Genomic DNA, 144179 nt, shown 5'->3' with positions numbered 1-144179 from the left:
AAAGAGATTACTGGGTTTGTCCTAATTTCTCTCCAAGTTCTGAAAAGATCATCAGATAAAAAGCCTTGCATATATTAACCCATGTTGGAGCAATGAGAAAAGTGGAATATCAGTGTATGAAGATACTAATCCATCTGTAAAAAGGAAATACGGCATAGAGAGTTTAAGTAAAACAGTAGCATAATGCAAATATTTCCCTGGTAAGAGAGTGAACTTTTGGTGATGTATTATGAGCAGCCAGCCTTTCTGTGCCCTGGCTGCATTGCATACTGCTGCTTTGTTTTCAAGCTGTGGAGAAAAGTGAAGGGTACATAGGTAAGACCATGGATGTTTCAGAAAATATTTCATGTGTGCAGTTCAATTTAAAACCTTGTATAATATCCTAAATTTGCAGTAGATAGTGCATGAAATACAAAAATCTCCACAAACCTGTTGTATTTTGAAGTTAATCAAAAGCTCAGTAAAAGGGCAATTTTCCAGTTGAAGTATTCCAGAAAGTCATGGGGTTCCCAAGTTTCTAAAAGGGCATTAAAGGGAGCACCCACATATATCTGTAAAAATCAGACTCAGAAATAGCACAGTTTGCACTCCTCTTGCTTCAGGCAGAATTTTCATTTTGGCTTTGCAACTACAAGACACCATATTTTGGGGTTTTTTTCACCTTAAATATTTCATAAGTTTCTCATGGATTATGAGTTACTCTTTGATCAAAGGTGGAAGCAATGGCTCAGTTTTGGAACTGCCTGTTTAACTGCCTTCCACGTGGGCAGAGCCCTCACATTTCTTAACATTCTGTCCCCACTTCCATCAGTTAATGAGACGCAAGAGAGTAGTTAGTGAGGGAGATCCTGAAATAGGACACTCCTCCAGAGGGTCCTACTACACCAGCATCCAGTCTCTTTTTTTCCAACACTTTTTCTCTTTCGTCCTGCCAAGTGCAATATTTTTTTGCAGTACCCCTTCTTTCCCTCCCCCGGTCTTGTGAGCATGAGATGTTACCAATGCAGATGTTACCAGTCCTTTCAGCTGTGCCATCTGGTGAAGATGACACTTAGAAGATGAGGGGTCTCTTGGTTTTGATATGATCAGTTGTCCTGGCAAGGGGAAAAGAACAGGAGCTTCTAGCAGAAATGAAAATAACAGGAGGGTCTGAGGAGTGGCCTCCCGAGTCAGTCTGGCCTGTCAGGAGCTAGGAAGTGGGCCCTTCAGTGCACCCCAGTGCCTCTTCTGCTGCTTATGGAACAATCTTGCAGGAAGTGGGGCCCCTATTGTTTGTCTCCCATGCTGTTCTTTTATACCGAGTTTAGAGTGTTCTGTGTAGTACATTCTCCTCTAAGCTTGACGCTTAAAGCTGTCCTGGAAGCCACTCCTATGTACTAGACCTATCCATATCCATCTTCACCCATCTCAGAGAAGTCTTTTATGAGCATATACGCTTATGGAAACAGCTTTACTCTGAGCAGCAATCTCTTTTTCTCCTTTTGTTGTTGTTATTTATAAGGTAGACTTAACCCAGTAACATTTCTTCTTTTTCATTCTACAGAGGAAGAAAAAAATTGCATTGAATTTCCAGGGAAGATATCTTTCTCTTCCAAATCAATTCCCATCACAAATTTTGGTGGGAACTGGATTTGGTTTGCACTTGTTTAATCTGCATTTAAAACTTTAAATAGTGCAGCACATTTTGCTTTGAAACTGGGAATCTGTTGCTTGTCCTCAGTTGTTTATACTTCACTGTATTTCCTTCAAATTGTACATAATTATTTCTAAATAGAGTGGCAATCTGTGCTTTTTCTTTAGTGCATCTATTCTTCTATGGCCTCTGGTTAGTTATTCTTTTGTTATATGATTGTTTGTTTTAAATGGCCATAATAATGCCCCAGTTCTTCCTCTGGCAACTCTATATAAATGTTACTTTTTATAATGGCTCTGGCAGACTGAGGTCTTGAAGTCTTTGATCTGGAATAGCACACAGTCATTTCTTTATTTCAATATCTTAGTGAAGGTCTGCTTATTAGAGGTCTATCAGCCTTAATAGGCTATTGCCTCTTCCAGCTGAACTTCCTGTCATGGCTGAGCCACTCCATTATCCCAGTGAGGTCCAAATAAAATGCAGAAAAGCCTTAGTGCAGTTCCTTCTTCCTTGGTTGCATTAATTGTGCTGGGCTAACAGGGATAAGAAGTAGAAGATAGTTAGTTTTTGGCCCTGCTTTGCTATGGCTTGAAATACCACAAAAGGGGTAAGTTCAATTACCAGTTTTATATAGCAACTTGTCAGAGTAGAACCACACTGTCAGCCTAATGTTTACCAGCTGCTTTAGAGACTGAGTCACTTTTGCATCAATTTAGTCCTTTCTAGGGCAAAAGTATAATTCCCTAAAATGAAGAGGACAGAACATTTAAGGCTCATCCTGTAACTTTTCAAGGTCTATTATAAATATTTTAACTGAAAAGATTTGGAATGAAAAAGTAATTGCTTTTTGTCCAGCTCTAAAAGACTATGTTTTGAAAACCTTTATTTCTGAATTCAATAATCTATTAATCATGGAACAGAAAGCTTTTCAAAGAGTCCTGATTGATGTTCCATAGATTTCTATACAGTAAGTGTTTAGTTCAATTTCAAATTGAGGAACTGGCTTGGGTATATTATTATCAAAGGACATTTCAATCCTTTATGAAAAACATGGAGGAAGCAGGGGAGTAAATTTTGAGTTTTACTTCTTATATAAGTCATTTGAGTTTAATGTAAAAATTTGTGGACCTCTTTGTGAGCAAAGAGGAATGGAGACACCATTTACTCTTGAATCCCATGAGGAAATATTTACAGCCATAAATTGCAAAGACATTGAAGTAGCATTTTCTTTATGCACTGCATTTTCATATTTAGCTGATGACTGAGCATGGCAGAGCCAGTGTGACACTTGTCAGGGATGGGGACTGGTCTTGGATACAATGGGGACTTCATTACAGTATGGCAGTATGTCTCAGAGGACCCTTGCTAATGGTGATAGCTAAATAGGGCTGTGTATGTCCAGTATCATAAAGACATGTTATCATGCCGTGCCACTTCAATCAGTTCATCTGTTTATATATTCATCAAAGGGAGCAAAAAATGTTTAACTTGCTTCAGTGAGTTGTAAGCAGAAAGAGAATAGATGAGAGCTGAGGGTTTGGAGCACACTGAATCATATCTCATTCAGAAAATCTCATGAATTATTGATTATGTTTTCCTTTAATTTTTTCATTTTTTGAGTCACCGCATTTGTGTTAGCCAGCCGTAGCCATCTGAGGTTATCTGCACTAATTTACAAGTGGCTTCTAACTATCATGCTAGTTCAAAGTGGGGTGTGCCCTTTTTGTCTGAGATGGTCAGCAGCCAGTGTGGAGTGATTGATGTGGATTCCTGGCTGTGCATAATGGCTTGACAACAATGCCTCCTTTCTGTTGTCTCCTAAGCAGGTATAAAGGCAACAAAGACCTTTGTTTAATGAAAGGAATCAAATTCAAATATGTCACTTAGAGATATTCACATCTGCCTCTTTCAACCAGACCCCAGAGGCTTCTTGTCTCCCTCCCCCTCTTAGGACTTCATACATTTTTACTGAAGATTGACTTCAAAAAGGGCTTGTGCTGTTTCATCCAGAGGGTTGTACTGTCACTGTGCCTGGCAGGTGCTGACTTTCTGTCAGGGGGACCAAAGCATCCAGAAAGTGAGGTCTGAAGTCAATAACAAGCCAGGAGAGGGGATGAGCTGTCCAGTTGAACGTGGACCTGGCACAGCACCTGCTGTCCTTTGTGGCAATGCCGGTACCCCTTTCACTCCTCAGTGCTGATGAGCTGTGGCTCTGAAGTGTGAGATTGCCCAATACTGATGAAATAAATGCTGGGCTTCCTTCTAAGCTGAGGGGATCTACAGGAGAAAGAGAGAGAAGGAGTTATCTCTGTGGAAGTGTCACTGGCTCTGTGAGATCTCAGCGTTCACTTAGACAGCTGAGTGATTCCTGATGAGCCTGCAGATAATTCAAAGGACTCTGGAACCCATATGGCTTGGTCTTTTACTTAGTTATTCTAATGCATTTCAGTCTTCACTGTACAGTAAATATAGAACAAGCAGATGGTAGGAAAGCAGAATCTACTCCCCGAGGTGAGATGATAATTTTTGCATGAATATGCCTTTCCATGTGCTGGGGTGGTTCTGGGCTTTATTGCCAACCCTTGGTGAGAGCAGTCCTGGGGGGCTACTGGGTGTTCCTCCTCTGACCCACCTTGGGGGGGGGGCAGCTCCTCCCCACCACAGGCTTTCCCACCTGCCCTTTCCATGCTGTGTCCTCATGACTCCCACAATAAGGAGAGAGGATAACAAATGCTCTTCCAGTAACTTGAAAATTGCCTCTTCTTTCAGTGTGGGGAAAACTGCAGCCATTGTCTGAACTCATCAGAAGCACAGCAATGAGGTAATTGTTCCTTAGATCTTACCTTTTAGAGTATTTACCTCCTTTTAACATAGCTTTTCAACTATTCTGTTATCAGAGGAAAGTCTCTAGTCAACACAGGTCAGATTGCGTGGGTTTTTATACCCGAGTTTTTGATATTATTTCATGTTGTTTATGATCAACTTCTTTTAAAAGAAGCCCCTGGGAACTTCTTATTACCTCCCTTTATTGTTTTTTTTCTTCAGATGAAACAAAGATAAAATTTCTTCTCTTATACCCTGAATTCTTTCTAGAGCCCAGCACCACTTATTTAAGAATTTCTAAGTTACTCAGCCCACCAGCTGATGGAAAAAAGCCTTTGCCTCAGGCTCCCAAACCATGTCTTCATAGTATGTTCTGCTCCTTGCTCCTAATTACATCACAGCTAATTGCAGTGCCTGGTGCTGTGTAAAGTGCAGCTGGGGAGAGCTGCCACCTGATCCGTGGGGAAGGTCACTGATCACCCAATTGGTGTCTGGACAGAGATCCTGCTGGGGTTTGAAGGAGAGGGAGCATTGCCAGGTCATGCTTGTGGGCACCCTCGTGGGTAAAAGCCATTGTGCTGCTGACAGTCATCACCTGTTTAATTCAGGCAGAGGGAGAGCCTTAGTATCACAAGGCAGTATTGTCAAGGTTTTCTATTCCAGGAGAGGAAAGCAGAGGAAATGTCTTCCTCAGGCATTTAGTGGAGCCCTTCAGAGAGCAGACAGACTTGCAAGTGATGAGCATCTATCAATTATTTGCCCCAGCCTCAAAGTGCCCAGTGCAGTTTAAGCTGTCCCATCAAAGAAGATAATTAATACTGGGGGAGCAGGATTAGCACTTCAATTCACATGCTTTGTCTGCTAAAAATGATGAAGACTGAATTAATAAAAACTCTTGTCTGGGAAATCCAACCCTCAGTGTTCAGCTGAGGAGATTTAACCACTACCAAGTGTCTCAGACCCACTGCAGCAGCACAGAGCATCCATGCCAGCTGTGGTTTGTACTTGCTTGTACTTGCTCTCCCCAAAGCTGCTGTGCCTAGATCAGCTTGGATGGTCCATCTTCTACACTCCAGCCTAGTCAAGGTGCTCCTCCTTCAGTTTAGAGAGGAAGGGGAGAATGGTCATGAGGAGAATCTCCCCATCCTCTGGGTTAGGAGAGGTGTGTGCTAGGGAATTGAACATGCCAGGGGAAGGAACTGAGGATGAGAGATGCCACTAACTGTGGGTGGTAAAAGACTCAAGTGCCCTGGACACTGTTTTCAGCACAGCTATTTATAACAGTTACAGATGTTGCTGGCAGCAACAAAACCAATGCATCTCACCAAGAGAACAGAGACTTTTTCACAACTCAGTAAATAAACCCTAATTAACCTCTTTACTGTATTTCACCCAGTACACTGCTAGTCTTGCACTAAAATTCTGGACCAGAAGTCTTGGGAGATACGTTGAAAATCCCGGTGGTCTCACGTTGTTCTGTGTTTGAGCTACCAGGGCTCCATGTACTGAGAAGCAAAGCTGGAAATCACCCCAAGCCACTGCTGCTCCAGCCAGAATGCAGGACTTCATCCATGAGTGACAACACTACAGAAATGTCTCCCCTTGAGAAAATCACCATTAATTGCTGTCATATTCCTTGGGGAAACCGTGTGGCTGAAACTGATTGAGAACTGGAGATCAACCAGGTGGTAAATTACTAAGTTCTCTGGGGAGGGGAGCAGCTTCTCTGCCTGAGCATCCTGCCATATTGGGCTCCAATTTTTCTAATCTTCACTCTGGTGTTTTTCTGGCTGTTCCCTGAGTGAGATTAAGACAGAGCTACAACACTCACCCCAAAGTGGATTCGGGAGGGAGACCTGCTGTTCTCTCCTCTGTGCTATCTTCCCCACCTGCCACTCAGCATAGGGATTGCAATCAGGAGAAAACGGGGAACCTGCACATTGCACAGACCAAGGCCATCATCCCCAGGGGGAGAAGACTGCTTACCTATTCAGTCCCTTGCCTGAGCACTGTCATAAATCCAAACACTTGAAATAAGCTTGGCAAGACACAAGTGGTTTGTAATGGTGTGTAGTCCTCAGAGGTTCAATCCAGGGAAAATAAACACTGCAGAACACTACCTGAGAAGCTACTTGTCTTTTTGGTAATCATAGCATTTAGAGCATTTTAGAAGTGTGCCAAGTAAGAATATTGTTGTGCTGGGCCAGACCAAGTGTCTCTCTTGGCTTCATGTCTCACTAAATTCTCTGTAACATTTTACATGACAGTACCATGGGATACAGAGGTATAAGTGGAACATGCACCAAATCCTTCCCCTTCTGCTTTCTGCTTCTCCTCCTCCTCCCTGTTTGAACTCCCAGATAATAAAACTCCATGTTTTTCCCTTCCCACTGAGACCTCCTGTCTGATTATTACTATTAGCAAAGCATCCTGACTATACTTTTCTCCTCCTTGCTGCATTTTAGCAAAAGTCACCAGTGTTAATAATTGAAGTAATCATTTATATTAATGCTTATCATCCAGACAGCTCAAGGCAGTAGAGTAAAAAAACAATGGAAAGGAATTTAAATTTTTAGTCTGATGCTGCAAGTAGCAGGAGCTGGAACTTTGGAAGATAACACAGTGACAGTGAACCTTTTAGTGTTAACAATATATGGCAGAAGCAATTCCAGGAGAGCTAGGCAGCCCTGTAGCAGCTTTATAATACCTAGCACAGGTAAATAGGAGCAGACCTAGAAAATGAGGGTGAGGGCTCTGTTACTGGTACAGAAGACTCAATATATATACCAGCTAGTGCCAAGGAGAACAACTCTCAACCCTGGAAATCTGCAGTGTCCTTAGCTTGCAAAGCAGTGCATGTGTCTGCACTGTGCCTGTCCCTGCTCTTACCTGTGATGCCAGGAGACAGCAGCAGGACATGAATCCCTGCTGCCGTGCACATGCACTGGTGTGTGTGGACATGCTCAGGCAGGTCCAAACCTACACGTCTCACACAAGCTTGTTATGAAGACACATTCCCTTATTCTTTATTTAAATCACATATGGGATCAATTTTAATGTTTTTTCTCAGCCAGAATTTTAATAGGGATAGATGCATCTGGTTCCTTGGGAAATGAAACAAATGATGAGAGGAGATAAATCGGAGATAAACAGTGGAAATTGCCTTCCCTGTGGGAAGTTGTCTCTGCTTGCAGTGATCCCATCTGAAGCCGGATAATGTCAAAAACATAAAATGCGCTTGAAATCTCAGCCCCCATCACTCTGGAATGTCATAAACATCTAAAAATTCTGGTTTTCTTTGTTATGTTAGGTCTTGCCCAGACTCTGAAGGACCTGCCTGCTCTGCAACCTGAAAAGCCTGCAATGTCCAATGACAATCCTCAGAGCTGTGCATTGACCATAGCACTGGCTAAATCTGCGTGTAATTCCTTGCCTTGCCACAACTTTGTTTGCTTTACTTTTTAATGGCTTAAAAATTCATAATTCTCAAAACTTCATAATTCTCAAAAGTTTAGTCATTGGTAGGTGATTTCTGCTTGAATATGATCATTACAAGGAAGGAAATATTTGTATTTGTTTTTAGGTTAAGCCACTTAAGAAAAAACGTTTATGCTCAAAGTTACATATATATCACTGATTTTCTTCAGATAACTTGCCCAAAGGAACTTATGGGCCTATAGTTTCTGACATCCATTGGAGTGTTGAATAGCAAGATGCTCCAAGGAAAGGGACAGTAAGATGGCTGAAAGGTGGGGAAGTGAGATGGGGGATTCATTTTGAGTTTGAGACATCAGTGATAAGGAACATTTACCAGGTGAGACTTTAGACATCCAGCTCGTGTTCTGTGCTATGGGGGACACTGGGCAGGTGTCTGCTTAGGTCTTGGTGATATAAATTGTTCTGCTGCTTGTGCTTTCTGAGTACCTGATGGCCACATGATAAAGGTGACGTCTGAGAAGATATTACTGTACAAAGGGGTCGTGCTGTAGGGTGGGGGTGTTGTTGGTTGAATGTTTTTCCAGAGTGGATTGTGAGTCCATAACTGTCTTCTGCCATGGCCTGTGCACAAGAGGTTAGAAGCTATGAGGGATTCAAGTTCCAGTGCTGTGAACAGAGACAAAAGTGTTTATTTGAAATAGTAAATGGTACCTTCATTCTCTGTGGAGGTGATGGAGGAAAGGCACGAACACCTGTTTTGAAAAGGGAGATAATGTTATAACTGGAGCCTAGACAGTGCTGATGGCTGAAATGCAAAAGCTCCCAATGTATACTAAAATGACTTTCCAAAACGTGAAGAATATTTTGATTTGGGAGAGAAAAGTCCTATCATCTTTTTTTTTTGTTTCAAAATACAATTAAGAATGTAAATACCTTTGAGGAAGTAAGTTAACCCTGTGATTTGTACACACTGTTTATGCCCACCTTTTTAATGCGAGACTTTTTGCATAGACAGAAAATAAGGTTTTATTTTTTATGAAATATAGAAACTCATTGTAAACAATAATTATTTTGTCTCACCTATCTGAGACTTCTGCCAGGAAAGTAATGACACAATTTGACTCCAGTGTAGCTAGAGTTTAGCTGTCTTGCAAGATATTAGAAGGTAAATCTGTATTGTGAAAGACAAAAAACCTTCCATACTCCTCCCAAGAGAATTATGGAAATGTAATAAACTCTTGCTTTATTGGAAGAGGGGACCATTAAGAAGGAAATACGTGTGCTGAAACAATCTTTATTGAAAATTCAATCAAAGGCAGCTTTAATTTTACTTGAATATGATCATTACAAGGAAGGAAATATTATTTGAGTTATTTTCATTTAAATCACGTAAGAACAAAACTTTCATGCTTGAAGTTACATATATATCACTGATTTTCTTCAGATAACCTGCCCAAAGGAGTTTTTGGGCCTACAGTTTCAGATTCATGTTCATAGCTGTGGCATTCAAGGGTTTCTTTGTCTCATGGCTGCTAAATAGCTTATTTAAAACCTTGACTTCTTTTTGTTTCCTAATCCCAAGGCAGTTATTAACCCAGTTCCAAGCATCTTCTGTTTGTCAAAGTTGAAATACTGTGCTGATCCCAGACTCCCAGACATGAGCTGGGGACACAAAAGGAAAGGAATTTATGTCCCTTTTCCTCCCAAGAATCCCACAGAACTGATTTGATGTCAAATTTATGGAGAATGTTAATAATTGAAAACAGTGAATTGAAATACTGTAACACCAGTGTTGCACTGCAGAAATGCTGGAGGTAGAATTGTGTACACACTTAACACATGAAGACAAACATCTTCATGCTGGAACCCTTATAAGCTTTGCAATATTGAGAAGTATTCGGATGTGTCTAGGCCTCTAGAGCTGAACCTCACCCAGGCTGTTGGGCTTGCAGAGTTGAGAGGTAGCCAGGGCAGGAGCCTCAGCATGACTGACCATGAGCCCAGGGCCACAGGGGTGCTGTACCTGGGCACAGCCCATTGTTATTTCCTGACCACTAACAGGGAGTTTCATCATTACAGCTATGAGAGGGTGCAACTAAACTGTCAAAGTGTTGATAAGCAAACTAGTCCTAACCTTCAGGCTTACTTTTGTATCTGTGGCTACCTAAGTGAGTCAGATATGATTCTGGGATCCTCTCTAATGTGTAGGTGAAGAGTTCACTTCTAGTGCTTCCTCTTTCTTGAGAACATTTCCCTTTTTCTTGTGTCAAAAGGAGGTGATAGAGCTTAAGTGTCTTATTAAGCCTTAGTTTATAAAGCAGCCCAAAAAAAGACTTTAAGAGTCTGCCAGTGCTACATACTCTGTAGCATTTCCCACTTCTTATTTCTATTAGCAGCACACCTCTGCTGGATAAGTGCTGCACAAAGCACCGGCCTCTGACCCAGGCCCCTCATTTCTGCCAAAAGCACAGAGCAGTGGACAATAAGGGCAGCTCCCAGAGCTTTATTTCTGCTAATACTGCTCAGGACATCTCTTCATAGTACAGGCATAGTCTATTTAGGCAAGAAGGTTTCTGATCTATAAAAAGCTGGGTCTATGCTGGGAAACATAAATTTCATAGGTTGGGGGAATTTAAATCTATGTAATGATGCAGGAGAATCAAACAGACCACCAGAAGCCTTCAATAACAATTATTTTTGTAAGAGACTTGAAGTCTTCTGCAATTACTGAAGGCAGACAGGACAATTTGGATTTTTTTTCTTCATGTTTTGATAATGAATCCTTCCAGTGTAAGGATATCTTTTTGCCTATCACCTAAAAATTACCAAATTGAGATTTTGTAATTAAACTAAAAATTTGCCTGAGATCTACAATTTTTTTTTTTTTTGGGAGGTAACAGAGTATCTGTGCAGATGAAATTCATCCAGCTTCAATCTCAACTATGGAGCATCAAATACTATTTCATAATCCATGCAAACTGCCAGCCTACTGAAACCAAAGCACAAGAAACAGCACTAAATTCACAGTAAAACATGTGACTAACATATTTTAGACAAAGTACAGGGAGAGAAAGGATTGATTCATGTTAGGCTGTGTTATAATACTACAGCATTAGATATATATGCAGAACTAATGTTTCATACCTATGTAATAAATTAAAACCAATTTATGATTTTTTTTTAAATTAATGTGTGTATAGGAATGTCCAAAATCAAACCTTGGTATCATTATCCCCTTAATTTCATCAACTGGTTGAACAAAAAGACCATTACTGCAAAACTAACAAATATTCTGACCAAATTCTTATGAAACAAGTACTTGAAAGACCACAGTCAAAACCCAAACAAAACCTCTTGATCCCCAGGGCTTTCCTGAATGGTGATTTATTGCAATATTTACTTAGATGAATTCTGCACTTGTATTCTGCTTTCAGTAATGACCAGGAGAGGGAGATTTTGGGGGCAATGAGTTATTTTGTGGAGATAATTTGTCCATTTATCTAAGCTGGTAATTAATTCACAGGAAGTGTATTCATAGTACTTAAGCAGTAGTCATATAAAATTTAAATTAAACTTACTTTGGGAAACCTACTTCAGGATGATTGACTGTGGGAATATGCTATCCTTAGCTCAAGTCTGGCCAAACTACATTCCAAGGATTCATTTGGAAAGTCCTGCTATGAGCATGTGCTCCTGGCATACCTGCAAAGCCACAGATTAGTTGTGGCATTTTCATAAATTTATGAGCTTAGGGAAAACAGGCCCAGCCAGTTTTGGAATGAGGTAAGAGCTCAAATACAGGTTACGCTTGTCTGACTGAAGCAAAAGGAGCAGTGTTGTGCAGACACTTCTGTGATGACCTTGCTAAGGCTCCTCTGTGTCATGCACAGCTTTTTAGCTGAATCAAAAGCACCATATCAGATTTATATTTTGAGGTGATATGGTAAAGTGTAGATGTTATATAGAAGTTCTTGAAAACCACCTCTGAAGTATGTGTAGTTTTTATGGATGTGTCTTTTATTTTCCCCCTGAAGAAGCCTATTTTTCTCATCTTTAAAAGAAAAGTTTCTAGAAGTCAGATGCTTATTCTTTCTCCCTTCTTCAAAAAGTTCGGTCTTTGTTACTTGTACAGGTTCTTCTTTCCCCCCCCAAAATAGAAGCATAGTTCTTACCCCATTTTTCTTTATATAATCTCTTCTTTTCTCCTCTTCTCATGATATGATGTTAAAGTGTTCAAAACCCAGACAAAAAATAGCTTGTGCCTCCACTCCAGCAGAGCAGAGTGATATTGTTGCAGAATGGAGTAAAGGTTAATGCCATTTCAGTTCTGGACCACCAGTGTGCTGATACAAGGTTGGTTCACAAGGGCACTGCAAGAGCTGTAGATATTTCTGTCTACACAGGAAGGGAAAAGGAGCCAGCTGCAAAAGTACAGAGGGTGGTGAAATCCCTGCTGATACTGACTTGCTTGGGTCACAAATGGCTCTGTTTCTGAGAACAGGGTCTGTTGCTTCATTCCCTAAGAAATTTTGCACTTAGCTGCAGGGCAGAATAGGCTGTCCAGCACAGCCACTCCACCAGGTAAAGGAGCAGGTTTCTTATCTTCTTTCTCCACCCACCATCACTTGCTGGCTTTCTCTCATCAAGGTTCCAAATGTGTAGCAGGCAAGGTTGTCCAAACAGATTTGAGTGAGGCTCTTTAACAAGCCCTGCTAAGTTTTATCCTTTAGAAGCTATTTCATATGCATTCTAAGTCAACACTGAAAGAGCCTAAAAAATCCCCCTAAAGATCAATAAGGAATGCTATTGTCTTATGGTAAATATTTTAAAATCCCATGAAATTAAATGGTAAATTTTCCCAAAGTTCAGGTTTTCTGTCATAGAATTCAGTCAGTCAAATTTTAAAGAGCTTTCTTGAGCAGCCTTTTTCATCTGGATTGGAAGCAGAAACTCAGGAGAAGCTGTGTCTCAAAGTGAGATAAGCCTGAGCTGTGTGGTTTGTAGCACAGTAGTGATTGCAAATGTCCTCTGAGGCCAGCCATATTTTAATCTCCTTTTTTATTAGTGCCATTTTTATATGACATCTTTTCAATGTTTAGCTTTTCACTGAAGGATTGTGACATTTTCTCCTGTGTTTCACCTTTTCTCACTTATTCCAACCCTGTCCAAAGATGGCTATTTTAGCAGGCCACAGTATTGATGTGGCAGAGGTGTAAAGTATGGTTATTCACTATCTCACCCTTCAGAGCTCTGCCTGGAGAGCACGAGGCAAGCCTGATTTGATAGGTTTGCTGTTGGTTTGAATGTATGCAAATACTTCTACAAGGGCCAAGCTGCAGAGGACTTGGGTGCAGTGACAGTGAGTTTAGAGATGCTTAGGTTTCTGGTTTTCTGCAGTGATGTTCAAACCTCAAGAGCTCCCCATTTAAACATCAAAAATGAATACATACTGTGTGGTGGGACAATTTTCTTGTGAATAATCATCATTGTTGCACAAGTCATGCTGTTCTTGTTTGAAGGATTTAATTCTGTGACAAGCAGAAGGAAAAGAAGGAAAGACAGGAGAATATTCTTAAATATCTATAGCTAGCAGAAAAAGATAAAAGATCAAGGAGATTTCAGTGACGTTTCATGTTTAAATAGCTTATGAAATCCAATGCATTGCTTGTTAGAAAGTGTCACTAGGATTTAGAAATATGAGCTGGCATGGACAGATTCCTAAACACAGACTGAACATGGGAAAAATATACTAGTAAAGTTTGAATTTAAGTTGTGGGTATTTCCATGATACATAAAGCAGGGAAATGGGAAGTGCCCCAAAGTCACTCATACAGTTTTGGGGTGAAAGATCCTTGAGAAATGATCAGTGTTTCAGGTGTCAGTGGCTACCTCAGGTACATGATGCTGTTCTGCTCTGGCTCGATGTGCATTACAGCAATACTCAGTCATTATTTTAATGAGAATTATGCATTTGTAGCAGGAAATAATGTTCATTTTTAGTTGTCTGTTGAGGACTTTCCTTTTCAGTACCAAAACTAGTTTATATTGGCAATGTGTATTTGCTTTCTCAGTAAGGAGGGCATGGCTTACTGCTGGAGAACTCGTGTAGTGGAAAACAATTTTCAACAGTACTTAAGAATAAATACATTGCTAACAGAGGGGTTTCCACATCTTTACAAACTTTAAATGTAAGTATACATTCTTAATATTTTGCAGAGTTAAATACTACATCAACCTTTTCCAGCTATCCAGAATATAAAATTATGCTTACCTATATCATATGCTACTCTGCACTTACAGTATCTGACAGCTGATCCTGTAAGTGTAGGGAAATATTTGAGGCAAAATCCTGACTTTCTAATGGAAAATGGAATAGCTATTTCATGAAGTTATTCCTCAGTGTAAAAAATTTGATGATCTTCACTTCTCTGCTCATAATGAACTGGCGAATTTCATTATGGCATCAATTCCCATGCCTCCCTGCCATCTCTAAAAATTGTATTCCAAGTCTCCCAGTAGAAACTATGTGAAAGTGAATATGGTTTTGTCTTGCCAGCTTGGAGTGCAGGTACAGAACTTTAATAAATGTGTGGTTAATTTCATGATTTAAACATCATTCAGTTGGTCAGGAAGTTGTATTCTGAAGTCCTCCTTAATGCCATTTGACTGCAGTAGTGTGCCAGTAAATTAAAAGAAACGAAAAAGTCCCAAAGGTATCTCATTAAGGCAAATCATAGGTCCCTCTGGATCATGTAAATGAGTTAATAACTGTGTGCTTCCAGATGTATTTATTAGCAGTTTACTTTCAATATGTTCTTCAGTGAGCTGTTTTTTTTTACTAGCTAGCTGTTTAATTATATATTTTCTGTATGTCAGCAAGTGACATCTTCTGTCACTTGAAATGTTAATGGGTAACACAGGACAGATACATCTGTTTGAATTGGCATGAACATAGGAAAAATCCCATAATGTGCTGGTAAGTTACTTCACATGACTGTTACCACTTCTTCAGTGCAAACATACTGTACTAATTTAAAAGATTTGCTATTGTAACAGTTGATCCAGGCAAATCATTAAATTGCAGCTTTGAAAAATTGTAATGGAACTGTAGAATAAAATTTATGCAGAATACAAGTCATTTGGGTTGGGTACTCTTTGAAGTCTAGATGATGTTGCAAGTTGTATCTACACTGCCTTGGGAAATGCTGCCTTGTGCCTGGACCTGGGTATGCAAGCTGTGCACAAGCATTGTATCCACCACTCATTCTAGAGCTGCCTGTTCCACTGAACCATGCATTTCTAATACTGTGTCCTTCTTGGGACTTGGTCGTGCCTCCTTTGCCTGCTTTGAATGAAGCTGGTTGCTGTCTGTCTCTCTCCAGCAGGCCTGATAAAGCAGGCTGTCAGCCACCTTGGTTCCAGGTCACGTCCCTGCTGCCGTGCAGCCACGGCTGGCAGGTGGCTACAGCCTCTCACAGGGATGGACTGGCCCATCCCAGGGGCCTGTGTGACCCAGAAGGCCCCATGGTATGCAACTCCTCAGCTTCTACCTCACCTTTTCTTCCAGGAGGTAGGGCAGATATCTTCCTGGGATGCAATTTCTTTCATCTTCCAGTAGCTGCCTGAACTTTGACGTAGTCCAGTTTCTCCTTTAGAAAGTTTTGGTTTTGGAGACAGTCTGTCAATATCCACTGAAAGGAGCCTCCTTTCCACTTGAGCATGCAGTGACAGACAGAAAAAATCTGGATGAGGTAGTTCATGCTCAATGCCAGGTACCTGTCCTGCAGATACAGCATTTTGCATGTCTGGCACAACTGCCCCAGTTGTGTGTTCCCACAGAAAGAATTAATACAAAACCATTGACAGGAGTGACAACCAAATTTCAAAAAATACACTTGACTGTTTTGAGCACACTTTCCACAGCTGGGTTCAGTCTGAAAATGCTGGAAGGCCTTCCAGACAGCAGGGTATGAAGTCCAGAGTTTGTTGACATTTGCTGACTGGCTTGAGTTTGGAAGGCCATCTTTTCTCAAAACCAACTGATTATATATCTTGTCCACAGACTTCACTGTCAATTATGTATTGCTTTGATACTTTGCTATTAGATCAGGCTACTTAATTTACTATGTGACTATTTTACTACTTTTTTTTACTGTCCAGCCTTATACTGAGACACTTATTCACCTGTTTTTAATGAGTCTTTTGTCTTAGTTTTCTTTTTTCTTCCCTTCTCTTCTCTAAAATACTGACACAAAAGTAAGCTTTGTCCTGAAATTGTCCCCGTGATTACCATAGTTCTTTTTCCCATTAGGCAAAATGTGATTATAGTTAATCTGTTTCTGCTTTTCAGCATCATGCAGTGGTGGCACCTTTGATTTAACGTAATGCTTGTCCAGCTTTCATTTCCTATTCAGACTGGTTTCTTGCTTGTACTCAGAAAAAATTTGGAATCATGTTAATGGCTTCTTAAGGTGCAAAAATGTATGGAGACAATGGAAAATTATTTGACTTGTTCAGAGGAAAAGAGCTATTGTGGTAACCATGCTGGTCAAAAAAGATTTTAGCAGATGAGGGTTCTGTAAAAAAACCTAACAGAATCTCCAACTCATAATCAACTTCGTACCTCCTAATTCCCTGTCAAGTGTAAAGTTCTCAATGATTTGGAGTACACACACACACACACACACACACACACACACACACAAAGTACTCAACACCTGACTAATCACAGCAGCTTCTTGGGCTTTCCTGACAAAGGAAACATAGAGCAGCAAGAGGAGAAGGATATTTTTGCAGCTGTATATCTTCTTTCCATTGCTGTCAAAGGGAAACTAAATGAGCAACATTTCGAGAAGTCATGAATCTAAACTTGTTGCATGAATAAAGCAGTTGGGTCATGACTAAGGCTGTTGTGAGACTCCACATACCAAACTGCCAACAACTAGATGAAGGCTGAACTGTGTTCCTAACAAATACTAAACCCACAAATGTGCAGTCACCAAATATGGCTGGCTTGCAAAGTTCATTCTGTTTTATTCTGGCTGTTTTGTACCCATCCTGCCCACTCACGTCCTCTGAAATCAGTAACCCGTCTGGTGTCTAGAACTTCTGCATGACTCCTGAGATAACAAAATCTTGATTAATAGGAAGATTATTGTGAGGATTTATTTTATAGAAGATGGCTGTGGAAATAGCCCATATGTGCCTGCTTTTTCCAGATAGAAGGTAGTCCCTTGAGAACCTTCTGAGTGCTGGGTAAAAGGAGAACTGGAGAATCAAGCCAAGGGAAAATGAGAGTATTTTTGATCTACAAACGGGTGTGTTGAAAAAGCACTTTTTCTCTTGCTCATTTCACCAAACCTTAGTTCTGGCTTCCACAATTTCATTTTTTCCTCAATGGAAGTTTAAGATGCTTTTGTTTTTCTCCCTTTTTGTATACTACTTAGCAGATTTGGTGCTCTCTTGGTGTTCAGAGACTGAACTGTGGACAGAATGGTTTAGATGAACAATCCTAATGGGACGGTCTATGAGGCAGAGCAGAATTCTGATGAAAACTAATTTAAAGAAAATTAAATCTAATTAAAGAACAGTAAGCATGCAGGAAATCTCTTTACTGGCTTCTACTGCACAAGTGGATATAGACAGGCATCCCGTGGAGACCAAGACCAAAACCAGGACTCCAATATCTTGGAATCATGAAGCAAACATGCCTGAAGTCAGAAGGCAGTGAAATGAAAGCTATGTTTATTTTAAGGCTCCGTTTATTTAAGTTTCTTTTAAAGCCATGTTTATTTCAAGTTGGGTTTGGTGCAGCAAGCAGGAGTTCACCTGCTGTTCTAAGTGGAAGTGTCATACAACATTTGTGTTTAGACAAGATGTACAGGATTCAGGTAATGAAAGGCCCAAAAGACTGTCCACATGAATGTGTTGGCTTTATGAATGAATCATGCAATATGTTTCAACACTACTTGAAATACAAATATCTTGTGACAGACACATTAAATTGTTAATTCATATTCTCACCACAGAAAGCAAAAAAAAGCATAACCCATAGCTAGGTGATGCTGTAAAAGCTTTGCTTTTGGTTATAACTATTTTCGTAAAATATTTTTTCTCAGTGGAAGAGACCAGTGTAAAAAGAATGACTTTGGACAATTCCTATTTACAAAGAGTAGGCACTTACATATTTTTTATGTACTAGTTTTCTCAGTTTTGGCTCTCATCTACCCCTCCCACTGTCACCTCCAGACAATTTTTGCACAGTCTTAGAGCAAAACATTGGTATAGAAGAAACACTTTCCCTGCAGACATTTGGAGAATGGCTTGCAGATGTGCCTGGTGAATGGGTACAGGAGAAGAATCTGTGTAAGGAATAAAAATGGCTACTGCTCCATACAAGCTGTGTGACACTAAAAAATTCCCGTATGCAATGGAGGAAAAAGGACTTTCATTAAATAATAATTGGAAGATTTCTACTTTTCCTGAATTGTTGACTGACAGATTGCAAAGCTTTGGATCTGTTAATTATTAGATTTGTGATTTTCCTTACCAAATAATTCTCAGGATGCAATTTCTGTGTAATGCAATAAATAAGCAGCTGAGTGTGTGAGATTAGTTATGGGAGTCATGTTCTGTCCTTACATACATAACATGAGATTTATAGTATATCTTGCCACCTACTGCAAGCAAAAGCAGCAATAGATGAAATATTTCCTTGGAGAATAACACTGATCTTTTAACACGTAACAAATGCTACTAGAGGTCAAGACCACAGCCTGCCCAAAAGAGGGTTTGCCATCAAAAATCTTTGGGAATAGTAGGTATGCTTACACCAGCAAATTAAAACAGTTGGGTTATTTGATGCAAACAGTTAAGCATGATCTTTTGTCTTCCTTTCTCTCATCCTAACTACAGTAGAAATGTTTGGCCTCAGTGAATGCAAGAAAATCATTACAGTGAACATTGTACAGGCGCTATGAGCAGAAATGTGTGAAGGATGGGGCCCAGATCGTCCTAGACTCCCAGTGTCAAATATTGTTGAAATATGGGCCTCTATCTCTCAGATGGATGAATATTATTTCTTTCCACCCTCACTTTTGGAGTCTGTAAAGGTCATGACAGAAATCAAGCTTGATGGTTCTTTCATTTCTGTAAGGGCAGGTGATGCTGTGAAACGTGGTCTCCCAAAACCCTGCAACTGAGTTTCATTCTGGACCCACGTTCAGATTTTTTTTGGAGTTATGATGAAGAGCCACATGGCCTAACACCAGGCAGGCTGTGAGCAAGGAGACAATTGTTTTTTGACTGCAAGGGGGAATCTGAGGGATAGTACAGTCATTAGAGTGGGAGTTTGCTCCAGGCATTGAGCTTGTTATTCTGCCTTATGCAATGTACAGGCATGTCCATGGGTGAGCCCATGTTTGTGTGAAAAATGCAAGATATTAGGTGAAAGAAACTTTGGTCAAAACCAAGGCCCTCACACCTCAGTATCACCTTATACCCATCACCACCAGAGCTTCACAAACCTCAGGTTTGAAATCCGGAGCAATGTGGTGATGACACACAGGTTAGGACCTAATCATGTCATGCCAAGACAGCCAAGCACAACATGTCCCACAGTACTCCTGTCAGCCAAAAGACTTTGGAGACATCATTAGCTAGGAGTGACTTCTTACTGACCCAGGTGCTGTACAAGCACCTACAGCACCATGGTTTATCAGCTGGGGCTGCAGTGGCAGGAACAGCTGTGACATGTGAAGTGACCTAGATCAAGCTTTAACTTAATTTTTATTCCATCACTCTTGAACCATAATAAGGCATTTATTTTGTGGTGTTTTAGAGGGAAGCTGCTGACATCTGACTCACCATTTCCTGCAGTATGTAGGTGTTTCTTGGATCTCCATCAAACAGGATCCCATCCTGACGTTGCTCATCATGAGAGCTGGCTCTGAATCACAGCCACAGCATCACAGTACTGCTAAAAGCTGGAGCATCCAGGCTACTCACATAGACTAACAAAAGCAGTTTATAGTAGCTAAATGCATCTCCTGTATGTCTCCTGCTTTGTAATATCTTTGCTTTGGTTTTGCACTTTGAAAACAAAGGATAAAATATAATTTTTTTAGAACCAGGGTTGTTTTAGTGGAGATGGACTAAAATGGAAATGGCCCCAAAAATTTGATTCACTCTCTACAAAACTGAATAGCAAAAGGATTAAATAAATTGTAGAATGCAAATGAAGCTTTTCCTGCCCATCTCTAAAAGTTAACATCATTGCAATAAGTATCATGGTTGTCATGGTGATCAAGTGCTTGTTTATGGTAGGCAAAGCTAAAATGTTTTTAATTTAAAGCTCAGATGACAGGAAACTGAGTAATGTAAGCAACAGCAGGAATATATTTTGGTAGATACATGCAATTAATTATTTTTCCTATGAAAATTCCTGTCACTTCTCAGTGTTTTTTCTGCCCCCTTCTTATCTTCATTCAAGTTCTGAATATGTTTGTCTTCTGATAGTGCAATGAGCCAGCAAGACACGTTTCAAGGAAGATGGAAGTGGGTGCTACTCACAGGCACACTCCTGGTAGTAAATAGAAAATAGGCCCTCTTATAGTAATGTTTTGGGGAAGAACAATCCTTAAATCTGAATGTTGCACTGTACATTCTGTGGTCCTGGCACCTGCAAATACATAAGCACTCAGCTGAATAATCTGCAGCATTGCGTTAGTTCAGCCTTTCTTTCTCTTGAAATTGTCAGATGATTCAATTGTCTGAGCATGAGAGACTAGAATTCAGTTTTCTTTGCCTAAAAATAGCAGTCATTAAAAAAAAAAAGGTAATGAAATATTCAATTTGCCTCTATTTAAATTGAGGGGAAAATCCTGTTAAGGGAGGAAGCGTCTGACAGACTAGAAGACAGTTTGCCACATGATTACAAATTAGTCACATGTAAATTACTCTTGTTAAGCTGCAATAGGCCCTACTTCTGCAAGGAATTTTATGAAAACATGCGTGGAAAGATGCCCACTTGAATTTGATGGCAGGTTTCCCAGAGACTTCAGCACCTCTGGGCTCAGCTGAAGACAACTGAAAAACAGCATCCTCACCTACACCTGTGTAATTCCAGATGGTATTTCATGTCCGTGTCAGAATACCTAATGGACTGTAATAGGAGATTTTGATGAGGTCTGGGACACAGAGCTCAGTTATTGAAGTGTTGGAAGCAGGGATTTTGCAGAGGGCCTAAAGAACATCACAGACATCACCTTGTCTCTCCTTCTCTCCACCTCTCTCTGATTAAAGGCAATGAATGTGATAAACAGAGATGAGTATCTGAATGAATTGTGTGCAAGGACTGCTGGCTCACACGGGAGCCTTTGGTGGTAGCAGTAGGGAAATCTTTTGCATTTAATGATATTTTTAGCAACATGACACTTTATGCTTTATCATTTTAAATGAACTTGTAAAAAATTGCTAGTAACAACCATTATAGATTAATGGTCAGAGATAATTCTCAGTGAATTCAGTAGTAGGGCATAATAATTTTAACGGGCTTGAGATCAAGACTTTAATGGTACATGATACAAGCTAGGTACCTTTTGAAGATGTTACTTCAGAGTAAAAGAGGGAAAATGTTTAAAGTGTTCATACTATCAAAGAGGAAAAGATCTGGTTTTAAGTTGAAACGCCTATCAGATGACTTTGCTAAATAATTTCATTTGTTAGCTAATTAGATTTGCAGATTCTTGTATAGATTATAGGAATTGTTTTCATGGCATTATTAGTAACCACAGCATTATTATTATCCTGAAAATAGCTTTTGGATGAAATTTCCATCTCATAATGCTTCATCAAGGCAGTATCAATTTCACATTTATTGAAAAACAGTCCTTAGGCATGGATGAAAGTCAAGATAAAATCTGTTATTTGGCCTAAGCAGATATATTAAATCAGTGTAGCTCAAATTATTTCAATAATTCTATGTTTCTTGCAAGCCAAAATGTGTCCCTTTTAAAAGAGCTGGAAGTCCCTCAAGGTCTCCATTTTGCAGACTGCAATGTCTTCGAGATACAAAGCTAGAAAGTAATATATAATTAGATTAAGGCTAAAATTCATCCAGATAGAACTACTTGACTGGTGAAGGCCTGGTTTTGTAAGAGCTGCAGGTACACAGCCCTTGGGAAAGGAAATAGGAGACCTGTGTGACCATTTAAATCTGGAAAATCTTAAGCTGGCTTCCTTGGGATGTGATACAGAAGTCAACAGACCTGAGCACTAATACGACTTCTGCTGGCTAGCCATAGTCCAGGCAGGACACATACAGGTAAAATGTGGTAAACAGCACAAACATCTCCTGTCTTCACTGGCCTTACCTTTGAAGCAGAAGAAACACTGGCAGTAATAAAAAGTTTGTCCTTTCATCTCGGTCTTAATGGTACTGAATGATGCTATGAGCTCTGTCATGAGGTTATCTGCTAGAAGGTGGACAGAGATCTCCTTACACTTCTTTCACCATCCATAAAACCTTCTATTGCACTAAGCAGGAGATGCTGGCACGTTTTTTATGAGCACTGCAGTCCGTTTTTTTTCTATCTCTTACAGATTTCCTCTCATGTTCATCACTGTAATATCTGACATATTATCCACATCCCAGTCAGGTGCCAGTGGTAGCATTGTGGAGGAAAGAAATAGTCACATAAACATAATTTTCTTTGTGTTTTGCTGCATTTGAGGCTGCTACTTTGTTATTGCCATTTAATTCTATTATTCAATTTAGAGCTGAAACACTAGCCTGAGAGTTTCCACTGGAGTGTGTTAAAAGGGTATCTGATTTCCCTTCTGTTTCCCCTGCCTCCTTTATAATTTTTCCACAGAAACAGATAAGGATGCAGATTTTCAGCACAATGGCAAGGAGAAAGCTAAAACATTTAATGTGCCAGGGCTTCTTTGCTTATGTGAAATCAGGCATGTCCCTGCCTGTCTGCATGGGCTGGGGTCTGGAGCAGCTGCGAGTCACCTGCTCAGCCCCCAGCCCCCACAATCACTCACTCCACACAGCCAGCACTAACATGTTGTGATGGAAGTGGCACAGGAAAAACAGGAGACCTTTTCTTCCTAATCCAGAGTAAATTACCTCCCCAATAAAAGAAAATATGGGCGCAGCCCTCAGGGTGTCAGGGCTTAAGCACAAAGGTTAGGTTATTCAGAAATGACAAAAGCAATGGCACACAACTCATTCAAATACACACTTGTTTTCTAAGACAGATGAATATTGCACCTTTTTGGAGCCCAGCTGGGGTCCTGGACACTCCTGGAAATCAGGATTTTTATGCTGAAAGATCAATCACAAGCCAAACCCAGGAATATTAAGAAAAAATGCCACTTTGTAGGGAAATGAAAAAATAGGCTGGAATTTCAACAACTCATGGATGAATTTTTTCTTTTTATGGAACCCTGGTCTTCAGCAATTTTTCTCAGTGGCTTTCTTCCTCAGACCTAAAGTAAGGAAGACTGTAGTTAAACTTAACTAGATGTCTTCTTGTTACTCTCTAGAAAGGCAAATAATATGCCTAAAAAGTGGTAGCACATGTACGAAACAAAATTAAAGACACTAAAAAGGCCAGATAATCTTTGTTCAAAAACTGTATTTTGTTGTGATGTGCTTTTGCTGTGTTAAGAAATTATTCCTTAGCCTTTTTATTCTAAAGAACACTGGTCTAGAAAGGCATAGTATTTCTCATTAATTTCAGAATTTTTGAGCTCCTCAGAATCTATAATGTATTCTCTTGGCAGCAGGTAAGACGTAGGTGAGTCTCATTGTCGTATTTATTGAAGGATAATACAGTTTTGAATAATCCTTTCATAATACTAAAGGTTACAGCATGGGGAGTTTCACAATCTTGTGTATGGTGTTTATCTGTACCTAGACAGTCCCAGACCATCTGCCAGGATTGTTTTTCCTTGATTATGGATCAGAAAAATATAGTGACAATGAATAATTATTTTCCATGATAAACCGGGACGCAGATGCCTCAAAAGACTAGTAATGCCTAGAAAACAAGTCTTTGTCTTCCAGTTCACTGGTTCAAATGCAGCTTAAGTCATAATAGACCAGAAATCAGGCCTGACTAATCTTTGGGGTACCTTATGGAATAATGTCGGTCATATTATTTTGACAGTTGTGGCATTTCATGAGAAAGTGTGGAAGAATGAGAAAAGAGAGAAAATGACCTTAGGACAGGCTGAGTCTATACTACAGTAACATTAAACATCTAACTCTATGGCAGCAATATGATGCATCAAGAAAAAGACCATGGAAAAATGAAAAATGTCCAGTGTTTGAGTGTCTCTCCTGGACACATGGGAACCTGGCAACCAGGCTGAGACTGCAACTGCTGAGAACCATCAGCAAAGCCACTGAAATACAAATGTAGTAGAAGAGGCAGTGGGAAATCAGTCCTTGACAGTGGTTACAAAAATAGTAACTATTTATACATTTAATGTATTAGGTGTCAGCTGCAGGTCTCAAATGGTTTTACAGATGCTGATTAATTAAGTTTCAATACACCCTTATGAGATATTTTATTCCCATTTTGCTCCCATGATTAACGTATAAATAAATGCACAGCGAGATGAGGTGATGTGGCACAAAGACCACTGTAGGTTTATGTGATATAGTATAAAAATTAGTTTAGCTAGGTGCATTTGTTCTCCTGGTTACTTAAAGTGATATTTCCCCCTACACCATGATCTCTCTTATCCCATTAAAAATAGAGGCAATGATACCACTCTGAAATTGTTTAAAACCTATGCAAAAGAGAAGATTGTTGTATGCAATAACCAGCAACATCAACAGGGAGTATGGAAAGAAAAGATTCAGAGATTTATACTGAACTCTTTTTTTTCTTGAATCTGCATTCTCCAATGTATTTTAGGTTTGGAATAGTTACAGAGAAAATGCATTATAGAATATCCAAATCTTTATGATCTACCAAACAGGAAAGGTTCTTTTTCTTTGAAAAAATTAATTCTGAGTAAAACCAAAATCAGCTGTCTTTCTGTGATCCAATTATCTTCTCCTTTTAATGATTGCTGTATGTATAAGGGAACTGTTATATATCCTGGTTTTGATTTTCAATTTAAAGCTCTGGTTCACTTACAGGTGCTTTCCCTGTCCTTTTGGGCTGTTTTGTAGAGGACACTTTGAAACAAGCTAAAATCAAGTTGGAGCAAATAATTGGCTTTGGTAAAAGCAAAACCTGCTGCTTTTTTTTTTTTTTTTAAATTCAAGCTTCAAAAGATCTTTTCTATGTTACAGCAAGTTTAGAAAACTGATAATTTTACAGAGAGAGAAATGTGCTTTGTCTGTGGTTTACTTTGTTCCCACTACTATTGTTGAAGGTTTTGTTCTTTTTCACCTTACGCACTGCAGTTCATGGCTGCTGTCTTTGCAGAGCAGCCCTTTGAAAGACAGGCCTGATTGTCCATGCCATTATTCTAGCATTGACTTTCCTGCTGTTTACTTGATTCCAGGAGAGTATTCCCGATGTACATCACTCCGGAAGGAGGAGTGGCTGGAAATCAGAGCAGTGGGTTAGATGGTATGATTGGCAGCTCAGCAGCCCTTAACAACAGCTCTGCATCTCACTGACAGCCCTGCTTAATGCTTGATTCTGGACTTCAGCCCTAATTGTGTAGAGCCTGTCTTGAGTGTGCAGGTGATTAACAATGACAAGCTCTGACTTTGGTTCGAGGGAGATGAAGCCCAGCCCTCTGCACAAGTACCTTTGGCTACAGTACATAGGGAGAGTTTATGAACAGTTTAGGTTGCACTGGCTTTCTCTCTTCCTTCTAGTAAGGCAGGGATGATGTTAATAATTTTATTTTTATTTTTCTTCAGTTACATTTTCTGATTATTAGCTGGCCTACATTTCTAAAAGCCTGATCATATCTAGAGACAAACACATATCTACTTCTAGAAATTCCAAATGTATTTTGGGGGAGATTATCAAAGGCACATAAAGGAAGTAGGAACACAAATTGTTGGGCTTTTGAAACGTTTGACTCCTGTTTTAACCCTTTTTACCAATAGATCTGACAGTTTTAAACAAGGCAGTACTTTTATTTCAGCTTCTTCATAGCTTGGCTGGCTGGCCACTGAGAGAGCTGTCAGTCAGTTCTCAGAAGGCACATATGGCAGACTTGTTAGTGTGTTTGAAATTGAGACCCATCCCAGGTCTTTCCTATATTAATCTTTTCCCACTACTTTAGTCACTCACGCCATTGAATACCTTCCTTGCCTTCTTTATTCTTCAGCTATGAGGGCCACTGCCATAGGTGAAAGATTTGAAAAAGAAGCTCTTAGCTGCTATGTTAAGCAATGTATTAGTAAGCAGGATTTACTTGGTAAGATCATTACATGTTTAACAGGAGAGAAAGCTTGCACTAGCCTCACATCATTCTTCTTTGAATACGTCCCGTGCAGATCCCTCAGTTAGCACGTCTCTGTATTTCTATCTGCTTTTCTGTACTGAAATAGTCTCCCATGACCTGTTGTGTTACTTGGTGGAGAAGCTGTCATTCAGGGAGAAACTGGGGGATGCACAGTGAAAGGATTTCAAAGCCAGCCTACCTTCATCACCTCAGCAAACCAGACTAGTTCTGAATGAAGGTAGCCCTGTTTGCCCTGTAGGGAAGTAGCACTGCAGCATAGCTTGAACATACTCCTTCAGTCAAGTAAATTAGCCTGGATCATGTGTGTTCCCCATATATACCAAGGGGTTACATTTTTTTCCAAAGGAGACTTCTTTTTAACTGTATATTAATAAAATACACCTTCAATGACAGGGATACTGCAGGGTAATTAGACTTTATATGATGCATCATGTAAGCTGATGAAGTTTTCTAATTAGTAAATTTCATACACACAATTAGAAGTATAATGTGAACCTGAAAAAAAAACCTGATTAAAAAAATCCTTCTTGTGACTGGAGATGGGCAGGAAGTTTTCTCCAGCTCACAGTGGCAGTAACTGGCCGGTCTATGCTTCATGTCTTCATGGTTTCCTCCGTGGCTGGGATTGCAGCCTTGGATGTCTTTTGTTGTACAGATTCCCTGCTGGGAAAGACCTGGAGCATTAACAATGTCTTTGAGTTCACCTGCTCTCTCCATTTTTTATTTGTGCCTGTATGTATTTTATTAAAGATTTAAGGTTATTAGGGAGGTTTGGGGAAATGTTTTGTGGTGTGTGGGAGTAAGGGGTAATCAATACTCCATGGATCTGGCTGTGCCTACCACTGTGCAGTCAAGTTTTTGAAGCTCATCTGTTCTCTTTTGGTTTTACATTTCTACTGTCCCAGTGTCTTTTAAACTGATCTGGAAAGGTTTACACATCTTTATGTATCGCAGAAAGCTCATTTTGAAAGCAGAGTCTTTAAAAAGGTTTCAAGGGTTTGAAAGGGAGAATACAAACCAAAAAGAGAATGTGAATGGTGAAATGTACAGCTAAGATAATTTTGGATAGCAGGCACAAACCTTTCTGAGATGCCATGGTACAGGAAATGCTGTGTTAAAAAAAACTGTCTAGAGCAATAAAGAAAACAGCCATTTCTCAAGTAATTGTAGGAACTGGACTTAGGAAGTGAAATAATTGAAATGAGACACTGTTAGCCAGAAGGGGAAGCATAAATCACTGGCAGGAAGAAAATGAAATGACAAATGGGGACAGTGAAGGGGACTGGGCACTAGTACAGCTAAAATGACAGCAATAAAGATAAAATCTATAGGTGTTTTACAGAGACAGTTTTGTGGGTGGAGAGAAACAAAATATCCCAAATTATATATTTTTATTAATTTAGACAGTTAATTCCTGCCTACATGCTTGCTACTTTCATTTTCCTAGTGATCACTCACAATTGTGGATAGATCGTGAAGAACATATTCGGAAAGCCTCTTCTGATGTCAGCAGTTTCTTGGATTTGATGGGCAGTGTGTATACCTACACAACCACCAGTATTTTCTATATATGTAATAATAACTTCACTGTTTTGAAGGTAGTGGCTGTTTTGTAGTAGATTCAATTCCTGTGTGCTCCAAACTTCTATCTATTCTTCAAGCTGATACTCTCTCTCATGAAAACTGGACTTCAGACTTTTAAACTGTTTTTGATTTGAAATTATTTTAGTTTAGATTGCAAAATGCCTTTTATGAAAGGGGAATGTGAAACAACAGAAGGAAAAGTTCCCCTTAAAGGTAATTCTTACCTACAGAGTGCTGTACTGACATTACAGAATGTAAATCTGTAAATTTGTAAATCTGCCATAGATATTTCACAAAAAAAAACCCCAAAAAACAAAGTAACAAACAAACCCAACAATATTCACAGATTTAAAGGGTATTCTTGAAATACAGAAAGATTATCCTGACACAGCACAGCTCTTTTGGCTAAAAGTTTTTTCTATTACATGTTTTAAACACAGTGTCACAAAAAAGTAAAAATCTTTTGTCTTCCTCACAGGAGCCTGCATGAAGCATTTAGCATCTAGTTCAATATCTTTTACTGTGCAGAGCCTCCTGAATCTCAGGTGAATATCCCATTTCATTCACAGACAGCAATCTGTCTGGGGAAACCAGCTCATCTATGCTTTGGACCTCTGACTCCTGCTGTAACTATTCAATCTGTCTTTCTGTTTCTGTGTGTGACATTTTATGCCCTTTCATTCATTCCAAATAGGTTTTCTCTTTAACCTTGTGGTACCAAAACATTTCATTGTATTTGAAAATAATGGCATTTGGTAACTGGCAATGCACTAAGTGGCAAAGGGCACCTCCAGTTATTTACTTGAATGCTGTTTGTATGAAGCTGAAATAATTTGATTTTCAGCAAAGGGCTATAAGCATACTAACAGTGTCTTCTGGCCCATTAGTGTAGAGACTGTCTTGGCTCTGCACTTGCACTGCTTTAAAATGAATAATCAACACCTATTGATAAGGAGGATCAGTTGTAAAGGCTTAAGGGGGTTTGGAAGGATTTTTCGTAGCTATTTTTGTTGTCTAGGTTATATAGTCACTTTTACTGTAACTTTACATTTCAATATTTAATAAAAAGTTCAAAATATTTCTCATGTTGAAATTGTAGTTTTCTGGCCAGTCCTAAGTATTATCTTTATGCACACATGGCAGAGAAAGAAAATGAAGTATAGCTATACATTTGTGTGGGAATACAAAAGGGCATATGTGCAAGATTCACTGTGGATTAAAAGGCAGTGTGAGCCCTGGGGCTGTGTATAGGGCTCAGAGTTGGACATTAAACCTTATAATGCTTGAACAAAATGATTGAAAGGTATGATTGGCCACATGAACTTTACATGAAGTGAACAGTGTGTCTTAAGTTTCTCTGTCTTCAAAGTGGAAATGATTAATTCATTCAGTGGAGCATTTTGGGGTCTTTAAATACATATTCCAGGCAAGGAGGACAGGCAGAACAGGGAGTCTTGCTAGCTTCTATTATTTTCTTCTGTTGACATAAAAACGTAAAGATTTGTTTTGGCCAAGTTTATCATATTTCAGCTAGTCTTGTTCATCTAAGTTGGCATTATTATCTAATAATTATCAAAACATAAGTTATCTATTTTGTTAAGTTACAGGTGGGAATTACTTGCCTAAGCAGAAAAAGAAGGGAGTAAGGAGAGAGGCACATATACCTGAACTGAATTGCATAAAGATCTGTCTGAGAACCCCCACCAGAAATAGAAGAACTTTCCTGATGTATATTTTGATATATAGCACAATTTTTTTTTGCCTGCTATTTCTCAGACCATTTCATTTTCATTCAGATCAATTCTTACTCATTTGCATGTCATTATACAATGCTGATTGTATGTTTAGTGACAACAATCACATAAGTCTGCAGGGTCAGCAACAGTTCAACTACACAGACAGATGTTTGTTCATTCTTAATGGCATTAGTTTGGGTGACATTTGCATTTTAATTCACATTATTCATGCTCAATTATGGTGGAATAGATAAAGAATTGAAAGATACATCACATCTGTGTTCCTGAATGAAGAGTCTTTGTGACATGCTTATAGAGATTGAAGTGTCATCCAAGTAAATTAATTATAACAATCTGTTTCCAAATTCAATCTGGCAATTACTTCTTTTTCAGAATAGCCAGCTTTGATTTTGTTTACAGATTTTACACAAACTTCACAACAGACCCATAACCATGTCACCAATTAATTGCTTTTTTGAGGCTCTGTGCAGCTGCAGAGGTTACAGCAGAATTAAGCCCGGGGAGGGAATGGAGTGGTCTCCCTTCTTTGCTGTTGGAGAGCATCAGGGGAAGTCTATCTATCTGAGTCATGGATCAAATTTCTGAATATGCATCATGAATGAGGACCCCAAATGACTCTGGTACTCAGTTTTTCCAGTTCTGAACTCTTAGTATGTCACAGTCACAGAGTAAGCTGAATTGGAAGGGACCCACAAGGATCATGGAATCCAGCTCCTGGCCCTACACAGCACCACCCCCAAGAGTCTCACATGTTTGCCAATAGCACATAAGATCTACTGTGTGGTAAGTGATAGTTTGATTGTTTTTCATAAAGGATTTTGATCTGTTCATGTTGAAGTCCATAGAGCAAGAAAAGGCTGAACTTGGCTCATGCCTGTCAAAGTGGATACATAGAAATAGCAGTGATTTGTTAGACTGAAGTTCCTTTTTTAACTTGTAACTGTGTCTTGTAATGTTTGTTGCTCTGAGATTTGTCTTCAAACTGCAGGTGAATTTCACATGTGCTATCAGGGTGCCTTTATCATCAGCTTTCTTAGAATACACACTTGTGTGCTAATACTTTTCTGGACTCCAAATCACAAATTTAAACCAACTCTGTCCTATCATTTTCCCACTTTTACTTTAATGGGGTATCTGCAAATTAATCCTACCAAAAGCCAGTACTAAACCTTGACATATTCAAGAAAAATTCAGATCATGAATAAACAGGATTTACATCTCATTACAGAAAGTATGAAACTGTGTCTTATATTTCTTTGATGTCCGACATAGTTTAACTGATGGTGATCTTGAACCAAATGTTGGATGGATGTGTGCATATGTGTATGAAACTACATAATTTCTATCAAAAGATACATCAAGAAGAATGGAGAAATGCAGGTTGAGGGAGGAATTTTTTTAAATTGAAATGGTAGGTGTCTCATGGTTATTCAATACATGAATCCATCATGATAGTGCTGTTTCCAGAGAAACTTTGAAAGTTATTCCCTAGAAACAAAATGAAGATCAATTATCTCCAGCAAAAGTGCAATACTCTTACAGAATGGCAGTGGCATGCAATGGGAATAGTGGCAAAGACAGTTTTTTTCCCCTTTAGTATATCAGTCATATTAATCAGCTGCTTCTTTCTTTGTCCTAATAGATGCATTATGAGGAGGAAGTGCTATAAGGAAAGGTGTTTTCTTGAGTATATGCCCTTTTCCTATATGATGTCAAAGCATCTTTACAAAAGGTAGGTCTCTCTCTGTGCCAGTGTGCCATCAAGAGCAATCTCACTGCAAAGGAGGTCCCTTACTAGCTAGCTGTTGACTCAGACAAAAGCTGTGCACTGGGTTTGCTTTATCTGCAAACACCACTAATGGCTATCAACAGTAGATCACAGGGGGATTCAGAGCCCTTCCTTCGGCAATGTAATAGAAAAATAAATTTTTACAGGTGAAAGAACAGCATGAAATGCTGCAGAAATAACTCCTTTAATTATTAATGAATGTAATTATTATTATTATTATTATTATTATTATTATTAATGATGATACCATGCTTAGAGCCATTAGTACAAATCTTAAATAAATGCAGGCCAAGCACTTTTTTTATAGCCTGGAATTACACAGTCTAAGGGATACTCATAACTAGAAAACTGCATTATAATATTATGCATTATGTTTGTTATATCAGCTAATTTTGCTGCATTTGTCTAATTGTTGCATTTGCTTATGAATCTTAATTAGCCACTGTGGAATTGAATGCAAATAAAAGATTACTGAACACAAAATAAAAGGTTTAGATAAAATCTGTTAAATTATGAGAATGAATTCTATCACTTATTAAGAATAATAAATTAATTGACTTTAGATATTACCACAGTCATAGCACAAAATAACATTTTATTCCCGGTTTTCAATATTAAGAGCAAGTTGGCTTTGTATTTGCATGGAAGCAAGGGCCTAGGAAAGTAGACTCTTATGGAGATGCCATCAGTACCTGTAAGTCAAAGAAGCTATTTATTTGGCAATGCCTTCCATCCTCTGAAATTAGATGGGCAATTGTCTTCAAAAGTCATGTGCTTGTGTAAAATGCAGCTTGGCTTTGTCATTTTCATCACCTAAGTGTCATATACACCACCAATTACATATATACAGTAACTGTTTCCTTTGGAAGTTTTGAGGTGTTGATAAGAAAAATCCCGTCACCAATGAAGAGATCTACAAAGTAGCTGAAGAAATTTTCATTCTCAACAGGACTGGAAACCATTTGCTATATTCTGGTGACCTGTCTGGATACCACCACACCCCACGCCTCCCACTCCTCACATCCAGTCAAAACAAAGAGGAACCAGTCCCTGCCACTGTTGCTGGACAAATGGAAGCTCATAGATTTTCTGAGTGAGAGGCCTGGAGATCCCTCTGTGCTCTTTGATTCTGAAATTCCTCAGCAATTCTGTATGTTAGCCTATAATGTGTTACAAATAAAGACCCCACAGCTCTTAAAATAACATTTCTCCTGCTATCTCCCATCATAAATACTCAGTTATAAATCATGCACTGCACAAACTGAGCCTCATGTTCTTGTGTATTCTTGTCCCTGTCCTTAGTATTGAGTTACTGATTTCAGCACTTGTGGCTGTAGCTGTGATACTGAGGGAGCAGCAGGAATGAACCTTCAAGGCACAGTCTGTTCTCCCCTTCATGTTGCACAGAGCAGATAAAGCACACTCCTGTGCTAGCTGTGCAGGAGGAGGGGCAGCTCCTCCAGCCACTCTGTTTACATTCAGGATAAATGGCAAGGATTCACTCACTCATGGGCCATCACAGTCTATCCTGCTTATCTAGCCTGCATCTTTGAATGCAGAGTATTTACTGGAAAACAATAGATTATAGGTTTTTTGAAACCTTGTTGCCTCATTTTAGAGACTCCAGGTGACACTGCTGCTGCCTTGGGAACTTACTGATGTTTAAATGCCACTGTTGTAAGGAAATGGCCTTTTCCATATGTCAATCTGCACCTTCTAAGCCACTTGGATTGTGATCCTTCCTGGGTAGCCAGGCAGATAAGCTGCCTTCTGCCACACACACCTTTTCAATGTCTAAACATGTAAGAAAGCGATCAAATTATTCCTCAGCTTTCTTCTTGGGTAATCAAATATCTTGAATCCTTGAGACATGCAATATGTTTTTCTAGCCCCTGGATACTCTTTTGTGAAATTTAGACTGCAGCAGAAAGCAATTCACATATTTTAAAAATTGGCACGCATGTAAGATTTTATCATACAAAACAACCAGCAGAGAGATGCTTCTCTCCTAGTGTGGGCTCATCTGTGCTTCACTACTAATAAATTTATATTTCTCTTCACTGATGTATTGCCAAAATGTTGTAAGTGTTGAACATTACATTTATTTAGCCTTAGTGCTGCTCATAAGACTTGTTCTTTCTAGGAATTACTCTGCCATAGTTAGTAAAGACTAACAAAGACATAAACAAAGACTTGGATTATACCTCACATTTCAGTTTCCAGTCAAACCAAGAGGAAATGCATTATTTCACAGATGTGTCTTCTCTGGGGTTACTAATGCAGACTTGGACCTCAGCCTTTTTTACCTGAAAGGTCAGTAATTTAGTAATGCCAGCTAGTTGGCTCTTTTCCTTTTAACTCATTATTATAACAAAAGGCCATATATATCTGGATATATAACTATATCCAGAATGGTTATTATGGAATATATGTTATGCCCATCTGTTACAGTAGGATATTGAGAGCCTAGAGAGGATGATTCATAATTCTGAGGCAATGTCCTATGGAAAGCATAGAGCATGGTGGCAGATGGGAAGAGATGGATCCGAGCAGATGGATCTGGGTGTGGTTCATGTCTCATGTGCTGGTTTGCACTGGGACAGAGCACTGGGGCTAATTTCTTGCCAGCAGGAACAGCCTGCAATGTGCACTTGTACCAAGCACCAGCAGACACCAAAATAATTCCGCTGAGGAGGCAGGCGTGCTCACAGTGCTGCTTATCCCAGCATGAGCACTGGCACAGCAGCTGCACAGGAATAGCCAAGGGCAGTATTTTGCTTTCAGAATAGAATGCCAGAGTGAGAAACCACATAATATGTTTAGGTATGACTGCTGATGGTGTCTGAGTGTATTCTGGATTGACTGACAGGGCTTCCCAGATGCCCACAGTTACTAGTCAGTGACAGCAAGGTGACAAGCACATTGACAGCAGAATGTACTGTACCATATCATCTTCTAAAATGGTGATGAGTACAGGAATGACAGAATTTGACTGAAGAAGGCAGTTCTTGGTAATGTTAGAGATCATAGTTTGACTTGCAATATAGTGTTTTCAAACAATATAATAATACTTATGATAGTCCAAAAAAGCAGCCTAAGCAAATGAAATGTTTAGCAATGACACTGTTTTGGAAAAGTGCATCACACCGATTAAATACTACTTTCTATTCAAAATCTGAACTTGCCATTACTAATATCATACATGCTACTCATTTGATGAAATAGGGCATAGCTCAGAGCTCATCAAACTCCCCAGGAATCTTTTCTCATAATCTGATGTTGATGCCTTAGGTTTTAACCTTTATATTTTTCAAGTTCTGTACTGCTTGGTGTGTGACTCTGAAGTTTCTTGTAGCCTGTTAATTTCTGCTCTTGTGCTAGGTAGACATAACAAAGCTTCTCTGGATCTGCTCTTCAAGGACACTTAGGCTGTCCTAGGCTCAAAAGTACAAACCAAAGAGCCTCTAAAGGGGGGGGGGGGGGGGGTAAACTTTGAGGAAAACTAAAGCTTTAATTGGAGAATTAACCCTGCTATGCAAATGAACCAAACCTATAAAAGAGTGAAGAACTCCTGACCTGGGGTCCATCTTGGGGTCCATTTTGAGAATAGCTTCAGGCTCGCCAGGGTGTACCTTTGAAGGCCTTTCAAATAAATACCTCTTTTAATCCTTTACTCCTGTCTAGTCTCTGTTTCTAGGAGGCCTCTCAAGGCATCAGTTCGAGCTAGCTTATGCCATTTGTACACTGATATTGATTTTTGGAATTAAGTTGCTCCATGAAAAAAACATTTACAAGGTGGGACAAGATGAAGAGAAAGAGAAAAAGTAATATACATTACCACAGCTATCATAATTCACTTCTCCAACTTGATTTCTGTTGAATTCACAAATTACACTAAGTCTGAGTTTGAGAAGGGAATATTTCCAATGTACCCTCTGCAGGTGGTTTCAGGCTAAATTCAGTTCTGGGTAATGGTGTAAGCACTCAGTAAGCCCTCAATTAAGTCTTTCCACTGAGAAGTATATTTTTGCTTTTCTTTGATCTGCAGGTGGGAACTATCAGAATTCATCAAGTATATTTTAATCAATAATGGGGGTTGGCAGTACAAATATGGGAATGGTGATTTTGATAGCCTGTAAGGCCCTGTGAGGTTATTTTTTACCCACCACCATATCTATCTGTAAAGAGATAGCTGGATGGAAGAGAGAAATATATTTGAAATATGCCAGAAAGATACCTGTGCACAAAGGATGTCCACAGAAGCCTGTGTTGGGGCCCAATGGTAGAGCATGATGATCTAAAAGGCATGTTTGGCATGGGGTACTGCATACTCCACAGCTCTCTCCCTAAGGTGCACAGGAATAACTCATATTTGTGCTTTTCTCAGCAAGAGATTGTGTCTGCCAGGGCTCAAGTGTCTGCTGGGAGCTGAGCACCCTCCCTTCCTGTTAGCACCATGCTGTCTTGGATCCTGCTCTTCAAAGCTTCTGGATAAGCTACAATTAATGACTTTACAGGATTTTGAGGATCTCTGAGAATCTTGGCATTTGGAGTTCAGGTGGTGAGATGCTCCAAACCATGCTCAGAATCATCGTGAAAGACAGTGTTGTAAACTAGGTTATATTTAATAACTGCACACTGCCAACAGCAGTGTAAGGTTCAAGAGAAGCTCTGAAATCAGAAGGAAGATGCACATTGGTTGTAGAGTCTCATTTTGTACCTTCTGCCCTCTCCTTTTGGAGGATTTTTATAGCAACATTTCCCATTCTGTACCTTCTTCCTTTATGCATATATTATAATCCCCATTGCCCTGACTTGAAGAAAATAGCCTTGCTTATTTTAGGAAATCTACTGATTTACCTGTAAACAGAAAGACACATGTCTGCAAAGTTCCTAATAGTAAGCCTTGTGCTTCTAATAAAATATTGATTTCTTCTCATCAAATAGTTTATTAGTTGATTGGGCACCCTGATATTTTTTTCACAACATACAGCTATCACCAAGGGAATTAAGGTCTTTTCAGCATAAGAATTTGCTGTGTTGTGGGTTTTTTTTAAAGAAAATATATTCCTACACAGCTTTGAAAAGAGTGTTATCACAGATGGATCCCTTCAAGGCAAGCACTGTTGCCATACCCAAGGGAAACAAAATTTTATTTTTACACTTAGCTGAATTAATTTATTGAATTGGTGTATGCTATAGTTAAAGGTCAGCATGTACACGTAATTTCTAATAGCTGCAACTTTTCTGTGAATTCTCAAGTTCCATAGATAGAAAAATGAGAGCCACATTGGAGACAAGGGAGTTCTTCCATTCTGTGCTGAGATGATGACTTCTTTAATATCCTCTTTATAAGAATCTTTGTGGTTTAGCACCTCATATGAAATTTAATACTTTTCCACAAATGGCTGACAGCAAGGAAGAAATACAATTATCTCAGGACAAAGAAGTTATTTTTAGAGCTCTGTATTGTCTGCTTGGCATCAGTTTTTTATAATACTTGACATGACATATATAACACGTATATAATTGGACTACTTGCTGCTCTGTATTCAGACTCAGAGCTGCACTGTATTCAGACTCTGATCTTATTTATATCTTTGCTGTGGGAAGTTTGTATCCAGGTGCAGTGGCTGACCAGCTCAGCCATAGCCTTTTCTCACTGTCTGGCACAGTCACTGGTAAGGCAAATGCTATTGGTAGTAGCAGTTTGCTAGTAGTAAATATAGGAAAAAAAAGTGTATTTGGAAAATAACAGTTGTTAAATCTCTGCTTTTACATTTATTAGAAAATAGAGACTGTGCAGGTGATGTGTTTAAGATGACATAATACTGATTAGGTAGGGGTGGCCATGCGATACAGGATCACAGCTTCCCATAATTCAGGGAAGGGTATTTTCTTGGCTACAGTGATTATCTGCAAAGCCATTTTCCAGCAGTCTTACATGTCTGTGAGTGCATGTGCATACCTGCACACATGCTGCTCCCCTGCTGACTGCATGCACTGCACCCTCAAGGAGACGTGATGCCCAGCACAAGGAAAGAGAAAAACAACATCCCAGGAGGGCAGCGTGGCAGGAGAGGGGAGAGTGTGGGCATAGTGACTCTGGCCTAGCAAACACTCAGCACAGTATCAAGGCTCTATGTTCCTTTAGTATCTGTTTCATATCATGTTCCCACAGAACCAAATCTTTCAGATACCTTCCTTATCGATAAAACTTTCTGGCACATGTTTTCTTGTTCTGTCTTGATTGGCATAGAGTGAAAATTACTGGGAGGTGTTTTCTTTTGGTGAATTACACAACCACTTATTCTTGAAAAAATATTGTGTTAGTGGGAAATTATTATTATTATTGTTATTATTATTATTATTAACAATAGTAATAATAATAGTGTTGGTGAGAGCTACTGAGAACATTACTGCAATATATTCTAAGATTAAAAACTAAGCCTGTTTCCAACACTTCAACAATTCTTGAAGTTACAGAGCCTGAAGCTGAAATCATGTTTTCTTGACAAGGATTTATATTTCCAGCATCTGAACATACCACTGGTCCTTCTGACACAGTATTGATTAGTTCACCTTTTGTTGTTGATAAGCATTGTTGGCATTGTTGACACCTTCAGACCATGACAGAGTCAATACTGATTGACTCTACACATTCAGCTCTACACATAATAACTATTCCTAGGTTGCAAAAGGGAAGAAAGGAAAGGCTTTTTGTGTGTTTTGTATCAAGCTCCATGGTCAATGGCTAGGAGACCATTTAAATGGGTATAGCTCATACAGTTACTTGAGCACCTCACTGCAATGCTTACATATCTATCTATAAAAACATTTTAAAGCAAAAAAATACGTGTAATACTTTTCTCATTGCTACTTGTATCTGAGAATATGGAGAAAATTTCTCAACAATGAAATCTGATTACTGATTAGGCAACTTAATGATGCAAATTACTTTACATGGGACTTTTGAAATTAGACTAATGAAAAGACAGCAGGGAGCAATTCTGCAGTAGATTATGGAGTCGTGAATAGATACTTTTATTTTTAAGAGTCTAGCTGTAGATTTCACACTTACATGTTAGAAAAAACTTTATTGATTCCTTAATTAAGTTTTCAATGAATTAACTTTTTTTTACCAGAGAATTTAGCTTGTGTGTAATTAGCTTTCATTGGTATCCCCACAGCATGATTCATGGCTGAATTTCTACAACATGGTTCCATTTGGTACCCAAGCTTTTATTAAATGTCTTTTACGTTAACTATCACTGCAGTGATGGAATTCCTAAAAATAGTTTGTGAACTGCATGTTGGTCTGCTGAGTCTACAGGACTAGTGGAAGACTTGCAGCCCACAAAAATTACACCGAGTAAATAATGCAAGATAAAGATTTTTTTTTTTTAAATTTTAACAAATACAAACTGATCCCATTCTCTGGCAATTCTTCTCTTTTTTCCCTGCCTTTCATTGCGAGAGGAAAAAGTATCTTGTTTAAATGAGTAGCTGTTATTCCGGCCCAACATAGCACTCTACATTTATTCTAACTGTTTTTATTCACATATAATTATTAATATAAGAGATCAGCAAGATTCTTCTTCTTGTCTGATCAAGCTGATTTATCTGGCTGTAGTAATTTCTTGAAATTCAACATGAATTTAGATCATGCTCATTGTATTCTAAGGTAAGGTAAAGACATGATGTTTATTCTTGTAAACAACTTTTAATTTTAAAACTACCCTTTCTAAGTTAATTCACTTCCATCACTTCCATATTAAAGAGCTCTTCAGAGAAGTAACTAAGAGGGACAAAAATAGCCCAAATAAAGGGAAAAGCAAAAAAGGGGGAAAAGCACAGAAGATTGCAGTAACAAGGAACCTGAGTTGCCTGACATCAGTTTATTTTGCCATCACATTCATATGAAATTCCATGGTGGTTGGCCCTGGAGTTAATTTAAGCACTGAGAAAGTTCTCCTGAACCCTGCTTGTGGCTGCCATTGTGGTAAATATGTCCTTTCTGACCCAGCCAAAATACTATTACCTAATGAGTATTTTTTTTCCTTCCCCAACAACATGACAATTCCATATACTGTGCAATGGCTCACAGTTGCTTGTTTTAGTAATAAAGATGTGAGGAGTTGAGCAGAGATTGTTTAATAAATATTCTTCAGGACATATAACAGACCAAGGTGGAGCAATATAGAGGAATGAACTCTGGAAAAAGAAGGGAATGAACATAAGGACTAGTGAAATGGAGGCAGAAGAAAAAGGAAGAATAGAAACTTAAGGCTTCATATTGGATGGACTTGCACAGCATAACACTGAACATTTTTCTTTGTTAAATATAATGTTTAGATACACTTGACTGAACCAGCAAATGGGAGAAGCTGATGTGTACTACTGTAGACAGCTCTCAAGGCTCACTGTTGGGCCTTTTGTTTTTTGCTCCTGGGTCTGATGACTGACAGCTTTGCTGGAGCTCAAGGCAGAGGCTGAAAGTCACACCAGCCTCATGGGAACTCAGGGCACAGTGGCCAGCTCCATTCCCAAACTTCCTTTTCTTTTGTTTAAGAAGCAGATTTAAACTGGGGGGGGGGTTATGCTTTTCCATAAAGTCTGCCTGAACGGACCAAAGTCGCCACCTAGTGAGGATAGTCTCTCAGCTCACTCATTTTACACAAGTCTTTTGGAAATACAACTAAGATGATTGTAATATTCCACTGCATTTAAGTTTGAGTGATAATGATGATACTGTGCAAGAAAAATCCCAAGAATTTAAGGAAAAATGTATTTGCTGACAGGAACACAGGCATTTTCCATAAAATAATATGTATCCAAGCACAGGTGTTCCTACCATCTCTCACTGCAATCATTGAGATGCTTTCTTTAATGTCTTCAGAATGTATTTACAGGAATCTTGAGTGAAGAGCCAGATTTAATGTCTGCGCTGGGGATCTTATGTCTCCTGCACAGGTAGTGCTTCAAAAGGTTTTTGAGTTCTTGATCCTGGTTTCTCTGAATGAATTGCTCAAAATAAACAAACTGCCTAATTGGCTAAAACCCAAAGAAGTACCCAGAAGTGGGTTCACTTGTAGCATGTCTGTAATGAATTGAAGTGAATGCACAACAAAGAAAAGATAAACCTATATGTACCATGTTAGCAAGTTTTTGAAAAGGCTTCTAGCTAAATCCATTTTGCAGGCTCCTTTTGCTTGATCTGAGTAGTCAAGACACTTTTCTATTATTTCCACCACGACACAACATATGTAAGTTGTTTCCTGTCACAGTGAAGAAATAAACTGACTATTTAGGTTTAAAAAAATGCATAGCAAATCACTCTTAAGATTTTATTTAAAAAACAACTACAGTTAAATATACTATATTTTAGATTATTTTTTTCCTGTCCTACATTTCGTCTTTTAAAATTAACATTGTAAAGACTGTGCAGTTATGAACATAAAACACAAGAAAAAGCAAGGGAAAATACACATGAACCTCCAAATACAAGAGCTGTGACTTTCAGATAACCGCATGAAAGAATTCTGAAGAAATCAGGAGTATAAACAACAGTGAGACAGGAAGAATCAGTGGGTGTTTCCCTCAGATAAAGTTATTTTTCTTGACTTGCCTTGGTAGAGATAGAGTCATGGTGCTTACTGCTAATGAATTTTTCTAGATCTTTTTGAAACCGTGTATGTCAGGCTTATATAAAATCAAATTTTGGATCTACTAGCAGTGTACTAGAGATCAAAAAAACTCTAGGATTTTTTTCCTCTCCAAACAGGTCTAATTTTAAATGCTAAATGCTACTGCCTAAATTTATTTCCTGCTTTCCACAGAAGTAAATAATCCTCTAAGTGTGAACACTAAACTTTGTGATGAAATGTGCTACTCAAACAGAGCACAGGGAATTCTCACAGCTGCAGAATTCAATGCAAAGTTACATGTGGAGTCACAGGTAATACACAGTACACCTCACAATACACTGTAGTATCTTACTCCTTCTGTTATGTTAAGACGTCTGAGTGATACATGAGAGGGGATGAGACACTGCATTGTGAACCAACAGCCATCAGAAGGGGAAGGAAGACTGGCACTGATCACATCAAAACAGGTGTCCAAGTAATTACATCCTGTATTTCACACGTTTCTGGCACAAGCTCTGTAACAAATGTGACTGCAGCATTGTTTCCCTGTACAACATTTCAGTATGAAGCTTTTTCCTAGGTTGGTTGTGCTCCACAGAACCTATATTAGGTTCACATACACTGAGCTGCCAGACAGTGATGTGCTTGCTCTCTGCATGCCAGGAAGGAGAGCTCACTTCTGTTTGCATGGGGTTACCATGAATACATCAGCAGTCCTCAATAATTTGACCTTTTCTGGCTTTTTTTTTCTGCTGCAATACATTCTGAAAAGGAGCAGAAACTTTGGTTTACTGTGGATTATTTATGGTTGAACTGCACAAGGATAAGCAAAGAAGATAGTGAAGCCATGTGTTTATGCTCTCATTCTGAGAATACAATGAATCTCAGGAATTGCTTCATAGATATTTGGCAGAGTTAAGAGTTCCTTTTTCCCTCTAAGAATTAGTGCTTTTTACCTTCCTTGTTTAAAAGTCCTTGATGAAAAGTGGTGAAAAGATAACTCAGAAGATGTATTAGCATAAGCCAGACTACTTGTTCCAATACAGGAGACCTGGTGCCTCAAATTAGGATACTCACCTCAGTCTCACCAGTTCATTGCATTTAACGAGGTGAGCCTAAAGATGTGAGTCTAACGAATTCCTGATTTACAGGATCAACAGCATTTTCCTCACAGTGTTTCCTCACACATATAATCAGGTATGTGAAACAGAACACAGTGTATGGATCTCTCCTTTAGACTGTAGATTTCTGGAATTAGTACTTGTTGGGACATCTGGTAAGGTACCAGCTATCAGATGAAGGAAACTGAGGTGAAAATTTCTTCAATAGTTCAATATATCCCTGAGATATGACTAGGATTGAGATGCAAAACCTCCACGCTAAAATGCTAGAAATTGGAAATAAGATTGTTCCTGGGCGTAGTTCTTCATGTGTGGTCAGAAAAACAGCCATTACTTTGTTCCCCTGTTGTTAAAAGGGAGGAAGATTTTTAAACAGGGAGAAATGACAGGCAAGGCCAAGATTCTACAAGAAATCAAAATAGAACTGCAGCTGGTATGAAATATAGCACAAATTTAGGGATATTAGGACCATCTCTTGCAAAAAGCTTGTGCAAGTCATTGTTTATGTTAAATGAACTTCAGTAAGTCATTTGAAAGGCAACGTGCCACAACAAAATGATCTGAAGAATCATCATAGAATCATAGAATGGCTTGCCTGGAAGGGACCTCAAAGATCATCTAGTTCCAACCCCCCTGCCATGGACAGGGACAGCTTCCACCAGACCAGGTTGCTCCAAGCCCATCCAGCCTGGCCTTGAACACCTCCAGGGATGGGGCATCCACAACTTCTTTGGACAACCTGTGTCAGTGCCTCACCACCCTCATGGCAAAGAGCTTCTTCCCAATATCTAACCTAAACCTACTTTCTCTCTGTTTCAAGCCTTTCCCCTCATCCTATCTCTACATCCCTTGTAGAAAGTCCCTCTCCATCTTTCTCACAGGCTCCCTTCACTGGAAGGCCACAATTAGGTTGGCCTTAAGCCTTTTCTTTGCCAGGCTGAACATAGCCAAATCTCTCAGCCTTGCTTCATAGGAGATCTTCTCCATCCTTCTAATCATCTTGAAGACCCTCCTCTGGACTCACTCCAACAGGTCCATGTCCTTCCTGTGTTGGGGACTCCAGAGCTGGATGCAGCACTGCAGGTGGGGTCTCATCAGAGCAGAGCAGAGGGGCAGGATCCCCTCCCTCACCCTGCTGCCCACACTGCTTTGGATGCAGGATAGGACTGGCCTTCTGGGCTGTAAGTGCACATTGCAGGGTCACGTCCAGCCTCTCATCCACTGGCAACCCCATGAAGGTTATATGGGATTGGACACTAGTACACTGTTTGGGTGTGCTTTTACCCAATCTGTCATCAACTGTGTTTTTCATCTAGCAACAGATCTTGACTTTACCAAGAAAATAAAACAAAAGAAAAGAGTATTTTATCCCTGTATTGAACCTTTAGCAGTTGCTATAGCAATAACATTTCTCAAAATGCTAAATTTAAAGTAACAGCTACCTTTGCTCTGGAACCATTATCTTTTATTTTTTCAATTTCTCTCACACCCCGTTAAGAGAAGCTCTGAGTCAGTGCTCCCATCACCAAAATATTAAAAGTTAATTTTGAAAACAGAACAAAAAAGGGATTGACCTATTTTCCCATGGTTTTTTGCACCTCCCACTGTTTAAGCATTTCCATGCCACATTAGTGATATGATGTGTGCACTGATATTCAGTGAGAGATACTATAGGACACACACTCTGCTGTACAGGGGCTGGATGCAGGCTGTAGGTGATACACTGCTGACAATGCCTGTGGGTTGGCAGATATGAGAATCTGACTGTCTTGTGCAGCATCTTTGTAATTCACCTGGATCAGACTTTTTGCATATCATTTGATGCAGTCTCTTCCTTAATGTTTTCTGTTTGGTTTTTGTTGTTGTTGTTGGGTTCTTTTTTCTTTTTTATTGTTTGGGTTTGTTTCTCTTTTCCGAAGTCCCAGTCCAGAACATACTTTATGTCTTTCTAGGATATTAAAGGATTTAGGTGAAATAGCTTGGTTACTTTTAACTCATAGCTGAACAGCCAAAACGTCCTGTGTCAGCTTAGGCAAGCAATTTGTTAGTAACACAGCCATTGTGGTGCAGCAATAAAGGAAAAACCTTTATGAAAAACACCTGCACAATGTGTTTGGCTCTTTCCCCTTATCAGAGCTAGAGCATCACTTACCAGATGCTGCCTTGGATCAGCCCCATCAGGGACCCTGCAGGTACAGAGGAGTTGGTGGCCTTGGGCAGGGTCAAGCTGCCATCTAGCAGGGCTTGGGGACCAGCAGGAGCTGCTGTCTGAGGTAGAAGGAGAGCCCTGGACACTGGCAGCAGTGGCCTTTGGGTGCAGCAGCTGCCCCTGCTTCCTCTGAACTCAGAGATGTGCTTCGCTTTCCTTCCCTGTAGCCTTGTTCTGGGCAAGCTGATTTTCTGTTGCTGTGGTCCTGCTGGTCCCAAGCACTCATACTTTCACTCATGTTCTCTCTCTCTCTGCTGTATGGAGGTGGGACCAAATGAATAGTTTGTTTTTTTCCCACCTTAGAAAATAGAGAACTAGACTTGATGATGACACTGATGAAACTGGTAGTTACTATGGAAATTGGCATATGACTAAACTATGGCCCACTGCTCCCTTCTCTACTGGCATTTAATCAAGAGTGAAGACTTGTCACTAGATTTATCAGAATTATTTCAGTGGCGTCATACTGTGTGAATGGAAACAGGACATGGAATATATTAATAACTCAAATTCATACTTCATCATTTTCAGTGATTCTGCAGTTAGATGTATTAGACACCCCCCCAAAAAAACCCCATAAACCAAAACCAAAAAACTACAGGCTAGGCAGGTATCTCTGTCAGCCTATAAGCTTGTGAGTCAGGACTGGCCACACTGACATTAATAAAGTGAAGCTTATCTGTAGCTACATCAGAACAGAATAATGATCTGCAGGGATGCAGATTGTGGCTGATAGTTGTACTAGATGATCTTAATGCTCTTTTCCAACCTTAATGATTCTAAGATTCTGAAAAGAAACAGATTAAATGATGTCTGGAATTCCACCAGCTAGGTCACCACAGTTCACTGAAAATCCCTCAATTTAGGAAGCTGGGCTAGATATTTGCTGGACTTTTGGCAGACAGATTCTGTTTTAAGAGAACTATTGATAGACAAATTCACTCCTGTTGCTATTAAGCTGACAGCAGTATTCTTTGGCACTGACATTTCATACCCTGTGGATCCTAATTAAATTACCATCACAGCCCTTTTAATTATCCATATTCTTATTATATTGATTTGAAGTGAGATAGGAACTATGGTGACTCACTGAGACCATATTCTAATGTCTGTAGGCATTGCCTGTGAGGACAATGGAATTTGAACACATGCCATTCTTCTTGCCATTAAATAGACATGTGAATGTCATAAACTCATTTATGTAAGGAATGTCATTGCTTTGGGAAGAGTTCCTGTGGATTTGCACTGGAACAGTTGGCCAGACCTGATCTTGTGCCTTGCTGAGATGCCGTGGGACTGTGGCTTTCAAGTGACGAAGTTGCCCAGGCTGTCTGGCTGTCACCCTCAGCTCCTCACTCACTGCCCCTTGCAGAGCTGCCAGCTCTCACTACTCCCTGACACAGAGGTTAAATTTGACTCAGTTTTGTTGTTTACCTTCAGTTTTCATTATTCTTTAAATTAATTCTTAAATTCTTTAAATTAAAAGCTGAAATAGAATTAACTTTCCAACCTTTATGGTGTGTGAAAGATTTAAAAATGAACCACTGAATTCTTTTTTCCATGAAGTTACAGTGAAGTTTGGTTCTGCTTTTATTTCAATGCTGCTATGAAATTTCACATTCTATTGCAAAATGCATAGGTCAGCACTGGAAAAAATTCATGGTGAAGTAACTTGCAGTGCTGCTTGCATAATTCTTCCTTCATAATATATAAGAAGGAACTACAGAAAAAAAAATCAGAAACACAAAGCCACATCAAAACAAAATCCAGTAAATGAAAACAAAAAAGAGAAGGGAATGTAATTTTCTAGAGAGGACGGCAACAGCCAGAATAGTGACTACCCAGAGGATCACAGGACAATTGGGGTTTGAAGGGACCTCAGGAAATCTCAAGTCCAACCTTCTGCTAAAGGGATGGTCAGCTACAAGGCCAGATGTCACTCAAGCTTTGTTGAGTTGGGTATTAAAAACCGCTGAGGATGGAGCACACAGAACATCTTGGTGCAACCTGCACCGCTGCTTGTCAGTTCTTCATAGCTCAGAAGTTCTTCCATAAATCAATTCTGACCCTTCTTGCTTCAAGTTATACACATGATTTCTTGTCCCTCCTTGTCCCGGTTTCAGCTCAGGTAGAGTTAATTTCCTTTCAGTAGCTGTTACATTGCTGTGTTTTGAATTCAGAGTGAGAATGGTGTTGATAACACACTGATGTGTTTTGGTTTTGTTAAGGCATGTTTATGCTAAGTAAAGGACTTTTTTATTGTCTCATGCTCTGCCAGTGCTTGCAAAAGAAATGGGAGGGGGCATATCTGGGACAGGTGACCTGAACTGGCCAAAGCGATATTCCACACAATAGAATGTCATGCCCAGTATATAATCTGGGGGAAGTTACCCAGAAGGGTGGCTGATCTGGGTTTAGGAAGTGGGCATTGGTCAGTGGGTGGTGAGTGTGTTGTGCATCACGTGGTTTTTTCCCTTATTATTATCATTATCATTATTATTATAATTTACAATTATTACTACATTCTAAATTAATTTTTTATTATAAACCTGTTCTTATCTCAACCTACAAGTTTTACTTTGATTCTCCTCTCCATTCCACCTGTCTGTGTGAGGACAGAAGGGGGCTGAGCAAGTGGCTGCATGCTGCTTAATTTCCAGCCAGGCTTAAACCACACCACTCCTGCTATCAGCTTTTGTGAAGAGCTTGGCTCCATCTTGTCAATACTCTCTTTGCAGGATTGCAAAGCTGCCATTAGATCCCCCAAAGTCTTCTCTTCTCCAGGCTGAACAAGCCCAACTTCCACAGCCTGGCAAGTTTCCATTTCAGAATGTGAAATTAACAGAAAGTACAGACACACACAGCAACTCATGAAAACAGTTAAAATGTTCTTTGCAATGGAGAAGTTTTTAATTTACACACAGAGATATTCTCATAAGAAATATCACTTTATGCACATCCTCCATACATAATGTCAGACCTAAAAGGGTGCTGAAAAGTGCTGGTCAAAATCTTTCCACCACACAAATTTGCTGGAGGGAGATTTTTTTTTTTTAATGGAAAGAAAAATTCTTTCCCCATGAAATCAAAAAACCACTGTAACCAAATATTTTTCCTGGGAATTGAGCAAAAGTAAAAAAGGTTGTGAGAGGATAAAAAAGAGACTTTCCATGTTTTAACTCTTCTCAGAGGGCCAGGTGTCTGGATGGGACAGGGAAGTAGGGAGCCAGGCAGCTGTTTCTGGGGCCTGCATATGAACAGGCCCCTGGATTAACAGCTGCACTTCTGATCTGTGCTAACATCAACTCTTTCAAAATGTGGGTACTTCTGCTTCCAGTCTTACTGTTTTTTGGTACATTCATGTTCAAACACCTGGTTTGTCAGTATTTCTGCCTGGCTTGTTGTTTAATTTTTTAAAACTGGCAGATTGAGAGCCCTGGAACCTCTAGCTGAGGCCTCCATGTGCAGTTCAGTAAATGGATGCAAACCTTGCTCTGTTGAGTCTGAAAATGGCACCACACTCCAGATTTCAGTCATATAAGCAACTCTAAAGGCTGGCCCTTTATGCTGTGGAGATGTGAAACCTCACCTTTCTATCCTTCTCTTCCACCCCTGCATGTATCATGAAAAGTTTCATCCAAGTTAAAACACTGGTGGCTAGAATTTTCTTCTCTATAGGCACTTGAAGTAATGAATCTTCAACTGTCTGAAACCCACTACTGTAATGAAAATGCATGACATGCAGTTATACATTAGAACATACATTTTTCAAAGAAAACAAAAGCTTAAGGGCAGGTAAGTACCTGTACACAAAAGGTAAACAATGTTCAGAAGTGGCTGATGTCAGGTGTATGCTGAAGAAGAATTTGAGCCTTTAATGAAACACAGGAACCATCATAGCAGCATAAATTACACCACAAAATTATAGAGAAATTTACCACACTCCCTCTGTCTGCTCCTTTGCCAATCAGGACAAAGAGGACTTCAGCCTTCTTCCAGCTAAGTATATTGCAGCAGGCTGGCTAGCAAGCTGCAACAGGAGACAGTTCTGTGGGGGATCCTCAGTAATTCCGTCAGCATGTCACAGCCATCCTTCTTGACTATGTGTTTCGTTGTTGTCATTGATTTATATACCATACCTGATTTAAAGATATGTGTTGATGCTCCATTGATTACATTGACCTTATATGGCTCCAGCTACTGGTTTCACTTAGATTGGTATGTCTGACTTTTGGGGCATTTCCTAGGTACAGACTGGAGAAGAATTTTTTTCTTTTTCTTTTAGGTTATCCAATTTTCCTTTGCATGTGCTCATTCAGGAATTTTTGACAGTCTGTGTTACACTGGAAGTTCTGTAGGTGATCAGTGCAGTGCTTTTTGTAGCAGAACTACACAGAGCATGTTCTTTCACTTGGTCTTCCTCACGTTTTCGTAGGCACAAGCAATACCTGAGCAAATTCACTATCTCTGTTCGTGCAGTTTCACTCACAAAGCAGTACAGAATGGGATCCGCAATGCAATTCAAACTTGTTAAGGCCTGTGTGATTCTGTAAGCCTTATACATCAACAACAAAACGTGTGGGTCAGACATGGAAGGTTCTTTGATGCTGCGAATAAGCAATACAACATGATAAGGAGTGAAGCAAACAATGAAACTAACTGTGATGTTCAGAATAAGTTTCCTCACTTTTTTCTTTTCTTCATCTACTGTGGCTTGGTTATACCTCACTACTTGGTAAATTCTGTGGTAGCAAAACACAATGATTATCAACGGGACCAAATACCCTGAGCATATCCGGAATAAATTTATGTTTGCCTGCCACCTTTCCAGGGGGTAATTATCATAGCATAATGTATGATTAGTGAAATTGCAAGGATCATTGAATACTTCTTTGTACACCAATATGACTGAATTAAAGATGCTTTCCAGAAGCCAAACAATTATGCTGACAATCAATGAAAATCTTCTTGTGCGCAAGTACTGGAACTTCAAGGGGTGAACTAATGCCAGGTACCTGTCAATAGAGATGCAAGCAAGGAATGCGGTGCTGGTGTAGAAATTCATATACATAAGGAAGGCAAAAATCTGACAAAGCAAGGCAGAGAACCTCCAGTCATCTCCATGCCAGGCATAATCAATCCACAGAGGCAGAATCAAAGAGTACAAAAGGTCAGCCAGGGACAGGCTAAAGATGTAGACTGCTAACTCGTTCTTTTTCCTCACCTGAATGCAAGATGCATAGAGGGATACGCAGTTGATGGGAATACTGATCATCATCACAATGCTGTACACAAAGGGAAACAAATATTTATCCAGGGTGTGATCATCATGGCACTCAGTGTTGTTCATTGTCCCCCCCAGTAGTATCCTTGAGATAATTCCAGCCTGGGTGCAATAAAATCCCCTGTGTAGTCTGATGGGTTGTCATCTGTTAGTTCTTCAGGACGTGGTTGACAAGATTCCAGCCTTCTGTTACCAAAAAGGAAAAATGTCAGCTATAACATTTCTGTTTGTTTTTATGGGATTCTTGGTGTGTGTCTTTTTTATTTTTTTAGAAGAAAGAAACTGTGTTTGTAGGACATCAGAGGATGTAAACACTCCTGGAGTTAGGAATGCATAGGAAGAGGAACCCTAAATCTAATGTGGTCAAGGTCAGTTAGATGGAAGCTTTACAGCAGAAGCAGGATGAGTAGTTAAGACACTTCTTCGGGGGGGGGGGGGGGGGGGGGGGTTGTCCTACAATCCTGGGTCTCTCTTGTGGGAAGTTAAAGGAGATCAGAAAGTGGACAACAAATAAAATAATAGATGTGCACTTTCTATTATTCTGGTTAGCATGGTTTGGGGAATATGAATATGGTAGATTTCTTATCGCAAATAACCTCCTCCCCTCTAAGGCAATGGAGAGACAAGGATAGAAATACAGGGATTCAGGTACTGCTGGATGTTGGGATCTCCTCAGAAGAGGAAAATCTGTGTCTGGTATGTTTCACTATTGCAAATCACTCTTGGCTTCTTTGCATCCTCACACATCCCTGCTTCTTCTCTCCTCCTTTGTATGTGATCCCACAAGAACTTGCCATCAACCGAGCTGTCCCAGCAAGACTTACTGCATGTACCAGAAACCCTCATGTGAAACCTGGCAGTCTATTGGGTTCCTGCATGCACATGACAATCTGCTGAGTGTCCCCTTGAATGTATGAGGTGGAGACTCTGAGTACAATTTTTCATTTACACTTCTTCCCTCTAAAAATTGTGGCTGCGATGCATGAGCTTATAAAGCCATTAGCAATTAAACTTTTCTTAGTCACTTCCAGGACTGTGGTTATCAACAGCTTCAACATGAAAATATCAGTAAAATGGCAGCCCTGACTTAAACAGTGAGACTGGAGGAGTTGCATGTGTGAGCCTTAGAAGCATATAGAAGAGCTGACCTTTCAGTAAGAAAGGGTGTACAACCGTAGGTGTGAGACAGATGGTACTCACTGATTGTATCACTGCTCTGACACTCAGCAGCTCCCTTCCCTAAAGACCCAATTGTTACGTTCAGGAAATACGAGAATGGAAAATACTGGTTGCAGTCCAGTTATACTGCCAAATATACTAACTGCTTGAAAGACTTCTGTGATAACTTGTCTGTGCTTTGAGCCTGGACTGCCAGCAGAGGAGGTAAAGAGGCTGAAAAACATGTAGGCTGCATGATAGCACATCTATAACTGTCCCCACATGGGAAAGAACTTCAATGGAATACAACTCCTGTGCAGAAGCTTTTCCATGTGGTAAGAAAAATTTAGCCTTTTATGAGTTTGATGTGTTTCTGGGTTTATCAGAAAACCCAAACAGGATTATTGCCTGTGCTGAGAGGTTATTATATGGATCTCTTGTCCATAAAAAAGCCCCTTTCATGATTATTCATAAAAAAAAGGAACAATGACAAAACTAGCCAGAATGCAAATATTCAATTTTACCTGCCACTGCTTTATTCGATCAAGTTTCCTAACTTATCAGCTAGAGCTAAACTCATTCACAAGGTTGAAAGTAATGGAAAATTCTTGAGAAGGACTTGGTGGTTTGGTCCATTGAGGAACTTCACCAACATGATGACTAATTTTAAAGAAATGGAGCGTCTATATTTAATACAAACATAATATGTCTGCATTTCAGCTTAGTTTCATAAAACCACACAGTAAATAGGGCATTGTAAGCTTACCAGTACAGATAAGTATCACAAAATAAATATCTAGCTCTAGAAATTAGATCCCAGGGTTTTGTGACCCACTTCTCACCAAAAAGAAATCAAATGTGTGCAGACAGACCAAAGATAAAATACCTACCTCTTCTCCTAATCACACTTTAGCATCTCTTTATGACAGGTCTCTTCCTGTCTACAAGCGAAACATGCTCTTTCAGAAGCATGTGTATATTAAATGCAGCAACTGTATGAGGCAGTGTTTGCTAGTCTCATGACGGAGAAACTGGAATTCCTTCTTCCTCCCCCATAAACTCTTTCTCTTTTGTTCGTTAACTTGTATTACAGACTCACCATTTTTATAAGCTCCCAGCTTCTCTCGTGTTACTCACAACAGCTTCTTTTGTATCTACTCACAGATCAACATGTCAATTTCCTCATGACACCTGTTTTTCTTCAGCTTTCTCATTTTAGCTCATTGTTTCTAAGAGTTTTGCGGTGTTTATCTCACTGATCATAAGGTAAAACACTTGCCCTTATATTGCTGTTGTCTGAATAAACCACGTTCTTTGGGGCAAGACTTTGCCCTTCTGCCATCTGCCTTAAGGAATGAATATCTGAAGGTATAGTTGGCTAATGGCAAGCTGGGACACTAAACATGAAATTCAAAGAAGTGAGCTGAGACCACATGAAATTTGTCACCTCAGAACATTTGTTCTGCCCTTCATATTCACAGGTCACTGTACCCCATTTCTTCTTAACCAGTATGTTCATTAGCTCCTATGAACACAGCCCTGGAGGCTGTGTAGCATTCCCCAGGTAATCCATGTCCGAACTTTGATGACACATGGATGGTACTTACATGAGGACATGCTTTCAATGATGGTAATAATGAGAAGTGTGTCTTTCTGGCACGTATTGATGACCTATACTAAAGTGTGTCAGCCAGCAAATGAAGCTTACCACAATGCATGCCGCAGTTTCTTGCACAGAAATATAAAAGCAGAAAGCACTACTTTGCCCTGCTCACAACACATTTCATTCAGATTGTGCAGGGCCTTAATTCAGAGAAGGTAGTCCATATCACACCTTCTTGCTGAGTTGTTTTTCTGATAATTAGGACTTTGTAATGCAGGATGATTTTTCTTACCTGAATGCATGATCTGAAGCATTCCCAGGTTTTCTCTCCAATACTGAGCACACTTGCTGGTTTTGCCTAGGAGGATGGTATTGGCTTACAGCTATCCTAAAAACAATATTTGGTCATTTTCCCCAATGATTGTTATTTTTTTTTAACTATCAAGGAATTTCAGTTTAATGATACAGTCTAATGGTTTGACTTTCATGGTCCAAACCTACTGTGACTAATTCCATATACTTGTGATTTATTTTACAGAATTGTTTTGGTATCAGATGTTCCAAATAAAAAAATTAAAATTCTTAACATTAATTTTTTCTTTTAGACGCATTATTCAGTTATTATCATAGTTCCTGCCTCTGTCATTTTGCTATAGAAAACCCACTGTACAAGAATTCTGAAGAGTCAGTAAGACATAAAATTTAGAGAAATGAACTAGCAAATGTTATGCTTCAAGTAGTTTATGCAAACAAACCTGTAAAAGAACCTTGTGAGAGTTTCTAGGGAAAAGTAGTCATTATATACTTTATTTGTATCAATGCATTTCTACAGCATCTTCTTCAGGTTCAAAGAGAGCTTCATGTGGTCTTTCCATCTATGACATTTTGAAATTCACAAAGTGTAAAGTTAAAACTTACATAAGCATAAATAAAAAAGGATATTCCATACTCTTATCTGTAAACAACTTTGTAAGGGGAGAAAGGAACAATGCTGTGTGAGCTAGTGCAGTAGCTGCTGTACTGGTGGTACTGTGTATCAATCGTAAGATGGAAAGACAGATGGTTTTCCTTTTTGTCTTCAAGGAATTTCAACAAAGTAGATTGCTTTGTGTTCTCAAAATAAGTTCCATTGCTAAGATGATTCCTTCGAGTACGAGGGGCATTCCATAGCCAATTCTTTTTATCTAATGAGCAGGTCTCAAAACGTAATTCTGAAAAACTTCACAGTTTAGGAGAGTTGAAATACACCTTTCAGAAACATGGCCCTTTTTGCTTAAAATTAACAGCATTTTTCCTCATGCAACATTAAAGTTTACCCACAGGTCTCCATGAGATTCTGTAGAGACTCAAACAGGTCTAAAAGAGCTCAGCCTTTTTAACTTGGAGATATAATTTATGAACTGTTTCATTGAGCATAAACATTGAGTTAGTATGAGCAAATACAAAAAAACTCCAACATGTTTTTTAGGATGTAGGCCATGCAGGCAAGTATTACTTTGCTATATCATTATGTGCATCGTTTTCCTCTATGCATACAGAAAGATGTACAAAATATTTTCATATACATGATACCTGGCATTCCAAGAAACTACTTTTACCAGAGCTTATTTTTCTGCTAAGTTTAAAGCATTCTGCATATTCATATAAATAGCACTGGGTATCTTGTTAGTGTCTGAAAATACTGAAGAACACTAATAGAAGCGTTACTGGAACCTTCAGTGAGGCCTGAGGCACTTTTTGCAGTGATGGGACAGCTCAGAATGTTGAAAATTCACCCCCAAATACAGTTCTTCTCAATTCTTCCCCCCTTTCATAATTAACAGTATTTTGATTGTGCCAATGCCATTAGAGCAAACAATGAATCAAGCTTTCTTTGCTAATCCTAGGTATGTCTTTCCTAATTTGATCTTTTGATGTCTTTTGCCTTAGTCTCACGTTTTGGTTGTGCCTGGATTGAAATAATCCTTCTCCCAAAGCAATCTTTTCCAGCCCCTTTTGTGTCCCTTCTTTCTATTGTCTGATGTCAGCATCCCATTAGGGACAGCTAGGTTGAAACCTGTCCCAGAATGTAGTTGTGTCCCTGGCTCCTTGGATCCTGAGCACTTACCTTGGCAGCCACGTGTCCCCGTGCAGCGGTTCCTGTTATGCCATTGGCAGTGTAACCCGTGTCTGCTTCTAAGAAAAGTGTCTGCTTCTACTTGATCAGATACAGAAACAGGAAGCTGCTTAGATAAACAGGCAGCAGTTCACACATCTCTTGGTTTTGCTTCCTTTTTTTTTCTTTCCCCAATTCCTTGTTAATCTAAGCTTGTCCATGAGAAAAAAGATAATATAATTACAAAGATGATGAACAAAGGATGGAAGCAACCTTGGTCGGTATAGGAATACTTTTAGAGACTTTATAGAAGTTTAATTTAAAATATTGCCTAATTATATGAGCGTAGTATATTTACACCCCTTATCTAGGAGACATTACATTCTGCAGAGAAACCACCCAGAGAAATAAAATGCTGTTTTATTTGTGTTTAACTGTGTAAGTTCAAAACATGTATGTTTTTTGTTGACTGAAGGACCTCACTTGCTTTTCCCTACAAATTTATCACAGAATCAAAAAGAATCCATCTAAGAAGAACACAAAAATATATCACGACTTCAGTAGTTTGTAGAAAAATAATTAAGTATTTTCAGAATTTATGAGAAGTTTGTGAATAGTTCTAGTTAACAAAGGATAGCAGTATGTTATGCACTGTGACAGGTTACATTTTAATGTATTTTTATATAAACTGAATCTGAGGTTGGATGCTGTTTTCATAGGAGTGACTTTTAACAGACAATTCTATTCAATTAGACAGGTGAGCACAGTTCTCCTCACCCCCCGTGATCAAAATAATTTATTGTGTGTATTTTCTCCTAAATTCTGTTTGAAACAATATAATTCTGCTTTAAGAAAGTGGGTACAGTTTCACTTGAAATGTCCATTTGTTGGGTAACACCAAAACTGTCCAGTTTGACAATTCAGATGCTAAGGAGAACTGAAACAGAAAAAATTCAAAAGTTCTAAAATAGGATCATACTGACTGCCTTGAGAATACCAGGCAGCTCTATAATATTTAAGCACTGGATGCACAGATTTGGTTCCTTTTTTTTCAGACAGAGCGTGACTTTTTCATCCACAGTTTTTTACTGATCTGACTGTTACATGAAGCCTAAATTATCAACTACCTGTGGCCATTCTCAAACTGTTATAATAGCCCCTTCCAGTTTGGTGAATGGAAGACCACTTGCTTACACAAATCTCTAAAATAAATTTCAGTCACACTCTCATTTTTATTGAGACAAAATTCATTAGACAAAGATTTGTTTCATCACTTTCCACATGCCTATTCCTAACAAGAATACCTAGTAAGAACAGTGTCACGTTTGCTGGTTCTGCTGCTATTTTGTTGAGCATTCCTATAATTTGCTGACGAAAAAACGGTTATCATTATTAGAAATAGAGAAACATAATTGAAACATTTCTACAGTTCTTTGCTGTGACAATACAAGGACTGAAGATCAAAGGAAGCAAGAGAAGAGACAATGCCTTTCATGCATTCTCCAAGAAAAGCTGTATGTAAAAATAAATTCTTAACTGTGTCCACATGCAACAATTTAATTTCTCATGTAAGCAGCACAATTTTCCACAAGTTTTTTGAGATCTGGACATACGCAGTATCTCAGATCAGTCATCTTGGGACACGTGTTCTTAGTGTGTGCTGTGATTAATCAACTATCAATAAAAAAATTTAAAAAAAAGACTTCAAATAGAAAAGTATTAACAGTGGAAAACAATCTTATCTAGAAAAGAAGCAGAGTAAGTCTTTAGTAAGTTTATTGGCTAAATCCGGGCATACAAAGGGGCCATGAATAAAAGTGTAAAGAAAAAAAAGGTTCAACACAAGGTCAAGATTCTTATTGCACAATAAAAGTTCACAGAGTCACAGTAAAATATCCTTTTCCTTCCACCAAAACAGATTATGAGAATGTTTTTCTGTACCAAGTGAAAAGGGTGGGCACTCAGCACATCACAAGATTGCAAATATGGGTTTTGAAAACTGACAATTTTAGGATCTTATCAGTGAATAAGAGACTGAATTTCACAGCTGAAGCCTTTTACATGGAATAAATTGATGCATTAATCAATGAAACTATAAAAATGAATCAATTAATAATTCATGATTGTTTTGCAAACCTTCCAGGTGTGCAAAGCCATACAGTCTGCTGGAATGAATGTGAAATAGGACCAGGAGCATAATTCTACCTCTGGCACTGACTCACTGTAGCCCTGAGGAAGTCACTCTGTCCTTCTGCATGTCATAATGGTATCATATAGCTCATTTGGGTGTGAGCAGGTTCATTAGTTAATGCTTGATATTGCTGTAAAGTGCAAAATGTTTTGTGAGTGCTTGGTATTGCTATTTAAAAAGAAATAAACAGGAAACGTCAGTCAGGTAATGTCATCACTGAGACATTAGATCCCTCAATGACAAGAGTGCCAGAGGCTCGAATAACAGCATTCTTTATGTTTAGAAACGTGCAAAACCTGGGCTTTTTCACAGCTCTTACTCGACGCAGGACATCAGCCACTGCATCGCCTCATGCTTCATTCCACCTTTAGGCACATGAAGCATCTCCTCTATGAAATACTGAGGTCAATAGAAAAGACAGTTCCCCATTATGAATTTTTATAGGATAATCAAGCTGATCGCCGATCTCCAGGTTACTTTTCCTCCGAGCCGAATGCTTGCATGAGCCAGAGTCTGAGGGAATACCCCGGCAAACCTCACGGAAATTTTTGGCGTGCGGCTCAGCTGCTCACATTTTGATGCGGCTGCCCTACAGCGTACCCCTGAATGCGTAAACAGGCTCGTTCCGCCCATCATAACTTAAACCCCACTTTCAGCATCCCTCTCTGGTGACCTGCTGACGCAGCTGCGGATCTAACCGGAGACCACTGGCATTCCCCGGGAGGGGGCGGGGCTGCCAGCAACCTCTGCGGGGCAGGGCCTGTGCGGGCCTGGCGCGGGGCCCGGGGCCGCTCCCAGCCTCTGCCCCTGCGGCGATCAAAGGTCCTTCTCACGGTGCGCTGGAATGTGCTCCTTCAAAGCGCCGCTTTGTGCCGACTCGTCAGGGGATTTGGAGGCAGCCTGAGAGCGGCGCAAACCCAGGACACTGGCTGCGAGGTTCAGGGAGGGCCTGGAAATGACGCACTACGAAACGCCGTTCCTCGCCCGGGACAAGTATCAGCGGCCCCAAAAAGGAGAGTCAGAGGCCCCGAAAAAGAGGGTCAGCTTGACTCAGCCCCTACGCGCGGCTGCTCACGCTACACTGAACACCATTCCCGTGGCGCTCCCACACAAACCCCTCCTCGCCTCACAGCCATGCAGCTTTCCCACACCCAGGCTGGCCCCGCCATAGCTTCAGTCGCTGCCTAGTGCCCAACTCCAGCATGGCGGCACACGCCGCAGCGGCCTGCCTTGCCCTTTCTTAAAATGGCAACTGCTGCCTTCAGCCGGGCGGGGCTGCCCGTAAAGGCTGAGAAACCTTCCTGACCCCTCCTTTCCCTTGAGCAAGATGGCGGCGCCGGGCGCCCTCGCCCCGCCCCGGGGCGGGCAGGCGGCGCGCTCACGTGCCGCGCGTTGCCGGGCAGTGCGGAGGCGCTGCAGGGACGGGGTGGTCGCTGGACGCGGCGGGAGCGGAGCTGGGCCGGGATGCGCTGCGCGGCTCTGCTCTGGGGCACGATCCTGCTTGGCTGTAGCTGCGGCCCGGGGCCCCCCAGGGTCGGTGCCGCTCCGCTCTTGGCGGCCACCTACGTGCTGGATGATACCGACGGGCTGGGCAGGGAGTTCGACGGGATCGGGGCTGTCAGCGGCGGCGGGGTGAGCGGCTCCTCCAGCGCTGCGATGCTGGTATCCTCCTTGGCGGGGCGAGGGACGCCTGGGCTGGGCATCCCGTCAGTGGGAGCCTGTGGTGGCTTCGGCGGAGCCTGGGCCGGGGGTGTCGCGGAGCGGAGCCCTGAGGACTGGCGGGGAGTGGGGACACCCACACGATGTGAGCGGGGCTCGGCGGGGGGAGGCCTGGAGGCGCTGAGGGGAGCGGTGCGGCCAGTGGTTCGGCTGCGGGGGGGATGGAGCCGGGCTCCGCTTTGCGCCAGCCCTCCGGCCGCCTGTGCGGTGGCTTTTCGGGGTGCCATGTCCTGGGTGCCGGTGGAGGAGAGCTAAGCCAGGGTGGGTTTTTATGTAGAGGGTCTTAATAGTCCCTGCGTTTTGAAATGCTGGACGAGCCACAGCCGCTCGTTGTCTTTCCTGTGGTCCAGGCAGCAGAGCCGTGAGATTCCCGGAGCTTTTAACCACTCTTCGACCTGCTGAGATGCTTGCTTTGGCCTCCTGCCTCTGTGCCCGTGAGCTCCCCTTGCCTTTGGCGTATGGTGAGCCAAAGCAGGGAGAGTTGAGTGATAAATGGTGCTGGGTCGGAGCTGCCTTTTGCTTGTCCTAAGGCCGTGTGATCTCTTTGTTCTCTGGACTCTGTTTGCAGTAAATTCCAGGTAACTGGACTACAAGGCAGTTGCAACCTGTGAAACCAGAAATGCACAGCTGAAGGCTTAGAAACGAGTTTATGCAGAGGCTTAGCTGAGTTCCAGGTGCTATATTTATTTTTGTGAAAATTATTAGCTCTGTGAAAGGCCTAGACTGAAAAGCTGGGATGTAGTTAAATGTTTGAAAGTTGTGTTTTCATATTTTCATGTTTTCTTTCCATTTTAGGCCACATCTAGACTCCTGGTGAACTACCAAGAGCCTTATCGCTCCCAGATTTTAGATTACCTGTTCAAGGTAAGGTTGGTTTCACTGCCACAATAATGTTTAATTTCATGCAGAATTTCTTAGTGTGTAATGTTGGAACTCCTGTAGTATATTCAGTGCTACTTGAAATTAGACAAAAATCTCATCTTCTAAAGCGTCTACTTAAATGTTGATTGTTCTCAGAACCTTAAATTTTAGGTATTGTTTTTGACAACCAGGATTTTGTTCAGGGCTGTCCCTTCATATTGTTAAGAAAATTCCTTTCATGTTGTCACAATATGTTTTGAAAATATATTTTCAAAAATGTGTTTAACCATGTATTTGATCATTCATGTGGGCTAAATGAGAAGTTGTTTCTGTGGCTAAAGTGGAGGGTTTAGCTGTTCATAGTGATTGAAGTAAGGGGGTCTAACATAGCATAAAAATGTGCAGACTGCACGTTTGTAACAGCATATCTATTCCAAACTAGCTTCAAGTACAACTGCAGTGACTCTAGAAGGTGTAGGAATGTCATTGGTTTGTAAGCTGTGTTAGTTAGGAAGTGTAACCCGTGGAGTTACCCAACTTAATATATGGTAAGATTATTGCACTGGACATTAATAGCTTGTTTTGCTTTTGGCACTGTAAATTACTCTGCTGGAAGAGGATGTCATGTCACTTTCAAGTAATGTAATCCAGATGGCTGGAGGGGAATAATTTACCATGCAGCTTAAAGAATTAATTTTCAAGGTAGAGTAAGGCATAATATGTGCCTGGGGAATCAAACCTGATGGTTTTTTTGAAACTACAGCTGTGTGTTACTAATACGAGTGTTCTGAATAGGCGTGTGTTAAAATCTAGCTGAGAGATCATGATTTTCAAAGAATTTTTGATGTGTTCTTTTACCAAAACCTCTTAAACTGTCATATCTGGGAGTGGTATACCTTGCCTCATTCTCCTTGTCTTTTAATGTCAGTCAACTTTCATGATGGGAATGGGAGAACAAATGTGTTAGAAGTTTAAAAAATGTCGAAAAGAGAAATGGTAAATTGGACATATTTACTTTGCTGTTAAAAGCAAACAAAAATCCCAAGCTTGTAAGCCAAAAGACATGTCATCTATGCAGCATTTTTTAAAAATCAAATTGTATTCTTATGTCTTAAAACATTTTTTTAGATACCAGTATTGTGCTTGGGTAATTCCATGGCGGAGGGCAGCTTATTAGTGGTTATTAAAATAATGATTAATTGTAACTTCTGGCTTGAGTAACTCTTAAGCCACTAATGGCTGGAAGAACATCCTATAAGTAGAATGCCCTGTATGAACTTGAATTTTATATTTGGCTCCACCAGTCATATGCCAGGGGAAGGGGATAGTGGACTAGACAGTTGTTTTCCAGTGGTGGGTTCCTGCCTATCTGCCTGTAGTTAACAGATTATTTATGACCTCTTTCACATAAACAGGGTAACCCTTTACAACAAATAATAAATTATTTACAAAAATACTGACTTAAATAATTTGATTTTAAAAGAAAATAAATTTGACTTCTAATAGCATTAAAATACTGCTGTGTTCCTCATATATTCTGTGTTCTGCTTTAATAGTGCTTTAGTATTTTTTGAGCATAACCTATTTAAAATATTCACTGTTATGGAGAAGGGTTGTTAATGGTGCAACAGTCAATGCAACTGTTTAAATATCAGTGTGCTATTTATCCTGCTGGATTTTCTTGAAATGCAGAAATGTATATAATCTCTCATTACATCCGTATGGGTGTTTAAAAAAGTAAGAATATTGCATTTTCAGCATGCTCAGAATTGTACACTTACCTCATTCTTCTTATTAACAGCAGGACTCTGTCTGCTTTTCTGTCTCTTTTTTTCCCCTAGCCAAATTTTGGTGCTTCTTTACATATTCTCAAGGTAGAGATTGGAGGTGATGCGCAGTCAACAGGTATGGATTTTGCATGAGCAGCATTTAATTTGTCATTGCAGTGATGCTGTAAGTAACGGGCTGCACAGGGAGCTGAGGCATGGAGACAGTTGTACCGAAGCAGCAAAAAAGCGTAATGGCTGCTAACTTGTACAAGAGAGATTTACACCAACATTCTGGAAGCAGCTCTCATATCATATGGTTAATAGGTTGCATTCTAGAGCAAATGAGTTCTTTTTTTCCCCCCCTGTCAAAGGTTTCTGAGTTGCAGAGCATTTCCCCAATACCAGTTTTGCAATAGTAGGTAGTTTATTTCTTAAAAGCACGAAATGCGAGAACATCTGATCAGAAGCAGTTACATTTCTTTGGTTTAATTAGCTGCAACATTTCACTGGAGTGCCATTGGCTGGCAGTAGGCAGTATTTTTTTTTCTTCCCGGGAAGAGTTGCAAATGAAAATGTCTTGATGTAATTTGCCTAGCCTACCTACTACTACATTTACATACAGGAGCAACTATTTAGTAACTGTTTGTGACCAAAAGCTGAGAAGCAGAGACTACAGGTGATATGGTAGTGGTTTTTTTTTTTTTTTTTTTTGTATTCTCAGATCTGGCTACATCAGGAATAGACTTAAAACCAGTCACAGTTAATAAATAGATAGCATAGAATCTGGTGTTTTGGCCTTATACATGTATATATGTGTATATGTTTGTGTATATATATATCTTTGTGTATATATGCTTGTATGTATATATATATTTGTATAAATGCATTTTTATCTCGTAATGTCTGTGTTTTTTATCATTAGATATTGTTCTTCATTCTTGGGTTTACTTCACAAAAGTTAACATGCTGAAAAGTATTCTACTGGGTTTAAGAGCTTGGTAATGAATTGCTGGTTTGGGGGGAATGGAGTCATCTTTAGGCATGCAGAGACCTCCTCCTCAGACACTCTTACCGCTGGCTAAGGGGAATGTCACATACTTGTGTGATGGCTTTCCAGGTTTTAAAAGGAGAACAATAAGGGGCATGTATCTCAATGCACTAGACTGCAGCTCTTCTTCTGGCCTCAGTGGTGTGATCAGGAATTAATCTGAAATGTAATGTGAAGCCTAAATATGGAATCCTATTGTTCTATGTCCCTGACAACTTAAACTTACATATAGGCGTGTGTTAGTAAGGTAGAAAAATCAATCCTATTTTCTGTGATGAAATATGCTGTTTCAGCGGGCTTCATTTAAAACGAAGTCTCATTAGAAGAGGTCTCTGCATATAATTTAACGTAAGTTGCATAATTGTTAAGTCATGTACGCAAGTTATTACTTGACTTTCGTGTGTATTGACTTCCCATGCAACACTGATTCTTTTGCACCTTTTTAGTTTGTTTACCTTTGCCTGAGGAGATTCAATACATAGCATTCAATTCCAAAAACTTTTCTTGCAGTCACCGAACACCGTGAAAGTTATAAAGTAGATATTTTACTGTAAAAAAAACAAACCAACCCAACCTTCTTCCTGTAATTGAAAAAAATCATGGTGGTTCCTTTCTTTTCTCTCCCTGGACTTGCCTTGCACAAAAGAAACAAACTATAACCTTCTTTTGTTTGTTTTGTGGTTTAGAGATAACTTGCTTGCATAATTATTTTTTTTCCTCTTAATCTTAATGCTGTTAACTTTCCTAGTGGTTGTTAAGATCAAGAGATGAGACAATAGTGAATATAGATTTAGTGTTATCATTATTAGGGATAAAAAATGCCTAATAGTTAACCACATCTGATGTTAAAAGCAGGCAAAGACCCTTCAAAATAAAAATATTAAAGTCATGCTAAATTAATATGCTAAGAACGAAGGGTGGCAAATCTTGCATTTACCTCCCACTATTCCTTTTGCTTTGAAATACATACCAAAGAACTTGTGAACCATGTTGGAGATATGTGCTTGCATACTATGTCAATGAACAATACAGCGAACCTTATGGTGTGTAACAGCTTATGACACACAAGATAATTGTGAGCTACCTGACTCTTTCCTTCCTAGATGGTACTGAACCCTCCCATATGCACTATGAAAATGATGAGAACTACTTCCGGGGCTATGAGTGGTGGCTGATGAAAGAAGCTAAAAAGAGGAACCCCAAAATTAAACTGATTGGTAAAGTGCTTTAAAGCTTTTAGATTTAAATGCCTTTTTATTTCCCTGAGTTTTTATTTCCTATCTGACCCTTAATTAACATTTTAATGGGGAGCTGTTTTGATGTTGCAGTAGACAAAGTAGAATCTCTAATATTTGTTAAGCTTGTCTTGATGCTTGCCATTTTTTACCTTGTTTCAGTAGCACAACATCCTGATGTTGTGCTACTGTAACAAGAAGCATAGGATAAAAAATCTCTAATAATTTGCTTATATTAAGTAACTGTAGTGCTTTTAGTGTATTGCAGCAATGAACGAGTGATTTATCATGAGAGATGAATTTCTGAATAATTGAGTAAAAAAATCAGGAGGGATAAAGTTACTGCAAATACAAATATGTAAATCTTATACACAGTTCTTTTGATTATATGTTCTTATTACAAACCAGTCACCCACCCCTTCTCCACTATAGTGGTTCATGTCTTCTGATTTGTCCTACCTGTGTAGTTGAGTTGTAAGAGGAGTTTCCTGTCTTCCTGTTTGGATCGTGAGTTGTGTGTGTGCTGTGGCAAAAAGAATGTGGAACCCTAGGTTATATTTTTGTATTTTGGAAATACAAAATGTATTTCACATGAAACAAGGTAAGAAATCTGTTGGTTAAAAGGTGTCTAATTCCCCCATCTTCCAGGGGGCTTTACCATATCCAGCCACATAGCAAGGCTTGGTGCAGGATTTGCCAGTCAGATTCTGTTAAGCCTATTATTTATGACTAATTATGATTATTAGTAATATCTCTCTTCCCTCAGATCAAGCTCTCAACAAAGGAAGGAGGGTTTACTTTTAAATTAGCCTATGGTATCTTATACAAGATGACTGGAAACTTAGCAGCATCTGGTTAGATTAATTTTTCTCATTTACTACAAGATCGAGTAAACAGCTGAGACTTGGGAATGCTTTTTCATGATCCTAGTCTTCCTTCTTCTGTTATAATCAGATCATCGTGTCTTCTGAAATTCATATTCAGGCGATAAAGAACTTTTTATGTTCTGTATTTATATTGTATATATGACCCTTTGTCTTCAGCTTTGTAAATTTTTATCCTAAAATCTTTGAATTTTTAAACCTAGTAGAGCTAATACCATAAAATTGACAGATTGTATGTAGTCAGTTTTTCTCTAGTAATGAATGATTCCTAGCTCATAAAAAAGAAAAGCAGATATTAATTGCTTGATCATAATTTGTATTAGAGCATACTCTGCAGTTAGATAAGTTATGTTTCATTGTCTTCACCGGAACCAAGCAAGTTTGAAGTGCATAGCTGCTCCTTCATTTTAAGTAGAGCAAATTACAGCTTGCTAAATTTCAGAATTTTCAGAAAGGCTGAAAATCACTTCAGCAGTCCAGAACCTACTGAGTAATGTAGGCCAGCCACTTAACTTATTCATTTGTTTTTCTTCTCTCTTTCCAGGATTACCTTGGGCATTTCCAGGATGGATAGGGAAGGGTGAAAACTGGCCCTATGACTATCCAGATATCACTGCTTACTATATTGTTTCTTGGATATTAGGAGCAAAACAGTATCATGATTTGGACATTGATTATATTGGGGTCAGTAAAGCAAAATCTCCTGTATATTTTAAGTATATTTTATCTATCTTCACTCCTAAGATCTTGGTCTTGCCTCTCTTTGTTGGTGACTGGAGGAAGAAGAGGAGGGTGTCAAGACAAATTTATATTTTTTTGTAATTGCAGTTTTGCCTGGTGCTGTTGCCAGGGGAAAGGCAGTAGTTGTGTTACTTTACAGTCTTCCTGAAACAATGGCTGTTAAAGCAGAACCAGTGTCAAATGGTTTCTACCTTCCCAGTTCTAGGAAAAAGTTACCAAAGAATTTGAGAGTTCTAAAATATTTTCCTTTTCTGCCTTGTTTGTTCTGCTTGCATTTCAGCAGTTACCAGATAACAAAAAGCATCAGTTAACACAGTTTGTGAAAGTCAGCTAACATGATTAAGCATAAAATATGGTTATTATTTTGCAGAGGAGTAATCCTCTACAACTTCTTACATTTTTTCCTGCATTATTTATAGTAGATAAAGGTGCATGTTTTACCGTACAACTACTGTATTGTGCTATTGTGCAATATATGAAAGTAGTGAATGAATGTCTGTGATAAAATGTCATAATTTGGAGATGAGAGAGAGAAGCAGACAATCTGAAAAAAACTTTCAAGTTAATTATTTGATCAAGAAAGTGTGTCTAGGATTCCTCTAAAATCAATCCTATACTTACTGGATACTTACTTTGGACTCTTGAGTGTTTTGATACGAGAAGTTTAACTGCAGAAAAGCTGAAAATCACTTCAGCAGTCCAGAACAAAGCTTTTAAAACTGTGGTTCCCATCCCTCAGAAGTCTGACCTTTCTTCTGTAATGTGGGAAGGTGTATCTCACCTGTATCTCCTCTGGAATGCATCCTGCTTGATGTTGCTGACTTACTTCATTTGGGTCAGTCTTGCACTGCGGGTAACATAGTGATACTTCAGCAATTCAGTTGTGGGGACAGGGAGAACAATTGCTGTTACATTTTTCTCTGCCCTATGCTCTTGGAGTAGAAGGTAAATTCTGCACTTCATGTGTTTGAGTAATGTTCACTTCTGTGTTGTTACTTCACAGTGATTGGCCTTCTAAATACTCTCCTAAGAAAAGGGAATTTCTGCTTCTCCAGGCAGTGTGGTGATATTGCATATTGTCTGATTTCTGTGTGGGTATAATGTGAAATACAGGAAATCAGTGAGAGGTTTGTGAAGGCTCAGAAACTGACAGAACAATGTTAATGGTGTTATAATTGTACATGGCTAGCCTTTACCACTCTTTTTGCTGTAAGTACATGTTCTGTATCACTTTGCTTTATGATAGATGAGCCTTCCAGTAAGTAATGTTTTGATTGGCTCATTTCTGAAGTGACATGTTAACATTTATAGAAAAATGTAGAAATATCAAAATCAATTGTACTTACCCCATCTGCAGGAAAGTGTCTGCTTGTACATCATTGGGTAATCTATACCTTTAGAGGTGAGTCACAGTGTTCATATTGTGGTTAGAAAAAAAAGAAAGAAACAAGGTTTCTTGCCTATGTGTTTTATGGGCCAGGGGGTTTGGTAGAAAGGAAGAACGGTGTTCCTGCTTTTGAATTTTGAGCTCCTTCCATGAAAGATGGAGATTTACAAATTAGCACATTTTATGTCTGTTTACTTAAAATCTGCTGGATCTCTTTTGTGTTCAAGCTTGGATGTAGTCTTGTGTAAAATAGAAAGAATGGTAAGCTTCATTGATTTCTTCAACATGTGAGTTATTCTCTCTCTCTTATGTCTGTGTATTGAAACAGGGGCTCATTCATTAGGCCACACCTTGAAGCCACAATGTGTTTCTCAATAATTCCTAGCAAACTGTAGAGCCATTGGTAATGTAACACTGCTGCCATTGTAGAGCTCAAGCAGCTCTAGCATTCTTGTCAGTGAGAAGGCAATCAGGGGACCTTAGAGAAAGATAAAAAAGCGGCTACTATGAACTTTCATACAGAATTTTCCCCAGAAAAGCCGATAACAAAACCAACCTGCACTTTCCTCTAGCACACGGAAACCATGGAGTTGATTAATGGATTCTATAATCTTACATATATATAAATAAAATCTTTAATTCTGCATTGACATATCCTGATTTTTCTAAATGGATTTTACTTTTCCTTTACAGATATGGAATGAAAGGGCATTTAGTAGCAAATACATTAAGGTATGTATTCTTTTCTTATTTCTGTGAAGTGAAATGCTTGTCTTACCGTATGCACATAATTAGCTTTTCTGAATTTCTGCATAGGAAAGGGACTTTAATTTTGCAACTATATTGCTTACTCTGTTTCTTGTAGTTGCATGCATGGAGAGATAACATGGTCAGATATCTAGATTATTTGTTTATTTTGTGTGTCTGAAACTGTTATTTTGAACTTTAAGCATGTCAGTGTATGCTAAATGTTAGGATTTGTAAATTTTAATGGAAGCTTCAGTTGATGGTGCTGTCATAGAAACTTGTATCATCTTTATACCAGCTTGGATACAGCTAGAAGTCCAAGATCTAGAATTGCTTAAAATTCTGTAGCTAGGTTCTGTGATTATAGTACCCTTAAATATTGATATAAAACCACAGTAAAAGCTCTGTTTCTAACTTTGCAAAATTCAGTACCTTTTGTTCTAAAAAGCTGGAGGAATACAGTATTTCACATAACCAACCTTTAGAGAGCTCTGATATTTCTCACAGCTGAGTGCTCCTGCAGCCCCACCCTGCCCTGCTTTGAAAACTCCCTTCGGTTTGTTACATGGTCTTGCAGTGAAATCTTAAGCACAAGCTCCTGCTTTTTTCCTTTCCTTGTTGTTGCTTTGAGGCTAAAACACAATAGCATTACCTCTTCTTAAAAGCAAGTAAGACTTAGAGAATCATAGAATGGCTTATGTTGGAAGAGACTTTAAAGATCACGCAGTTCCATTCCCCCGACCATGGGCAGGGACACCTTCCTCTAGACCACGTTGCTCAAAACCTCATCCAGCCTGGCCCTGAACACTTCCAGGGATGGGGCATTCCCATCCATTTCCCCTTGTCCTATCACTGCATGCTATTGTAAAAAGTCCCTCTCCGTCTTTTCTTGTAGGCTCCCTTTAGATACTGGAAGGCAGCAGCTAGGTCCCCCAAAACCTCTTCTCCAGGCTGAACAATCCCTAATCTGTGTCATGTTGCCTGGAGACTTTCTCATCTGTTTGTCTTGGCTTCTTCACATGGGGAGAAAGAATATGGAGAATAAACTATTGAGTCTAGGTGCAACATTCTACTTTATAGCTTTTTGAATGCTGTTGAATTGAGACTGAGCTTTTGGCTTCTAGAGCTGAACACTCAGTTTAAAATTTTACCTTAAAGTCACCCAAATACTTACTGAAGAGTTTTGGCCTTCCTTCTACTGTATGTTAGCTGATGAGAGGTTTTTTATTGAACACCTATTTTACCATTCATTCTCTTACAATGTCACTTGGCACCTCTTCTCTTATCAGCACGACAGTTCTATTTGCAGTCGGCCATTTCACAAGAGGTCAATTTACTGAAGTGTGCTGCTGCACACCAAACATTTTCTGTAATTCCTATTAAGTACATCACAGATAAGCTCTTAGTTATCTGGCTAAATTTTTACTTGTAAGACATTATTCTAGATACTTCATCCACTAAGGTACTAGTTACGCTTCTTATTAAGTAGAAAAAAGAAAAAAGACATGGGGATTCTAATGCTTATAAATTCTTGTTCAAGAAGACCCTGTTCTTTCAGTTATATGAATACTAGGTGTGGGGGAACTGTTCTGCATATGTTATTGTGGAGTACATTTTGGGTGCATGCAGTTCTGTGTCCTTGGTACTTCTCTTTCAGCATGGAAATTCTGCAACCGTTCATTTTGTTATTCTGATCTGTCTCTGTGTTTAGGCAATTTTTCTGAATGTCTAGGTAGCTAGAAAGCTTTAAATGGCAAGGACTTTCTAGTATTATGAATTTTTCTTCTGGTATACTTTGTGTTTCAGAGGTTTCAAACAGCTGAACAGAACTTCCATTTCTGCTTTTCTTCTTCTTAATAAGTTTTATGTCTTAATTAGTTTTAGATCTAGGCTTTGATGGTCATCAACCCTTAGACTTTGATTTCTGTCCTTATTTGACTACATGAAAAATAGAAATGCTCCATATTCTTCTTCGCATTGCTAGAGAGCTATTACAAGAAATTATTTAAGGATTCATGCCTACTGATCTTAGAATCAAGTTGCAAAATCTCTCTCATGCATGCACACGGCACACAGTGCGTAATTTCTTTATAGCTGAGATTGAAAAAAGCATTTTAGACTCTGGAGTGATGTGGGTATTTTTCAGATGCAGCTGTATGTGCGAGCTGCTGAAAATATGTTTTTTAATTTTTTTTTTTAATTTCTGATTTGGGTTTTCAGATAATACCAGCCCTCTCTAAGTGGTGGTTCATTCTTAACTCTTAAGGCTGGGTATATTTTGCATGGGCGTATTTTTACCTAAGAAATTCCACAGACAAATGTGAGCTGTTTATCATCTTTAACAGTGAAATAGTAAGGAGAAGCTGGAAAGACAGAATAGGAGTTCTTTTCTGCTGGTGTGTTTGAATTAAAAGTTGGTTGCCCTCAGTTTTGTTGTAAATATGTAATTCTAGTTTTATTCATTACTTTCCATGAAAGTTAGTGAAACATGAGAACCAAGAAGTGTTTAAACTTAAATATTAAACACTTAAAACATAAAGGTTTTTTTGTTCAGTAAAATGGGCAGTGAAAAGAATGTTTAGGTGCTCTTCACTTCAACAGGACCGGTGTTTGGCAAAGATTTCTGTTTTCTTAGAGAGCTGCGTGGATAGAAGGTCTTTTCTGTTTTAAAACTTCAATCCCTGTTTTTTCAATACAGTTTTATTTTGGATCAGGTTAACTTTCACTTCTGATCACTTGGGAAGGTATGTCCACTTCCACATTTCAGCCAGCTGCATTTTTAGATCAGCTTAACATGACTGACTTTATGATAAATCCATTAGTTTTGTTTAATGAATTACATGCATGCAATGGAGTCAGTATGTTGACAGTGTCCAAGTGGAGTATATGTATACACATGTGGTGTCAAAAGTTATGCAAGTGATGAGAAGCCCATTTTTGTGTAATGACTGTCTCAGTGTCAATGATAATCCTTCAGTTTTAAAAATACTTACCATTAACTTTGTCTTAGTTGCCACTATAGCTTTTGTTTGAGAAGTGAGAACTTTCCTTACCCATCCTGGTCTGAAAATAGGCTTCCACTGACTCTTTTTACACTTCTTGTTTTCAGTCTTAAATTTTCATGTTGCCTCATTGATGAAGGCTGTACTTTAAGTGGTGTTATCTGTTACTAAGGTGCTTCGACATTCTTTGGACAGACTGGGTCTGTGGAACATTGGCATCATCGCTGCGGATGGAGATTGGAACGTCTCAAAAGAGATGATAGTTGATCCCTATCTTAATGATGCTATTGAGGTAGTTGGGTAAGTGTGGGAGAAGGGAGGCATTTTAAACATTGTTATTGCTTCCTTTCTGTAAGTCTTCATCTCCATTTTCGAGAGTCATATATTCTTTTTTATACTTCCTAGCTGTTTCCATTTTTTTCATCATTGTGTACAGTGGTGATGGATTATTCTTTCTTTTCTTTCTCTCTTCTTTCAGTTTAGTACGTGTAAGCTGACCTTATCACTCTTCCATCATTTCTTTCAAGTGTCCAGTTTAGAGCTGTGTTTTAGGCTTCTTAGCACTAGCAAATGACAGGAAACTTCTAACTAATCTGCATGTGCATCTTCCAAGTCAGAAAAACCTTAGGACTGATTTCTTGGTCTGGAACTGGTTTTAATTTCAGGTGAACTTGAACTTTCACAGTGGAACTTACCATCCTGGGACTTTCTGTGGCTGCAGCTGAGATTTTTCTGGTCATATCCTAGAGCTAGAAGTTTCTATTTCTTGCTTATATCTGATAACAGATAGTATTAGAAATGCATGCACTGACAGTAACATAGAAGTAGAAACAAACACCCAAAGTTTGTAAACTAATACAGCCTTTCTCAGTTTCGGCAGCTGGGAATGCCTTCTGTTGGAGTTTCAGCAAATGTCAGCTCAGTTGTTTGCCTTCACTCCTGTTCCATAATACACTTTTTTACTAGCTTGCTTCTGGCAACTGGCTTGGTACTTATTCTGCTGCTCTTGCTTTCTTTATGATCTCTGTTTTCTCTAAAGTATACATAGTTTTTTAACGAATTACATGTTCCCAGTGGAAATTACCTATTCAGATATGAATTGGTCACATGTGTTACATTTGGTAACTTGTTTATCTGTTGTTAACCTTACTGTGATAAGAACATTCTTGTGGTCACTCATGTACCATTTATCCTGTTTATGTAAGAGAGTATGATATTCTCATCATAGTTTAAATTAATGGATGGTTCAAGGGTTATAGCACAAGTCAGTTAAGCAGGGATTTTACAAAGAAACTGCTTTCATATGTGTTGAGCTTGTAAACACCAATCACCTGAAGGTGGCTGCCTGAGAAATACCAATTGTAGTGTCAGCATTGAGTAACTCATTTGGTTTGAAAAAAACTTAAAAAAACTTTCTTAGGTTAGGCAAGAACTTTCAGCTCAGCAAGTTACAGAGCCTGAGGAAATGTTTTAGTAATGTTTTCCATGACAATACAGCTTGAAGAATGAATGCACTGACTGTGTACAGCTCTTGTTTCTTTAGGAGTTTGACAGAATCAAGGGTAGGAGCAGTTGTTTTTGTTTGTGCCTTTAGAACACAGGCATGTTTTATTTGTTCTTTAAAATGAAGGTTCTTTTTGTCAGAGATTTTTCTTGAATGTTGTACAGATTTTTCCCCAACTCCCCCACCACCACTGGTCACAAAAAATGAAGAGTTAGGTCTTCCTGTGCAGTGTTTTTGTTATCTGTCAAGAAATTAGGGCTAGTGCACAATGAGAACACCATGTTTCTCAACCAATGCTGACTTAAGCGTACTAACTACTAAAGAGAATTCTTGCTGACCTAGTGAAAGATAATAGTATTTATGTGTCTGTCCTTCAGGTTCAGAAAGTTGCTGAAAGTACACTTATCTTTATGTCTCTTAGATAAGTATGTCTAGTTGTTTGCAAAATCTACTAATCTGTTTTCCTAAATAGTCTTATATTCTTTCCTCAGAAATCCTTTTCAGTATATTCTTCTGTAATGTCTTTTCAGGTATAACCCTCTCTGTGACTTTTTTTTAGTTCTTTTAGTGTGGAATGGAAACGTGGGATTAAATTTATATTGTTTTATTTAGAAATTATCAAGATAGTTGAAATTATTGCTTTGGCACCCATACACAAAAAATAACTGCCCTTTCCCTTTCTTTGTGTTTCATTTAATTTTCTGTTTTCCTTTTCTTTCTTTTTGGCATCAGGTAATTTTTACCTTGATACCTTTGCTCCCCATGGAACTTTATCCCTGCCTAAAATGCCATTTGTAATCTGAAGGATATCTGTGGTAGATTAAAGGTAAACGGGATGTGGGAAGAATCAGAAAGGTGAAAGTGAGAAAACTCATGGGTAAAGTTAGACAGCTTAACAGAGAAAGTAAAAGCTGTATCTGCAAGCAAAGCAAAATGTAAACTTCCAGAGTTTTACTAAAGATATCAAACAATATTGGTCCTAATATCAGCCTGTGGGGGCATTGCTAGCAATCTGCTCCCTGACAGCAATTCTCTATCCACCTTGGTGGAAAACTTTGCTGAAGTCAAGGTATATGACATCCACTGATTTCACTCTGCCTGTACAGATAATCACCATGTAGAAAGCAGTCATGTTTGTAAGGCATGATTTGCCCTCGTTAAATCCATGCTGCTGTTCCCAGTTATGCTCCTATCCTTCTAGTGCTTTGACACGGCTTCCAGGAAGACTTGCTCTGTAACCTTCCTGGGGACTGTGGCTAGATTGATGGCTCTGTAGTTTTACAGATCCTCCTTCTTGAGGATGAACATTAAAACTTCTCTAGTCAGCAGGAACCTCCCCTAATTGCTAAATACATTAATCTTTATGTAGGAGTCTGCAAGCCAAATGCTTTTTCTAATGCAAGATGTAATGGGAAAGTAAAACACAGAAGTATACTGTTAGTAATGTTAGTAGTAGCAACATGTTCAGCTGAAGTCCTTAAAACTTGAGGGGAGAAAATCTCTGTTTCAGGCTGATGTCTGACTGTACATAACCTAGTTCAGATTCCAGTCTGTGGAAGAAAAATCGTGCAGTACTGTTTTTTGCAGATAGTGTGGCCTGTTAGAGAAGATTATATCTGGTAGAAATATACAGAATGATTTGAAGATAGTTAGGTGTTTGATGTTACGTGAATTTACAAGTACAGCAGTTACTGTTACAGGACCTCTGGATTTCAAGAAACTGCATTGATAGACTTGATGTTATGTGACATTCTAGATTTGTTTCATTGACTTTCAAGGCCTCAAAAATCTCTAGGGAAGTGTACATTAGTTGCAATTTTAAAGATTGAAATAAAACACAGTTGGGTAATAAGGTGTATATGTGTCTGGTGTTTTTCTTGTTTGTTTTGTTACTTGTGTTTAGGAGGAGCTCATCTAATTTGTGGTTCCTTCACTGTTAAATTGTAATAGTTGATTAGCAGAGAGAGTAGGGGGAATCAACTCTTCTTTTTAATGAAATGTTTACTGTGCTTTTGCAAGGTTTATAAATTATAGTTCAATTGTCCTTGCCCTGTATGTGGTCCTTTTATGTGGTAGTTTAACCATCAGCACATCTATGTGGCTGATCTGCAAATAGAGTATTTTGCATGAAATGTGATATGCTATGTCTTTATCGATACTTTTGTGTTTGCAAGAAGAACAAAACGTTTTTAATTTTTCCTTTTATAATGTATTTTGGGATTCAGTATGGTAGAGAAAGAAGGTGTCATTTGAAGTCACTTTGTGCTTGACAGTCTTGTTTTGTTTGGTGTAACAGTTGTCCAAGTCACAAAAACATGAATTGAAACATAGTAGTTTTTACAGCTAGTGCTGAAGAAGATGCTGCCTTTCTCAATATAAAATTTTGACAGTTTGAAAAACATTTTTTTTATTTGTCCTTTCTCTCTGTTGATTGCTCTCCTTTTTTTTCCAAGCTGTTGAGGTACACATTGGATAAGCATGGTCTGGAGCAGGTGAGGATCATAGCCAGCGATAGACTGTGGGAGCCCATTTCCTTTGTCATGCTGATTGACTCTGAGCTCCACGGAGTGGTCGATGTGATTGGGTAGGGGGTTCTCTGTTCTTCTTTCTTGGTGGTTTGGTTGTAGTTTGTCTTCATCTTATTTGTAACTAACACAGTCAAAGCTTTACCTCTCTCTACTCTTACCTGCAAGGAAAGGATTGATACTGTAAAACTTTCTTACTAACCCACATCAAATCACACAGCTCTTGTCCCAGTAACAGCCTCAACTTTTAATTGAATCGGGAGTCTTATATCACGTTGAAGATTCCTGTTGGGCGTGGTTGCACTTCTGATGGATTGAAGGTTTTTTGGACAACGCTGTTTATTCTGAGAGTTGTTTTGGTTACTCCAATTGGTTTGCAAAAGGCGCTTTAGCTTTACAACTTTGTAACAGCCTTGTGTTACTAACTTTGTTACTAACTTTGTTACTTTGTTACTAGTTTGTTACTGAAATGTTTGTGATCCAGAAATGAATTTGGTCTGTGATTCTTGTTTGAGTTACAGTGGCTTGATTCTTAGTTCCCATTTTGTTTTGATGGCAAAGTTGTATTTGGAAAACATGCAACTGGCTGAGTTGTTTTACTGGTTCTGGGTTTAGTCATTGTACTAGCAGACTAAATTTGGGATTGATTACTGACTTGATGGCTGAATGGAAATGTGTGTATGAAATGTTCATTAACTTTTATTTTTACAGTAGCTCTAAACTTTACTCACTAGGTGCCATTAACTTCCCTGACCCAATCACATGCTTCAAATGTGACCGTTCCTTGCTTCAGCTTGAGTCTTTTCCATTCATCTTTATATATCTGAACCATAGGAGGTGTAGAAATGAAGGCTTTTTTCTCCAAATACAGATAGGCAGTCAGTGTCATCTACCCTTCCAATCAGTCCCTTCCCGCATTCTGAACATGAACAGTATCCTGGCAGTTTTTCTTAGGTGGAGTCTTGGATCATGTCTGGATGAAGCTCAGCAGTTTTTACACTGTCTAAGTAAGCTGTGTTTGCTTAACTCTTTACAAGTGTAAATTTACATCCCTGCTCTGATTCAGTCTTAACAGGGAGATTAAATATTCTCGTGTATTTCAGCTTTTATTTGGCAGGGATATTGATACTTAAGAAACACCTTTTCCGGAGTGTAGAAAGACAAATTATTCCTTTTCTGCTTTGTTTTTGCAAGCTATGCACTTTATGCCATTACAAAACCCTTTTGCTTGGTACTAAGGCAATACTTATGTTCCCAAGCCAAAAGGAAAATACACAGTAATCTGTATGGCAGAGAAGAATGTAGCTAAAATCCCTACTATCTGATACATTACCATTAGTGAAGCTATGTATGAAGGACTACAACACTGGGAAATGGCTCATTGTCCAGTAGAGGGAAAATAATGAAAAAACCCCAACAGTCAACTTAGAAAAACTGGTGTTTCTTGTATTCCTGCCACAGATGTATCAATTTGTCAAGTTGCAGGCTAATAGTAAAGGAAATATTTATGCTTACCTTTCCAGTGCTGATAGTTTCATTTTAGTGTACATATTTAGTGTGTTCAGTGAATGTGCTAAATGAGGAAAAATCACAACCCTGTTTTCTGCAAGTGGTTTTATTTCAGTCAGACAAACCTTGCACGGTGGATCAGTGCTGTGATTGAATATAATCAGTCTCCATTGGGAGAAAGGATCTCTCCTCGTACTAAGGAAGATCTTGAAAAGAAAATGTTTCAACTATTAGCAGTTTATACCTCTGTAACTTCTGTAGTCCAGCTAGTATGCTTTTTTGAAACCTGAGTTTATTAAAAAAGATGTACAAAACCAGTCAAGTTTATGTTTAGTTCTAAGACATTCATGCAGCTAAATTCTCAGCATAATGCCTAGTGCTGTATCTTATTGTTGGTTTTACATTATTTATGGTTTTGTTTAAAATAGTATGAGTTAGTATGTATTTTCTCTATTCAGCACATTGCAGTAATGAACATCTTCAAACTCAATTTCAGCTTTCTTTAGCAAGCTGTGGAAGTCGCATGGTATTTTTAAATCCAAGTTTATCTATATGCTGTCATGTAGCAGAACAAATAATCTACTGATATAAATACAATAAGCTCTGTAATGTTACAGCTCCCCCTTGTTCAATTTTCTTCTATTCCACTGGTAGTAGTCCAAAGAAATTTTATTTTTCATTATCAGTTTGAAGGAGGTGAATCATTGCTGCTGTATGTACTTCCAAACTTTGATTTTCTCTTTGTACTAAGTCCTCTTTCTTTTTAAAATACTGTGTAGGGCTCACTATCCTGGGACAAAAACAGTGCAAAATGCTGTATTAACTGGGAAGAAACTGTGGTCTTCAGAAGATTACAGTACTTTCAATAATGATGTTGGTGCAGGCTGCTGGGCTCGGATCCTGAACCAAAACTACGTGAATGGAAACATGACCGCGTAAGTGTTGGGCACTGTTGCTCACTTTCACAACTTGGGGTGTAAGAATTATTTAAAGTGCTGTGTAACATATCCATCTGCTATGGTGAGAAAACATGTAGACTGAAAGTCACCCCAATGTAGTCTGAATTCAAACATAGTAGGATATGAAGTCTGCTGTTCTTACGTCTTTCTGGGGTAGAAGTACCACAAGTTTCAATGTATTCTTGTTCCCCAGCACCCAATGGTTTATGCAGTTAATTTCAGATGCCTTTGAGACTGATGATAATTATTAAAAAGAGAATGTTCTTAAGAAGAGCTAACAATAAAAAACATTGTAGGAAAATAACAGTGAAACTAGTTTATCGTGTTTTTCTTAAGGTCTTTATCAGATTGTTTATCTTCAATTACAGATGTAATTATCTAGTTTTTCCATACAACTTCTTCCTCAGAATCCATTCTTAAACATGCTGTAGTCTTTTGATACATTTACTGTTCTCTGCACGTTTTCTTTCCAAACTGAAAACTGTAATAAAAATGTTCTCTTTAATGGGATAATACATAACTCAGTTTTAGAAAAGAATAGAAAATATAGTTTGATGTTTCTGGTGCGACAACTGCTAATCTGAAAGAAAGAGAAAAGTTTGATTAAAGAAAATGTAGGCATCAAGATGTAAGCAAAATTGTTAAAAGCTTTTAGATTCTATGTAACTTCATTTTGGAAAATAAAGAGAAATATTCTTGTCTGTTGCTTCAAGTGGAGTGCAGGAAAAATCACTGATACTTGTAAAGGGAAGTTTCTTGAATCACCTGGTTTCTAAAAATCTTTTTTTTTCTCTGCAAGCTGAAATTTTCAACCAGATGAATATTTCCTGCATGAATTCCTCATCATTCTGCTTGCTTCTTAATCCTCATATGCTTTAATATCTTAATTTGGGGTCTTTCTTTTCCCATTGTTTTTCTATTTTTACAAGCCCTTTTGAATTATATATGCCCCATTTTTTTTCACAGCCTAACAGCCAGGCATATGTGTTGCATTTATAAATTATTGTAGAATAGTTCCAAGTCCAGATGTCCAGCACTGAAGTTATCTTGGCTTTTATGCTGAAAATAGAATCTTTCTGACTAAAGGCAGCTTATCTTTCTGCTAAGCTTGTTTCCTTTGAAGTTGAGTTTCCTACCTTTTTTCTAAGTTTGAAATCAGCAGAACAAGTTTGATGTGAGCAAGCTGAATTTACAATTCAAGAGTTGTTTATTTTATGATCACGTTTTTGTAGAATTCCGGGATCTCTTCTGTATGTATTTATAGTGTGATAAGTCTGTGGCAGTGACTTTAGAATGAGGCCTTTGTACTCACCTGTATTCAACAGCAAAACAGATTGACAGCTTTTGCCTTCTGTGTAACTGCTCTGTTAAGCTGTATTTCCATACTTCAGGCCCAGAGGTCTTAAGTTTAAAGCCCTTGCAAAACATTTTCAGTGAAGCGCAAATCAAAGGGTGTGAAGTGATTATCCTTCTGAGTATCCTGACAATGTCTTGAAAGAGCAACAGCTCCTGGAGGATGACTGGTTAAAGTTGTTTGCTGTTTGTTACTTATATAGATAAAGATAAGATCTTTTTTTTTGGTGGTACTTAACTGCTCCCCTAAAAAACTCCATCCAAAACAACTACCACCATGCACAGCAATAACCAAGCAATCAAAAAAACCTCAACTAAACAACATCCGGCAACAAGCTGTAGACTTTGCTAACAAAATTTTTTCCCTTCAGAACGGGAAAAAGCCCCAAACAGATGGAGTCTTTACCCTCAATACATATTTCCTTTAAGGTACAACTTTTTATGGTGCTATAACCAGAGAATTTATCACCAGTTTTGGAAGAAGTACTCCACAGTGGAAGCTGATTTGCTTAATTTTTCTCTCCTGTAGAGTTTTTTTTTCCTTTTAGCTGGAAAGATATTCCCTCCACAACCACCCCTCAAATTGTTTTCATTATATGCTGGAGAAAAAGGAGGAGTGGATTCTTGCACTGTTAAATCTAATACCATTCATATGAATAGAGCAAACACCTGTTTTCCTTCCAGAACAATTGCATGGAACCTGGTGGCTAGTTATTATGAGCAGTTGCCCTTTGGTCGATGTGGATTAATGACAGCACAGGAGCCATGGAGCGGCCACTATAAAGTTGAATCTCCTATCTGGATTACAGGTGAAAATTTTGCAGTTAAAAGTTTGGTGATCTGACACCAAGCATCACTGTATTTTCTGAGGCCTTTATTTATTTAGTGTTTTTATGTGTATTATTTTTTTGTACCAAATTAAGGTAGATTTGTGGAAAGTTTTGTGAATACATTAAGAAAGAAGAATACAATCTCATTACAATAGAAAGCAGAAAAATATAATAGCAAGGGAAATCTTTGTACTTGACCTTTAGCTGTATCAGAAATGAATAAGGTACTACCTTTATAGCTGTTACTATTAAAATATTTTGATCTAAAGTGCCTATAAAGTTTAATGTGCTTTCCTGTTTCCTTTCCTTTTTCTATTTTTAATCCTTGAGTATCGATCAATTCCATTTGGTAGTTCTCAATTTAAGATAAATGGAACAAAGAACTTCTTGTCCTGCTGGACATTCTTGGCTTGTGTAAATCAGCATTTCCTTGAGCTTGGGGAAAGGGAAGCATGTTCATGTAGTGTCTGTGGACACGGATTCACTGGCTAGTCTGTTGTCCTTTTGTAATATTTTACTGTCTTTGCCACAGTTCTGTAGAGCAACTATGCAGTGCCATGAAGGAGGAACAAGACAAATGCTTTAATTTCTGTTCTTCTGCTAGTTACCTATATATGTAAAAGCTTTAAAGGAAAAATGGTCATAGTGTCGCATGAAGAACAGCTGAGCAGTTGTTCCTGTCCATGTTGCTCAGGATTTTCATTATCTGCATCATTTTCTTCTTTGATAGTTTCACTTACTTGCTGAAAACCCTACTTAGTTATTCCTCATGGAGTTGCCCATCTGTGCTTTCTCTGGTTCAAATGTTTACTTTATTTAAAGAAAAAGAAAGAGATTTGGGAAAATCTAAACTGGGATGAATATTCAGATTGAATGGGCGTGATTACCTTGTACAGTTTGTATCTCATGTCTAAATAATCGCTATCATTATAACTGTTTTGTCTGCCACAGAGTTGATATTTTTAATTTTGCTGTAATATAATTCTTTAATCTTTTGTCTGACATAGGTAAAATTTGTTTTGGAAGTTCTATTACTTTCTTCCCCAAATCAGGTTTCTGTTTTGTCAGCAGGTATGAGAGAGAGAGACTTAATTAAGCCTACAAATGGTACCATTTTTTATTAAGTCTTAATGATTGTATTCTGATTTTTGTCTCAGCACACACCACACAATTTACTCAGCCAGGGTGGTCATACTTGCAAGTGGATGGACACTTAGAAGGAGGTGGCAGTTTTGTAGCTCTGACAGATGGCCTAGGGAACCTTACCATCATCATTGAAACTATGGTATGTACATCAGCAATTCCAGTGGACTAGAAAAGTTAAAGGAAATGTTTTGTTATGAAGAACCTGTCTTGATTTACATGGTTCAGTATCTGTGAATGTTCTTTGATACTTGTAGCTTTATTAGTGAGTTAACCTAGAGGCTGTTTTTTCTATCTGAACTTTAAATACCTAGTTGAGACTTCCTGGAGACCAATATATATGCCATCTTTATCTTTTTATTACACATGAGCTTTAATTGGATGACACACTGGGAGGAAGTTACATCATGTGCTTTCTTAAAATCTGTATTCAAAATAAAATTATTAAATGAGTGTAATTGCAGCTATTAAGATAACAGTGAAATACTTTATTGCTTTTTTAATTTCAATTCTATGCTGTATGTTTTCAATGAATGTTGCTATTCCAGTAATATGTGTTTCTTGTGTTACATTTATTTTTTTCCTTCAGAGTCATAATCACTCTAAATGTATCAGGCCTCCATTGCCAAATTTCAGTGTCATACCTCAGAGAGCAACTTTCTACCTCAGAGGGTCATTTGTAAGTAGATCTTGAATACATTTGATCAGCCTTGTAAAATGAATTGCCATTTGTATTCAAATACATGCAAGTCAGTATCACAGATTAACAAGAAATTAAGTCTCCAGTATAGGAGGCTGTTACAACCCAGCAAAGTTTTAAGCATTCTACTTCTGTTTTACCATGAGATGCAATGTCATAACTGCAAGTGTAGAATTGCTGCCTCCCAGTCTAATCATCTCTATATTGAAGAAGAAATGTCACAGAATAGAAATGCAGGTAAATTTTTTCTTTAGAATGTATCCCAAGGCTGGGTGCTCTGACATGCTGACATAGTTTGTTGCACAAGCATGGCCATGGCCTTTCTAGTTATCAGTTAATTTCCAGGGGAATAGCTGTAGTTGATTTTATACTGTAGGTTTTGTTGCATCCTGTGAAGACATATTCTGAGAATCTCCCAGTTGTTGATTTGTTTATTCTCTTTTTTAATCTCGCTAAAGTAAATTTCCCTCTGAAATGTGAACAGTACTTTCACAGTGTAAACTGGAGGGAGTCATTGTTAGTTGATTCAGATGATTCCTTCTCAGAAGTTGACAGTCACTTATTTGGAATTGGATTTTGATTTTTTGGCAGCATTAGTTTCCTTTAGGAGGAGATAATTTGTACAATAGTTTTGGCAATAAAATGGTTCACTTAGGAAAAGTAGTTGAGTGTCAGTTTGGATACACAGCTCCCTTTTGGGGAAGTATTAGGTGGCTTATCCAAACCAAGCTCTAGGTCGCTTGCTTTGTTGTTGGCAACTGAAAAGAAATTATAGGGGTTAGGTCTGATTAAAATCTGATAACTAATATAGTTGATATGCTGTAATATTACAGAAGTCTGGAGACATGTAAGCAAAATACTTTGCTCAAAAATTATTATCAAAGAACTAGCAACTGGACTGAAGGTCTCATAAAAGTGAAACCAACAGGATATTATTTCAGTCTAGGTACTTCTAGGAAGAGAGCTTGTATCCAAGGGGTACCAGTGTTGGTGATAGAGAAGCTAAAGATTGTGTTTGCAGTGCTTTCTGTCTTTTTAAACAACATTAGTGCATGTTAGGACAATGTCTTACTGATGTATAATCTATAAAAATGTAAGGCATATGTAATGACTAGCTGAATAGAGTTGTGGCCCCTAATGTGATCAACAGCTTTAAAATAACAAAAATTAGACATCCATATTTCTCAAGTTGAATATTCCAGGTTGTTTATTTTGCTGTTGTTGTGTTTTAAATTGTATGGTGTTTTCTATTGTAGTATATGGTGGAAACCCTTCAAGTGTGGCATTCTAGACTTGATTTTGAATCTGGAAAATCCAGTCTTTTCCAGCAACTCCATCCTGTAAAGGTAAGTTGATCAGTTCTAATTACAGTCCCTCTGCAATTTCAGGTGTGTCTTTCCCTTTTGCTGAAACTCCTTTGCCTTCATGCTTAAGCTGCATATTTAGGGCATGTTTTATTAAGGCTGTTTGACTGCAGTTTCACTGGCTATATATGAGCTTAACTGGAGGTAATAAAGAATGTGGGGAAAAGGAGTTTTCAAAGCAGCCCCAAGATACTTAAATGCTGAGGCAAGAAGATGGGATTTTTGCCTTAAATCAGGACTTCAGAGGATCTTCTTTACCTCTGGAATTTGGGTATTTTGTCATTTAGTTGTTAATTTTTGCAGCTTGAGCTTTCTTCATTTCCAGGTGTGGAGGGGAAGATTTTCTTTAGCTCTGAATGTGGATGAAGTCTACACTTTAACTACACTCAACACAAGACGGAAATGTAGTTACCCAGAGCCGCCTCCTCCTCAGCCTTTTCCTTCAAGTTACAAAGATGATTTCAATATACGTAAGCCAAAATTCTCTTATCCAAAAACTTAATTCACATTCATAATTGTGATGTAGGAAGGCAGTAAGTTATGTTACTTGAATCGTCTGCATGAGGTAGCTTGAAGATCTGTTTTGTTTTTGTTTATTTATACCTGTTTTTCTGACAACTTACACCTGTATGAGTGTACACCTTACGCCCTCAATGAGATGTATTTAATTTTATGTCTTAACTGGTAGTCACTAGCACCAATTCTTGATTCAGCTGGTATAGCTCATAACAGTAATGAGTATTTTAGATCAAACCACTACAGTAGTGAACTAGTTTTTGGAAGGCAATTTGTGAAGAAAATAATTTACTTTGCTTGTGTGTTTGCAAAACCGCTGTCTGCTTAAAAACTTCCATTTTGGGGATTGCTTTGATATAGCAAGTCAAAAATGTGGAGAAAAATTTCCAGGGGAAATTTCTGAAAACAAGGACACAGAAGAAAAACAATGTTTTAGAGTTGATGTGTATTTTATTTTCTGAACAGGTAATCCACCTTTCAGTGAAGCCCCAAATTTTGCAGATCAGACAGGTGTGTTTGAATACTTTGTAAATGCTTCTGACCCAGGAGATCATGTGTTCACACTCCGCCAGGTGGTGGTTCAGCGCCCCATCACTTGGGTTTCTGATGCAGACCAGACCATCAGTGTCATAGGAAATTTTAAGTGGTATGTAAATACTATTTTGTAGTGGCATTTGGGGAAATGTTCTCCTCACCAGTGTGAGTTATGATCAGTTAATCTGTCTCAAGCCTCATTTCTCTTAGAGGGGTTTTGCTTTTGCCTTCAGATTCACTGTAGACATGTAGGAATGATGATTCAGGGACTTCTAAAAGTCATTGAGCCCTGCTCAGGGCCAAAGATCAGCTGTATCTGTCTAAATGACTCTTAAAGGATGGGGAGTCCACCACATTTCTTCGTTGTTTAGCCCACCGCTGCACTATCTTAGAATGTCTTTTTTTGTTTATGTCCTGCTGGGTGTATTTGTTCAAGCTACTTTTTTAGAATCATGGATCTGAGTTGGCATACTAGAAAGACCAACACGTGCCCTCAGTTTCAATATTTCTTAAATTGGACCAAAAAAAGGATTAATTTTAAACTACATAATTTTGAGTTGTCTGTCTTACTTGTTAGCAATTTGATCAGTTTCGTAACTCTCAGACTATTTAATTGATAATTTGATTGTATTTGTTGCAGTCTGCCATCTTCTGAGCAGCTCCTAGAATTGTGTGGATTTGGTGCCAATGCTGCTTAAACCACTTTTATTTCTGGGTGAAAGTAACTGAGGTTTACTGCTTTGATAAAAGTATGGTTACAATTGCAATTCTTTCTAGGAGCTATAAAATTGCTAGGAGCTACAATGATGGTAATTCAGAATTAAGCGGCATATTTTAGAATAATGTTTGTTTAAAATTAATAAGCGTTTGGGAAAGAGCCTGTTAACTAACTATGCTTTTAATAGTAATCATAAACTTTGTGCTTAAAACTTTCTCTTCTGCATAGAAGTCCAGCCTAAACTATTTTGATGCATTCTTTAAAATAGCCATTCTGGCAGGTTTTTTTCACTTTGATTAGAACATTGATCTCACAAATGATTTTTCAGAGCATGCTTCACACTTCTATTTTCAGGCGTGGAGGTGTGATTGAATCACTTTGGTCCAAAGCCTGAAAGAATATGACCCTCTTGTACTTGAAGGTTGTTCTTCAGTTATTTGATGTTTTCTTTTGCAGCCCTCTGTTAAGAAAAATCTCATATTCCCCCTATAATCAACTTTCCCTCATTGAGTAAATCATATTCAGTGATTCCTATAACAGCTATGCAGGACATATTCTTAAATTACTGTACTGAGATTCCTAAAACCTTTCTATTATTTTATTTTGGTTCAATTTCTTTTTGAGTCTTCATCTTGTTTTCAGAACCAAGGTTGCTTCCTGAATATTCAGTTTATTATTCAAGTTTTACTGGTCTGTAACTTTTCATAATGCTAGTTCTCAATTTCAGGCCCTCAAGTTTGTTTACTTCATCCTCAGTTTAAGACTCAACTTGTCCCTAGCAGATATTTTCAACAATGAGCGCCTGCTATTGAAATTCTGAATCAATCTTGCATTAAATTTCTCTGTGGGATGATAACTTTACTTCAGTCATCAATGGCAATTTATCATGATTCAATTTCAGGATTGTTAAGTTGGTTGTAGTTTGGATTTTAAACTTGTACATGTGAAAGCTTTTTGTTCTCTTATCCTGAATTTGTTAGTGTTTTTCTCTGATGTTTTTATTGAATCTAGGTATATTCTAAAGGTATTACTATGTAATTAATTCTGTATTGCTTTGAGTCTCTTTATAATGGCTTAAGGAAAATGTGGGGGGTCTCTTTTTTAATATATGGGGAGGCAAGAAAGTAATCTTGTTTGTGTAATGACTATATATTCAAGCATCTGGTATGTCTAATAGCATTACATTAGAATGAAAACTCAGGTAATTCTTACCACTACGTTAGAAATTAGCAGAAAAGTTGCTAGAATAGATAGTCTCTGATTCAGTTATCAGCTGAGCAGCTGTCAGAGTCTTTTCACATTCTGTAAATAATTATGGATAATTTTTACTTCTTAAGTATGTGAACTTTTGGCTGTATCTGTATTACAAGTGCTTTCAGACATGGAATGTAGATTTTTAGTTTGAATATCCATTAATAGAGGTAAAGAATGCTTTTATTTTTTTATGGTTAAGAACCTTGTAGTGCAACTTCGGCAATGAGGAAGTTGTGTTAATTTTCTAGGTGCTGTTTGATGGTTCTGGTATTACTTTGCTTTATTTGCCTTTACAGCTCTCATTGCGTGCATAACACAGCGCTTTGCTGTTGAGCTGGAGTGTCATCTCAGGAAAATCAAATCATTTCTACATACTGCCTGCTCAAAAAAATGGATTCCTTTCTTGTTGAAACACTAAACTTCTCTTACAGGGTAAACCTGACAGTCACTTGTGACATCTACATAGAAAAACCACGTGATGGGGGCGTGTTTATTGCAGGAAGAGTTGACAATGGTGGGATATATGTGCGACGTACCAAAGGAGTTTTCTTCTGGGTTTTTGCAGATGGCACCTACAGAGTCACTGGTGACCTAGGTAAGCAGCTCTTTGCAAAAGTGGATGCTGGCATATGGACATGTCATTTTGATAACTTTGATAAAAATGGGTAATATTCAGATTTTATAGTTCATCATCACTATGAATTTAACCTGTTGTGTTCTAATGATGGCCACTTTTCATATGTGGAGAAAGCTTTTGAAGGCTACTGGCTGGCCCATTTCTCAGGCTCAGCTTTCTGGAGTTTTTGTTTTTCCACTGACAAAACCTGTTTTACGTTATTTTGCTTATCATAAATACTCTGATACAATATTAATTACAGAAAGATTTGATCTGTAATCTTAAACTACACATTAAAAAAATCCTGATTGACATGAAGTGGCTTTTCTTAGAGAGCGGTTCAAGTCACTGTACTTACATATGGCTTAAGTGATGATGATAAGTGGCCTCCTGTTTCCTTAAATTGTGCATTCTCCTGTTAATGTAGCTCAATGGAGTGAGCACATGTTCTACTTGTGATGCTGACATTCATGTGTGTTCATCTGTAGAGCACTTGACGGGCACATGGAAGAGTGTATGATAATACTTCATCAATAGCTAAAAGTTATTTTCAATTTGCTTTGAAATAGTGGCATATTTAGTTGTTTAAATGCATTTCCTATCACTTCATGAGTATAAATTAAAATTTTCAATAGTTTCTGTTGAGTCAAATATAGCTTCTAGACCTACAGTATATCTGATGAGATATATTTTTTGTGTGTGGGTGTCTGTGTTCCTTTCCACTTTTACTATGGACGGGTAGCATAAAGACGGTTTGACATAGATTCCCTTAACAGACCAGTGCTCCCTTGCAGAGGAAGTTAGACATTGCAGGACAGACCTTGCAATGTCTAACTCAATATAAACTTAAGTTTCAGCTGTATGGAAATGCATACTTGTGTTTAGGATCGACTCCATTTTTCATTTGTAATAAGACCTAGCAACATTACCTGATTAGTTTCTCAGGCTGCCAGAAATGATTTTTCCTAGATGAAATGAGTGGATTTTGATTAACCACCCAATTATTTCAGGCTGAGACTCTTGTTACACAATATGATAATTTTTTCTGTACAGCTATTTTCAGTCATCTTTATATTTTTCTAGAAGGGAGCCTGAACGTTAAATTATCTTGCAGCAAAAACTGTCTACTGAATAATTGAAGACGTGTAGCACTTAATTTTTTTCAGATCTTCATCTTCCCTCCAGGTGTCATTCACACCCCATTTTTTCTTAGCTTAAATTTTGAGTAGAACTAAGCAACATGATAGTGTGGCAACTCAAACCCTGTGATTTAAAACAGTTACACACAATAGAGAAACAAGAAGATCTATAGAGCAAGCAGAGCGATAGCTGCTGTCACTCTTTGTGAACCCATACTCTCCACGGAGTGAATCCTCATCTCATGCCAAATTGCCAAGAGCATTGGAGATTACAGTGAGAAAACAGTTCTGGCAAAACAGGAGAGTGCACTGAAAATGCAGCATCCAGGTTTGCATATTAAGCCTTCCATGCTGCAACTGAAATTGATGAAATGTCAATCCTAAACACTCCTGAAAAATAGATATTCTTATCTTTTTGCTGGCTTGGTATTTATCAGTTTCAGCAAAGGGCTGAAGTAACACTTTACTAACTTAAGTATGTTTTGCAGCTGGAGAAGAAATATTAATGAAAGGACTTTCCGGTGTCCGGGATAATGCATGGCACACACTTACTCTCAACATTCAGGTAAGCACATAGGCAAATAGCTAGAAAACCAGTTATGAAACTTTCAGTCCTAAATGGCTTGGGCAAAACTGTGCTATGCTATTGGTGGTGTACTTGCATTAGTTTACCCTATTTAAAACATAAATAATGTCTGTTATTTTAAACCAATATTAAAATACCATACCGAGTTCAGCTGCCTGTAGTTTTAAAGAGATCTTGAGAAACTGTAGAAGGTACAGAAAATGATTGGAAAGCTGAATTGAAAGCTGGAGGTAGAAGGGTCAGAGAGGCAAGTCTCTTGTTTAATCTGACAGAAAGATGATGTGACTTCCTATTCTTACAACAGTCAGTAAACTACTAAAGTAGCCTGTGTTAAAAATCTGTGTCACACTAGTTCCCTTTGCAGGCTAAAGCCTTGTATGTGGAGCTGGTAAAGGACTGGGGAACTCAGATAAGCTGAGTTCCTTCTCTACTGTGGTAGAAGAGCACGGGCATTGCGTTACTGTATAAAGGGGCTGCAGTTAATGAGAAGCCTGTCCACATTTTTTCCTTCCCTCCAACTCCACCCTTTTTGACCATAGTGACTTGGTGAGGAAGGTAGCCCCAAACTGTACTTTAAATATCCCTGTGCACTTCAACGGGTGTGACATTGGTGCGAGTATCTAAAAAGTTTTAAGTTCCTCTTATGAATGCCTAATCCCTTTGTCTAACATAACCTTTGCAACTGCAATTTGCCTGAAAGGTAGGGAAGCTTGAATGCTAGTTTACCTTTCAGGTTCTACACTGAGTTAGCAAAGCTGTGAGTTGGGGAAGAGGAGCCTTTTATATATTCACTGTAAAGGCATTAGATCTGTTTCACAGAGCTGATAGACACCAGAGGATTCTATGCACTATTTAGATGCATCTCTGCATGAAAAATGTGTGAAATGTGGTTGAAAGTTGACTTGACATCTTTCTGCTTTGTCTTGTCTCCCATGTGAGCAGGCTCAGTGTCTACATAGACCGTGGATTTTACAAAGCTAACATTTTTCTTTTTCTGACAGGGCAATTCTGCCTCAGGACTGTTAAATGGTTATCCACTCTGGGAGAATGTCACCGTTTCGAAACCGAAGAACGGCTGGGCTGCTCTCGGAACTCGCTCGTTTGAGTTTGCACAGTTTGACAATTTTCATGTTGAAGCTTCCTGAGGTGGCTTTGGCATTTGGAGAACCTGGTTCTCATGTTACTTTGAATAAGAGCCAAGTCAAACTTGGAGGAGAGCTGAGTGCTAAACTGTGATTGATCTGTTGGCAAAGAGTCTGTATTCGGCCCGTATTATTTGTTAAAAGTTTATTTGAGTAGGTATCAACATGACAGTACCTTTATCCCCTGCTGTGGGATTTTTGCCCTTCAGTTTTTGGGGGTAAATTTTAGTTCAAGGTAATGATGAAAACAAATTCTTGGATTTAAATATTGTTAATAACAACATCTTAACTTACCAGCTCACTTCTGAGGTAACTTTAGAAGTTAACAGCAGACAGATGCATCTTAAGCTGCATATTTTAACAGTTCCACCTATTATGTCCATTGCTTTCACTGTGAAAGAATTAAATGCCAGTAAGCCTTACGAGCCAGTGGGCCCCATACTTTTTTAGGTCTATCATTCTCAAATTTCATTTGGATAAAGTACCTAGATTTCCTAGAGTAAAAAAAGATGTTTTTGTCTGTGTTTTGCTACAGTCTGTGACTAGACATTACAGTACCCCAAGTGCATTTGATTACTTCTTCCAGCTTTCACTGCCAGCCCTAAAATATATCCCATTTTCAGTGGAATGGAAATGTGCCTTATGACTGATCAGGGAGTGCAGGATGTGGCTTACTTCTAATCTACCTCCTCTTTCCAATGAAGGGGTTGAAATGGATGAAAAGATACCATAATTTACAGTTTGTTGATGATAATATTGTGGGGTTTTTTTGCGTAGTGCAAAGAATAAAAACATTGCATCATGGATATTTTCATGTCAGGTCGCATGTGGAAACTGGCCTTTTGTTCCTAGAAACTTGGGCAAACATCTCTCACTTTTGATGGATTTAGAGCTTTGAATAGAAAATAATTAAAGCATAACAATGATATTTATTTTATTATATTACTGTGGCACAGAGGAGATATGCATAGTATCACTTCCTGATACAAAATAAATTAAAAAAAAAAATCAGTCTTTGCCCATAAGAGTTTGCAATGTGATCATAAGGTAAGTGACAGTAGGTGGACACAGAAGGAATTGTTTAGTGTGCTGAGCAGTGCTAATGACACAACAGTGTATGTTTTTAAACTTTTCCTAGCTATCGTGAAGTTCAGAGGTTAATTCAGAACTTTGGGAATGGAGGGATTCTGTTTTGCTGTTGCTTCATTTTTTTTTTCCCAAGTTACTGTGTTATAAAAAAACAATTAATTGAGAATACGAGGTACAGAATGGGTTTTTCCTCACAGACATTTGCAGTTCAGTTGGCTCCAGAACTTTTCTTGTTTGTTGTTGGTCAGTTTGAATGAAGATGATGTCTATTCCTGTAATGAAATGTGCCTCCTGTGTCCATCTACTTTTCACATTTACATGCTGTTTAATTGACAAGCAGGTCATTCCTCATACTTGATAAGGCTCTAGCAGCTATATGAGGCCATTTGTAGCAGGCAACATCTGGAGAAAAAGATTAGCAGTGTACTTTGATTTACAGAGATTATTCTTCTAATCCCCTTTATTTTGAAGTCTGATTCCAGTAATTGTTAACTTCAGTCTTCGAAATTGTCATTGAATGTAAAGTTAGTGTAATACAAATCATTCCTGGAAAATTTTTATAAAGCTGATCTTCCATTTTCCTTTTTGGAAAAGAGTTTTTAAAATTCCATCTCTAGTAAGTAAAAATGTTGTGTCTTTTAGCTATTATATTGATATTACTTATTCATACTTGGAAATTTCATACATGCCAGTAACCTTGAAAAATGGTTTAAACCACTAAACTTTAAAACTCTAGCAGAAGGCTTCCAAATGTTAAGTAAATGTTTACTTAAGTGGGTGGAAAATGAAAGGCATTTTTCCACATAATTTTCAAGTATGGATGCAGATCTGTTCATTACTTGCTTGATTTCCTCAGGAATGTCCCTGGTCACTCCACATGCAATGGAATCTAATTTTGGGTCCTCATATTCAAGTAATATGAGTATGATAATCTCAGAATAAATTTATTTTAGCTGTGATAAATTTTTGTAGTTGGATGCTTCTTGGAGACTTCCTGGTAGCTTCTGTGGCTGCAAGCAGTGTTTGTGTAAGAGAGAGATCAGCAATGATAAGAGAGAGATCAGCAATGATGAAGTTATTCCAAAGGAGCTGTCCATTTTTTTAAACTTTTAATGCACTAGTGTAATAAACTGTACTGTTATATTGTGTACTAAACACAGTGTATTTTATCACTGGAAATGTTGATTTTTTTTTTCTAATCTTAATTTACAATGTTTGAGGATTAAAGTGTTATGAACAGAGTAAGTGATTTAATGGTGACATAATGTTATTCATCTTTATATGTCTGTAATTCTTCACCCTTCAGTAGAGTATAATATGTTTGGCAATAACCAGCTGTCGGGTTTTTCACTGAGGGGTGGATTTATGTTGTTGATTATAAATGCTAATCATTCCAAATGGACAAATAAAACACTTAAAAACGCTTTATTTGTGCAGAATGCTTCCGTAAATGGGCCTTGGTTTTCTCCAGTAGGAAAGCTGACAATTCTTCCATTGTGATTTCTGATAAATATGCTTGGCATTAACTTAATTGGATTGGAAGAGTATAGCCAACCAGTCCTTATTAAAAATATCTCAAAATCCATATGCAGTAGGACTTGTGCTATTGATAAAATGATTTTCTTATAGCACTCAATACACATTTTGCTTTTTTCTGTTTTTTTTTTTGGTTTGGATTTTTTTTTTTAATTTAGTGAAGGGAATGAAATTGTATTTGAGGACCAGTGATGCAAAACTGCTGAGTACTAAGGTCTTGTGAGATTTAGCTAAAAGTAAGTTTCTAGATGTGGAGGCAGACAGTTTTGTAAGGATGTACTTTTAAAGTTTAAAGGCTTTTTTATTTTGAATATCCTTTTGAATCTAGCTTCAAACACACTTTTTTTTTTTCTTTAAGCTAAACTTTAGGATTTGATTTTACAAGGAAGGGAGAAATTCCATAGAACTAGTTATGTTTCCCAGTCCATCATGCCAGTAGATACAACTTACTGCCTTCCAGCAACCAGCTATGTGCTACCACCTACACAAACACTGCATCAAAATCAATTCTGTCCCTTCTCTTCCCACCCTACCTTTGAGGTTAGACATGAGCAGTTCTTGGGGTTTTCAAACTCCTGCAAAACACAGGACTCCTTTGCTTTAAAATGTCAGGAGACTCTTACTTTAGGCTTCCCATGATGGTTCCTTTTGCAGCTGCTTGCTTGTATCTCTGTATCAAAAATAAATTTCTACTTTCAGATTTGATTTGGAGTGGTAGTGGTTTGCTTTTTCCTTGTAGAATCAGTTTTACTGCATTGTAGCAGCAGGTCTGTTGTTTTCACTTAATAAATTTTCATTGTTTTACCTGAAGTTTCTATCCAGAGTCCATTTTCTGAAGGGGTGTGGGTATTATGAAATCAACCATCATAATTACATCTGTCTTTGATGATTTTAGCAGTATGGCCAAAGAGGGATAATGCTTGGGGACTTTATTATCCTCTCTGATGTTTTGGTCTTTTTGTTTTTGATTTTTTTTTTGTTTGGGGGGAGGTTTTTGTTTGCATTTTGGGTTTGTTTTTAAACCCTTTTTAAGTACTACATTCATACGTGTCTAGCACATGCCGGGAGTGGCAGACAGGCAGGTTGTAAAAACCCTCTAATTTTGAAGACTCCCTAGTCTGGTAGTGGAATCATCAGGTAGCTTTTTTAGAATTCTGAGAGAAGTGTGCATGGAAAAGTCAGCATGAGCAAGTTCCTCTTGCTGTGTTCCTTCCATTTATACCCAAGTGTTGCTGAAACAATAAGGGTTGTGTTTCTAGAACTTGTGTTCTAAAAAAACCCCCAAACACCCACTAGTAATAGAGAAGAGGAAAATGTGTGCTGCAGCAGTGTTGCCAAGCTTTTACTGTGTGCCAAGATACTTCTCTGTGGTTTTCATAGTGGCTAAGACAAACAACTGTGGAACTGTGTTTTTCCTCTCAAGGAATTATGTTTGGATAAGGTTAGCAACAGACAGAGAATCCAACACCAGTTTTTTCAGGGGCTCCCAGCAACTTTGCAATGAGTGCAGTAAACCTGACTTCTACTTTTGTATACCCCAGGCTAAACCTAGACATACTTTCATCTCTGCTTTCCAGAGGTATCCTGAAAGTATTTGCTGGTGTGTTGACTTAAATTTTTTTAGTGCCTTTTCTGTTAGTATCAAGTGTACCTGACTGAGTTTAAACTTCACTTAGGGCAGGAAAACAGTAATTTTTGGTTTTACTGTGATCACAGATGCATTTCAAAGACAGTACTGTAGTAGTGTGTGGCTCAGTACAGAATTAACTTGAGGGTATGTAAGAGGAAACTGAACCTAGTGTGTAGTATTAGTATAATGTTATGCAGCCATTGTCTGGGGATCCTTCATGGTCTAAGACAGAGAAGGTAACACCAAAATGACTATTAAAAAACCAAAAAAACAACACCAACAAAAAAACTCCAAACTGCACACACATTACCAAATAGTACTGGGAAAAGCAAAGAACAGTCTGGGTTTAGCTTGGCTTCCTTTGTTCAGTTTCTCCTGGAAAATACAGCTGTCCTCCTTAATGTGCTCCATAAACAGTGATTCAGTTACAATGCCTACAGGGAATACAAGACTTCGTTGTTGCTAAAAAGCAAACGTTTAGCTAATTACAGACACTGGTATTTCCCAAGAACACGAGAATCAGAAAAGGTAAGAAAACACGAGAACAGGTTATGCAGCTGAAAGGCATGTCTGTGATGTGTGAATCAGTCCTGCTCCTGGTTGCAGAAGATTCCTTCCCTGTGAGCATAGCAGCAGAGCTGTATGAAAAGGGCAAATATTTCTCTGCTACTGCCACCCCCCTTCCAAGGTTTTGGGAAGCTTCATGTACACTGGCCAATCTGAGATCATGCAGGAGTAACTCTGTAGCCTCTTAGCTTTATTATATAGTGTTAACAGAGTCATTTGAAGGAGCAGTTGGCAATGGCTAACAGCAAATCCTGTTAAGGGTGTCCATATTCCCTTCTGATGTGATTGCTCTTGTAGTGGTAGCTGGCAGGAGATCAGGCAGGCTCTGTGCTGAACAGAGGTGCACACAAATGTCTTGGTGCAGAGATCTATAAAGCTTCACTGGGATGCACAATGTCTCTGGCAAAAGATGCCTATTTCCTGTTTGGTCTAAGATGGCTGTTTAATGGTTCAACTTAGTTTTTTTTATTGCTGCTCAGCTGCTACTTTATCCTAAATAAATTGTTCTGCCAGCATTTTATGAAACATGCTCATTGCTGCAGGGCAAGCCTATACCAAAAGGAGGAGGCTGAGAATACCCTGTTGATCATTCAGCCCATCTCCTTGCTAGATAGATTGTACATTTTTAGGGCCTGCCTTAGTTGAGTGCTGAGACAAAAGTGGGGGAGAGCTTCCACTTCTTATTTGTAGGTGGCTATTTTGCAATGGATTTTGAAATAAACAACATCATTGCTTCTGTTTATGATCTGTGTAAGGGGTGCAGGGAGATCATTCAACTTTTCTTCCCAATTCATAAAAAAAACAAGGCTGATACTGCAGAATGTATCTTGTATTTATTGAGCTCTGGTAATTAGTTGTGGAATGGAATGAGTCCTTCATGAAACACCTGTGATTCTACCTTGAGAGACAAAATACTTCGATTAGATGAATGCTTTCATACAGATACATCAGCTGTGAACACCCACTTCCCAAAACAGTGGGAGTTTCTCTTTTGGTCTTACTCCATGTGGGAGACTCATTTCAAATATGATAGAGAGGAAGATATAAATATTTTCTTTTAAATATTAGTTGTAGTAGATCTCCACAACAAAAATTTCAGCCTCCCCATCTGTAAATATATTCAGTACATACGTTGGTTTCACTCTCCTTTCCTGTTTGCACTTTTAAAATGGTGCACACTTAGAGACATCTGTCATCCTTCTCAATCAAATACTTAGCCACAAAAAATGCAATAATCTTCATCTTTTGAACAGATGAATCTTTTTAGCTCTGTATTGCAGCTAATTATATTTTTCTTGTGCTGAATCTGAATATTGTAATTTAAATTGATTTTTATAATAAATAAAATTCATCTATACCAGGCTCTGGAAGGAGGCATCAGAGAGGTGGTGTAGTCATCTAAAATTTCTTGTGGTGTTTTAGCCCCCAAGCCACAACTCAGCTGTATTTTTCCTTTCCCCCACACATTCTCTAGTGCCATATAGGGTGGCTACTTGGGTAACATCCTCAGTATGTAGCATTAATGGTGGTATTAAGGATTGAAGGTGGGTGTTTTTCTTGCGTGAGACACGGTGAATTGGGAATGATAGATGCCAATCTTCTGTACTTTCTTTGTAGAACTCAACCTCCTAGATGTCAGGCAAGTTTTTTGATCACTTTTATTATACAATCAGGAACTGGAATATAATAGTCTGGAGGATTTACTTTCTTTTTCTTTGAACCATATTTCTTTGGTTTATTTTTTATTTTTCCTCAAGAAGCCTGATGCAGGAAGGATTCTTGGTTGCTTTTATTACATCAAAACCTGATTACAGTAATTCTGTGTTTAGCAATCTCCCTGATGAGCATATACTGCATCCTCAGATGCCTTTGAAGACTTTTGCTGGGGGTACTTATCCATATTAAGTCATTTCAGAAGGCAGTTTCTCTGAAAAAGTAGTTAGTTTCCTCTACAGTAATATGCTAAGTGTGGTGGTGTTTTCTGCCCTGTGATCTTTTAGCCTTGCATTGTGTAACTGAAGTGTCTTTTTCTCCCTGTTTCTACCACTTCAAAAGATAGTGGGTCACATCCTGCTTTAATCTGCAAGGATCTCAGCACCATGCAAATGAGAGAAATGTGTTGCATGCTGCATTTTTCTGATGCTCTAGAGATTCTCTGTTTAGGTTTCTCTCTGTTGGGACAGTGCTCTGAAATCAGAATGGAATGAATTTGCATATGAACCTGTACTGAGTTTTCAAAGTGTACTCTTCTGGTTTTAAGTGATTATGGGACACTGGGTATAGTCCTGGATTTTTTAATAACTTTTAAATCCACTACACTTCCCAGAGCTTTAAATGAGTGGTGGATGGAGGTCAGGAGTGCATCCTAACGTTGTTCCTGGGTTCACTTCATGCCTCAGTTTCCTCATGAGGAAACACACAACACAGGGATATCATGGCTCTGAACACTCTTGCTTAGTAGACCTGAAACAGAGCTGCTGCTTCAACTTCCTTCCTACAAGGACTAAAAGCAGTAGTGGGGACAACACTGATTAAAAGCTCAGTGTCACCTTCTGTCAAAATGGTGAGAAAATGACTGTCCTGAGAACAAGCCACTGTGGGTGGGCCTCAGCTCTGTGTTAGAGGTGGTGGAAGGGATGACTTTATTTTCATTTGAATCTGCCACTGAACATGCTGCCTTTTTTAATCTTTGTGTCTGCATAGAACGGTGATAATGCTCTACCTCTAATGATAGTCACACTATGACTCACAAAGTTTTGGAAAGGACTCCATTGATTTGTGTACATTGGAATCCTGTGGTTTCACAGTCCAACAGTCTCACAGTAGAGAAAAACAAGACAAAAGTGGTGGTCAGTGAGCTGAAACATCACTAACAGCTCCCTACTACCCTTAAGGAAATCTTCTGGAAATTTGTGCTTCACAAAGTTGCCTTTCTAGTGGAGCCAGTAGAATGGAGATGAGTAGGATAGGTTGGAAATGGCTTTATTTGGTATAGAAACACACAGTGGAATGATGTAAAGCTTATCTAGAGTCTTCTCAGAGTTGGATCCGTCCCTGTGTATTTAACATGACTTTACAAAGTAGGAGTGTTAATGCATCTGTAAAAGCCTGAGTCCATAATATGCTCTCATGTCCAGGCTCTCTCTTTTTTTTTCACTGAAAAAAATGATGTAGTTTGTACCTAGCAAAAGAGCAGAATGGTACGGGAGGAAAACAAGGCCAAGTCCACTTTTCTATCTGCAGTCACTTTTCCTCAGTGTTGTTTTCCTGGAGCTAATGAACACTGCTCACATATTGCGTGACTATAGCTACTTCTTTTCCTCTGTGGACCCAATTCCCTGTGAAAAGTCTCTCAGTCCTAACCAAAACCAGATAAACAGCAATGCTGTTCCAGTTCACTGAGTGTGACTGACATGGTACTTGAAATCACCACTCAGTCCAGACAGTCAGGAGGGGTAGCTCATACTTCAGGCGGCAAAAAACCCCCACCTCATTACAGCAAGTCTGATCTGTTCTCAGAAAAAAAAAGAAAATCTATAGTGGTATCACAAAGATTGGTTTCCGAATGAAAAATTGAGGTTTGACATGAATACCTTAGGACTTTTTATCTTTTGTGACAAGTTCGTAAAGCAAAAGAGGCCCTTGCAGTCTGTGCCGGAGGCACTAGGTGGCAGTGGAAGCACGGCTAAGAAAATAGCTGTCTTGCTGGCTTTGGGGCCAGCTTCTCTGTGCCATGAAAAACAAGAAATGAAGGCAGCTTTACTTGAGAGGAAAGATAAGATGAGACTACGGGCGGCCTTCTGTGCGCAAAACGCAAGGCTTCCCTTGCAAGGAATACTAATTCCTCCTTTAATAATTTTGCATGTCCTTAAAGCAGATTAACCTATAAACCCCAAATTCTTTGTAAAACATCTATTACCTACAGTGGTTTGTCTGGAACAAAGCCATTAAACGAAGAAAAAACCAATTTCCAATTGCTGCCAGTGGCACAGCTTTTGTGTGAGTCTTGGTAATTTTTAACTTGTGTGTTCACGCTAAGAAAGGATCTGCAGTGATTATTTTTAGAGTACAATGAATTTGCTCTTCAGTGCTACAGCCTATATCCTAAAAGCTTTTGACATGCCACAGCCCCACTATCAGAAGGTCTCCCTGCGAGCTGTGTGCAGCTGTGTGTGCTCTGAGACTCTGTCTGGGAGAGCTGTGCCCGTGCACAGGTGGGATCACAGGGAGAAAACCCGGACTCGAGCAAATGAGAATGCTGTGCAGGAGCTTTTTACAGTGTACAGCTGCAAGATGGTTATTTCCCAGCAGTTTGAGGTTTTCTGAGGTGTGGGGCTCATGTGTTCTGCTTAAGTTTTAAAATATGAAATTGATAGTTTGGGCAGCTGCAAGGGACGGAGACCCTGTGAGAAAGCAGCAGCATATTTGCACTGACAGAGGAATTGTCATCCAGCTTACGCTTGAGCAAGGCAGTTATTTGCTCAAAAGGGTCTGGAGACAAGGAAGGGCAGCAGCCCTGTAAATGTGTGAAGGGGGGACACAAACAACACATCTGAAATGAACTGGCTGACTTTGAGGTGATTGAGAAACTTATGAAAAGAAAGAGGTCAACTGTGTGAAAGCAGAAAGGGAGGATGGGTTTGGCCATTATCAAGTGTCTCAGAACAGCATAATCAGAAATATGGGAGAGGTAAACGAGCAGTGATTACCGGGAAAGCAATTCACTCCCTCATGCCAGGTTTTCAAAAGCTTTATGTGCTGTAGGTTAATAGCCAGCTATTTGCTTTCACTCTGGATTAAGCCCCAGGCTTCCTGAGGTGATGTCTTTCCCTGTCCCTGACAGACCCCCATGGTCAGGCAGCTCAACTCTGCACATCAGTATGGGCTATCTCAGCTCAGCCTCTACACCTTACTCAAGGAAATCATTGGTTATGGGTTTCCTGGTTTTCTTTCTGTACCTTTTGCATTATCCTAAAAGGGCCTGCCTGGATGCATGTAGGGACTGGGAAGCAGGTCTTTGTGTAAATTAAAACAAAGATACAAGATCCTAACATGAAAAAGTATCACTATGCCTTGTCTTCTGGAAAGCAAAGCAAGAAATGTTTCTGATTTTGACAGAGATTATTGCAATACCTAGAGGATGTGTGAAACTGAAGTGGGGGCTGTTCTTTAGTCCTGCTTTTATGTAAGGCATCCATGAGGCTTGCTTCTTTAAAGGGTGGATATATCATTTGTGTGGTGGGGAGAATGCACAAGGAGAGGAACTCAGTGCTTATTTGTCTTATGTGGCTCTTAAGACCAGTATTTCACATGAATTTCTGTGGGAGAAGAAGATAATGTTTTCTGTGGGGATGTCATGCCCTCTGTCTAATGAGAGGTGATGTCTTTTTTGAAAAACTACAGAAATTTTATTATTGGTTTATAATCTTAATACTGTCTGTTTTCTTTATGAAATTCCTCCGATTGCTGGTTATTTTTACAGGCCTTTAGGTGCTCTGTGCTTCTGGGTCATGGGTGTTCCTTGTTTGCTCTGACAGAAAGTGATCTTCAGGAACATCTCAGGTTTTTGTTTTGCCTTTCCTTGCTATAACTTTAATCTGTTGTGCAACAGTGAGAAAGAAATGTGGTTACTGAATTTTGACAGTTTTCCCTTTCATCCTAAGTGCTTTGAAGGCAAATTGCTTACCAAAAACGTGCTTGGATAAGTAAAGAATATACAGGAAACGGGAAGAGAGATCCCAAGATATCATGTGGCCTGTAGAGGACAGTGGTTATTTGCAAGTATCTTTGGAGCAGGTGAGTAATATGGCCCCATCTCAGCCAGCAGGATAACACCAGGATGACTGTGCTTTGTATAACCAGTGCAGGCATGCAGCTTGGCAGCCTGTTAGCAATGTTTTGAGTAATTTTGAAAAGCTCCTTCTGCATTATTTAGTGAGTGAATTTTTTAAGACAGAGCCTTTAGCTCCTGAGAGAGGAGGAAGAGCCTGGAGAGATGCTGTTGTAAATCTGTTCCTGCCAGTTGCCGGTGAGAGCTCCTGCTGCTGGTTTCCCCATCAGTAATAACAAACCAGCTGTTTGGGTGCAGTGCTGCGGCGCTGGTGGGCGCTTGGGCTGCCCTGTGTTGTAATACAGAGCACAGAGCAGTGAAGTTGAGGGGGAGGAGTTCTAGTAAGAGAACAGAGCTATAATCTGATGCCTCAGAGATCCGTACACTGTGCTCGGCAGAGCAGAGGCTGTAATGTGAAAAACACCACACCAAGGATAGGGCTTGTGTCAGCCCCTGGGCCAAGGCAGGGAGGCAGGGTTCCTGGGAATAGCTGGCTGTAGGATGTTTGAAGTGAGGGAATGGAGCTAACTCCCAGAGGGAGAGAATACAGGGATGACCTTCATCAGGAGCTGAGGGTAGTGAGCCCTTCTGCAGATCTGTTCTGTGATTTCTGCTTAGGCTTCATGTATGTGATCTGTCCTTACAACTCACTTGGTGAAGAATTCAGATTGAGAAGCCACACTAGATTCATTACGTTCACAAAAAAATGTGCAAAAGTGAGATGAAAGGTCTAATAATTTTCCTGGATTTTCTTATGCTTGAGGAGCACAAGAACTTAAAAAGAGGAAACTTTTTCAGTGTGATTCTTTCTTGAATATACTAGGTGCATCTGGCACATCTCCCTGTCTTAGGTTCAACCAAAAGCACCAAAACAAGTGACTTCAAGCTTGACTTCCTAAGTGTATTTCATGGTAGACATGGGCAGCCCCTTGTAATGCTAATTTTAGAAGGATATATTACCATTCCAGAGCAGAGCAGGATTTTTCAGATAGAGGAAAGAGAGCTCACACCAGAGCAACACACAGCTTGGCAGTTGAGTCGGTGGGTCTGGATCCGGACCCTTGTTCTCTGTGCTTTAGTCCTGGCAATTAAACTGACAGTCTGTTTTTCCTTAATGTAGTGGTTGATTGCTATTTTGGGGCGATACATGAGGCTTTATTCACGACTCAGCCTCATCTTATGCTGGTTTACAATTGTTGTCAGATGAGTTACGATATTTGAGATGAGTTGTTGTAAAAACATATGTATGTTCTTAGCTGGCAACAAATTTTAGTATTTTAATGATGCTTAAGACAGCTCCAGCACAGAGAAGACACCCTATTAAAAACAGTAAATCAAGCTCTGCAAGCACGATAGCTGAACTAGAGTTTGAGCTATTCCAACGTCTTTGCATTCTGCTCTGTTGTGGATATGTACACACAGAGACATATAAACTATTTGCAGTTATAGTTTTGCAATTCAGTGTGTTGCTTACAGCAACAATACATTTTAAGCAAACAGCACAATATTGGATCAGCTATCACCAATAAAGCTAGTTTTGCTTCATAAAATCTTCCTCAGTGCATTCTTTCATTCATTCTAGACTATCTTCATAAGCCAAAATTGAGAGAAGCATCTTGTAGAAAGACTAAATACCTGAATAATGGCAAAATATGTTTCTCTTTTACCACTGTCTGACATGGCTGGGGCAGGGAGGGACATGGGGTAGTAACGGGTAAAACTCTTTCCTGGTCCTGCACTGAATGATTGTAGCAGTATCCATATCTTAATAGACTGGACAAGGGAGAAATCTAAGGCACTCTGACATGAGAAGGAATCTTGAACTGTGCTCAAACTTAAATTCTTCCTTTACAGAATATGAATATTAAACACCAACCCTAGCTTACTCTGACAGATGAGATTTAACTTATGGGCTTTCTGCTCTCTGTGTCAGAGATATAAACCTGTGTTATCTCTGGCTTCAGAACAAGCTCAGTAGCTACTTCTCCACTTTCAGCTTCTCATATTTTCTTTGCATCTCAGACTACAGGTAAACAAAGTCCTTCCATCTTTTGCCTTTCACCTACACAAGGCAACACTGCTTAAAATTCCAGTCTTTCATATTCCATGAGCCCAGGGAAGTCAATAAATGTCCAAGAAATGTTGGATTATTTATGTATTTATTAGGTCTATGCTACATTTCTGGGAAGGTCTTGTGGCATTTGGTCATCACATTCTTAGAAGACATATCATAGGGTAACAGCACTGTACAGATATCCAAAGAGTTTAGATGTTTCCCACACTACAATGAATCTGTGTTCTTGAGACACTGCTGTTTTGGAAAAGCACTTCCCTCTTCATGATATCTGTTGCCAAATTACTTACTCAGCTCTCCTTTATTTATTTTTGGTGTGTTTTTTTGAAAGATTCATAAGCAAATTTTAGTGCAAGAAGGAAGCAGGGTGGTCTTAGAATTTGTGCATTGCACACAATAATTTTTCTCTGAATCAGCTCCAAGTCATGAGTGCTCTCTCACAGCAAAGGAAAAAAGAAGAATCTTATCAAGATGGTGCTTAAACCTTTGGTAGGATTCAGGTAAAGATTTATGGCTCTAGCATTGGTGATAGCCTCTTTCTGGCTGCACAGTTGGTAGCCTGTGATGAATTGTAGTCCCCACTTACACAGTTTGACCAGGCATACTCTGGCACTCAGATTTGGCTAGTTACAGATAGGGTCAGCACTGCCTGCCCCACTGAGTTTAAATCAGATGGTGCAGACAGCAGCTTTCTCTTAAATGTGGATGCTCCACCCACGGATGTGATAAGCACTCTGTTGTCTTACCCTGCTGTAGTCTCTCTGAAAATCACATAGCATCAACAGCCTTTGAACTAGAAGTTATTTGTAGAGACTAGAGAATCCAACCAAGGTGTCAGAAGATCCTAGGGGCTCCTCTCTTCCCTTCCCACTCCACTCCACCCCATCATTTCTGTGTGTCCCTTGTTTTGACTGTGGGATATATTTTAGAATTCAGCTGAATTTGGCTTATGGCTCATCTTTTGATTTGGATGGCAATAGCAAACAGTCTCCATTAGTGATGTTAGTAGTGGACAATCAGAACCTGTAGCTTCTGTCGTCTGCACTAAGCTTTCAGAGCAGTGTGACAAGGTAAGGGACTACACAGAAATAGAAATGTGTGGTTTGTGTAAAATAAAAACCCACTGTCCAAAGCTTTGCACTAAACAGAACAGAAAGATGTGAGTCATACATAGCATGCTCATGCTGGACTTGAGAAGATCAGCCATGGACACTGTTGACTAATTACTTTCCTTTAATGAAAAGCTAATATGTGATTGTTATTATCCCAGCAGTGGAGACTGCTTTGTAAGTCTTATCTGCATTCAGTAAACACCCAATATGCAGCCTATCATCCATAAAAGGACAAAATGCTATGCCTTATGCCTGGATTCAAACCAGTAGTTCATGAGAATTTGAGTACTTCAAATACCTTGTGCTCAGACTACTGAGCCATGTCTTCTGAAATCTGTCATCTGCTGCGGTGTGATAGTTAAAGCTGGTAAACTGGTAATGCTTATTTAATGAATTCTAATAACTTGTTTTTATGAGTAATCTGTCAGGAGGCCCCATTCTCTTTGTGCATTTGTCCATCGATCTGTTTATGTGAACAGCTTTCGCTCTGTTATTTACAAATTACTCTCAGATTGTGTTGTTCTCCATTTAGAAAGTGCTGACAGTCGAGTGGACAAGATGATGTTTTTGATCAGATAATCGATGTCCAGATCATTTATGACTAACAGGAAGTAAATCAAAGCCCTTTCAAAATGGTCCCATGGAAATTACTAGCCGTTGGCATGTGTGGTGGCATGTTTTTTCTCCCAAATCCCCCATGTACACAAATACATCATTCATGGCTACTTTTAAAAATAATATGAAAAGCTGACATTGTGCTAAAGGTAGAACAAATATCAGCTAATGCTTTATTGATGTTTGGTATTTTTTTTAAGCCTTATGGGTGTGTGTTGGCTATTTTTAGGCCAGGCAGGGACATGAGAACAGATTCCCCAGGTGATTCTGCAATAAGACAAAGTGTAAGTTACATCTGGGGCAGCAAGGAAGAGAAAAGTAAAGGAGAATAAAGGTTACCTCCAAGATATTAAATACAGGCAGATCCACGTCTTGATGGCATACTCACTTAGATGGAAACACATTCACCTAAGTGTGCATAAAATATTATTACTTTTTTAATGGGTCAATTTAGGAGTAAGCCCAAGAAATCCAAGGTCAATTATTTGTATTTTTCATTACTGTAGATAATAAATAATATGGCTGCCAATGTCATTGGGGTACCATTTTACTGAGTATGAAAGTGGAGTGCTATAGAACCTGCAAGGAGGTGATAATTTTTGGCAACACAAGTCTGCAGTCAACTGGGAAAGGACTTTATTACTGACAGAATTTTTACTATGCTGGCTGTAAGTTTATTAAGCAGTATACTGCATAATTTCTGTCAGCATATTGTGTCATTTTCTGAGCTATATAATAATATTGCTTTGAACTTCTAAGTGCCTTCCATTTCTGTAGCTTCCTAAAAAGTTATACCCATATTAATTGCCACGGCACCTCAGAGAGGCAAAGAAATATTTTCCTTCTCCTGGGAGAATCAATACCTCTTTCAGCAGCGAAAGTGAAGTGAAATGAAAGGCTCAAAATCAAGCTAAAGGTTTGTCAGGACTGGGCTTGCAAAGGAAGCAGCATCTTGTGTCTTAGATGTTGGAATGACAGGTCTCAAAGCAGCTGGTCTTGGCCCCAGACTTTCTGCACAACACTTAAGTAAATTCCTTTTGCTTCACTTCTGCAGGTGTGACTGTATTTCCTTCTCCTAGTCTTGGCTTTTGTAGGAATGGGCTCTTTGGGGCAGTATGCTTTCTGGAGTGTGCTTTGCTCAGTGGCTGCGTTCTTCAGACACTCATCACCAAAAACACCCTCCCAAAATAAAAATGTATATTTGCAGGAGGGCCATTTTTCCTCAGACGGTGATAGAATGGCTTTCCTTGCATAGTGCAGCACAACCACAGTTCCTCCTGTGACAGCTGGTTGAGTCATCTGAGGATGACAGCAGGTGCCTTTGACTATCTCAGAACATGCCTAGAGCACAATCTCTTGGGCACCCTCAGGTCGTCAGTGTTCATAAGCTGGCCAGAACTTGGACAGGAAGCCTCTGAGGGAAGCCCAGGGTGCTGCAGGCCACTGAGTGGGAGATTTCTCTCAATGGCCTATGTGCCTGCCAAAGGTACACAGAGATGTTAGCATGCAAGGTGGTACCCTCAGTAACTATCTGTCAGATTTGGCATTAGAGAAGACCTCATTAATTGTAGGACTTGATTAGGCACTGCCAGACTTCGCAACACTAAGGCTCTGAGCCCTGTAACCTATAACAATGTTCACTGTGCTCTGTTTACCTGCTCTGATTCTTGATCGTGGGTACAGAATCTTTGTTGTTATCTCTGTGGTGTGGCTGGGTACCAGCAGTGGGTGTGGTGAGCAGGGCCTCTTTCATATGGAGTATTGGGATTACAAGTTTGATAGGCACTAAATTCTTTGTGATGCTTCATTCCAAACTACCAAAACAACCTACCCACTTCAGAGTAAAACAATCTCACTTGCTCTCCTTGGCAGAGCAGGTGATTCAGCACAGAGGGAGAAAAATAATGTCCACCTGCTCTATCCTTCTTATCCTCTTGCTCTAGAACCTTTGAGTCTATAATTTAGTCAGGAATGTAAGGGTGACCTGCAGAATCAGGTTTCTCCTTTTTTTCATATCTTTATCTGAGGGCAGAAACAAAAGGTTTTTATCAAGAAAAAAAAAGTAATGTTTTCCCTAAATTTTTTTTCCATCCCTGTCCATGATTGGAATGTTAAGATTAGGTTTTCTGGTTTAGTTGGAGATTTCCTTCAAGAAAAGGGCTAAGGAAGGGATGAGCAGGGCTCTAGTGGTTCTAGAACAGTCATAACTGAAGAGGTAACATCTGGTTCTCTAATGAAGAATTCTTCATTTTCAGGATTTCTACATCAAGACACTTTTCCTGTTTTCTGAGTGCTTTTGACCTCTCTTTTACAGGAAATGAGCAGCAGTTGCTGTTCTGGTCTGTATTATCAGAGTGATAGGGAAATCTTGAGAGCTTTGAAAAACTTGGGCAAATTCGATTCAGGAGCTATTTGTGGGATTAATTAAATGTACAGGTTGAGCATCCACAACTTGTGGATTTGAGGAAGAGATTTGGGATAAGCAGCACCTCAGTCCTTGTCAAGCTGTAGTAACTATATTTCATCAGACTGATGCCTTGCACTTTTGTCTTCTTTAGCTTGTCTATTCTACCTATCTATTTTTATTCTAAATAGGACTATTGCAAAAACTGTATTTTTTTTTTTTTACTTTTGGTAGATCCTGAAAAAGCAGTACATGTGTTTAATATCACCACAGAAGAGAGGGGGAAAAGTCAGTGGGACTTGGTGTTTACCCATCAAAACAAAGAACAGAAGTAAATCCCAGAGAGATTTATTCCATTTAATAGTCCTGCTTTTTACAGAAGGCAGAATTCAGCAGCCTGCAAAGCAGGAAATACTCTTGGCAGATCACAAGTGGAAAAAGTGAGGGAAGGAGATTAAACTTGAGGATGAAACACCTACATTGGTGAGAAATAGGTTAAATAATGCTCTGCTTTTCAATTATGTTAGAGCTGTAGGTACTGAAGCCTGCTCATTAGCTGAGGCTATAAAATTCCACATTTATTGTGTAATTTTTCTTTCAAATATTTGCCCGATGGGCTTGTGAAATGTTTAGCTCTCACTGCCTGAAATTCCCACTGTCTCTCCCAAAGAAAGCTTCTCTTCCTGGCTTTATACTCAGAAATGTCAAATCCACACCTGTTAGTTCTCCCTCTATTAAAACAGTGCTCAGTGCTAACCTTTTTCACATACTCCTTGTGAAGAGAAACATCATGTCCTACTCACCCTCCTGCTGACCATCAAATCTGAGCTGACTCTGTGGGTTCATTGCCAGACAGCCCTCCAGGTCAGTCTGTCCTGGTGTCTTACTCCTTACTGAACTCTCCAGCCCCCTGAAGCTATTATTGACTCAGTTTTTCTCCACAAAATGAGCATGTGACAGCTCAGTTTTATTTCAGGGCCTGAGCTGTTGTGGTATTAATCAAACAGTAACTATTTGCCTTATATTTAGTACTTGTCTAAGTCAATCACCATCAGCCTTCCACCAGCCTTTCTTACCCCAAAGCATCCTCAAACTGTCACATTTTGCTTTGCTAGTCACAAGGTATCAGAACTTCTTGTCCTGGTACTTGGGGGCCTCAAACAAAAGTAAATCTCCTTACTGGGCTTTGTCTCTCTCCCTTTTACAGGTGGGCATCCTTTCTTTGATGTCAAAGGGTTGTCCTGGGGGATTCATACTTAATTCAGCTATTGAGATGTAAGGATTTAACTGTAGTTGCTTTTTGCAAGCGATCCCTTGGATTTTCTAAGAGTTTCCACACAAATGACAATGTGTTTCCACAACAATCTGCATGACATGCTAACTGCAATACAGGATATGTCTACTGTGTCTTCAATATATTCCCAGTTCTATTAAGAACTGGTAATCAGTTTCAAAGTAAAGATACATTTTCTTTATGCTGATATTTTTGCTTGTTGTGGGGTATAGACTAGCAGAAAATTATCCTTTAGCCTTTAACTGGTGGCTTCTGTTTGCTGAATAATAACTGACTGAATTCAGACAACCCAATGAAGTAAAAAGCAAAGAGCTGTGAGCATTGCATTGCCTCCTTTGTGTGTTACTTGATGGTTTTCCTGGTCTGATAATTATCTAATGCAGTAATAGAGAAAAGGTCAGAGTTACTGTGCGGCTGCTTCTGAACGTAATTTTTCAGCTCATTTTTGGCATGTCATGTATATAATCTCCCAGTGAGGAATATTTGCATTTCATTGCCATGATTTAGGAGGCGATTTTTTTTGCCTGTGCTTCAAATTCCTTTCAGTACTCTCTGCAAAATGTGCTTTGCAGCAATGCAATGTACTTTCTGAATTCATTTTAGAAATTTGATTTTGTTCTTCCCCTTCCCTTCTGGTGTTGTTCTGGTGTAGGGGCAGCACGAAGGAAGTCAGAGAGTAGGAAAGGAGTATGTAGAAAATTTGTAATGTAAAGGAATAAAGAATATAGTCCACTTTATAATATCATCCAAAAAATTTACTTCTTTGCAGAGATTAATGTTCAGAAGTTTTTTAACCTATGTGCTTGTACATGCTCATAGTGAATTACTATTATTATTAAATCTAAAGAGAGGAGGGAAACTCTAGGAAGGAAACACTGTGTTTCCCTGACTTCTCCAGATCCTTGCAAATACAAAGAAACTTGTAGGACATACAGCACATGGCAGGACAGGTGCTCAGAGGTGTTTGTTTTGATAGTGCTTGCAGTGTTTTTGTCTCAGAAGCAGTGTTAGTATGCAGGGAAAACCATACATCTGGTTTCACTCATCTTGCCTGAGAGCCAGTGAATGCCTTGTGGAGAAAGGTTTAGAATAGTGGAGATGGTGTAAGCTTTTATAAGTTAGAGACAGGATTTAAATGTATCTTCAGGGGCATCTGTATGCCAGGCATGTGCCACTTTGGATTCAGGCAATGGACTAATTTCCAGAGTTGTGAGCCCACACATAGGGCTGTGAAGACATCAAGTGCTTTAGGGGGTTATATCTTCTTGCAGACAGATCTTATATCATGTGTCTAAAGTGTGGGCACCATTGGTCTCACAATTCAGGAGTTTGGAGCCTTAAGCCTGACAGTATTTAAGAAGTGTTTGGACAACACCTTTAATAATTTACTTTAACTTTTCATCAGCTCTGAATTGGTTAGAGAGTTGGACTAGATGATTATCGGAGGTAGGTGCCAAATGAAATATTCTATTCTATTCTATTCTATTCTATTCTATTCTATTCTATTCTATTCTATTCTTATTCTATTCTATTCTATTCTATTCTATTCTATTCTATTCTATTCTAATCTCTCTATGGCTCTAAGTAAAATACCTCAAAGTTTTTTTCTTGTTTAGAGAGTTCTCATGCGGCTCTCTCTCCTTCAGATGAATTATTTTATGGAATAGTTCCAGAAAAGAGTCCAGAGACTATATCTATTAACAGTAGGACCAGTTCCACCCTTAAAATCTGTAGTCTAAGTAGCAAATTTAGTCTTTTTTGAGAGCTGTCCTCTTTCTTCAGTTTGGAATGTTTGGTCATCCCATCTTCTGCTTATTATTAGTGTAAATTCTATGTTTGCAAATAAATATGTGAATGTAATTGAAAAGCAACGAGAATAATCAAAAGCCTAGAGAAACATGGGTTGCAAGAAAAAAAAAGTGTGGCTGTTTGATCGTCTAATATGTATAAAAGACTGCTGCAAGAGGAAGGCAATAATTCATTTTCCATGCCCAGGGCACAAGTGATTATGGCTTTAAACTGCAATTCTGAATCTCTCTGAGCATTCTCCATTGGCTTGTATTTCTTTCAAGTGACCGATTACTCACGTACTTGCTGTTCTCATAAAACGTACTCCAGCCACAGCTATGCAGTGTGATTCCACCTATGAACTCTCTGTGACTCTCAGACAGGCTGCTGTGGGGCAGCTCTCTGATCTAAGTGCAGGTGGGGCAGAAATCTGGTGTAGGTTGAGCAAGGAGCCCAACAGCAGAGCAGAGGAAGGACTTCGGATCTGGGACTCAGTTATGAGACTGATACAGGAGAGGGCCAAATGTGAGCCTGCAAATGAAATCACCATTCAGGATTCTCTCACCTCTGAGAGCCTGACTTCAGCGTCTTTCTCTCTCCCTCTTCATGACCTCACTGATAACCATCATATGGCCTAACCCCAATCATGACGTGCGTACCCCTGTTCAGTGGTCCGCAATGGGTCAGAAAGCAGCCTGGCTCTCTGCTCTGATAGTTAGCAATATAAATGTTATCACTGACTGAGGGAAACTTTATACTGTTTTTTAATCTGTTGGACATCCTGCTTGGAAAGAGGAGTAATTTTTCAGCTGCAGGAAAACCATGAAAAGGAAATCTTTTGTTGCTGTTTGACTGATTTTCACACTGACAAGTGGAAACAATGGAAGTTACCAGCCCAGGAACATCTATCTTCCCTTTTTCCCATGTGAAAATACCCAGTCTAGAATGAAATCAACTTTATTGGGAAACTGAACTAGAATTCAGATATTTGCACTGATATGGTGGTCTACTTCATACTCTTTACTGGATTTGTAATCAGAGCTGTCTGGATAGTATTGATATCAGTTTAAATCTTTGACAACCTTCTTGGTGTGACAGACTACCTCTTGATTCATGTAGTCACATCTGCCATACCTGCAATCCTAATTTTGAATCTCTTTTTTCCACTCAAAAAGATGGAATTAATTTTGGTTGTGTATTTGGTGGTCCTGCTTGGGGCTACTTCAAATTAATCTGGTAACCTTTAGCAACAAAAGCTATGATGGAAGATATGTGATGGCTTCTTTTAGTAATGTCTTCCCCGAAATCACAATATCTTCCATAACAATCATTCCATCTGCTATATGGAAAATACTCTCTTAGGATGCATTTTCCTCATAAGAATGATACAGATGTAGGTAGCACTTCCTTGGCTGAGGGTTTGGCTCACATTACATTTCCTCTCCATTCCAGTCCCTATATCTATCCCCATATGGATCACATTCCTGCATATCTGGCACTGGTGTATGTCTGCTGCTTTCTCCTTTCTCAGTCAAAGGATTGGGGGTAGAGGGGTGTCTGTTCTAATTCTTTTTGCTTTATTCTTGATCTAAAAAGGAGGCTGTATTTGTTTAGAATCCAGCAGGAACCAAAGGCTCTTTTTGAGATGGAGAAGAATATCCAGAAAGACTTTAAAGTATAAGGAACTAGGCAGGAATCTCAGCTCCTTTGTCACACAGTGGGTAGTCAAAGTTTTGAACTCACTGTTAGCACTCAGAAACTTTGCTTGATCTTGCTATACTGTTATATAGATTATGCAGCTCACCAAACTGTGATTCCTGCTGTGATTATGCTGGAAGTAACCAAAAGCTTGATGCAGCCCAATTGCCCATAGCCTTTAGGCAACTTGTCATAGTGCAGTTATCAGTGAGGTAGAAGAGAGCATAGCTAAAGGGTCCTGTAAAATAGTCCAGTGGAATTGCAGGCTGGGATTGACTACAGGCCAGTGCTCTGTAGCTTGTGATTCAACTGGAGCCTCTCACTGAGAGATCAGGCTCCAGGCTCAGCTGGAGTAGATCCGAGTTCTGCATACAGGGACTAGAGAAAGCAGATGGCCATTCACCATATCCATAGAAACTTACAAACCCAGGTTTCCAGGATTTGCATATAGCTGATGGGGAATTTGAAGCTTAAATGCAGAAGGATCATGTGGAAAAAACCCCCTTGCTTACATACAATAATATATTTTCAAGCCTATAGCTTCTAGCACAACTTCTTCCCTGCTCTATCCTGCCTCTTTTTTTTTTGGAGGGAAATGGCTCATTTTTCTGTTTGGTACTAAATAGACCTGATGACTGAAGCCAGGATGTTTTTAGACAAAATAACAACACTGTAAAAAGAATGATCCACAGAAACAACTTTGTTTACTGCCATCCAGAGTCCTGCAGCACCTACAGATATTAATTTTGGGAACTCCTTTGCAACCAGACAGACCTGCTGCAAACCTAATCCAAAATCTGCACCAATTTTGCTAGCTTTTTTCAAGATTTACAACAGTTTGATTATCTTTTTCTGATTCATCTTTTCCTGTTTTGCATTTGGAATTAGTCTGTGCTGGTACAGAAATCATCGACATGCTGCAAATGGATCCTGATGTTTTAGTACTGAGCAAAGGCAGTGAAAGGGGAAAGTCTCATGTAACTCTTTCCTGAAGATGTGGAAAATGCCTCAAGGCCCAGAGACAGACATGAGTAGCCATACATACTCAACTAGGCACCACCCTGATGTGAAAGAAAGCCCTGCAAAGAATTACCGTGATCCTTTTACCACAGTAAGAAGGACTGAAAGGTTTTCATCAGAGACTTAGTGGTGCTTTTCAGGGACAGCTCTAGATATTGAAGAAATGTGTTTCTGCTTGTTGTAGAGCTTTAGGAGGTTTGGTGGTTGTGAAGCCATGAGAAACAGCACCTGGACTCTGTACACTGCTCTTCCTCCCCCGTATGCTCCATTTAAACTGGAAAGCAACTGACAGTCAAACCCAGACTTACAAAATCCTGACAGTTCCCCCATAGATACTGAAATAAAGAGAACCTCTGCTTTGCATCCCTGCCTAAAGTAGCCTTAGAGGTTCACTGTCTATTTTAGTATTCGGTTTGCTCCTTTTCTATCAGTAAAATTGTCCTTGGCTATTTTGTGTTTGGATGCACCAAGTCCAAATGAGAATGTACTCTTGGCAATACTGATAAGTAACTAACTTAATTGCATTTCACATATTTATTTCAGACCAGCTTCAGTGAAATAAATGCACAAAAAAACCCTTCTGACATGAACAGGAGTAAAGACACCTTTGTGATCAGAAGACACCTGCACACAGAGAGCTAGTGCTCCTTTACACTTACTAGAGCCATGCAAGCTGTACCAAAGAGCCATAATCATGTAAGACTTTTGGGGTGGTAGAAGCACCCTGTTGAGTTTCACCTCTGCTCCATCTAATTTCCCTGGTCTTCTGCAACCTGTATTATTTTTGTAAGTAAGAGGAAACAATTTGCTTGCTAACATTATGCTGGTTTAAATAGACTTTCAGGTATAGATTTTCCATAAACCTAGAAAGCAGCCCAGCCTATCTGTTGGCTTCTAATTCTGAAATTTATTAGCTCTCCACATCCATTTCAGATACAAGCACAGTCTTAATTGCTCCATTTTTATTCTCACAGAAGAGGCAGTAAATCTTAATGGTTGTGCTTCAAACATTAAGAAGCAATGTAGTAGTTGTAGGAGAAAAGCATTCAAAATACATTAAATTAGTAAGTGCTTAATAACATTTAATTTTCAAGCTGTTTATCAGAATTTGAGTTTGAAAGAGTAAATGCTGCAAGAATTCTTTAAAAAGAAATCCAACCGGAACACTTCCCCCCCCCAACCTTAAAATTTCCTTATAACATTTTTCTAACTCCTCCTCCCCTTCTGAGATTTTCAGAACTGTGAAAACAATATATTTTTTGCTTTAATTATAATGCTAGCTGAGAATGTGTTATTTTGGCTACATTACCAGTTCACATACAGTTTGTTTATAGCTCTCTGCAAAGCCATTTTAATAAGGTCAGATTTGCAATTTAAATTACATTAATATTTCTTGCAAACTCCAATTCTGTTTGTTTATGCAAGGGGTAAACATACTGGAAATTTATTGTTTTAAAAATACATTCCTTTGTTTCATTTTCAAATTGGTACATCAGATAGTAAACAATCTTGACTTTATATATTTTCTTTTGTGAAAGGAAGAAAACTTTTTTCTTGTTTTGCAGGAGGAGAAGAAAAGAATGTGAGAAAGTGAGAAAGAATTAAATCAGTTATTCAGAATGGAAATTTCATCTGAAGAAACAATCCACAATGAAAATTTATTTTACAAGTGAAGACCTTTTTTCCACTTACATTTTTTTTCTAGGGGACTGCTGCTTTAAAGATTTGTTAAATCATATGTGAAAACAGATACCTACATATGAATATCTTGTGACTCTTCACTGGTAATTTTTATTCCCATTCTGGAACTGAATCTTAGAATTGGACAGTTGGTCATTACACTATGATACTATTTTTTTTTCTTTCAATTTGATGACCTTTTTCTTTCATCAGAAAATTTTCTGTCACCCTTATTTATGTCAACTACAGGTATTTTCAAAGCCTAGCCTTTTAGCAGCTAATGCTACATGCCTCACAGAAGACACTACTGTGAAGCTTGAACATGAAACCCATTCAGTTTTGCAATTAAAGAAATTTGGAAATTAAGATTTTTTTTTCCTGCACATTGATTTTAATATTTAACATCTATCATGTGGTAGCCTGCCAACAGGAATGTGAACCTTATCAGATGAATTTCTGATGAAAGGTTCCTGAAACAGTGTGAAATAATTGTATTCATTTTTCACTACCTTTGTTGAGCAGTTAATGTTTGATATTGTCTTATTTATATAAAAGCTATGTAACTGTCTCACAGACCGTACCCACGGCTTGATTCCTACCACTTTGAGCTAGTGGAGTAACTCTAGTTTCCCACTCGTAGCAAGTTATTTTATTTTCTGAGTGCTAGAAAAAAATGTGAAACACATTCTTGGCTGGATGGGTAGTTTGCAAGCAGAGTCCTAGATTTTCTGTTACAGTGTGTTGATGCCTCTCACCTGACTAACCCACCCAAGAGCCTGTTCCTTAAGCCAAGAGCCAGAGTTGCTGCAGAATAACTTTTTTATAGATCTGAAATGTATTGTGGGTAGATTTGAAGTGACGGTGTCAGTGCCCTGGCAATGGCAGGCAGGCAGGTGTGACAAATGTAGCTGTGCTTAAAGGAGTCCTGCCATTCCTGCAGTCTGTTGGATCCAGGCTCACTGTATTTTTCCCAGCTCTTTGTATCCCTGCACAGACCCATAAGGTCCTTCCTCCTTTTCTGCTTCCTGCCTGAAGGAACATAGGGGTGACAGTCAGGTCTGTGGGCTCAGAAGCTTTTTGATCTTCAGAGAAAGCCAGTGGAGAGGCCATGCAGCATGTGTGAGCTTGTGCCTGTGGACATGGGTTTGCTGAGGAGGGAGGTTGCTGGCCAACCTAGCTATGAAAGATATGTTGGTTGGGTATTTCAGAAATTCTGGCTTTATGCTGGTGGGTTTTTTGTTTGTTTTGTTTGTGGTTTTTTTTGTGCCAGCCTGCTAGCCATTTTTAAAACAGAGATAAACATAGCCTTCTTGTGAGGCTAAATGCATAAGGGTGGGAAAAACACAGCAATTTTTTGTGCAGGAGTAGGAAAGAGAGGGCAAACCTTGGGAAGCTCAAAGGAAGAAATCAGAAGATGCTAAAGGAGGTGACACAGAGGTTATGTTCCGGATTTATTTCCCTTAAAAGTTATTCTGTTTTGTTGTTTTTAAGATGATAATTTCATCCTGCTTTGAAGAAATACAGCTCTTGAGATAATTTTTCTCTAGCAGCAACAGCAGGAAGAAATAAAGGCATGGATACAGATTTTCAAGGCAGTGATAGCCTTTGCCCTGCTTTGTTCTCATTTGCCTGGGAATGGTTTGACAGAAACATGGATGTTGGTGAGGGCAGAGATTTATCTTGGCTATTAAAAATGAAAAATTTTGGTTCATGAAAAGACTGAGGAAGAAGCTTTCATCAAAATCTCTTTTCTTAAAATGAACTCAGTGAAAAATTGAAGTTCATTAAAATATATGTGTTTTGACCAACTTCTTTTCTCAAGAAAATTTCTGATGTGAAGTTTGGGTCAGACCACCATAGAACACTGAATGACCAATTCTTGACAATGTGGCCTGTAGCTTGATCCCTAGGACACTGACCTAAACCCTGAAGTTCGCACACATCCATGGAGCTGACCTATCCTATGAACAGTTGGATGTTCTGAGGAAGTACACCGTTTTCTATCAAAAAAGTGAAAATGAGAAAATGTAAAATACAAACCCTCTCCCCTCTTAAAAGAATTAAAACCCCACATCTTCTCTTGATGTACAAGGAAATCTCCTTTTAAAACCCTGGTTGTTTGACCTGGAAGAAATATTGTTTTCTGACCAATCTTAAGTGTTAGCTGCCTCCAAAGAGTTTCCTTCTACTGTCGCAAGAGAGAAAAATTAGACGCATAGGAAAGATTAATTTTCTGGCAGACTGTCCATGTTTCTGACACAAGTTTCTTGTTTCTTCCCTGGGGCTTCTCCTCTCGAAGAAATATCTCTCTTCTGGTTTTCCCATGCTACACCTGGTACATCAGAGCTTGCCACGTGTTGTTGCATCTTCTTAGGGTAGCATGGCAATTTTGTTCCTGGTTGAGTCTATTAATTAATTTCATAATTATGCATGCTATTTTTCTTCTCTGCTCCCTGTCTGTGCATTGCCTAAGGCTACAGCACTTAAGTTTTCACCTGGTGGATTCTAACTGTTTGTTGCTGGTATCATTGTAGGATATATTTAATAATTTGTTCAGACTTTGGAGGTTGAAGAGAGAGGTTAATCCCATTTAAAATGTAAGATCTCTCAAAGCATTTAAAATCCAATTTAACAGCTCCAAAACCTGACTCTTGCTGTGTACACAAATAAGAAAAAAGCTACTCTACACAAGATGTCTTGATGAAACCTGACCTACACTCCTCTCCACCCTTAATAAGTCAGTGGGAAGAGATAGGTTTGTCCCTGGGATACTGTTACAGCATAGACATCATTAAGAAGGCAAAATTGCTTGCTTCAAACATTGCTACTGAAGGTTTTTGGAACGTGGAGAAATAAGAAATGATTGAAATGACTCCTTGGTCAGGTAAAAAATCAAAATAGTCACAGCACAGAATTTCAATCCACATCCAGGCTCTTGAAAAATCTTAGGGCAAAAATCTCCATCGGGAACAGTTTGTTTCTGGGTATGAGATAACCTTTAAGAAGTTTCCCCATTCCGTTTTTTTTTGGTTTTTGTTTTTTTTTTTTTTGTTTTTTTTTTTTTAAATTAAAATAGTTTTTCTTTTCTGGCCTTCATTTCCTACATCCTGACCTTCACATAATCACGGGATGGTCAGGGTTGGGAGTGACCTCTAGAGATCTTCCGCTCCAACCCCACTGCTAAAGCAGGTTCACCTATAGTGGGTTGCACAGGATTGTGCTCAGACAGGATTTGAATGTGTCCATAGAAGGAGATTCCACAGCCTCCCTGGGCTACCTGTCCCAGTGCTCAGTCACCCACACAGTAAAGACGTTTTTCCTCATATTTAGATAGGACTTCCTGTACCCCTGTTTGTACCCATCACTCCTTGTCCTGTCACTGGGCATCACTGAAAAGAGTCTGCTGGACATCTCCCATCTGCTGGACATCTCCCTTTAAGATATTTGTAAACATTCCTAAGGTCCCCTCTCAGTCTGTCCTCCCATCTAAACAGGCCCAAGTCTCTCAGTTGTTCCTCATAAGGGAGGCACTCCAGTCCTTAATCATCTTTGTGTCCTTCTGCTGGACCTTCTCCTGTACTTCCTTGTCTTGTACTGAGGAGCCCAGAACTGGACACAGCACTCCAGATGTGGCCTCACCAATGCAGAATCACTTCCCTTGACCAGACACACTTTTCCTAATGCATCCCAGGATACCATGGGCTTCTTGGCCACAAGGTCATACTGCTGGCTCACAGTTAACTTGTCCAACAAGTTGTCTTTGCCTGTCTCTCATCTATGCTGTCAAGAGGGAGAACTGAGGCTGATAGGAAAAATATTTATTTTGGAGGATTCTCCTGAGAAACTCTGTGGATAAATGATATATTTCTTCCTTCTGGATTACTAGCTGAGGAGCAAGACCTTGCATGCTTTTTCCTGCATCTGCCCTGCTTAGAGTTTGATGCTTTGTTTACATCAAAATCTCCTGTTTATATCAACTTCTGAGTCTGTTGATGACTTTAATCTGAACTTGGACTTAAAATTGGTTTGGAGGGTCATATTTTCAAAACGAAATGTGCTGGAAAAATTTCAAGAGTGTGTTCCTCCCTTGACTCAGAGAGATGAATTATCATCACATGCCAGTGAGAATTCTCAATGGCTATATGTATTACATCTTCTTTTCTTTTGCTAATAAATTGAGCACTCAGGAACAGCTACTGTTGAGGGCAAAGTGCCAATCTTGATCAACCAGTAAAGCCATTCACCTGAGGAAATGTCATATTTCAATGAAGATAATAACCCATCTGTTCGGTTATCCATTATTGCTCATATTTTTTCATCTCACTTCTCACAAAGGGTGAAGGATGTAGGCTTTTCAATCCATTTGCTGCTGCTTCTTCTCCCTTTCCACTAATATATTTCTAGTACTAATTCTTTTCATGTGATTCTTCTGCCTTACGAGATAGGAAGACTGAGTGATATTGGTTGGCTGTATAACAGTAGTAGAAGTTACATGGAGAAAACATCTTTGTTGTTTGAGTGTACTATGTCCCAGTGAAAAAGCCATGAATTTTCCACATTTTGAAATGTATAGTACAACCATATTTAATAATCCCTAAAGAGATAATTATCAGGCTGAAGAATGAAAGGAGAGGAAAGAAATGATCATGACCTCAGCAATAGCTATGGAGCAGGAGCAGGGGTTGATGCGAGCCTTGCACTGAAATGCATACTCCAAACCCTGACTGCAAGTAGAACTTATGGGATGTTTTAATTCCTATCTGGTTGGAGCCTCTTATTCTCTTAGACCAGTGTCCCAGTGATAAGAGCACCATGTGTAGAGTAAGGAACCTGGTATTGTATTCTTGGCTCTGCCACTGACTTGCCACATCACCTTACTTGATTTATTTAACCTCTATGTCTTAAATTGTCTTCAAAATGAAGATAGTTTTACCCGCTTTATATGGATGTTGAGATTTATGTCTTTTTTTTTTTTAAATGACAGTACTGTGTGATCTCTAATGACCAGGCTGCTTGTCATTATGCTCTTGGACTGTATTTCATGAGTCTTCAGTGATAAACACTATTGTATTTAGTCTTAAACTAGTGGATATTCTGGCCTTCCTTTCCCAGAGACATTTATTCATTTGCTATTCATCCCCTTGTCATAGTGCTGCAGCAGTACACAATGATCAGTCACTTCAATGTAACATATGCCAGCTCCAAAAGGAGTTGAGCCAACAGCACTCAGAATAAGTGAGTTTCTTAATGTAACACATGGCTGATAAAAAGAGAAAGATAAATGAAGCCCATAATTCATTCATTGTTTGCACTTTCTGGTAGTGAGACATATCAGGTTGCTGAGTAGGATTTTAAATGCTACCGCCTTACTATTTGTCATTTACCTCCCCCCCCACCCCAGTTATATAAAATAAAGTGAAAGCAACCTTTAAAAATGAAGTGTAACCAAGCACTACAACTAAATGAGATCACTTTCCTTTTAGGTTTGTTATTTTCAATCAGACCTTATATAATGAGAATTGAAATTAAATTAAAAAATTCCCCGGTGCAGTAAAAATATAAATGTAAAATGCTGTTAATGCTCTTTCATTACACAGTGACTATCATCACAGCTGTCATTGGGGTTGCTAAAAAACTGATTAAATGAAGCATTGTATCTAGAAGGCCTTTGCACATGTTAATGGATTTTTGTCTGTTCTGTGGTTAACTAATTAAAATTCACCTAACTACGGTGGGTTTGAAGGTCTGACAGAACCACAGAATTTATTGATTTCCTGTTTCAACCTAGGTTGTCTACCATGAGACAGTGCAGAGGGAAATCTGAGTTACAAGTGACATGGAAAACTGGTGATGGGATGGGAAATATGAATAATTTAGTAAGATGCAACTGTGCATAGAGAAAGTCTAATATGCTGAGAGATATTTCCACTATCTTCTACAAACCGTTCTTGAAAATTTTTTGGCCTTATTATTCTGCTCTAACACAGAATGCAGCCCTTGTGAGGGAAAGAGGATGGACAGACACTGTTCTGTTCTCTCTGGTGACCAGTGACAGGACCGAAGGGAGTGCCCTGAAGTTGTGTCAGGGAAGATTTAAGTTGTATATTAGAAAAAGCTTTTCACCCAGAGCATGGCTGGGCACTGGAACAGGCTCTCCAGGGAAGTGGTCACAGCCCCAAGCCTGCCAGAGTTCAGGAAGCATTTGGACATGGTGTGACTCTTGGGGTGTCATGTGCAGGGCCAAGAGCTGGGCTCAATGATTCTTGAGGATCCCTTCCAGCTCAGCTTATTCTTGGATTCTGTGATTCTTTATCTTAATTTAAGAAATAGGACAGTGTTCGACTTCACCGATAAGAGATTTTGGGAACCTTTGTTATTTAGTAAGTCCATGGACAGTGTGAGAGATTTGCATGACTTCAGAGGAAGTGCCCTTTGCCTATGATATCATCAGGTAGGAACAAACAGTATACATTGCCCAGTAAGCTGCAAGCATCTGAGAAATTTCACGTAGCAGACTCTTTTTCATTTACACTTTCATGGATATAGTGCAATATTACTAGTATTAATATTACTAATATAATAGTACTGATTTATGAATACTGAGGCTTAAGTTGGGAGAGAGAGATATTTTATAAGGTGAATGAAATTTGAAAAGTGGAGGGTATTTCTACTCCTGTCCATAGATATATTGTCTTATGGAGTTATTCTGTAAGATTATGTTGAAGTATTCTGCATAACAGAACCTGATAATTGATCTTAATGTAGCATCATAAGAGAGAAGACAGAGTTTGATAGAACTTAATTTTTATCAAGAATTAATAAGTTTTTAAGGCCAGGATCATCTAATATGATGTATAGCAGCCCATCAAATTTTAGTCAGTGATTTCTATTTTAAGGCTGATACCTACATTTAAACTACAGGCAGTCTTGATTTAAAGCAAATAAGTGGTGGAGATGCTGATACTGAAGGTATTTCAGCATCACATTGAAGCAGTTCTCTTAACAACGGCGTGGTTTGATGGGGTCATGACTGATAGAGCCAGTAAGAGAAGGCCTTGGGTTAGCAGTGGTCATGTTGATTGATGCATGGCTTACATTTATACCTCTGTGTGTGGACTCGCTGTGACCCCACTTTGCTGCCAGCCAAGCACATTCTCCATTTATTGAACTCCTGGAGCTAAAGGTGCTACAAACACTTAGTTCCAGAGCTGATGAATATGCATGTATGAATGCACAAAGCGTGGTGGGTCAAAGAATGTTGAAGGTCTTACTAAAAGGTTAACCTTCTTTCTAGAACACATTTCTATCAGCAAATTAGTGAATTTAGTGTTAATTATGTGCTGAAGTCTGTCTTCACAAGCTGTTTTCTTTAAGGGTTAATGCTTGTGTCTCACTGTGTGTAATAATAGCTTTCTTAGGACAGTTGACCTACTGTTGGCACAGTTCTGAAGGTGTCTGTGTTTATACCATCATGTTATCCAAATGAAATTCAGGCAGTGATTGAAGGATTGCTTTGGGAAGAGGGATAATTTTTTTATCAAAAAAATCCCACATATCCCATATCCCTTTGTAATTCATACAAAGCCTTGCTGGTTAAGATGCAGTTCAAGCTATGAATTTTTATTCATTTTTTATGGCTGACTGCTGATTTCTCTCTGATATTTAGGATCTTCATATGCCAGCCACTTTAGTTGTGATCTGCAGTCATTCACTCTATTGAACACAGCTGCACATACCGAGCTTTATCAAAACATTTTATTTATTATATTACTTATTATATGTATCGGTTGGGAAGGAGAAGGAACTCTCTCCCCATGATTTTTTCTTCTGAAGTATGGTGAACATACAGTTCTCCTACCAACTGTTTCATTCCTTTCTTCTTTATTTCCTGGCAGGATAAACTTGTGCTTTGAGGACCAGGCTGACAAATTAGTGCAGTAACTAGGAAGGCACTGAGGAAGTTCACTGTTGCCATTATGTGACAGTAAAGATGTTTGGAAGCTCCTGGAGATACTTGGTGTAGAATTCTCACTTTCCATTTGCAAAAATGCAACAGATTGTCAAATCTAGAAGAGATTGCCTGCTAGGAATTCAGAGAAAAAAGAACTCCTAAATTTTTCCCTATTTAGTAGAGGAAGCATCTGTGCATGTGTTCAAATGCCAGGTACAATTTTGATGACTTTATTATATGTGTAAGTGCCTTCTATCCCCTTCACTGCTTTTTTTCCTCCAGTAAATTTGACTTGTATGGTCATGACAAAATGGAATATAATTTTGAAATGTTGATTTGTTGTTTCCACCTCTTCAGGCATTCCTAGACACCTGATATATGTTTTGATTAGCTGACTTCCAAATTAAGTACCTAATTCAACTGTAATCCCTGTTTTGTCACAGACAAAAGGCCCTTTGCCTTCAGGAACAGCATATTTTACATGAGTGAAGGTGAGAAGAAGACAGGTTTTCTAAATCTAGTCAGAAATGTTTGCTCTTTAGACACTGATTGGACCCTTTCAGAGAGTGAAACACAAGGAATTAGAGTGTAGTAGCTGTGTGAAGAATCTGTTAATAAATTCAGTGGGTGTCACCCACCCACAGTCTGTGGAGATAAATACAACTTTCTCACTTTACAGAAACTTTCCAAGCAAGGCATATCTCTGTGGCTAACCAAAGCCACAAAATGACTGAAGCAGGAGAGAATGATTTTCTACTTCTTCCTTCCCGTCTCTCATAGAAGTGGTGCATTGCTGTATAAGTTACGAAATTAGAGGATAACTGTTCTTGAGAATTATATCAAAGAATGTCAGATCAGTTCCACTAATGCAAATGGCTATCTGAGTGAATATTGTAGCCAGGGAATCATGTCAATAATGAAGTAGTTTGAAGTACTTTTAAATGATATTTCTGCTGACTCTAGTTGAAAATCCATGTCATGTAATAGAGCTGTAAGTGCTGTTCTTCTCGAGACAAGATTTGCTCTGAAAGTGAGCAAATCAACCTGAAGGGTGCTCTACTAAATGGATTTATAATGTATTGTTGTCTTAATGTGCATGTCTTCTGCCTAACATGTTCTGATCTGATTAAGTACTGATTTTCACTTGCTTTTAAATTACAGAGCAACGATGTCTCTATGGAATATGATTTATGTGATGCATGCAAGAACCTCAGTGAAGGAGCACTACAATTTTAAAGATCTCTGTCTTGGTAGATCTTGTTGGCAGAAAGTTTTCTTCAATTAAAACACCTTTTGATCATTTTTCACTTATTACACTGCTTTCAAGGCTGGTCTTCTGAAGTTGATGCAAAGTATTCTATTGATGATAATGGGTTAAGTCTCAGGTATGGTATGTGGTGATGGATTATCATTACAAGAGGATGTAAGATTGATTTGCTTGTGAAGATGCTTGTGAGCTTTCCATTAGGATCATCTTCTTCACAAAGTCTGGGTCTTGTTCCACTCTGTAGTACTGTCATGGATGTTTTTCTTTTCTGCATGTTCAAACTGTTATAATACTTATAAAAAAATCTCCTTGTTTTGGCTTCTGGCAAGCTATAGAGAGCTCTCATATACAACTACTGATTTAAAATTTTGCAGTCAGAAAAAGGACACTCCAGATGGCACCTTTGTGTGTATAAACAGTACAATATGTTTTTTGATTGTATGGAAGTGTACTTTTCAGTCTTTATTTTCTTACAGCTTTTACAGTGTAATTTTCTGCATAATCCTGAAATTCACTCAAATGCTGCTCTACCTACTCTAACACTGGAATAACTTTTTTTTTTTTTTAACTTCAGCTCCTTTTAAAATTAACCATACTTTTCATAATCATTAATTTACTTCTAAAGGAGGATAAATTCATTAATTAATTTCCTGGGAACCTACAACCCATCAGCCTCACTTCTGTGCCTGGGAAAATCATGGAACAGATCCTCCTAGAAGCTGTGCACATGGAGAACAGGGACATGATTCAAGACAGTCAGCAGAGGCTCACTGAGGGAAAGTCCTGTCTGACCAAGGGCAACCCCTGGTATCAGCACACGCTGGGGATGAACAGATCAGAGCAGCCCTGCTGAGAAGGACCTGGGGGTGCTGGTGAATGAGAGGCTGGACAGGACCCAGCCATGTGCACTCGCAGCCCAGAGAGGCAAACACGTCCTGGGCTGCATCCAAAGCGTGGTCAGCAGGGTGAGGGAGGGGATTCTGCCCCTCTGCTCTGCTCTGGTGTGATCCCACCTGGAGTCCCACATCCAGCTCTGGGATCCCCAGCAGAGAAGGATATTGACCTGTTGGGGGGATTCCCGACAAGAGACACCAAGTTGATTAGAGGGATGGAGCAGCTCTCCTGTGAGGAAATACTGAAAGAATTGGGATTGTTCGTCCAGGAGAAGAGAAGGCTTCTGGATGACCTAATTATGGCCATCCAGTAGCTGAAGGGAGCTCACAAGATGGAGAGCGGCTTTTTGCAGGGGCATGTAGTGACAGGACATGGGGCAATGGCTTCAGACTGAAAGAGTGTGGGTTTAGATTAGTTATTAGGAAGAAATTCTGTCTGTAAGGGTGGTGAGGCACAGGAATAGGTTGCCCAGAGAAGTTGTGAATGTCCCATCCGTGGCAGTGATAAAGGCCATGTTTGCTGGAGGTCTGAGCAACCTGGTCTGGTGCCAGGAGGGTTCAGACTAGATAATCTTTAAGGGCCCTTCCAACCCAAACTATTCTATGATTCTATAATTTATATAGAATCCTGTAATGTGAAGTCTTACTGTTATCCTCTTTTCCCAGATGAAGTGGTCCACATTGAAGGAGACATAAACTGAGATTTTGGTCAAAGTACATGTTAATATGTGTGTGTGATTTGAGAAACTCAAGGCTTGTTTTCTCAGGGACAGGAAGTGAGGTCATGGTGAGTGATGACCTGTTGGCCAGTGTGCCTCATCCCCTCGCATGGACTGGAGGGGCAAATCCATGGCAGGGCAGGGAAGGGCTCTGCCAGACCAGCTTTGATTTCAACAGCCTTAGCAAGGCATAACATCTCTTCCAGCATTCCCTGCCTGACAGCATTTTCAGCTTCTGTCACAAGTTTGACAAGACCTCTTACACACCATGCCCCACAGAGATCTTACTCCCGCATAGAATTTATTTTTGAGAAACAAATGAAGTAGATACAGTCCTGTAGAAAAAAGCCCTTCTACATGAAAGGCAACAGTAATACCAGCAGAAATGCTGAGTTCATATTCAAAAGGCAAATAAAAGGCTTCTGTTTGGCAGAGTGTGAAGCAAAGGGTGTACGACAATACTGTGACAAATCCTTTCTCATTCTTTCTACTGCTGCAAAGCCTATGTTTTGGGAAACTGTAGATTCAGCAGTATTTGCCATCTTTATATCGTGGCTTCAGGTACCTTTTTCCTTAGTGCTCATTCTGTTTCTTATGCCAGTCAGGTTTGTTGTTTCATTTAGCCCAGGCTGGGTGCAATAGTGCATGTGGTCATTATCTCATGACCCATTGGGAATGCAGGAGTGTGCATCTGTGTGTCCTTCTGTGTGTAGGGACAGCTGCTCTGCAGTTGACCTCCTGGGTAGATCTGACCAGTGAAACTATGATTGTGTTGTTAGTGCCATACATTTCCTAAAACTAGAAGCTGTATGTGACTGTGCTTGGAAGCACAGGGCAAGCCAAGAGAAGAATCAAGAGGTGGATACTGTAATGCTGAGGGAGCTGTTTTGATCTGCAGTTCTGCCTTGCAGATCCAGCATTGTTTTTGCTCTCTTTTTCCTTCCTCAGTTTGTGTCAAGAGAATACTCTAGTGCCGTAGCCTTAGAAAATACCCTCAAGGACACCTTCATCTAGCTTTCCATATCTTACCAAAAGCAGATGACCAGAAGTTCCAAAGCCACTTATTGCTTTCTTTCATGCTTCGGAAACATAAATGCAAATTTTTTGATCATTTATTTAAAATGTGCCTGTGAGTTAAATAGAGCAGAAGTCCAGGAAAAGAAAAGAGAAGCAGTTGTTCAAACTTCCTTGAAATAGTGTTTTGTGCCTGAGCTTGACAGGACCTCCTTTAGGGATGAAAGCTCGGAGGAGGAAAGTATTGGTGTGAGGTAAGGAAAAGGGACTTGAATACACCCTGTGCCTATGCAATATGTAAAAAATGCCTCCCTGCTAAGAAACACTCTCAGCTGGAATAAGGAGACTGGAAATAACCAGGATGATCTCCTTTGATTATCTGCTATGGACAAAAGAACTTGCCATTCCCATGGGGCTTGGCTGGCTGTGTAGATGGGCTTTTGTCCGCTTGTCTCTGTGCATGTGCACTGAGGCTCTTTTGGCTCTGTTAAACTGGTGGAAATGAGGGGCTTGATTACCAAATAGCTCTGTAGTCCTGGGGATTGTCAGTAATTCTCTTTCATGTTGTGACTTTCTCTGCTGTCAGAGAGGACTCAGCAGAGGCAAGTCTACAGTGAAGGGTTTTAGGGTTTTGCCTGCCTTGACCCCATTTGAAGTCCTGCAGCACATAGAACAAGTTCTTACAGGGTTTTGGAGGGTGAGACCATATCAGGATCATAATAGGTTTTAGATTCGTCAGATGTGCAAAGTCATATTTGCCCTGCGACAAAAATTCAGGATCCAGTTTAATTATAAAACAGGTTAAAAATTTAACTAGAAGTTTTTTTGCTTCACAAAGGATATGTAAACAAGACAAAGCCCACTTAAAATCATATGACCAGGCTTTCATTTTGAGCTACCACACCTTGGATATATCTATCAGAGCTTACTGGCATGATATTGCCACTATTTAAATATCGTAAGTGGCTTGAAGTCAGACCACAGATTCCTTTTGTTCATCCCAAAAACATCTGTTAAAAGGTGCTGAAATCTCACTGCAGTTAAATTTTCATCTTAAGCATGTTTACAGGATGCAGGAGAGTCTCACAGAAATATAATCTGCAGATCCCTCTGTCCTTGTTTTTGTCTCATTGCCTCCTTGCCATCTCCTACCATAGGGCACCACATGATATCTGACCCTTGAGCAAGGATGCAGATACACATTTCTGGAGTGACATATTCTATGATCTGCCCTGGCCCTTGAAGCAAGTTAAGTGCTGGACACTCACTCCATTTTCCCAGCAAAAAGTTTTGCAGAAATAATATTTTCTATTGAAAAATCATTTTGACAGCAATGTCCCAAAGAGCCTCACCAGCCAGCTTTATGTGTAGGAAAATGAAGTTAATAACAGGGAAAAGCTTATCTAGCAAACAGGAGAAAGAACTGTAGGCAGTGTGTCTCAGGACAGACTGCCAAGTATTGATTGTTTGGGATAAGAAACAAATAATAATAATCTGTTAGGCACAAGTGGAATACATAGAATGCTCTGTTTCTGTAAGCATGTCTCCTGGAGCTGAGACATAAAGCAGAGAAACTTTACAAGTGTCTGTCAAATCAGCTCAACTGAAATAAGATGTATCTCCTGATAGCAGCATCAGGCTTTCAGCTGTGTGACAGATCTGAATAAAATGCTATTTTCCAAAGATTTCTTCAAGAACAGAAACATAAAAGCAAAAGAGAAGAATACAAACAAAAATCCTCCACACACAGTTTCTTTATTACCAGTGCCTGAATTTTAAGTGAGAAATGCTGCTACTACTTCTGAATAGATATACTTCTCTTTTTGATGTCTCTTAGAATCACTGAATTTATCATCAGTTTCTTTGCAAGATGACCAAGCCCAACAGCAAAGGCTGGACACTATTCTCCACTGTTGGATAGGTGTCCTTTCTTCTGGGTCATCCACAGCATGGGGGAAAGAATAAACTAGAAACAGCCTAAGCCCTGGAAGGAGTGCAAAGCTGACCTAATTTCTGCAAAATTTATTTTTCACTAGACCTCCAAGGGGGTTAAGAGGATGCATAAATTACCAAGTTGTTGGCTCCCATGTGAGGAAATACTGGAAGAACAGCAATGTGTGTGATCATAACTCACATTTTCCCTGCTCTGTTTCTATAACCAGGCTCTTTTTTAGCCATTCCCTCTGATCGTTTCCCCTACCTCCTCATCTAGTTGCTGTCTCTCTGCCTTTGGCCTACTGTTGCACCCTCCCCAATGACATTTCTCAGTCCCAGGCTTCAAACTCTTTGTGCAGTTTCCTCCTTTTCCACGAGCTTCTTGTTTTGTCAATCACCTAATGCATACCTGAGATCCAGGTTAAATATTTAGTTTCTCTTCCTTGTTGTCACTTACACTGATCTCCTCACCCAGTCTTTTCCAGACTTTTCTTCTCCCTCATGCACATTCCAGACCCAGTCTGCTTGTCCTTTGTTCCACTCACTGGTTCCTGTACTGAATGCTGAATAATAACACATGTGGATTTATGAGTTGTAGCACTGGTCATGGAGAACTGCTTCCAGAATTGCTGTCACACATGCTGCAAGTGAACAGGATGATCTTCTGCCACCTCTTCTACCTCTTACTTCCAGTAACAGAGATGTGCAGGTTTAGAGCTACTCCTGAGGAACTCCTTTCGGTGTCAAATGCAGTTTGATCACTTCAAAAAGCTTTTTTCCCAGCTTGGTTAGCCTGCCTGTTAGTCTAGACAGACTGTCAGGCCATAGAATAGGGCAATACTGCTTCCTATACCCGAGCTGGGCTGCTGAGAGCTAGGTCAGGTATGCCCACAAGGAGATTTCTTCAGACCACAACACCAACTCTGCCTTCTGGTTTGGGAAGTATGTTTTCCTTCCATTATACCCGAAAAGGGCATTTACAGCATAGCAGTGACTCCCTGGTTTAGTCTCTGTATTATCTCAGAACAACAGCTGAAGGGCCAATCTTCCTCATTTCAGCATTGCAGGAAGGCAAGAAATCCCTCCTCTATTTTAGCCTTTTTTCTCCAGAGCTTGTTATATTAAGCATGACCTGTGTTTTGCTCTGCAGCTGTAAGTGATGCTTATGCTGGTTGTAGGCAAATTTCTCAATGACTAGGTTAATCTCACATCGTCTGAATGGCATAGGGCACAAGCTGACTGCCAATGCTATGGCAATAATAATCACAAGTGAGTTAGGTTTCCTGCATCGAGTCACCAAAATGCTTTGAGATTTTGGGATCAGGAACCATTTGTGACTTCAATTAGAATGACAATGAAAAAAAAATGGAGGGAGAAAAGGAATTAAAACTGTAGGGATTCTTAAAAATATTTATCTGACATCCTCTTAATCATTTGTACGCTACATCATTTACATGATGGCTTGCACATCCTTTTCCAGCTTTTTAATATTAATTACAACAGTGAAAGCTGTTTTATTTTTCCTTTATGTATAGACTCAAAAAGGACACTGGAAGCTCCTAATGTGACTGTGAGATCAATGTCTTGTTTGTTTGGCTTTAGTGTGCATGTGTGCGTGCTGAAAACAAACAAAAATATTTTAAAGACAAAACTCATCAGTTATGAGTGTATTACTATATCTGCTAATAGTGTGTTTGGATTAAAGGTAGCTGATGAATTGTAGCATAAACCTTTTTACTCTGATTGCTATTAGAGTTGTTATCCATCCTCAGCTTTTAAAATGAAATGGTTTCACAACTTGCATGTTTCCTAGGGTTCTGTCCAATTTTGGTTTTCAATGTTTTTTTGGAACTACTGCTTTATTGCCTATTTTGTATGGGAAATAATGACAGGCTGGCCTAAACAGTGATCAGTGGCAAGACTCTTAGCGATTTCAAGTTGCAACAGAATTTAGCTTAATGAATTCAATAACTTTTAGCATGTCTCAGATGTCTACTAGTGCTATTATTAATCAATCTGCTGCCAGCTACTTGGACAATAGCTTCTTGTACTTCATAGCCTTGCTTAATCAAGAAAGTATTGTTGCCTGAGAACTTGGCGAGGACTTTAAGCCAGATTTATATTTCATTTACTTCTGTGAACTTTGAGAAATGGTGTGGACATCAGTGGTGTTTTTCTGGTTTTGCCTTTGTATAAATGTGATCAGTATATGGCTCTCTAGTTCTTAAATTTGTCTTAAGAGATTTTTCAAATTCACATGGAGCTTTTATAGCAAGCTCTTTATCTGTGAAAACCCCTTTGCTATGGATGTGTGCATATGTGTGGATGTGCATGTGTTTATTATGCATGCTGCATAGAGCATTAAATCTTACCCTTTTCATTTGCCTGGTCCCTGCAGGCCAGCACAATACTAATTACCTTGGAAAATGATTGATGTTTGTGTTAAAGCCAATATGCAGGTGGAATGTGTTATAATTTTCCATTCTTTCATTTATCTGCTTTTAACAGCTGATTGCTGCCTTGCACAGGGGACTGTGCAAAGCTTTACCAAAGGAAATATTTGGATACACACAAATTTAAATCACAATTGCATGATGGAAAGGTCTTTTATTTTTTCAGCTTTTTGTTTTTGATTTTTTCCCCACATGATTTGATCGCGCTCACATTGGCCAATCTGAGAGGGACCTTTCAGAGAGCTGACAAGTGGATGGGAAAAGGCTATGAAAGCGCAACCAAGCAAAGAGGTGAATTAAGCTTGTTCAAACATTTAGACTGTGGTGAAATAAAACAACTTTCTATTTAATCCTTCATGCTAGTGAGCAGACATTGCAGGTCAAATAATATTCAAAAACAAAGCTCAATACACATACAGGAGTATATTATTTCTATCTCTAGTATCCAGCATAACTCTCTGTACAGTTTTGATTGTAAAGCTGTGATTGTGGAGCTGGCCAATGTCATCAGCTCACTCTGTTCCTAATAGGAAGAAGGAGAAAAGAGTTAATAGGACTTTGTCGCCTTGGACTTCCAAACATTGCAAGGTCACCTTGGACTTCCAAGCATTATAGTCCCCCTTTGCTTCCTAAGCCCACTGGCTACCTATGTCCTGACCTGTCTGGACACTGTTCTTCTAGCACCTGTAACTTCTCACAAGATGCTCCTTTTATCACACAGAAACACAACTTAGGTTTACAGAAGAAATTTTACTTACCAGAAAACTTTGATGCATTCAAATTCATGCCTCTCTGCCTATCAGAAGATCCATAACTTCTCAGACCAGTTACCAGTTATGTGTTATTGTGTTTGAAGGGTCAGAAGACAAGGGCAGACAGATAATATTTTGATTTTAGTGGTTTATTCTATTTCAAATCATCAATACAACACACTTTTAGTTCTCAAACTCTTTAGTGAACAACACAGAACTTCTTTCATCACTCCTCTCCCTTGAGCAATTGGTCTGAAATTATATCGGTTCACAGAAAAGAAGAATTACAGATGACATGGAATATGACTGAATGACCCATTGGTAAAACTTCCAGCCTTATTCCCAGTTCACCTGATTGTAAATGGATCATTTGAGCAGAGGAATCAAATGTGTCTAAAATTCTGGATGCATCCCAAGGTCCAGCAGCTCATGTGGATAGCCACACCTGTCCAGGGAGCCAGCTAGACTTGAACCTATTTTGGATAAAGCAGCACGTAAACTCCAGAGCTATTGCTTCCACATCAAATGCACCAATAATTAATTTACAGTACAACAATATTAAAGAAGAAATTTATTATTATTACCGACAGTGGTACATGGTACACTTTAGCCATTAGACTGAAACCTGTAAATGTTCCACATGAGAAGATCTCATTAAAATTAATGACAGTCTTTTTGGTACAAGCATATTTACTACTCTCTTGTGATTGACATTTTAAAAACTATTTTGCTTAGGTTTTCCTATTCTTGCTGTAGTTTAGTAGTAAGGATCCTTTTCCAAAACTGTTCGCATGAAGGGGGTGGGGAGTTACACAAATATTTTAAATAAATAAGCTTTGCAACAGACCAGTGTAGAAGTAAAAACCCCAAACAGTGGCTGCTTTGTGGATTTAACAGATAATCTAATTCTTGTCCTTGTTCACCAGGCTGGCATCTATCTCTTCTCTCGTTTTCAGTCATACTTAACATGCTTTGTTTGACCATGCTACCTTTGAGTGGTTCTTTCTTGGTGCATGGCAGAGTTCAGGGTTGGGTCTGAGATTCTTATACATATGGAATATGGCTAACTGAAAATGAATTTCACTTATGGAAAATGCCAATTAACTTTAGTGAGGCTGCTCTTGAGGAAATTAATTTCCTGTCCTCACCTAAACAATAAACGGTTCTGAAAGAGTCCCAGACTTTTTTTCATATTTCTTTTAAATGAAAAAGTTGAATGTTTTGGGTCAAAATGGTGTTTCTTTGTTTTTTTTTAGTTAATGTAAAAAAGAAAAGGTAAATGTTAAAATTCCAGATTGGGCAGGACTTTTTATTATTTTTTAATTGAGTTGATCCAATTTAACAGTTTTACTGCATCATTGCTGTACAAAATTTTTGTGGCTTTTTCAATTTTAGAGTAATAAAATAGAAGGCATTTTTATTATTATGCATTTTAATAATAGTGAGAACTCAGTTCTGGCTAATTAAAGAATTATTTTGCTCAGACTGTACAAAAGTTCAATGGCAGTTCCTCATTGCTTCAGTCTTTAAGTGTACTTTTGTTTTCAGAATGACATAAGTCACAAGTATTTGGTTTGCTTTCTCAAATGCATCATCCTGTACTTTTTCCTACCTGGGCAATTAGGATATTTGATTAGTGGCAATGACTTTGATATGAAAGAGTTTATATCTCCTGCAGAACAGACACATTACTCAGTTATGAAAACCAAGTGACGTCAGGATAAAAAAGTAGCTGGGAAATGTATTTACCAATAGATACAAAGACAAATATTTAAGTGAAACAAATGCAATGCTTCCAGAGAGTTGTTTATATTATAGCTATAGGAGAAAAAGCAATAAAGTGAACACTTTAGCTGTGCTGAAACAAGCTGTCACAGAACAACCACAAGGATGTTGGGATACCTGCAGATATCTATTTTCCACATCCACTCATCCCTATGCTATTGGTTTCTGTGCTATTTCTTTGACAGATACAAGTGTCTCATGATGTTCTATCACTGCGTGTTTATAACCTTGCTGTTTCAGCATGGCAGAGAGCTATACTAATGATGAGGGTGGAAAGAAAGGTAAATGTTTAATTGTACTGGGTGGAATCCATCTCATGTCTGATGACATGATGCATTCCTGATGCCATTTAATCACAGTAGAGAGATATTTCCTAACTTTAACAGATGTTAGCTGAGTTTCCTCAACTTGTCTTTCTATACAATAAAAAAACTGTGAGGTTTAGTCCACTGTGTGAGTTTCAACATGTAGTTTAAAAATACTGTACTTATTTCAACCAGCTCTTTACTTCTTTTCCTAACTACCCACATCTGCATTTTTTCAGCAGCTCATTTGACTAGGAACAAGAAGGTAAATCAGTTGTGCCAACTAGCATTTCTGGCTTTTTACTATAAAAGGTGTGATGGCTTTTTTGGAGAGAACTTAAAACCTCCTATATGCTGCCAAAATAGTTTTCTTTTTTTTCAAAGATCTGATTAATAGGGAACGTAAAAGCATTTGCTACTTTTAACAAGCTCATCAGGTATTTTGTTTTGCTGATAAAGAAATCAAAGCAAATTTGTTCCAAAAAGCTATACTCTTCACTTTATATGGGAGAAGTACTGAACTTCAACAAGACCAATCCAGATTAGCCATCAGGTTAAAAAACCCAAACCAAAACAATAGAGGTAGTGAAGCACTGGAATGGATTGCCTAAAGTTGTAGTGTTCACATCCTTAGAGGTCTTGATTAGACAAACATCTGTCAGCAATTCTGCAAGTACTCCTATTCAAAATCCTTCCATGAGTAGGAGAATACATGAGTGTATGAGAGCGTATATTGTAATATATTTTCCGTAATCTGTGATAAGTATTGCTATTCCTAACTGTTAGGCAGAATACAGACAGCAAAACCCAGAGCAGTGGGCACTAAGAAATATAAGATTTTTAAGGTAGTTTTTTTCTTTTAAAGCTCAGGTTTAGGCATATAATGGAGTTACTGAAAGCAATTCAGGTCTGTAAGCCAAAATTATGTTTTTCAAATATCTGCTTCAGATGCAGCCTGCCTTTAGAGTATCTACCTTGTTGCAGTGGGGATACTGCAACACGCCTATATCAAACCAGGAGTCCCGTGGAAAAGAAACAAATATATGCGGACGGATTCTTGCTAGATGTTTCAGAGATGTTTATTTCCCCAGCCGCATGGCCGGGCTCTGCTGAGGGACTCTCACAGTCGGGGCCCGAGCTGCTTTGCCCGCGCAGGAAACACAAACCAACCAATGGGGAACGAGGCTGAGCAGGGGCAGGGAAACCCCGTGCCTCCCTCAGGGCTACCGGGGCGGGGGGAGGAGACCCCAACATCTCACCCGTTTTATTTTAATAAAAGGAGAATGAAGACAATTGGATAAACATAACAAGAACAGTTTCAAAACAAAACAAGCCACCCTCCTGAGTCTTTAAATGTCCAAACAAATTCTGTGGAACATCTCAGGGCTGACAGAAGGGAGACAGAACTCTCTGGACATGCCTGTGGGGAAACTGAGGCAGGAGAGGGTTTAATTTCTTTCCTCCCCCTTTTCATCCCCCCATCGGCATCGGAAAGGGATTTTTGGGGAAACAATTGGCAAAGGCAGGGGTTTGTGAGGGAAACCATGGATGAAAAAACGGATTGGGAATACACTGGGGGTAATAGGACATAGGGTAAAAGGGAAAGGTGGGATTAGGAAAGGGATACTGTAGGGGGGGTTTACAATGGAGATATTGTCTAACATGACTACGATTTTTTGCATATATACTGCCTTTTACAGCAACACCATCAGGCCCAGTGACCTGCGATGCTTGTAACCCTTTTCTACCTTGTATGATTTTGAATTCCACCACCTCCCCATCTCCCAAGCTTGGGATGCATTTTTCAGGGTTATTCTTTTTAATAGCAGTTCTATGCACGAATATGTCTTGCTGGTTATCACATCTTGTTATAAAACCATAATTTTGTTTAACATTATACCATTTCACTGTCCCTAAGATCTTAGCTACCATGGTCTTTTCCTTTTTCCGAGTGGCTGCTGTTTTCTGTCTCGCTGTGTCTTTGCTGTCTCTTTCGGTCGCTCCCGTGTTGGAATTATCGGCGCCCTTTTCCCGGGGTCGCGTTTGGGGCCGCGCGGGCCGGGCCGGGCCGCGCCGCTCCGTTCTCCGTGCGTCGCCTCCTCTGCTCTCAGCTGCGTTGCCACTGCCAGGGGCTGCATCTCGGCCAGGCCCCCAAGCGATGGCCCCCCCGTGCCCCGCTCCAGCGCGCGTTCCGGCTGGGCACGGCTCCGCTCCGCCGCCGCCAGCCGCCGCCCGCGCGCCGCCCCTCTCGTTCGGGCGCTCTCGGGGCTCGCTCCACCACGCGCTGCGCGGGGCCGGGCGGGCACTGCTGGGCCGCGCCGCTCCTGCCGCGCCTCGTTCCGCCACCGACACTGCGGCTCGCGTGGCTCCGCCCGCGCACGGGAACCGTCTCGCTGCGGCTCGCAGAGCGCTCGGTGCACGTGGCCGAGGCCGCACGGTCCCTGAGCCACGCTTCCCTTCGCCAGGACACAGCTGACATTGCTCAACAGTCTCGGTAATTAAATAATATTCACGAAAATATTCTTCCATCGGCATATATTTTGACTCAAATATTAACTGGGTCCAAACGGTCTTCCAAAAGCTCTTGGTAAGAATTAGATCCCAAGAAACATAGAAAAAGTTCTTAAACAACCATGCCAGGAAGTGTTTCAGTTCTTTCTGAGCTTGAATCAAGCTAAAATTTACAAATCGTTGTTCAAGAATCATTTTAAGTTTAAGATAAATGTCCATATGCGGCTCTGAAAGCCAAGAGTCTTCCCACGGTTCCTCCATAGTTTAGATATGGAATAGCAAAACAAAACCAAGAAGAAGAATCCAAAGTTTCCAGGGTTTACTCACACAAATCAGTCGCTTAGGGATCGGGGATCGTTCTGCCCTCAAATCTCCACCATTATGTTGCAGTGGGGATACTGCAACACGCCTATATCAAACCAGGAGTCCCGTGGAAAAGAAACAAATATATGCGGACGGATTCTTGCTAGATGTTTCAGAGATGTTTATTTCCCCAGCCGCATGGCCGGGCTCTGCTGAGGGACTCTCACAGTCGGGGCCCGAGCTGCTTTGCCCGCGCAGGAAACACAAACCAACCAATGGGGAACGAGGCTGAGCAGGGGCAGGGAAACCCCGTGCCTCCCTCAGGGCTACCGGGGCGGGGGGAGGAGACCCCAACACTACCTAAAGTGTTAAAGATATTAACAGTCCCTGTAGCACCTCAGCTTTGGCTGCTGTGCATGCTCAGTTGCTTTTCTGCCCTGGCAGAGTGTGTCAGCATTGTATCAGTTTGCTTCCAGCACCTGCTGGTGGTTCCTCTTACCATGTGTGAGTGGTACTGTCATGCTGTGCTTACCAGCCCAGGCTCAGCAAAACGTGCAGTGATACGTGCTGGTGCTGTGCAAAGAATAGCTGGAGGCAAAGATGTGTTGCTCTGTTGAGAGAAACAAAGACAATATTTATGGATTGAATAGCATAGCAAAGACAGTGAAAGGTCACACCATTGTCAGGGAAAGCATGACAGGGGTCAATGCTCTACATATTCTTCTCAGGAAGGATGATGTGTTTATACATCAGATTGATACTACAGATATGTGACTTGATATTTGTAAAACTAATGCCAGTTTCTCTGGGCAATAGTCTGAAGGATCAGACCATATTTGCCGATCCTTAGTGTTCCCTGGTGAGAGGTGGAGCTGACTGGAGATGGTGGTAGGCGCTGGAGAGGCTGGCGGGAGAGCAGGAGCAGCATGTTATACACAGCAGGCATGGGGCAGTGACAGTGATTTCCAGGTCTGTGTAGGTTGGAGTGTAGTCTGTGAGAGTGCCATGAAAGGGGATGTATTAGAAGAGAGAGAAACTACCACCCCCTGCTGCAGCCTTTGACATGGGGTATTTTTCTCATACCTCCCTAAATTACCAGAGTAAGACTTCACAGGATCTTTTTTCCCCAAGTGGAAGTTCTTCACAGAACTAAGGCAACTTCTGTGCTTGTTAAAGGATGAGAGGCACTTCCTCTTAACAGGACAGGTGTCTAATAATGCTGGTACAGTACAGCTGCAGTGATTCATTTTCAGCTAACTAGCTCCAACACCAAAAGCTGTGATAGTCTAAATCTTACATGGGAAACTTCCTGCAGGGCAACTGGCTGGGCTGTTTGCTGGTGCTGAACTCCACACTGTTACTGGTAAACTGCTGCCAGCTCCTGAACACACTAATTTAAGGCAAGTTCAGACACAGCTGCTCTTGGCCAGAGTGCAGTGACTTGCATCAAGACATACACTGCAAGGTACGTTCTCTTGCCAAATGAGAACAGGATCAGCTAAGTGGAAAACAATGAACAACACATCTATTAAATACCTGCATACCTCTTTAAACATTACAATAGGCATTATTACATTATTAGAGCAAGTACTGGGTACTTCAACAGCAGAAAGAAAGAAAGAAGATGCAATTTCCCATTCTGTTGAAAAATCAAGTAATTATTTGAACTTTTCAGTTCCTAATAATATTTAAAATCTCCTTCATTTGACATGACCTAGGGAAATGACAGGTACCAGAAAATTTGTCTTGGGAAAGCTGCGCTCAATTCCTTCCTTGTCCAGCAAACATGCAGTTGGCTCCTAAAGACACATAAGGCCAATGCTTTTACTTAGTAATATAACATTACACAATCAATAATATACTGAAGACACCTTATTTTATCTGTCAGTTGTTAAATTTAAATTTTAAATTAACATAATGCAGTAGCATAAAATCTTGACCTTCGGCCTCAAAATCTATGATCTCAAAAATCTGATTGCACTAATATCTTTTAAGGACATTGGCTACTTAAACAATTTTATTACCTGGTCCGTGCATACTTAAAACTAAAATATTAGCACATTAGTCATTTTACTGTTTTATTATCCCATTAATAAAAATATAAGTCCTCCCATGTTAAAATCTTTTATTTATTTCTGTTATATAAACCCACAAAACTTAACAAGATAGGCCTTTCAGGAGCTAATTGGTCTTTTATTTAGTGTGATAAGATCAGGATTCACATGCCCAAGCTTCATAGCTGGGATTCATCTCCCAGACATTTTAGACTGTTCTACACAATCAGATACCCATCAGAGATCCTGCATTTTGATGACATATTTGTTGTCTGTATCTATCAGGTTTTCAAAGGTCCCTAAAGCTGATGGCCTGCTTTCAGACCTGTGAGATTTTTCATACATGTCATGGTCCCACCCATATGTCTAAGCTTTAACCTTTCCCCAGTCCCACTGCAAGATGACTTCTGCCAAATTCTTGACATGCAGCTGTTGCCTATCAAACTCTTATGTTCCATGACGAGCTCATGCTGGCATGTTTAAATCAAAGGCCTGGAAGAGGGAACTAAGCTTCAGCCCTGACAACAGAGCTGCAATCTCAGATGCACAGTGGTCCTTCTGGCTCCTAGCTATCCACACAAATGAAAATAAATAGGAGATAATGACTTCATAGGCCTTTTATTACCTACTCATCTCCCTTGAGGCAAGCAATGAAATGATCTGGTTCACTTTCAGCTGCTAGAACCTGTCTAGCAGTTAGTCTTAATGAGTTAATACCCTCCTGAAATCTCTGGGATATTTGTAGATGCTTGCAGGATGCTGAGCAATACACTAACTTCTCCATGGATATCAGAACATGGATACAGATCACTGAATGCCTACTGTTTGGGAGCTGGTAATCTCAGATTCAGATTCCCCACAGCTATGTCATCATCCTTTAGCGGGTTGGTGTCACAAATATGCATACACACCTGTCTTAGGCTGCTCTCAGCTTCTCTTCTGACACTGGGATTAGATTATAAACCACCCTCTCTTTTTCTTTTTTCCTTTATTTTAACTGAAAATTAGGACTTCTGCTCTCCCTGATTCCTTCTGCGTCCTTTCCAGCCTTAGTGCATAGAGAGGCATCTCTGCAGGACAGTACATGTCACCTGCCTTAGATGAGAAACACCATCTGTAGCCACCTTGGATTCCTGGAACATGGTGTTCTGAGACACCAGATATTCTGTATGTCCACCTGCCTGCAGTGCAGGCTGTCTTCTGAAAAGCAAAGTTCAAGTTGAATCATAGTATCCTGAAAGTTTTATGTCACAGATCTGCAAGGTCTACAATGTTATTTAAGGATATCTGTAAGAACAACAGCTTTGATCATGTCTAGTAACTTGTCTCTGTAGTAAGCAGTTCACAGGAACTTGCAGGAAAGAATGGAATTATCTCAAAACATAAACTGATGCTGAAACAAGGCAGCCCAGAGACTTGGGGAACAATCAAGATTATGAGCAGTTATATTAAAGCAATAATATATATTCAAGTGTTTGTTTTTTAAATATTATACTTTGTGTATGTCAAGAATAACAGGTTATCTTGCTTTCAAAACAGAAAAAAATCTGTTTTAAAGCAACAACCAAAAAATGTAGTAGATTAAATTTTTGATTTGATTGCCTCTGTAGTGGGCTTTTGTACAATTGTTGTAGCAGGAATTAGGTTAGTTATTAGATGAATAGGTTCATATCCAGTGATTTTTTAAGCCCTCATATTTTGAATAAGTACTATGTTTGAAAATAAGCAGCAAGATAAAAAAATAAATTGGAGAGAAAAACAAAATATATCACAAAGAAAAAATCACAAAACTTTTAGTCCCTTTTAGGAGGGTTTTCTCTCAAAGATTTAACCTTTAATTAAATTTATGTATTTTATTTATAGTTCCTTTTATTATTTTTTCCAGAACTTGCTGACACAGCAGTGGTTTTGCTAACAGAATCTGTGGTATTGCTATAATAAATATTATGACAAAACCCCCCTCTGGACTATTTCCCTAAGCGTTAGCATTTTGAGAGTGCATTTGGGTTTGACCACCATGAATTCATGCATTGTATATTTGACTGTAAAATCATCATTGTTAAAATATATGGTCTTAATGGATCTGAACTGGCACAGGAAAGCTAAAGACAGAGCTAACAAAAAAGGAGAGAGTTGTAAGTATTTTGGCATAGAGCAGAGCTGCAGTCAGCAGCTCACCAAACTTATATTGTCCAGTGACTGAAATGATGGTATGCAGTTCTGTTTGCTTGGTTTTTGTTGTTTTTTTTGGTAATTAACTTCCTTGCTGTCTCAGTTTTGTTTCTGCTAAGTCTGCCATTGTTACCTCTTTTCCACCATTAGCTGTGAAGGTACTTAAACGAAGCAAGGTTTGGGACTGATCAGTTTCAGGAAGAGGATATGTCAGCAGGCAGATAAACAAACAAACAGACAAACAGACAAAGCCCTGAAAGGCTAAGCACTGAGAAAGAAGTGCTCCCTTGGTACCAGACAGTAGGCTAGGCTGAGATTCACAAGCAGCTTTATGCACTGACTCATTCATACAGGCTAAGTTTATGACTAAGTTTAAGTATCTTTAGACTTCACGTACCTATTTTCTTCTCCACTGGGGAGCTTCTCTCTAGGGTCTCAGACAACTACTGTTACTGAATAGAAGGATGATGAGGGTGGCAGAGCGTGACACATCTGTAGGAGAAAGGGCAGATTTATCTTGTATGTAGTTGAGATCCATCCTTCTTTACAGAATAAACATATTTAACAAATGAAATATAAGAGATGAAGACACTATAATGGCTGCAAACAAAGGAGTAATGTTTCACAGAGTGATGCTGAGAATAGAAGGGAATCTAGACATAGGAAAGCACAGACAGAATGTTTTTGGGAGGGTTTATCACAACAGAAGAGAGGGTAAGAGGCAGTTAGCACAGGCTAGTAATGTCTCAGACTGGAAAGAATCCACGGAGAACATTATCTAACTTCTCCTCTTTCCCTCCCCAAGAACAGCACTAGCAAAGGACAGTTTTGCAATAGAACCCAAAATGAATAAGGAAACAGTACATTTGAATAGGGCTCTGTGTAAATATTCTCATACAGAGACAGATGAGAGGCAGTCTCATTGTGTCTTGATAGGATGCAGAACTGTTGATCATATGTTGAGCAGGGTTGTGACATCAAGAGATTTTATGAGTAGGTTTTGACTACAATCAAAATACTGACACACTTCTCAAAACAACATAGCTTAAAATAAGGCTTCTCTCTTCTTGGTGGTAGCAAAAAGGAGAATTGCTCTGGATAAGCAGAGTTTTTTAAGGTAAACAGAAGCCTTTCCAGGGCATTAAGTTTCATTTTTCTTCAAAAAAGAAGCAGTCTCTTAAGAGCCATTTCAACTCTTCAGCTGAGAAAATACCAAAACTGGTATTGTATCCCTGCACTCAAGTAAAAAAAACTGTGAATTTTCTCTAAAAATAAGAGAGAGAAAAGGGAAAAATACAGAAAGTGAATTGGCATTGTCTTATTTCAGGTGACATGAAATCTGTACGACTGAAATTTAAGGAAGTCAAAGAAAAAGTGATGGAAGATTTCAAGATGGTTGATCGTGACATGAGGTTAGATTACAGGGTCTAATGATCTTCTAGGTCTATTTTCTACAGTTCTACAAATTTGTAGTGAAATATAGATACTCATGTGCTTGGAGTCTGACAAAGTGCCAATAGAGTTGACAGGAAGGGTTGTTTTGATTGTTGGTTTGTTTGTTTTGTTTGTTACCTGCTTTTACTTACCAATACTAAACATATGAAGTTAGATGCAATAATTTCAGCAGTGTTTTATGATCCTGTAGGACAAGTTTTTAATACCTCTGAAAATATAACAGATAGGGAAGAGGAAAATAGTATCTTTCTTGAACCTAAAAATTCTGGTAGGATGTGAAGAAAGCAGTAGGTGATAGTGCAGTAGTTACAGGCAGACCTGTCTACAGAAGTTTTTCCTCCACTACTGGTATAATTCCTGAATTTAAGATATTTCACTGACTGTATCTCAGAAGTAAATTTAAGTGCTTTCTGTCAAGACAGCAACAGCACCTGGAGAGATTATGAAAAAAGATGTCTAAGTATGGTTGGATAATATCAGGATCAAAGCACAGATAAATGGACAAAAGGATGAGCCAGAAAACTGAGAAAAGAATGGGTAAGATTTAATTCTTAATGTTTTTTTTTCTTTCACAGGGAACACTCCATGGAATAGACCCTGGATGATCTATCTAGAGATAGAATGATTAAAGAGATGTTACATTCAGAACCAGACTTGCTTCATTCAGATACACAGAACAAAAAGACCACATTCAGAGTCCTGGAGGTAGATTTTGGGAGCACTAGGACACAGTTCTCCAGCCCAGGTGGGTACCACCAGCTGACTCATTTACCTTTGAAGCAACTGCAGTTACCCCCTGGGTCCTTCCAGCAAAACCCCAGTGTCACTGGAACCTGTAGGAGCCAGAGTGCATGAAGTCCCTCAGGAAGAACAGAGCACTGCAAACATCTGGTAGGCTGAGCTGTGCAGCTTGGAGGAATTAAACCATGCCTTTCTCTCAGCTCTCGCAGGAGGTCTCTGTCTGGTCCTTTCCACAACACAGCCATCCAAGTGTCAGGTGAAGCAAGGCCTTAATGAGTGTCCTCTACTGGATGTGGGGTACCTGTGTGGTCAGAAAAGTAAAAATTCTAAGAAAAACATTTCCTTGGAAAAAACAGAGATGGCATAATTTACTTATGCAACAAGAAAATGGAGCTGTTTGCAGCCTTTACCTTGCCTTGACTCATTATACTGTTCTAAGTGTTTTGGTCAAAGTTCATGGAAACTGATATTTCTGGAGTGTTTTGATGGACTGCCATTTTCTAATGTGAAGAAAAACCCAATTAATTTTGTCAGAAGTGCCATCAACTCTCGTGGGAAAATTTAAATTTTTTCCTACAGAGTGGGGATTTTATTATGTGTTTTATTGTTATTTAGAAACAATAGCAAAATTTTAAATGTTTTCACTTGAGAGTGCTGGCCTCCCACACTCTCTTTTTAAATCCAGTCTACCACAGACTGCTTCTCTGAAACACTGTGCTTGTTCTTTTTTGCCTTATTTAGGTCTAAGAAGAATTTGTCAACTAGGCAACTGAACTCTACCTCTTGCTGATAGCAAGAATTTTCTGCAAGTTTTGCTTTCCTGCTGTGCCCAGTAACTGATACTGAACCTTCACCCCATCCCTACCTTGACTGACAGCAGTGGAGAAAAGGATCTGTACAACTAAATAAAATATTTAAAAAGAAATACACCCAAGTCTGGATGCTTAAGAAGGGGAAGAAACAGCAAAACATTCCAGATTTATGAGGGGCTGTTAAGGGTATTGTTCAGGGTTGCATGAGCAGTTATATAATGTAGTTGCTCTCGTGATATTCTGGTTTATATTTACAATATAGAGAGAGTGAACTGTACCCAGCTGTATTAAATATAACTATTTTTTATCAGGAGTTGCTAGTGACAATATTAGTCTAAGAGCTTGTGCATGTCATCAGAACCCAGAGGTAAAAAATATAGCACTCTTTGGATGTATTTTATTATTTCACAATAACTGGATAGCATGACACCTAATGAAAATTTACATTAGGCAGATGTTAAAACCAGCTGTAATAGGCAGACACCTATTGTAAATTTCATCGCTTTTTAGTCTTATATCCTCTCTTGGCTGGCTTAATATACCTGTTCTGATATTTTGAAAAATATTATTTTTTATGAATTTTTATGAAATTATAATATCTAGGGAACTTAGAAGCATTTTTCAGCAGGTAAATAATTACTAACACTACTGAGAATTAGTTGTTTACTTTAAAGTCAGCAGGAGTTTGGTACTATTAGCAGGTTTGGAGCAACGATTCAGAGAAATGGTTAAAAATGGTTTCTTAGATTCTGAGTCTACAAACAGGAATGCACTTGCTTAAATTTATACAAGCAACTTGTTTCACTGGAAACCCTCCCAAGCCTGAGCACACATGTAAGCATTTGTAGAAGAAGCCCTCATTTTGGTTGTATCTGACTGAAATAAAAAAAAGTTGAACTTTTTCTAAAATTAAAAAATTACTGTGAGTGTTGAATAATATGTAAGGTCAATTCTCATTTTAGCTGAAAGTAGATTGACCTTCCTTAATGAGAATGGTGTTTTTTTTTTTTTTTTTTTTTTTTTTTTGTTTTTTTTTTTAATAATAATTTTAATGGAAAGTGTTGGGGAGTTTTAATGGAATGTGCTTTCTAATAAAAAGCAGTAACACTCACTGATTTTATAGCACCTTTCATTGTAGGTCCTGATAGTGTCTTATGAATGTTTTAGTCTCACATAACCCTAAGCAGAAAGGTACTTTTGTATTTGATTTGCAGGAGGCTAAAAGAGAGAAACTGTGAGTTGTGCAAAGGAAAATACTGAATAGGGTCCCCAGTGCTAAAGGCTACTCACAAACTTATTCTCATCCATACGGCCCTTCTTCCATGCTCAGTAATCAAGTTTCCTTGGAAATACTTTCAAGACTGACAACTAATACCTGCGATGAAAGATAACTATAGCTTTAATTTGGCAAACTATTCTTGGTTAGAGAATTCTTACTCACAGACTCAACTTCTTATTGTTTTAAAGAGGAATTAATAACTGTGCTCAAAGCCATCCCTACGCTTCAAAGGTTTTTGATTCAGTTCCTATTTGAGTGCTGGAGATGAAATCTGGTAGACAAAGGGATTGGATTTATTTTCTGGATGGAGACTAACAAGCCCCATATTTATCTGAGCACTGATGTTTGCCAGAGGGATTAATGTAAATGTCTGGAAAATAATTTAAGTGTTTTATTTAGCACAGTAAAAATAACAGCAGAATTCAGATCTCCTGCCTTCCTCTTTTTAAAAGAAAAAGCATTTCTGTAGTCTTAACTTAATGTGTTTTATTTGAAAATACTGGTAAATTTTGTATCTATTTTTTATACCTGTTTTCAAAGTCTGAAACTCTGCAAGTCAATGGCTAATTGAGAATTCTGAACAGTGCTTATAATTTCCTGCCTCACACAAATGTTTCATTACAGTGTATGAGATTCTATAAAGAAAATTATCTATTTGTATATAAATTTGATTTTCATTTCTAGTAGACTTTGCTACAGAATGACCAAGTTTGGGTGAAATATCTTAATTACACAAATAATACATATTAGATATTTCCCAGTGACTCTATTCTAAATTTGCACAGTTATCTGATGAAAAGAATAAATAAAACCACATCAGATAATTTGGAGATAAATGTATCCACAGACTGGTTTTTATTTCTAGTGAAGA

The 144179-nt window shown here is 39.1% G+C and overlaps 2 protein-coding genes and 1 long non-coding RNA gene across 5 annotated transcripts; 2 read left to right on the top strand and 1 right to left on the bottom strand.

Annotated features, from left to right (window-relative positions):
* Window positions 1-2095: 2095 nt before the first annotated feature.
* Window positions 2096-6849, top strand: LOC138110848 (uncharacterized). The gene is made up of 3 exons (XR_011151110.1): window positions 2096-2240; window positions 4403-4454; window positions 5120-6849. It is a non-coding gene; the product is annotated as an uncharacterized lncRNA (long non-coding RNA).
* Window positions 6850-47333: 40484 nt separating this feature from the next.
* Window positions 47334-54662, bottom strand: GPR65 (G protein-coupled receptor 65). 2 transcript variants are annotated; one of them, XM_069016018.1, is made up of 3 exons: window positions 54607-54662; window positions 52792-52887; window positions 47334-49924 (listed from the first exon to the last, which is right to left on the bottom strand). In XM_069016018.1, exon 3 carries the CDS (start codon window positions 49802-49804, stop codon window positions 48770-48772), a length of 1035 nt encoding a protein of 344 aa, XP_068872119.1. In that variant the 5' UTR covers window positions 49805-49924; window positions 52792-52887; window positions 54607-54662; the 3' UTR covers window positions 47334-48769. The 2 variants fall into 2 exon arrangements, with proteins under 2 accessions (XP_068872119.1, XP_068872120.1); XM_069016019.1 differs by having other exon boundaries at window positions 52792-52857; window positions 54607-54643.
* Window positions 54663-58180: 3518 nt separating this feature from the next.
* On the top strand, window positions 58181-91083 carry GALC (galactosylceramidase). Of its 2 annotated transcripts, none has more exons than XM_069018033.1 (17): window positions 58181-58417; window positions 59300-59368; window positions 61207-61270; window positions 63286-63399; window positions 64846-64985; window positions 67123-67161; window positions 74136-74266; window positions 76496-76651; window positions 78713-78837; window positions 80016-80143; window positions 80591-80680; window positions 81958-82047; window positions 82391-82535; window positions 83047-83227; window positions 85519-85682; window positions 87331-87407; window positions 88430-91083. In XM_069018033.1, exons 1-17 carry the CDS (start codon window positions 58250-58252, stop codon window positions 88571-88573), a joined length of 2025 nt encoding a protein of 674 aa, XP_068874134.1. In that variant the 5' UTR covers window positions 58181-58249; the 3' UTR covers window positions 88574-91083. The 2 variants fall into 2 exon arrangements, with proteins under 2 accessions (XP_068874134.1, XP_068874135.1); XM_069018034.1 differs by lacking the exon at window positions 74136-74266 and adding an exon at window positions 70351-70478.
* Window positions 91084-144179: the final 53096 nt, after the last annotated feature.

Source organism: Aphelocoma coerulescens, chromosome 5 (genome assembly GCF_041296385.1).
Source record: "Aphelocoma coerulescens isolate FSJ_1873_10779 chromosome 5, UR_Acoe_1.0, whole genome shotgun sequence".
NCBI classification, from domain to species: Eukaryota; Metazoa; Chordata; class Aves; order Passeriformes; family Corvidae; genus Aphelocoma; species Aphelocoma coerulescens.
Note: the sequence above shows the minus strand (reverse complement) of the source record. Positions and strands in the feature narration are given on the sequence as shown.

Excerpts from the sequence above, each read along its gene's own strand:
- GPR65 (XM_069016018.1), bottom strand. The coding sequence starts at position 49,804 with ATGAACAACACTGAGTGCCATGATGATCACACCCTGGATAAATATTTG.
- GALC (XM_069018033.1), top strand. The coding sequence starts at position 58,250 with ATGCGCTGCGCGGCTCTGCTCTGGGGCACGATCCTGCTTGGCTGTAGC. Across the intron at positions 63,400-64,845 it reads CCCCAAAATTAAACTGATTG|GATTACCTTGGGCATTTCCA; the intron begins GTAAAGTGCTTT and ends CTCTCTTTCCAG. Across the intron at positions 83,228-85,518 it reads GTCATAGGAAATTTTAAGTG|GGTAAACCTGACAGTCACTT; the intron begins GTATGTAAATAC and ends CTTCTCTTACAG.